General features: G+C 43.5%; 6 protein-coding genes across 8 annotated transcripts; 4 read left to right on the top strand and 2 right to left on the bottom strand.

Annotated features, from left to right (window-relative positions):
- Positions 1 to 11,624: 11,624 nt before the first annotated feature.
- On the top strand, positions 11,625 to 13,877 carry six3b (SIX homeobox 3b). Its single transcript, XM_070990645.1, has 2 exons — positions 11,625 to 12,342; positions 13,013 to 13,877. Exons 1-2 carry the CDS (start codon positions 11,648 to 11,650, stop codon positions 13,149 to 13,151), a joined length of 834 nt encoding a protein of 277 aa, XP_070846746.1. The 5' UTR covers positions 11,625 to 11,647; the 3' UTR covers positions 13,152 to 13,877.
- A 3,806-nt stretch (positions 13,878 to 17,683) lies between these two features.
- Positions 17,684 to 49,685, top strand: prkcea (protein kinase C, epsilon a). Its single transcript, XM_070990963.1, has 15 exons — positions 17,684 to 18,885; positions 34,140 to 34,203; positions 38,649 to 38,814; positions 38,933 to 38,967; positions 40,740 to 40,828; positions 41,106 to 41,235; positions 42,068 to 42,210; positions 42,849 to 42,951; positions 43,575 to 43,786; positions 44,472 to 44,645; positions 44,726 to 44,880; positions 45,075 to 45,213; positions 45,696 to 45,884; positions 47,294 to 47,440; positions 47,872 to 49,685. Exons 1-15 carry the CDS (start codon positions 18,541 to 18,543, stop codon positions 48,019 to 48,021), a joined length of 2,241 nt encoding a protein of 746 aa, XP_070847064.1. The 5' UTR covers positions 17,684 to 18,540; the 3' UTR covers positions 48,022 to 49,685.
- A 229-nt stretch (positions 49,686 to 49,914) lies between these two features.
- On the top strand, positions 49,915 to 55,580 carry epas1a (endothelial PAS domain protein 1a). The gene is made up of 9 exons (XM_070990740.1): positions 49,915 to 50,196; positions 51,394 to 51,560; positions 52,338 to 52,585; positions 52,712 to 52,796; positions 52,985 to 53,085; positions 53,221 to 53,384; positions 54,199 to 54,305; positions 54,407 to 54,575; positions 55,150 to 55,580. Exons 1-9 carry the CDS (start codon positions 50,171 to 50,173, stop codon positions 55,211 to 55,213), a joined length of 1,131 nt encoding a protein of 376 aa, XP_070846841.1. The 5' UTR covers positions 49,915 to 50,170; the 3' UTR covers positions 55,214 to 55,580.
- Positions 55,581 to 63,652: 8,072 nt separating this feature from the next.
- glud1b (glutamate dehydrogenase 1b) lies at positions 63,653 to 79,221 on the top strand. Its single transcript, XM_070990964.1, has 13 exons — positions 63,653 to 64,250; positions 68,014 to 68,094; positions 68,423 to 68,478; positions 68,795 to 68,858; positions 70,146 to 70,240; positions 71,141 to 71,320; positions 73,592 to 73,729; positions 73,878 to 74,015; positions 74,130 to 74,210; positions 75,335 to 75,458; positions 77,021 to 77,112; positions 77,255 to 77,317; positions 78,279 to 79,221. Exons 1-13 carry the CDS (start codon positions 63,854 to 63,856, stop codon positions 78,396 to 78,398), a joined length of 1,629 nt encoding a protein of 542 aa, XP_070847065.1. The 5' UTR covers positions 63,653 to 63,853; the 3' UTR covers positions 78,399 to 79,221.
- A 538-nt stretch (positions 79,222 to 79,759) lies between these two features.
- On the bottom strand, positions 79,760 to 88,753 carry sncgb (synuclein, gamma b (breast cancer-specific protein 1)). Of its 2 annotated transcripts, XM_070990967.1 has the most exons (6): positions 88,223 to 88,569; positions 84,572 to 84,613; positions 83,862 to 83,989; positions 83,130 to 83,147; positions 82,194 to 82,235; positions 80,481 to 81,748 (listed from the first exon to the last, which is right to left on the bottom strand). In XM_070990967.1, the coding sequence occupies exons 1-6, from the start codon at positions 88,341 to 88,343 to the stop codon at positions 81,740 to 81,742; spliced, it is 360 nt and encodes a 119-aa protein (XP_070847068.1). In that variant the 5' UTR covers positions 88,344 to 88,569; the 3' UTR covers positions 80,481 to 81,739. The 2 variants fall into 2 exon arrangements, with proteins under 2 accessions (XP_070847069.1, XP_070847068.1); XM_070990968.1 differs by lacking the exon at positions 83,130 to 83,147 and having other exon boundaries at positions 79,760 to 81,748; positions 88,223 to 88,753.
- An 11,606-nt stretch (positions 88,754 to 100,359) lies between these two features.
- Positions 100,360 to 114,470, bottom strand: ldb3b (LIM domain binding 3b). Of its 2 annotated transcripts, none has more exons than XM_070990674.1 (9): positions 114,359 to 114,470; positions 113,782 to 114,117; positions 109,938 to 110,089; positions 109,666 to 109,741; positions 105,791 to 105,813; positions 104,158 to 104,355; positions 101,383 to 101,549; positions 101,199 to 101,235; positions 100,360 to 100,555 (listed from the first exon to the last, which is right to left on the bottom strand). In XM_070990674.1, the coding sequence occupies exons 2-9, from the start codon at positions 113,875 to 113,877 to the stop codon at positions 100,459 to 100,461; spliced, it is 846 nt and encodes a 281-aa protein (XP_070846775.1). In that variant the 5' UTR covers positions 113,878 to 114,117; positions 114,359 to 114,470; the 3' UTR covers positions 100,360 to 100,458. The 2 variants fall into 2 exon arrangements, with proteins under 2 accessions (XP_070846775.1, XP_070846774.1); XM_070990673.1 differs by lacking the exon at positions 114,359 to 114,470 and adding an exon at positions 103,392 to 103,415 and having other exon boundaries at positions 113,782 to 113,962.
- Positions 114,471 to 115,297: the final 827 nt, after the last annotated feature.

The raw sequence follows: 115,297 nt of genomic DNA, 5'->3' as shown, positions 1-115,297 counted from the left end.
CCGCGCTGCACGGCTAACCTGCAGGCGGTGGTGGAATGTAACTAAGTATATTTACTCAAGCGCTGTACCTCAGTGCAAACTTCAGGTATCTTAACGGAGTATTTTCCTCTCATGCTGCTTTTTTATTCTGCTATACTACGATCATTTGACAGCTTCCGTTACTGGTTACATTACAAAACATATGGAGAGCTCATAAAATATCACCACAGGCTATTTTTCATGTAAAAATTAACAAATTTCTTTTGAATAATTTAGAAACTCGCATCAATGGTTGGACAAAACAAGCTCTGTGAAGGGGTCACGCTGGGTAACTGTAGCAGCATTTCTCAGAAATTAAATTTTTTCAAACCAAACAATCATTGAATTGAGAAAATAAAAAGCAGAGCAGTCCATAACAAAGATTACCATTAGTTGCAGTCCTATGTGAAATAAATATTAGCTCCACCTCAAACAAATACAACAGTAAAATCCTGCTTGGTGAAGTAATATATAATAGTATGACAGTCAGAGAGACCATTGATCTGCATTGACTTCTTTTAATACTTGAAGTAGTTGGTATTAGTACTTCTCCTTAAGTAAAGGATCTAAATACTTCCTCTGTCAGTGGTTGCAGCTCCAGAGGAACCTGCCAACAGCCCGACCAGTGGAAATATTCAGTATTCAATGAGTTTACAATGAAGTGACAAGTAAAAAAAAAAAAAAAAGAAAGAAAGATGTTTTTATAACCACTTTACAGTCTCAGGCTCTTCCTCCAGCTCACCATGCTATTGTAAATTACTGCTGCACAGGCGCAGCGTGGTTGCTTTTACACTTGTTCCATCGCTGCAGCTCAGAATAACATGAGACTTTGTGATAATGTGAATAATGTGTGAATTATAAACGCAGCATTTCAATCTGAGAGATCTTATCTTTTTCCTATCTGCACCTCAGCAGCAGAAGCAGCCTCATGTTGATTTTAACTATTTCTATTCATAGTAGTTTCATAAGACAATAGCAGAAATTACTCTGTATCGCTGAGCATGTTGAAAACGCTTTAAAAAGATATTTTAAATAATTCCCATAAGGATTTAAAGCCTCACTTGTGGTATTTGCACATTTTTCCAAATTTTTTCTGGAGCAAGAAAATAGAAATTTCCCTGCTCGTATCACCGTTTGATCTCCTACCAAGTATTTCATCACGGTGGTGTTTGTAGTTAAAAATAACTTTCACATGAACCGGACTGGAAAACCCAGAGTTAACTGTTGATAACCAACATTGTGTTAGCTGGGAAACACACACAGAGCCAGACTAGGCTTCACGCAACAGGCACCAGAACTGACTTAAAAGCAAACATCACTGGGTTATCAGTCATTTGGAAAGCCTCCACCTACATAGTTTCCACTTTCAACTGTCTCACCTTGTTTTGTTTCGGTGTTTTGACTGTTAAATTCCTTTATTGGACGAATTATGTGACAGTGAAGGCAGCGGCTGAGTCAACAGCTTAACTGTCTCAAGGCAAGATACTGAAGTGATAGCAGCTCACCGGCGCGGTAGCCGACATTGACCTTTGATCTTTATGGAGGAATGAACGCAAACCTTTTCTGTAGGTAGATGGAGCAGCATGCATAGTAGTGGTACAAGGCAGAGATCAGAAAAATCAAAAAGGAGGATGGGAAAAGTCTAGAAACTATTCCGTCTGCCAGCATGTTATGAAAAATGAGGATTATATTAGCCTGGTTCCAGACCTCTGAACTGGACCCACACCTCCTGATGACTTCGCTGATTCAAACAGAATGATTGGATGATGGTCGTTCGGTCTGATCATCAGGCTATCAAATGCGCGAAGTACAAATACTGCAGGCTGTATTTACCTCATTAAAACTTCGCTCATGGACGGATATTTGTAATGAGCTGTACTGTACGTCTGCAAACATGAACCAGTCCCTGGAGGAAGGTACCTTAAAGGCTCCGTGTTACACCCACACAGGTGATTTCGCTTGACTTGGCTGATGAGATGTTCTTTCAGGACCGCGTGGGTGTGTACAGGCTGTGGTTGACTGACACCGACCTTGCTCTCCTGTTTGCTTTGTTTAACCTGTTAAATCGGGAAAAAAACAACACCCTGATTGTTCTTGTTGCTGCAAAGAGGTGCGTGTCATCACAGAGCAAGTGAGTCCCTGAGTAGCTTAAACTTTAACCTCTGAGTCGATGCTTTTGCTTTGATCTGTCTATTGTCATGATTTGAGCTAAATGCTAACATCAGTTTGCTAACATGCTAACAGGCTGATGTTTCACAGGTAATAATATTCAACATGTTTGCTATCTTAGTTGTGTTAGCTGCTAACATTTGCTAATTAGCACTAAAAACTTACAAAAAGTACAACTGAGGCTGATAGGAGCGTCATTGGTTGCAGGTTTCTTCGACCAGATGGTGGCGCTACGTAGGAGATTAAGTCAGCAGGATTCATCCTCTGGACACAACGAATGTCTGAAGCATGTTTCATGGCAATCTGTCCAATAGTTGTTGAGACATTTCACTAAAATCTCAAATTTCGACCTCATGATGGTGCAGGAGACAAAGCCAGGCGGTCACCTGCGTCATTAGGATCCATCCTCTGGGGAACATGAATGGGGGGAGATTTTATGGAAATCCATCCAATAGTTGTTGGGATATTTCAGGCTTTGGCAAACTGACCAAGTGAAGCTGCCATTCATAGACGAATCACCAAATATATGAAGAGATTACACGAGGTTTGGTGGTCAGCTAAGGAACCGTGTATTAGATTTTGGTGTTAATCCAGTTCTGTAATTCTACTATCAGACAATCTTCTGAACAACAGAATTATCCATCTGTCCACTTCACACATGTACTTGTCTTTTCCTTTTGCTAAAAAAAAAATCTGCTTCTCCTCACTAAACAGTATAAATATCAAATAAAACCAGAATGCCTTGCAAAGACGTTTTGATAAATGATTGTATGTGCCGCGCTGACACACACAACCCCTGTCTAATCTGTCACTCTGTCATAATTTGATCATAATCCCTAATCATAATCACGTCGTATCTTAAAGGTGTTCTCAATCTGGACTGGGATTATGGGATTGCGGAGCATGTCTGTTAGAGTGTGAATGAGCGGTCCAAATATATTACAGTGGTGTTGTCTGTGTGTGTGTGTGTGTGTGTGTGTGTGTGTGTGTGTGTGTGTGTGTGTGTGTGTTGGGGGGGGGGGGGTAAAAGGGGTGAATTTAATTTGATGATGGCGGGGTACGGAGTGCACCCTCTCACCAATTCACCCACTGAATCCACTTTAAGCCTGATATTATGAAACAATAGACACTGACCCGTTCAGATGTGTTTGTGCGCCCCTCGCCTTTAATCTCTTTCACTTTAATTTGTTTTTTTTTTTTTTAGAAGAACACGACATGAAACAAAACAAGATTAGTCCAAGAAACACAGCATCTCTGGTTTTTTGTTGAGCAGTCACATTTCTCAGGGACATCTGGCAGTCAGCTGGTTGATCGATTCACCAACAACTGCTGGACAGACAGAGGATAACCTCCAATAACTGGTCATCTGTTGACTTTTTCTTGTGTGCTTCATCTACAAGTGGTGGAAAAAGTTCTCACAAAAAGTCTTGCATTTAAAATGATACTCGAGTAAGAGTACATACGCGTTATCAGCAAAATGTACTTAATGTATTAAAAGTAAAAGTACTCATTTGTGCACAAGAAATCAAGACGTAGGGTGGATTTTTACACAGAACCACCCAAGAAGCTGTATGTGGAAACCGTTTGGGAAAGGGCGGGCACTTTGATGGTGATTGGATGAAGCATCTGTCTGTCATCATCTATCATGGCTAACTTCATCCAAACTTTAGAAGTCAGTTTAGGAAAGAAAAAACGTCTTTTTCATCCTGAAAAGCATTCAGTGCCATCTTTGCTCATCTCTCAGTGAGGAAATACTCTCCAGTCCTGATATAATTGACACCATAGCAGCATCTACGGTGACCGTCGTTGTTTCCCAACAAACAGGCGTTGCTCTCGCTGTCATCACACCTAAACCAGCTGCCAGTAAAGTAGCTTAAAATAGAAATCAATCACCTGCCAAACAGCTGACACTGCCCTCAGCCTCTACTTGTATTTCGTGCTAATTGGCGAATGTTAGCATGCTAGCACACTTAGCTAACATGGTAAGCATACAGGCTAAACATAAGCGTGTAAACATTGTCATTTTAACACGTTAGCACGCTGGTGTTAGCATTGCTGTGGCTAGGCTCCACAGAGTTGCTAGCGTGGCTGTGGACTTTTGGTCTTGTTTAATTACATACATACATGTTTTCAGCCTTTCAGCTCCGTCTTATTCTTGCTCCACTGGCCTTTTGCTTATTCACATTTTCCTCTCTTATTTGAATTGACAGCAGCTTCTGTGAAAACCTCAGAGCTTCTCAATCCACAACCTCTAACCTGGAGCTGTTTGAAAAGCTGCAGCTGCTTCAGAAACTCAATTTACAGGGCACATGCATGGTGACACTGAACCTGCCCCATGCTACAATATTTATTTATTTATATTTACTGCGGCTGTATTAAGCATTGTGTTTACTCCTCACTCCCCTGAAAGGCCAGTGAAGGTGTTTAGTTCCAGTGGTTGTTGCGCTCTCTCCATCTCAAGGTCAGCTGACTTGGTTGACCTCCACGCGAACATGTGCCAATAGAAAAACCAACAGCTGAATTCCTTCGCAGAGAGGAAAATGCTCGTGGTGTCACTCGAGTTCTTCTTCCACCCACTCTTGTCTTTTCACAGCAATGGATTTTTTTTCTGCTTGTGACTGTAACCTTGGGGCGGGAAGCGGCGACCGAGTGGCTCTGCACAGGCATCACGTTTCCAGCAAGGCACCTCTCCTCTGAATGCGATTTTAAGGCTCCAAACGAGAGCTCAAAGGAGTGCGATTTCCATACAGGGTGAAATATAATATACTGATGGCCCCCTGAAATCTGTGTGGGCGTGTGTGTGTGTCTGAGCCTGAATGATGTCTCTGCGTGTTTGTGTGTCTCAGCATATGATTTTGAGTGGAGTAATTTAGCAGATGAACGTGTGGCCATTGTTAGAGGGATAATCTGGCTCTTGCTGCTCAGATAGGTTAACATGCAGCAGATTAGACCAGATTACCCCCAACCACACCAGACAGGACGGGGGTTCGAGCCTCCCCTCCTCTCCCTCCCTCTGAGCTGACCCTCCCCTCTTTGCCTTCCTCCTCTTTTCACTCATTCTGGCTCCAACTTCATCCTCTTGGTTTTTTAGTCCTACATCCATGTCCCACTTTTTCTTCTCATCAGGTTTTCCTTTATTCTCCTCCACTGTGCATTACTACCATCCATCTCATCATTTCATGTCTCTAGATTAGACACACATGCACATCTATTCTGTTACAGTCCAAAAAAATACAATCTGTCCTCCTGCTGTTTCCATTTAATCCAAAGAAAATATCAAACTTGTATGAAACAAAGACAGATCTATAATCAAATGTACAGAATATACTGCATAATACAATATGCTATTTAGAAAGTATGTCTACTTATGTTCTACCTCCCTGTATTAAAACTTGCAAACACAGGCCTAAGGGAGATGAACGTTTGCATACTTAACTTGATATTACTGAAATGTAAATGCATGTTATGTGAATGAATGAATGAATGAATGAATGAATGAATGAATGAATGAATGAATGAATGAATGAATGAATGAATGCATTACTGTCAAGCATGCACGTATGCCTGGTTTCATTCTGTCATAAAACAGTCTACACATAATGTACATAAAATACTGTGTGGACATGCAGATGCACAAAATAAAAGAAGCTATATTAATTATGTTTTGCATGAACAAAAACACTAAAAGTTAAAATAACTTGTTACCACAGTGGCCTTACAAGACACAACAAACTCACAGAAGATGCACACACACACACACACAGGCCAATTTGAATAATTAAAAAAAAAAAAATATATATATATATATATATATATATACATATATATATAAAGTACAAAACATGTACTTTATAAAACAGAAATCCAAACGAACACACGTTATGGTTGTACAAGTATGAACTCTTTCTACTTTGACCTGAATTACACATTATTTTATTTTAATTCAGCTGCGCCATTGTTTTGGATTTAGCAATTATTGATCATTAGCTAAACAGCAACATATAGTTAATGGCTAATATTTAAAGATTATTGATCCTAGTTGGGTTTGATTTTGTCTTATTTGTGTTGCAGCTCTTGGAAGTTATTTCAGTGAGGGACAAAACTGCACATGGATTGTTTTTGTACTAGTTCAGTGCTGTCCTGATGGTGTATTATAACGCTGAAAGGTGGACATCAATGTTCATGACTGATTCACTAATTGCTATAAATATTTGCATAATCGTAGGGTTACATTACTGTCTGAACCCCTAACTAAGCCTCCTTCATTCATAAAGAGGCAAATGGATTTATTTCTGTCAGATTTCTTACAAATACCTCTTGACTGACACAGTTTGAAAGATGTGTGATCAAATTTGAAGGCAGATCAGTTAAACCTGCACCAAGTTAAGGAACGACTGCACTCCAGCATCTGCAATGATATTTATGATGAAGAACTTTGATGTGACTCATTCTCTCCATTTCCTTTTCTTTGCTGCAGCGTTTTGCTCTCTTAACCCGCTGCGTGAATATATGTAAATGAAAGGTGTGAGTGTACGGTGTGTGTCCTTACACGGCACGGCAGATCCCACCGCCAGACGTTTGCTCAGGCTCCAGCTGTTTGTATTTTTGGCCGCTGGGGTTTGTTTGTGGGGCAGCTGCTGTGTTTGTGTCAAGCAGTCTATTGCTTAAAACCACGGCGAGTGGTGAGATGACACTAACAAAACACAGGATAATGATGTAATTAGTGCTGCAACATCTGGCCTGGAAAGCAGTGCAGCACATGAGAGGAATTATTAGTCAAATTATCTGATTATCTGATTATTTTGTTTGTTCATGTATCAGTCAGGTGTTTGTGCTTTAAGGTCTGCGCTCGTCACCCATCTGTCATGTGTGGATGCTTATTTGTGTGTCACAAACCTGGTGAGGTGTTTACATGTGTATTCATACATTCAGGCCTCTCTGAAAAACACTTCTCCAGCTGTTTCAGCACTCACACAGCTGGACTGATGCCTCGCCAATAAAAGTAGCAGGATTAACTTCGAGGTATTGGGTTACAGACCAATCAGAGGTCAGGATTAGTTGCTCAGGTGCAGTTACTTGAGTACCTGTCCTCCACAGCTTTCTGCGACGGAGGTCAAATGGCGACCACACACACACAGACAGGCTTCCTCCCTTTGCAATGGTAACAATTAATGATTTTTTTTCTCATTAATCAATTTGACAGAACCCCAATGTGACATCTTAAAATTGCATGATTCCAAAAACCAAAAGATATTCAATTTAAAGTGATATCAAATCAGCAAATCTTCCTTGCTTCATTAGTGACTTAAAGGGCCAGTGCGGAGGATTTAGTGACATCTAGTGGTTAAGTTGCAGACTGCAACCAACTGAAAACCCCTTGCCTCACCATTTCCAAGCATGTGGGAGACGCCATGTTGGCCGTGAAACTTGCTAAAAACACAAAAAAGCCTTCTTTTGGAGTCAGTGGTTGGTTTGTCCGCTCCAGGCTACTGTAGAAACATGGTAGTGCAATATGGCGGACTCTGTCGAGGAGGATCAGCTCCCTCTGTAGATATGAAAAGCTCATTCTAAGATAGCAAAAACACAATTATTTTCAGGCAATTATAATGAAAACATAATAAAGAATATTTTCCATTTGTGCCAATAAAATCCCTCTGACCCTGGATCTTTAAAGGAAAAGTACAACGTTTTGAGAAACATGCTTCCACTTTCTTGCTGAGGGGTTGGATGAAAAGATCGATACCACTTTCGTGACCGTGCGCTACATATAAAGCCACAGCCGTGAGACAGTTAGCTTTAGCTTAGCATAAAGACTGGAAGCATGGCGAAAGAGCTGGATTGATTGCAGATTTCTCAACTGTTGAGCAGAGCCAGGCTAGCTGTTTCCCCCTGCTTCCAGTCTTTATGCTAAGCTAAGCTAAGTGCTTCCTGGCTGCAGCTACATATTTAGCGTGATATCAGTCTTTTTATTTAACTTATGTTAAATTAATCTAAATGATCAAAATTGTTGCTGATTACTTCTCTGGCGACCATTTCATCGATTAACCGACTACCCGACGCTCGATTAATCGACACACTGAAGGTCCAGTATGTACAGTATAAAAAGCTCCGTCCTCCCACTCTCTCCACATTTCAATCTTCATCCCTCTCAGTCTGCCACAGTTTACTCCCCTCCTTCCTGTTTTTTTGGGTGCCATTGTGCACCAAGCTCTCCTGGAGCCCTGCAAGAGCACAAAAGCACAACAAAGACTCAGGAAGTGATTAGTGGCTTAACGAGGAGGAGGCTTTGCGAGGAGTTAGGGGGCCTGTACGGCCTCCTCCAATGAGATGGGGTGAGGGGGTTAAAGTTTCAGGGCTTAAGAGGTCAGTGTTAAGTTATGGAGGTCAGTGGAGAGGTTAATTAGGAGCTGGGCTTTTGTTTACAGGGGATGAGGAGACGCAGAGGCGATTCACTTCATATCTGTTCCTCCAGCCACCCTGGAAGTGTCATCCACCCGCTTTTAGCTGCTTTCCCTTCACCTCCCTGCTAATTGTCCTGTCACTGAAAGGAGATGTAGCTGAATTAACTTAATTGTCACCCTTACAACACACTCGCCCCCTCATCACCACAACACACACACCTCCACTACGTTCCCCTCGAGTGTGTTTGGTGTGTCACTCCTGCTTCAATTGGAAGAATGTCTTTTCAACTTGGAGGAGCCCTGGCCATGACTGTCACTCAGAGGCTGTTGTGTGTGTGTGTGTTTGTCCATTGTTCTGCCGTTAAAACACACACACATACACACACACACACACACACACACACACACACACACACACACACACACACACACACACACACACACACACACACACACAGACATGCTGCAATCCTCTGTGGACTCAAGCATCTCAAGTAGAGCACAGTGCGCTACTCGATGTGAGTGTGTGTGTGTGTGTGTGTGTGTGTGTGTGTGGGAAGAAGAAGAGAAACAGAAACCAGACTGACACTGAAGCAGCTTTCTTGGCTGCAAAATACGCCTGCAGAAACCTTTCAGATCACCTTTGTTCAGCTGTGTTAGCGAATATGTCTGTGGCGTTGTTTGTTTTCCTCTGATTTACCGATCCACCAATTTAGCATTGCACTCCTGTAACACTGCTGGAGTCCCAACAGACAGCCTGCATTAGCCGCTATTAGCACAACACAGTGAGCAGTCCAGTGTGTAATAAAAAGGAGGTTCTGCTGCATCGGCCATTTTTCAAAGGCTTGACAATGTTATAGCTGATGCTAAATCAGTAGCGTACTCCTAACGTCCTCACACTGGCAGCCAGGGTGTTATAGAGGTGATTTTAATATCCTTAACTTTGACAGCGCTTCATGGCCTGGCCTCAGATTGTTTCCCTCTCTTCATCAACCTGCTGGCAGCCGGAGGTCCTCAGGCAGGAACCTGTTGGCTGTCAGGAGTTTTAAGAATAAAGACGGAGCTTTTGTTGTCTGTGGACTGACCTGCCTGATGGGTTCAAGACTTACAGAACTGCTTTATTACGGTTTGTATTTCTGTGTATATTATGTGTATGCTGGCACTTTTTTAGTCTTTTATTGTTCCGTTTTAATTTTTCAGTGTTCGCCTCATTTTTCTTATTGTTTTGTGTTTGGGCCTTTTTGTAATTGTTGATTTTGATAAGTGCTATATAAATAAACCTCTATAAAGCTCATTTGATTTGATTTAATGATGGAAGGAGAGATTACCTTGATAAGCATGACCCCTGCGCATCATATGGGGTGAAAAACTGGCACACGACTCCTCACACCACCATGCAGGGACATCTGTCTGCTGGGGTAATTGGCATTAACCCTTTTAAGCTGGGTGGCCCCCTTTTTCACACCCAACACATCTGCACTGGAGCTCATATTTGGAAGAGTGTGTGTAAGAAAACAGAATGAGATGTTGTATTATGAAGGTATAAAAGTGTGTGTTTTGGTGGAAGATCTTTCATTCTTTGAGCCCCAATAGCACAAAATACATGTTTCGCGTGCACACACACACACACACACACACACACACACACACACACACACACACACACACACACACACACACACACACACACACACACACACACACAAACTCTGTCTGAGAGCTGCCACACTCCAAAGCATATGGCCCAGAGCAGCCAAAATGTGTTAATGCTGATTGAATATGCTGCTCTATTAGACTAATGTTGGCAGGCTGTATAGGCCCGATGCTAATCCAAGGTAACAGAATGGAGCTGGAGCGCAGCTTATCTCTGAACTTATGGATATTACAGAATAGAAAAGTGATTAGAAAGTGATTAGAGTGGTGGGAGACCACTTAGAGAAACATACGCTTTCAGGTCCGGCTGAGATTTCCCGTCACACCATCCATCACCAAACATCACTGCCGATAATGATGCAAGCAGCTTAGCGGCAGGACCACAGAGGTTATGAGATTCAGCTGATAGCAGACGGTGAGCTCAGTTCTGTTTAGTTTCAACTTGTTTTTTCCTTCTTTCTCTCTCTTTTTTAAAGATATGGCACATCATAATCACAGTCCTTATGCTCCTTATTTGGTTATTTTTTGTTTATTATCATTTATTCTGTTTTATGAGTCAAAAGTCATGATAACTATGTGCTCTCTGAGTTTGTCTCAACACACCTTCACTTTGCTGTTTCGTTGGTCATTGTGACGTAGAAAAAAAGACAGATGAAGTAGGATTAAATTAATTTTAATTTTAAAACTGGCTGCAGTGTAGGCCTGTAAGAATAAAAACTATAATAATTTATACAGCACTCTTTAAATACATGGTTGAACCAGGACTGCAGTGAGGCAAATAAAATCAGATTTTTATTAAAAACCAAGTAGAAAGAAACATCCAATAATCTTATAAGATAAAAAACAAGAACAACAACAATAATAAAAAATAAACAAAGAGATAAGATAAGATGAAACAGTGTGCTAGCATTACATTACAAATGAATAGAAATTTACACCTCAAAAATGTAACAAAAAGAAATTTTGGCCTCCTTATCTGAAACAGTAATAAATGTGGAACCGTATAGCGGAGATTGTGATTGATGCCGCTTTTGGTCAGCTTTGAATTCACTGCCTGGTGTGTCTTTATCTGTTCATGTTCATCTGCTCTCGAAGTCAAGCTAAAAGGCTGATGAGTTAAGTTGTTTTTTCTTTTCCTGTTTCCTGTTTTATGAAATGGGTCACAATAGAAAGGCTGTTCAGAAGGGACTTCGTGTGTCCAGCCTGCGCTCATGAAAAGGGAGATAAATCCTCTGTTTGATTGACAGCGCTGCCATGACAACCTCGCATCAGCTCCAGAGTGTCCAATCAGGAGTCAGATTCAGGGTCCCTCCCTGACTCCCAGGTGAGCTAAAGAGTCAGACTTGAGCAGATTTCACTCAGACTGATCCCGCTTCGCTCCTCACTGCCTTCACTCTGTCATCCAGATGGTGTTCAGATCGCCGCTCGACTTTTTCTCAGCCTCCCGGATCCTCCTGCCCCACTTCGCGGATGGGCCCCCTATTCTGGCCCGCTCGCGGTCCCCGGAGGACCCTCCCTCGGCCTGTCCTCCCCTGGCTCTCCCGGGACTGTGTTTCTCTGCGGCGCAGATAGCCAGCGTGTGCGAAACTCTGGAGGAGACCGGAGACATCGAACGGCTGGCCCGCTTCCTCTGGTCACTCCCGGTGACCGCAGACGGCCGCGACTCCATCTCTGAGCACGAGTCCGTTCAACGAGCGCGCGCCGTGGTGGCCTACCACTCGGGGAGTTTCCGCGAGCTTTATCACATCCTGGAGACGCATCGCTTCACGCGCGCCTCGCACGGTAAACTGCAAGCAATGTGGCTCGAAGCTCACTACCGGGAGGCCGAGAAGCTCCGGGGGCGGCCGCTCGGACCGGTTGACAAGTACCGCGTGAGGAAGAAGTTCCCGTTGCCAAGGACCATCTGGGACGGAGAGCAAAAGACGCACTGTTTTAAGGAGCGCACGCGGGGGCTGCTGAGGGAATGGTACCTGCAGGACCCGTACCCGAACCCCGGGAAGAAGCGGGAGCTGGCGCACGCAACCGGCCTCACGCCGACTCAAGTTGGAAACTGGTTCAAAAACCGGAGACAGAGAGATCGAGCGGCAGCAGCCAAAAACAGGTCAGTGACTTTGGCTTCAAATAAGTTGTCCTTTGAGTTTCATAGCTGACAACTTTGAAGAGTCACCCAAAGGAACTTTCAACTGTTTATTTATAGCCAACAAGCCTTTGGATTTTATTTTCCTTTACGAAACATCAACATGGTGTTAAAATCAAGGCAATTCTACATGTCTGAAATTTAATCAGCCTCCGTATTGATCACTCATTTGCTTTCACTGGCTTGTTGAGGCAATTTCTTCTCCACAGGCAGCCAAGGTTGTGCGTAAAAGGACCATTCATGCGTAAAAGCGCGCAGCCATTCAGCCTGTAGGTTTTTGTTTCCTCTCTGTCAATCAGACATGGTGGATTTTTCTTCCCCTCTCACCCTGTCTATAATTTGCTTCAGGGTCAGTGTGTGGGTCAGCCGCCCTGTTGGTGAAGGCAAAACGTGCATTAATGGTTGCAAATTGCTCACCACACATGCACAGGAGATAAGTCGCTATTAGTCGTTGACAATGGTTTAATTCCGATCGATTTTAAACATTCATTTTCTGTTTAAATTTGTCCCTTTTTTCGCAAGAAGAAGTTTTGTTTTTCAGTTTTATTTAGTTGCATTTTGTTTCCACAGTTGCATTTAGATTTAGGCGGACTTCACCACTTTTAACGACTCTTCTTACTCTCTTTATTTTCAGGTTGCAGCACAATCGGATGCGTCCAGACGGTGCGCGTTCACTCAGCGGAGGAGAGTGCAGCCCAGACGGCAGCGGAGGACGCGCAGATGGAGAGACTCTTCTCTCAGTAACGGACAGTGACTCTGACTTGGATGTCTGAGACTTTTGATGAATGAAATGGACCTTCAGGGGCCTGTGATGCTCCAGTCTGGATTACCGAGGAGAGGAGGATGCGGACTAAAGGCAGGTCATGGTTTGCAATACATGTTCAGGGCATAAAACAACTTCATCCTGCATATGTCCCCAGCCCAGCCCATCTAACACATGACGCGAACACATGAAGATTTATTTTTATTTTGTCTCCAGAAGCATAATAGATCCCTTTCCGTGCGCGTTCACTGATCACCAGCTGCAGATTAGATCCACTGTTTGATTTTTAACTTGAACACTGGATGGTGCACATCTGATGACCCAGCTAACAGCATCAACCTCATTAAACAGACATCAAGCCATGGACCCCTGTTAGTCTTTATAACCCGGGGACCCCCACATGGGAGGACCTTTACAGACTGAAAGCTGTCAGTGAGATAATCATTCTTATTTTCTCTAATTATGTGTCATTATTATTATTACTTTAATGAAACCAGTTGTTTCTTTAGACCCCTGGACGTCCACTGCTGTAGACAATCGATGCACACTGAAGCCTACCTCCCTGTCTGGCTGTTTGTATGTTTATGAACGTTTTTAGTTTCTTTACCTTCTCGTCTACTTTATTTAAAGTTCACAGAGTTCACTGTGCAGTCTGTGTGTGATGTCGTACTTTATGTTCAACTTCATGCTGAAAAAATGTTTTTGGTATTTTATATAAATAAAATTATTTAATATATGACTGTCATTGGGCCCATTCTTCTTTAATGACACCATCACTAATATTCTGAAGGACAGTGTGTGTGTGTGTGTGTGTGTGTGTGTGTGTGTGTGTGTGTGTGTGTGTGTGTGTGTGTGTGTGTGTGTGTGTGCACGCATGTGGTCAGTGGTGAGCTTATTGGTGACTTCATCATACCTTACGGTTCATTTTTAAGTGTTTATTAATTTATTTCTCAATGATTGTAACTCCAATTAAACATAAGTAACAGGTGCATAAAAAGTTAGGAACACGGTCTAATAAAGCTCTTATCATGTTTACTGATACACTGTGTGATTACACACATGAACAAATCCTTTCAGTGGGTATAAAACGTTTATTGACTGTTAACACACAAGTGCAGTTTGTGGGTTTAAAACAGTTTATGAAAGGGTTTATCTGAAGTGCTATTTTAAGATGTTTTTTCATCAATAATGATTTCTATTTAAACAAATACATTATGTACAAATACAAATTCACAAGCCACCCAGCAGTATATAAAAGTATTAAACTTTGCTCCACCTTTACCAGCTTCAGATGGTGTATGTATGCATCAATAATTCTGATCCAGCAGTCATATTAACATTATTCTGAAATGACTGCACAATGATTACTTTCACATTTGGTTTAAGTACATGTTGATGCAAATACTTTTCTAGTTTAATTAATTAATTTTACTTTGAACAGAATATTTCTACTCTGCAGTATTTCTACTTTTACTAATGTAAAAGATCTGAGTACTTCTTCCACCTCTGACTGTTGGGTTGGGCTGCTTCAACAGTCATAAACCAGATTTTTCACAGCAGCCTTCAGGTTTTTCATTTGTACAAAAATTAGGATTGTAAGCTGCAAATTCACACACCTCCGATACACCTACTCCACTGCTGAAAGGAATTCCTAAAGAGTTTCAAACAAACAAACAAACAAACAAACAAACAAACAAACTTATTCTCTCACTTTTATTCATCCGCTGACCTGCAGTGGGCTGCAGAATCACTCAACTCTGGAAAAACCGCAGTGTGGAAACAGAGGGGCGCCATCCAGTGGTCAAAGAAAACACAGCAACAGTTGCTCCGAGAATAAACAACAAACTCTAAATGCATGCTGGTTCAAATTACGTTTGTGCCATAAATAGAAAACAAACAAGCAGGAAACAAACAAACAAGCTGAAAAGTACACAAACCAAGCGTTGATTATAAAAACAGGCTGAACAGGGAAGATAAAAATGATTTAACTGCTTTAAAAATGACATTAAACAGAATTACTTTCCGTTTTTGCCTCTGATTCATGGCAAAATTGTTTTTACTATTTTTTTTCTAACATTTACTATTAGCAGTAGTATTTTAATTTACTTCATACTCTCAGTTCATCAGTTTATATTAACTACACAACTGTTTTAAAAGTAGTTGAATTTATCTCCATTGTGGTGCTACAAGCTCAAGCTTTCACATAAACCTAGAAAATGTGACAGATTATGTAGTAATTAAAGATTAATTGTTATAGATTAAACTTCTTTGTGGTCAAGATTAGCTTCATTCTGATCAGACCAAACGCTTCTATCACAGTAATAATAATAATAATAATAATAATAATAATAATAATAATCATCATCATCCATTATTATTTATCACACTGACAGGAATCATTCAGGAGCCCAATGAGTACTTTTACATTTTCCTGTTAATACTTCTGTAACTCCTTGCAAAGCAGTACTATTACTTGAACTGTAGTAATTTTACCCGTTTATTTTTGTTTTTGCTTAAATAAAAAAATCTGAATACTTTTTCCAACACTGCAGAAATCCACCTCATCACCATCGATGTGTGAATCTACCGAGGAGCACTTGAACACAGCGTTCCGTGACGTCACGTCCTTGAAGCGTCATCATCCCAGCGATGCGTTACGCGGGCCAGCAGGTGGCGCAGCTGGCCAGACCTGACGCACAGTCAAGGCGCTCGGTGAACACTTCCTCTCCTCCCTTTAATTGAAGTCAGTTCACGTGAAAGCAGATGTCACATGTTTGCAGGCGCATCACAGGTTTTAAAGACCACACTCATGAGTGTCATGCATGATTTACACCTCCACGACAGGTTTTCTGATTTACTTTAATTAAATCCTGCATTTCAAGAATTATTACAAGCTGACTTTTACAGAAACAGCTGGAGAAAAATAAAAATATGCTCCCAAAATCCGGATTTTGTGCACAAACTGTGCTGAGCTTCCCTGTCAGAATGCCTCAGGATTGTTTCATTGTGCCAATAATAAACGTCCATAATCCCCCCTGTTTGTGTGTCAATTAAATGTCTGAAGACACAACACAGTTCGTTGTGGAGAAGTGACAGTTGCTATGGCGATTGTCCCTCATTTGTGTCTGTGACCAATCAACCAACAAAGCAACAAAACGATCACGTGTCATGTGTCCTGCAATAATAATAATGATAATAATAATTGTAGTGTGTCATGAAGTGCTTCACATAAGGCAAACCTGAATGGAAATAACTCCAAACACAACTAATTTAAATCTAATTAACCGTAATCTTAAATTAACATTGTTTGATTGAAGGTGTAGGGCTGCAGTATAGCACTTTGTTTAACCTGTTGTATATTATGTCTTGTCTTTGAGAAAACAAATAACTGCTTTTATATATTGAATATTCTGTTTTTATTGTTTCCTTGAACAAAAACATTAAACAGGAACAGATTAAGGTTAGAGAATGTAAAAAAAAAAAAAAAAGCAAAGCACAAACTGCAAGCAGGATAAAAGGAAAATCAGGCTATTTTTAAGACGACCTGTCAAAGATGGTACTGTGTAATGTTAATACCAGAAAATATAGTGCAGCTTGGTGATGCACGCTTGTTTATCGTTTTTATTTGTTTTCTTAAAAACTAACTATTAGATGTCAAAAGTGCAACAGCTCCTGGAAATAACACCAAAACTGCAGCAGTGCACGTAAATATAAGATTAAGGCATACAGTACTAGCTGGTAACACATCAGTCAGTTGTGTATACTGATGTCATGTACTGGTGTGGTAAATTGGAACTGCATGGAAATGAAGATAAAGAAGTATGTATGGGTATATATAGGTCTGTAATAATATAAGCATGCAAGGTATTTTAATACTACATAGATTAACACACAGAGAGGGAGGACATTCTAAATATACATTTATATAAATATATAAATATAGACAAGTGACACAGACAAACAAACAGTCACTGCTGGGTGAAACAGCCATCACACCGCTGTAGTATTCTGACGAGCTGATGGTGGAACTGGAGATATTTTAAGATACTATTCCAGCAAAGTGTCGCTGTAACATTTGTTCTGTATCTTCAGACTCTCTTCTTCTGTGTGTGTGTGTGTGTGTGTGTGTGTGTGTGTGTGTGTGTGTGTGTGTGTGTGTGTGTGTGTGTGAGCTGTCTGTGACCATGCATAAGGACTGACTGATTGACTGGCTCCACTGGCTGTCTGGCCATGACACACACACACACACACACACACACACACACACACACACACACACACACACACACACACACACACACACTCCACGCCTGCGGGTGAATTCCATCCCCCTCTTCGTCTCTTGCACTCAAAAAACACCTCTTCCATTTGCACGCGCACGCACGCACTCACACACTCACACACGCACACACGCACACACGCACACACGCACACACACAGTCTCTGCCTCTCTCTCTCTCTCCCTCTCTCTCTCCTCTCATCCGGTGCGGGAGCCCGGCAGCGCGGGTGACGCGTTTTGCGCATTTCCTGCAGCTCGCGCTCACTCGCGGACTCAGGAGAGAGAGAGGGGACGGGAAACGGGGGGCGCGCGCAAGGACCGAACGGAGGAAAAAAAAAACGAACGGGAGCGGAGCGCCGTGATGTGTTAGGGGTGCTCGTGAGCCCGAAAAAGACTGCATCAGGGGGCAAAAAGGCATTGCTCTCCGAGGAGACGCGCAGATATCGCGGTACCGTGAGGTCGAAGCACGGAGATTATCCCGGAGAAGAGAGAGCGAGGGGCTGGAAACGGAGCACCAATCCCGGATGGCTAGGCGCGGCTGCTCGCGCTCTCTCCCACCCTGACCCGGGAGAGACACACAAGGACCGCGGGGAAGCTCCGGGGCTCCGCATGAAGCCAGCCGGAGCCTGTTAACCCGCGTTCCGCCTCGCTGCCGTTTTATATCTCGGCCTGTTTCCGCCGAAACAGTAATCTTGTCTGGCGCACGGGACCGACCATAAACAAACAAGGCAGCGGCTCCGGTGGGAGAGCGTTCAGCAAGCGACCTCTGAAGGCGGCGAGTCTGCGTTGTTACCGCGATTTGCAGCCCATTAGGGATCCATCAGCTGTACTGTAAGCGTGTGTGTGTGAGCGTGTGTGTGTGTGTGTGTGTGTGTGTGTGTGTGTGTGTGTGTGTGTGTGTGTGGATAACAGTGTTCTGATATGGCTGTACTAGACTGAGAGCCCAAGGAGCCAGCGGCATTATGGGATGTAGCAGGACTGTGCAGTGACCCCGCTCATTGGAAGGAAACACTCTGTGTACAGGAGCAGGAACAGGCAGACTAGCCTAAACACACACACACACACACACACACACACCCTCATCCTTGTATACACACACACATCCCAGGAGCCTGCAGCCATGCCTGTGTTCAGTGGCCTGTTGAAGGTGCGAGTGTGCGAGGCGGTGGACCTGAAGCCCACCCCGTGGGCCCTGCGTCACGCTGTGGGGAAGAGCGGCTCCTTCCTGCTGGACCCCTACCTGGCTCTGAATCTGGACCAGACCCGGCTTGGCCAAACTGCCACCAGGACCAAGACCAACAGCCCCGCCTGGCACCAGGAGTTCTGCACTGAGGTCCGAGAGGGAAGGAGTCTGGAGCTGTCCGTTTTCCACGATGCGCCCATCGGATATGATGACTTTGTGGCCAACTGCACCATCCAGCTGGAGGACCTGCTGCAGAACGGCACCAGACACTACGAAGACTGGGTAAGAGTTTGATGTGTGACTGTTCCAGTATGTCTCAGTTACCCACAGAGCACTGGGGCAGAAGTCATCGGGTCCTGAAAGCCACAGGTTGTAGATAAATCTGCAGCATGTGCTCGTGCAGGTGAAATCAAACCCAGGCTCTGAGACAAACGGGGCCGCCAGTGTTAGAAATACACAGCCTTTACAACAACCCTCCCATCGCATAGTTCGCCTGGCACATTTGATGTGGTGCATGCTGCGCTTGTGGTCGCTGCACAGCGTACAATGGAACGGGCCGATGGTATGTTTTGGCCCAGTGTCTCCCGGCCGCACTATGCATAGATGTTGTTGAGCGTTCAACCAAAACCAACTTCTTTTTTACTCATTCATCCAGGAGAGAGACCAATGGGCCGTTTGCTGCGTCACAAAATTCATACATTCGCACACGTTGCTTCCTGAGGGCCTCCCAGCACAGCTGCTTGCATGGCTGGTGAGCAGTTTGAGGGTGCTCAGGGCACCGTCTGATACCAAACACTCATCGATACCGCTATTCTCTGTTTCCCTGATTTAAAATCTGTACACGGCAGGATTATTCTGAATGAAACGGTGATTCTTTTAATCGCACCAGTGAATGCAGAAACTGTATTTAGTGTCACTTCTTGCTGATAACTAATCCACCTAATGAGATCAGCGCTGGGGCTGATCACAGTCTAGTGCGCCCCTGCTCATGTCCACCTCTGTGGTTGTGGTTTATAGCGTTTATAGCTGACATGCTCACATTAAATCAAAGGTTTTCTCTTCAGATGTCAAACCACTTAAATACTTAGAACTCCTAATTATTCATCATTTTCAAGGGATCCTTGTACCATTTTGCATCTTAACAGTACAGCACTGTATGTGCTTGCCTCCGGCCCGTGGCCCACCGTTAAGATTTAGTTTTGGCCCTCTAAGTGAAAAAGTCTGGCTCTAGCAGAAGAAGAAGCCCCATCATCATCATCATCATCATTAAGGAGTTAATGGTGAATTCAGCTGCACGTGTTGGATGGACGTCCAGTTGGTTCTAGATTGGTTTTGGGGTCCTCCACAGAGTCACTTCGTCCCCCTTTACTTCTGTAGAGCCGTGGCAGAGCTTTTTTGGGTTTTGCCGTCCTTCCATTCTGCAGCTTTCCCTCCTCTGTTTGCGACACAGGAGCTGTTTGGACTCGCATTAGATCTGATTTGGACATCTCACGTCCAGCCTGTAGCCACCCTTCCTCAATTCCTCGCATTCTTCCTGCCTCTTTGGATTTGAAGAAGTTTGAGGTGCCCTCGTCTTTCCCAGCATAGAGACACATTTATAAAGCAAGCACAGCATTTTTGTGAGACTTCACCGCTACCTGGTTCAGTGTCTTAAGACACAAATAGAGCCACTCAGCAGCGGCAAAGACTGAGGTTTCATTTGTTACAGTTCCTCATCTCGTAATCTCATTTGCGCTGGGACTGTGGTGCTGGCCGACCACATCTAGATCTGTATGTATGGGCATAAAGAGCTATTTGTTTTGGGTCTGTGAGTTTTGACTCCAGCTTTAACATGTGATCTTGTTCCACTTCTGTGCTTCGCTGTAGCTCATCTCGCTTTACGTTAGATGAAAGGCTGACGAAGGTGATCTCAGCTCGGGCGTTCTGGGAGCCGAGGACATGCAATTTAAATAACAGCATGTGTCATTTCGCTTTTAGCCCATTACCCACAAAGCACATACACTTTACAATACTGCCAGCCATTTTCCAAAACATATTGTGAGTTATTACATGTGTTTTCTACCTTTCAGGCAGCCATTGGTTTCACTTTGAGCTAGAACACAATGAGAATCAACTCTCAGACACTTGAAACCTTAAACCATGACGTTTAGTTGTGCTTATTACAGTATTTTTGCTATCTACTCAGTTAAAACAGCATTTTTCTACTATGATAATGCTGTTTTGAAGGCTCTGTAATGCCAGAGTTTTTAATAGAGACCCTGCTCTCAGCTGGATTAACATATGACCATGACGTAACGCAGAAAAGAGAGGCAACAACATGTTCATTGTGGTGAATCTCAAATTTGAAGTCTTAGGAAGCTTATTTTCATACTGCAGTGCTTCTAAGGTGTTATTGAAAGCTTTGTTAATCTATATATGATGTAAAAGTATGTGTGATTTGTGGACTAACGCATGAAAAGCCAAAGGATATGCTTCATTCGGAGGGGTTTCATTGATGTGTAGTTATGTAATCTTATACTATATCAGTTTACACCGGCATATAAATAGTTACACACACACACACACGCACACCTCGTCCCTCAGCCATCCAGAGTAAGGTCAGAGCATATGGATCACTCTGTTGATTGACCACATCCCATTGATCGGCCAGCCGGCTCGTCAATACATCTGCCTCACAGCGACACAGTCCCTCCCACTTCCCCTCTGTCCTCCTCCCTTCATTACTCCATTACCCACAAGTTCTGCCACCCGCGTCTCCCTCGTCCTGCCTTCTCCAACAGCGATTCCCCCCTGATCTTCCTCACCATCCCCCCTCCTCCCCTCGTTTACCCATCATCTTCCTCTTCCTGCCTCACTTGTGCTCCTCCTCCTGTATCTCTGCTGATACTCTGTCTGTCATTCGCTCTTATTCAGCCTCCAGTGAGGAGGCAAGAATGTCAAGTTCAGACTCAAGAAGGAAACGCTGGGAAGAGTCATATAGGAGTTAATAGGTGGTCTGAGTCTGCTTAGCAACTGGATTACTACTATAGCAGAGGCACTAATTCTCATATGAACTCTACACAGCGTCTGCAGAATCAGGTCCGGACCTTGCTCAGAGTTGCCCTTTCACACATGTAGCACATTTGTCGGTGTCAGACGAGTTCTCACCTACTGGAGGTACTCGGTTTGGTTTAGGTGATGCGTGGAGACTGGGTGGAGCGTGCAGGAGGAGGACAACTGTTTTTGCATTGATTGATGGCAATAGGAGATGCAATGTCATCAACACTTAAATACGTTAAACGTATATGCGTTTTAGCCTTGCTTGTGGCACGGCTCAAGATTCCAGGCTTCAATTGATTGGTGCAGATATTCATGGTCCCCAGTGGACGAATCCCAGTGATCCTGTGACTTTCCCTCTAGAGCCTTCATGAGATGCACATTTTTGTTTTTAAGTGACACATCTCAACAATTATAGGATGGTTTGCCATGATATTTGTCACAGGTGTGCATCACCCCCTCAGGGTGTAATAATTTCAGTTCTAATAAAAATGAATATTGGTTTAAAAGTACCATTCCTCAATCTGATGCCATAAAGTCGCACCAAATGGTACACTTCCTGCTGTTCAGATGAACGCTGAGCCTTTCTCACTTCCTCCGCCCTTCTGCTGCCTCACTCGTCTCATCTCATCATGCCTCTCGTCTCCGCTCTGTTATTCCCATCCCGCCTGCTTCCTGGTCCCTTTTGTCTTCTGCCGCCTCTCCATGATACATCTCCTGTGGACCCGAGCGCTGTGGGCCAGGTTGCTGCTCTGTGCCGCCGGTGAAATATTAACCAGGCTTTGATGCTTATTAATTGTCCCACTCAGTAATTGAGATGCTCTGTGGAGCCCATCCCCATGGCGACAATGACAGCCCGTCCCCTTGGTGACAGCCTCTCACCCACAGAAACACCAGAGAGAGGGATGGGTAGGTGAGAGTTGAGGCAGGGAGGGGGGCAAGAAGAGGAAAAAAGCTAAGTAAAACAGTGCCTTGGTGGTTCTTTGAGAAGTCAGAATAATTTAAATCCAAGGCCTTCAAAGGTAGAGAAACTTAAAAGGTTTCTTTGTCCTGCATGTTTCTCTCTTTCAGGAAAATTCCATTTTACTCACAAGCATAATTGTAGAGATTGCATGCAAGTGCACAGCTAGATACAACAGTGGTTACTGGACCGTACTCAAGCTTCAGACACGCTCAGACACGTTTGATTCAGTCATTTACGCTTATTTGGAAGTAAAAAGGAAAAGTTAAATGAGACTGGCGTCACAGCCATAATGTCCCGAGTTAAAACCTGTAACCCCAGCTGTCGGCTGTAATCATGCACCGCAGTGTCGATGTACTTTTTACACCAACATTGACACAACATACTTTTTATTTGTGCACACAGTTCAGAGCAACATTTGTCTTTTATCTAAGCTGTCATGCCTTCCCAGCTCCTCCTGTCACACACTGCAGTTAATGTACATTTTCTCCTTAGCTGCTGTTTGCATTTTAACGTAAACACAATGAGCTTACTTGTATTGAAGTGCGTTTTATAAATAAAATTGCCTTGCATCGCCTTTATATAGAGGTTAGCCACATTCCTCTAAACAAATCCGTGTCTGTGCATTCCTGTGGTAGCTATAGCATGTCAGAGACTGGATGATTACAACAGGCGACGGGATCTCAGCTTTTACTTTTCACTTTAAAATAAGCTGTTTAGATAAATGGGTTGTATTTGATAAAAACAGATGTTATTGTAAAGCTCTGTAGAATCCTGCTTGTCTACGATGCAGCCTGTGAGTAAAATGTGGTATTACGACAGCTACTGCGAGGATATAAAGTACTGTATTTATTTTCAGTGAAATTGTTTGGCCAAAATGATCTTGATTGGTTTTGAATTTGGTTTTCGTATATACTGAAGTAACAGTAAAAAATTACATAATTGGGAGAGATCTGTCCTTTGGCTGCCGCTCTAAAAACACTTGGAATATATTCTTATGGTTTTCTGTTGGCACTAGTTGTAACTGAAGCAAATACTCCATAAATACTCTTTCTGCTTTCTTCACCACCCGCCATGATCAGATTTGCTGGAGGGAACAAAACCATGTGAAAGAGCAACTTCACATGAGCAAAAATGAGCATCCCTCTTTCTATATTTGTTGCATTTCATTGTGATGCTCACTGTATATAACTATACAGACTACGTATAACTATAATATATCTAACATATAGCTTTAGTAGCATTTTATATTCAAGATTCATGGGACTTAAAAGTCTGGGAATACATCATCAGGCGGCCATGTTTTATAGCTGCTCAGTTCTGAGGCGTCATGGCTTTGGATAAGGAAATTTGATTTATTTTGTATTTGCTAGCAAGATAAAATCAAATTGTTAGCTTGTTAGCTATGGTATGCGATGGTTGCATTATTTAACAAGATTAAAACAGTATTATAGATTGTCAGCTGTGGTATCTGATTCTAAAAATATTTTATTAGCTCGTTAGCTATGGTATCTGCTTCTAAAAATGTTTTGTTAGCTTGTTAGCTATGGAATCTGATCTTGAGCAGAAGTGCCAAAAACTGCAGTTCCTCCAAAGTCCACTTGAGGCTTGCTCCAAAAGCGAGTCAGTCCCCATAGACCCCCATATTAAAATACCCAACCTTTCAGTGAAAAGTTAAATTATATTAAGGCTTAAAGTTATGTGTAATGATAGGCCTGGATGCTCTGAATGACAGCTAGCTGCTAGGTTTCAGCTCCACCCACGCTCCACCTTTTTGACCATTGTTGGGTTAGCAGGGAGTTCACTATGGTCGTGTTTTATATGCTGAATGCGTGCGTGAATGAGTGTAACAATATACAAAGCATGTTGGTTAAATTACTGCAGTTATCGTGTGCATTTATAGCTTCCATTAGCGATTTGGAATTGGAAATAGGCTTGTTTCATCCACTTTGTTGTGGGTACTAAAATTAGTCTTAAAGACAATTACCGGTATAGTTGAAAGGGTGAAAAGTCTTCAATTAAGCTTTCTGAAAGTGGCATGCCCTGGAGACAGACAGACATAGAGAGAAAGCAGAGGAGGTAGAAATTAAAAAAAGGAAGATTTTGGGGGTTGTAAGAAGAAATGAAAATACAAAGATGGAAGAAGCAGAATGCTGTGCAGAGGGGGAAGCTAGTGATGGAGAGAATGCATGACATGAGGTGTAGAAATAAGCTCTGTGTACATGTAAATGTATGAGGTTGGAGGTTGAGAGCTGTGAGGCTGCAAGAAGCTTCTAGGACTGAAGTCTGAGATGTGATGACCACACAGTGTAACGTTTCCTAACAGGGATACGGGCCACGCCAGATGTCAACCAGCCACTGTTTGACACTTGGCATCAACACGCTCACATGCTCATACTTAGAGGAGGCGGGATTAATGACTGAAGGACTACAGTTAGAGGCCAGTCAACACACTCTTTTAAAAGATTTTACACGGTTTACCCTATTTCTGGCCTCATAGTACAGAAGTTGACATGAATGTCAGACTGTCATAAATACGGCACCTATGATACGATATGAATTATCCATTTTTGCAGTTCAGTACCACAACCAGTGTTATTGTCACGAACAGGTACGTTAACGCCTGGTCACACCAGCATTTTAAACAGCTAAATTTTGTGGTTCGATTAGTTCATTTCAATGGGATTACCATGGCCAATAAAAATGGACAAATGCTTGTTTGTAGTTCAGCTGTGGTGAACTCTGACATGCAAATTTGTGTCGTAGACCGATGCCAAGCCGTCTTCTCAGTGCTAACTGTGGAGGGAACGGAAAGCCCGAGAGTCCAAAATGGAGGATGCTAGCATAACTTATTAGCTGTGTTGCACCATGCACTTTCATTGAACCCTCCTCTGTGTAGTAGAGTATAAACTGCTCCACAAAAGAGCCATGGTTTCCAGACTGTAATGAGACAGGAGACGATGGTACAAATATGTGTTTTGAATACACTGTGAACTTTCTGTTCTCTTGGCTCTGCCGCTAACAAGCTTGCTAACTGACAGCTAGCTGAGTGTTGTTCCCTCTTTATTAACACTTTATTGAATGAAATGTGGCATCCTGAGGACAAAGTAATGGCACAGCACAGAGACAGTAAATAAAGCTTGGAGACTTATATGACTGACTAGCAACTTCCCAGCTTGCTAGTGTGTTAGCGGTTAGCTCACCAGCTACAGTAGTTTACTAGCCTTGCAAGTAGTTCATACGTGACAAAGCTTTTATCAATGACTTTGCTGTGCCACTCTCTGTATTTTTTTTTCATTACTGTCATAACCGTGCCACCATCCTCAGCAAAGACGTGTCTCCGAGCGCCGCTGAGGTCACAGCCATATTGTCCCTTTCTTTTTCCTGAGCTCCAGACTCCATTCACTCACCGCGGCAAGTTACATGACATCATAGGCTCCACCCCTCGGTGACCTGCTGGTTAAGTAGGACAGACTGGATTTAAGATGCGCTGTTGCCACCATGACAGTACACACACACACACGCACGCACACACACACACACACACACACACACACACACACAAAGCACACTAGCACGGTGCTCTGCCCGCTGATGCCAAATCAGGTCAACCTTTGGTGTGTGACTGTATGCTGGAGGGTGTTTAATGCATGTTCTCAGTGAAAGAGAAGAAATGGGAGGATATTTGAGGTCTGGGACAGCAGGTGAAATCCACACTGTTCATCCCCTTTTGCTTTCTGTCACCCCACGAGTGTGTCTGTTTTTGCATAAAGAAAAGCACATTTTAAACATCTTTCATTATAGCTGCGGACAGAATAGTTCAAAAATGTGTTTTTTAATTGAATTAGTGATTTTTAAAGTGCAGTTTTAAAATCACATGAGCTACAATTGTAGTTATAACTTAGATTTATAACATTTTCTTAACCAAGCTGTAAGAAATAAGTATTGGCAACCACTGATTTTGGCAGCAATGATGTTGCCAGTAGGGTTGTGTCTTTCTGTAGATAAACAATCTGATAGCATCAAGTCATTGACAGTTAGTAGCTAACTTGGGTGTCAATGAGTAAAAATGGCCGACAGCTGGTGGTTATAGTGAACCAATGGGGAAGCACTGATACCAATCTCATAACCATCCATTGAATATAAAGCTGTAGCCAGCAGCCAGTTAGCTTAGCACACATTTGTTTAAAGTAAAAATCATACAAAATCTGAAATGTAAAAAAGCCCGTTTGCCTTTATGTGCTGGGTTATGTGCTCAACCAGGACCAGAAGCTTCCTGGACTCTCAGATGGTTGCTTGGCAACCGCTCTAAACCAAGGAAGAATCATTTTTATATGTTATTTTTTGTACTAATTAAACTAACGAGATATAACATGTTAGCTAATTAGTGAGCTTCAGAGGTGCTGGTAAGTGGATTTTGTGACCTTTGGACAGAGCCTGGCTAGCTATTTCCAGCTGTGTCCAGCTAAGCTAAGCTAACTAGCTGTTTGTGGTACCTTCAAACCACATTTCACAAAATGTTGAACTGTTGATTTAAAAGGTATGATGAGGTACATCAGGTATTTGGGACTGTGAAGCAGCTCCTCCTGAAGCTAATGTTAGCTGAAGTAGTTAGTCCTCTTAGCAGTTTTGTTTGGAGTTTGCAAGTCACATATCAAAACTGTTAGCTACACCGCTAACCAACAGTTTATCATTCTTACAGCAATACGTATAGTGTGTAGCTGTTATATATTTTAATATAGCACCAAATTATTATTCTAAAGTTGAGCAATGTCAAGTTACATTATAATAATGCAACTAATGAAATATATATTGTAAATATAAAATAAAACTTTCAGTCTTTTTATTGAAAACTAGCAAAGTTTGCTATTTTATTTTCTCTTTTTACAAAACCAGATTTGTGCTTATGTTTGACACAAGCTTATCTGAAACTAGCTTGAAATCACAGGATAAATTCTGAATTTTCCTCAAATGGTTCAGCCCCAGGACACCGAGGCTTCCTCTAATTTCTATGAAGGGTGTTTTCATTTAGTCACGTCCAACACTGTCGACTGATCTACTGAGGCTGCTCATCAGGCCGTCTGCCAGTCCATCTGGATATCACACACTCGTCTTGAATGCTTGTGCTCTGAACAGACACGATGGTTTGATCGGGAATGTCCAGTCTTCTAAGTCCAATTCTCCCTCCGTCTAGTTGATGCTACTGGACTGTTGGACACGCCACCCGTCGCAATGGGGGAGCGGGCTTTGTTGAATGTCCCCCGTCCTCCCCTCGCCACCAGCGCCGCCGCCACACGGCCCAGCTCCTCTTACATTATTAGCCGTCTGTGATGTTACATTAAAGATGCATGACTCTCATGCTGTCTCACTCAGCATGGGCCTCCTTTGTGTGTGTGTGTGTGTGTGTGTGTGTGTGTGTGTGTGCAGGAGGACACGCTTGAGTTGCTGGGCGATAGAAAGGACATACACGCACACACATGTTATTGTGTGACTGCGGTCGAGCTCTCTCAATGCCGAAATTTGTTATTTGACAGATGGATGTGGGAGGCTGTCACTGAGACTAAACGCTCCTGAGAGAGACAGAGAGAGCTGTCTGGTTGGACAGAGATAGCGAGCGAGATGGACGGAGAGTGGGAGGGGGTTAGCTCCACAGTATTGATATAATGCAAGCTTTGAGTGCCCTGTCTGCTTGGTTGAGTGCTTCTCTGTGCTGCTGCATATGGTGTGTGTGTTTTTTGATTCTGTCCGCAGCGTGTGTGTTTGGAGGCTGTTTGTGTGCGTTGTGATGGGGCGAACGCAACAGAGTTAAGCTCGTATGTGTGTTTAAGGCTAACCTCCCTCTGAAGTCCATTTTAAAATCCCCAGACACTTACCGAACTCTATCAGACACACACACACACACACACACACACACACACACACACACACACTCAGCTTCCTGTATGTGCGTGTGTGAGAGGGTTTGCGAAGTTATCCGTCTCCCTGGCTGTATCAGTGTCCTAATTGGACTAACAAGATTAATGAGGCGAACTAGATTCTCCAGCTCTCTCTCCTCCCATCTTTTGTTGTCGGGGCGGAGAACCTCAGCGCGCGCGTGTGTGTGTGTGTGTGTGTGTGTGTGTGTGCAGTTAAATCCAAGTCACATTACGATCAGTGTAACAGCAGGTGGTGATGTGGATAAAATCTTCTATCATGGCACATGTATAAAGGTAATTACCAATTGATGGTTTAAGCCACTCGCCAGGAAAACGTGGCAAACATTCCTCGTCCGGCTATTGGTTTTATTTAATTATGAGTTGAATATCATTTGGTGTTTTACTAGACAGATTATGCCAAATTGTGGCCAGCCTGTTCACCGCAGACTTAGCGATAAATGCAGTAGTCGACAGTGTAAATAATCATTAGTTGCAGCGCTAATGTATTTCAAATAAAACATAATTGTTTTGGCTTATGAGGTGAGTTACATACCTGAAAAATTCAATCATCACATTGTTGCAATGGCCCCGTACACAAACAGATATTTAACATGGCGTTAATTCTGTTTTTGGCCACTAGGAGGCGGTGGGACAAAAACACAACATTGACATGTATGCTAGCCAACAGTAGACTATTTACTCATTCAGCAGTTATGGAGCAACATTCACTTGGAGTCGTGTTTTTGGCCACCTCATGAATTGAAGTCCGACAGTCACTCTCTTTTAGCTCTGCTTTGGTATCCACCAAAAGCTAAAAGCAGCTGGCTGTGGCTGAAAACAAAAACAAAAAGAGGTAACACCTGCTGGAGCGCTCTGCAGAGCTGAATTGTTAGTATAAAAATACTGATTGATGCAGCTTTAAGGAAGAGGTAGAAATCATAGTCCAAACTCTCACAGTGTGTATTGTTACATTAGCCAACCCTGACCAGAGATGATTCAGCTTTTTAAATACAGTATGATTAAACTAATTAATGCACCAAAGGTTTGGCCCGGTGCAATCCCCGGTCGACCGGATTCCATTAAAAGGCCCAAGGGGTGTGCAATCAAAATACTACAGGTGCATTAGTTCTTATTTTATCCTGAATTACCTGTCAGTTGACTCTAGCAGAGCTTTTTCGCTGCCGACATGTTGACTCGTCAGAGCAACAGTGTTAATGATGGCTCTGTTCCATTTGGGAGTGCCATGAAACCAGAATGCAGAACAGGAGGTCCTGGAAGTAGCACAACCAAAGCAAAGCAAGTTGTGCAACCATTACTGATGTGTACATGGTTATAGTTCAATGCACCTTTCTTCACATACGATATTCTCATATAAACACAGGCTTAACTTACTAATCAGGTACAAAGCCCTGATATTTGGACCAGGTGTGCCTCTAACTGTAAGCTGCTACTCTGTCCATCAGTCACTTAAAAATGAATTTTGCATAAAAACCCAGTGCCAGTGTAGCCACAGCTTTCTTGAGAGTGATGGTGTTCTTACCTTATAACGTGCTTTCGACTGCCACATAGTAATGTAATCCATCTCATGGACCAAGACTTGCAGTATCTCAGCAGCAGAAAGGTTGAAGAGTTAAAGACAGTGCTATTCCCTTAGTGCTAATATTGATTTCTAATGCTGCAGCTGTCCACAGGGAGGTCTCCTCTTGTCGCTTTGGTTTAATTGGCGGGTTTTCGGATCGTTGCAGAGCCCATTCTTTGGCAAGTTTCAGCTGGTGTTGTTGTGAATCTTTGCTTTAAACCAACACCCCCAAGAACACCTCAACGCCTCACTTTCAAACATTTTGCTTCCAGCGCCGTCTGAGATGCGTCTACCATCAGACTACAGTATCACACCCAAATCTACAAATCTTCGACACACTTTGACAGACTGAAATTAAACTTTGAACAAACTTGCGAGTTGAAGCGCCACCACACTTGATCTTCAAAAACCTGCATGTGTGTAAAAACCCTAATTCCAGTGATAATTATAATAATTTGTATTGATTTTGAGAAGAAATACAAGCTGGCAGACGCCTCAGCGGCGCACTTTTTGGCTGGCATGCCGCCTCAGGACCTGAGCACCAAATCAATGACGATGCTGTCCGTCATTGATGCTCCGCTCAATTCCAAATCGCTCGGAGTCCATCTTTCCGCTGAAATCCCCGCTGAGATGCGCGGTTATGCAAGAGGTTGCATTTGGGGATTAGCACATCGTTTTCAAGGGTAGACATGAAGAATCCAGTGGCGTTTATAGGTCACAAATCCCATGCAGTTGTTACGTGTTGTACATGCAACAAAAGGATGATACGCTCATAAGTACTGCGTTCTCTGTGTGTTTATCCCATTATCTTCAGATCGACGCATTGACATCAGGGATGCAGTAATCGAGTACTTCTTATACCTTCACTTTACTTAAGTATGAAATCACATCACTTTGTACATTACATTTCAGAGCGTACTTTTTGCTTGTTTGACAGCTTTAGTTACTTGTTACTTAACAATTAAGCTTCCCCACAGTGTATGAACCATTTATCAGTTAGTCAGTCGGGTCCGGTTGATTGGTCAGTCACCAAATAATTAATCAGCGCCTGGTCTGATAACTGATTCATCCTTTAAATCCTCTCTCATGCACAAATTAAATTAAAATTTAAATAAAAAAATTAAAGACATGTGAAGGTGTCACTCTGAGCTCTCTTATTGTCTTTATTGATTCTTTTCAGAGTAATAATTTAAAGTACGAAAAAGTACGAAATTTCCTTCAAAACTTTCGGCGTCTTGTTTGAGAGGACCAGAGAACATTTCCTGTTTCTTCCAATTTTTTTAATCATATTATCAGAATAGTTGCAGATTTTCTATAAATTGAAAAAAATCCCATAAAGCTGATGTAACAGTCACTTCATTTGTGATCACCTTCACGCTGGTTACAGGAAATACAGTTAATTAAGTGATGATATAATAATATGTGTCTTCTCTCCTGGGTTACCAACTTCAGCCTTTAATTGGATGAAACACACAGACATGATTTTATTTAATTTTTAAGGAAGCAGGAAATATGTGTAGGCAGTGGAAATAACAAAATAATAGCATCTGCACACCTTTTTATTCACTGTTGCCATTCAGTGGACCTTCAGTATGAGTATCCAATCAAACGGCAGCAAAACATCTCTCCTGTATATTTGTGTGATTTCTAAATCCGGATGTTTTTGTCTTGACATTATTCATCTGATAGCAGCGGTAATTTTCGTGCTTGTGGCTGAGCTTCCATACGATCTGACGCACGAGTCCTGCTGCAGATCTCAGGACTGTGAATTCCCTCCCATGCGACGGCGCGTCTCATGGAGACGCGTGCAGCGTGTCCGATTGTCTGGCGCTGCCTCGCATTTGTTTCTGTGCCATCTTTGTGTCTCATGTTCAGCAATGTATCGACATGTATGTGTGTGTGTGTGTGTGTGTGTGTGTGTGTGTGTGTGTGTGTGTGTGTGTGTGTGTGTGTGTCTGTCTGTTGCATAAGAGGATCTGCTGCTGTCCCAGAGCTTAACTAAGGATTTAAACCTCTCTTTCTCACTCTCTCTTGCACTCTCTCTCTCTCTCTTCCTGTGTCGTCTGTCTCTTTAGCGCTCTCTGTTGCACTCCCTCTCTAATCTCTGCAGCTGCATGCATATTGTGGGGGGGGGCTGATGTCATTATTTGTTGAATAAGTCTGTGCGTATGCAGGCCGTCGTATCTTTGCTTGTACAGTGATGTTCGAGCAGGAACATTTCTTTCTGTTCTGTGCGCATGTGAGGTTCCCAGAATAAATTAGCCTCCATTTTGATGACACCTGCTCTCACACACACACAGAACTCATTATGACTTGTAGCGTTAAGAATAAATACAAATGTGATGTTTCGATCAGCTGCAGTCTTGTTAAAGTCACTCGTCCGTATTGTATGTGTTTTATGGCATGTTCATGCAGCATTAATGGATTATAACTCAGATCGTTTATATGCCACAGTGACATCATTCCTTGTTTCAGCAGCTTTACTTCCCCCTCAGTTGTCCTCCAACGACTACTCCGTGTTTTGGCAACTCTGAGTATAACAGATATCGATTCTTACCGTTTTCCAGTCTGTCGACACAGAGCGGACTGGAGCTCACTGGTGATCTAAAAATAAGAGTTTTGGATGAGTCTCCGAGCATCTGAGCATTTACTTTATCCAACATGCAATGCTGCAGATTTGTTGGCTGCAAACTCAGCACAAACAGAACATTTTGTCAGGGAGGCTGATTTGACTCTACTATTTCATTTATTTAGTATTTTTTACAGGTTTAACGCAGCCCTAAACCTTTTTATTGCTGCTGTTGTTAATAATAACCTGATATTCACATGACGATATACAGAAAGTTAATGTTAAACCTTATGAAAATGAACTTCTCCTGCTCAATGTTATCTTCCTCCAGAGCAAGACGGGACTCTGCTCACCTGCAGCTTCATCTGTTATATTGACTTAATCATGTTCAACTTTTAAACTTCGGCATCTGGAAGTTCCTCTTTCTTTAGCGAATCCTCGTTGAACCTCAGTGTTTCAGGTTTGACCACAGGTCCAATGTGTAGCCTGCTGGTCCATCCCTGGTCCCTCACTATGTACAAGTACCCTAAAATGGACCAGTTTCTTAGTCAGGCTGCAACTAAGGATTATTTATATTTTTGATGATTTTGCAGAAACACCAGAAAACCATAAAAATGCACATCAGTGAAAAATTCCTCGAAGTCAAGGTTATGTTTTTAAATGTTTAATTCAATCATATTTAAGTGTAAAGTTCTATATTTAGGGCGGCACGCTGGCGCAGCAGGTAGTGCGCATGCCTCACAGCAAGAAGGTCACCGGTTTGATGATGGTAAAGGGGATGATGATCATGATATAAATGAGGATGATGGTGGGAATAGCAATGCCGGACACACTGATGTGTTAATGATAATGCGCTGATGATGATGAAGGTGACGACTGGCAGTTAAGGCTACAGAGAATAATCCTTTGGTTTCCAAAATTTGAGAAAGCAGCAAAACTTGTCGTCACATTACCTCAAGACGACGACGACGACCATCAGACCAAACATGTTTAGTTTATCATCACCTGAGACAGAGAAATGCAGCAAATTCTCAAAATTGACAGTCTGAACTTGTATTTTTGGCATTTTTGCCTGAAAAATGACTCAAACAAACTTAAACAGTAAGCTTTTCCTCAGCAAAAGAAAACCAAGTTGTGTTACTTCAGCTGGATCACCCCCCTTGTCGGACGTGTTATCAGTTGTAAATACCAAGTGTTATAATGCAACGCCCTGTTATAAGAAATCTTCATCCAGATAACGTATCAGAAACAAATAGAGCGTTAATACCAGGAGTAAATGCGATAAACATGGTGATGTTAATGCTGATAATGATGCGAGTGGTGGGGAGGAGTGCAGCGCTGTTGAAGATAATGACCTCCTCCATGTGCACTGGTGTGTTTGTTTGTGCTGGAGGAAAGCCCCCCTGCTGCACTCACTGTTCAGCTGTGTTATTTCTCACTGATTTACTCTCCGTTTCTCTTTCTTTGTCTCTGCAGATTGACTTGGAGCCGGAGGGGAAGGTGTACGTGGTCATCGATCTGTCCGGATCCTCCACTGAAGGTAAAACCACCATCGGCTTCAGTCTTGAAAAGCAAAGGAATCACACGTCCGAACACGGCGGTGCTGAAAAGTACAGTTACAACATGGCCAAAGCGGACAGTAATGAGTCTGGAAAGATGGAGCTATTTAAAGATAATGAGCTGCGGGGATTGTCCCTCTACCTCCATATCAGCTGCTAATATCATGAACTCCATCACAGTTTCAATTTATTGACGAGCTGGACTCCTCTTGTAGCTCAGCTTTGGTTTCCTCCAGCTCCTGAATTAAATATCTGTTTCTTTAGCAGCTGAACTTTACACTGTGCTCACCAGAGAGTCCCCATGTTTGTCTGTGTGCAAACTTCAAGCATTTTAGCTAAAAACAGCTGCCTTCCTGCAGCCAAAAATGACGCCACTGAGAGCAGCGAAGTTGCAGGCCGTAAAACCAAAAGACATTAAAACTCTGCATAGAGCCGAGGGGAAACTACACAGTCGGCGATAATCCTGTGTGGATTTATCACTACAAGAAACCCCTTTCAGATTACTCATCATAATTTGATCCATTGTTCATGTAAATATAGTAATTAGTGCAGCTTTAATCAATTCCATCTCATTTTGCATAAAAAAAACACGTAGCTTAAGCATAAAGGTTGCAGGACTGAATAACCTGCAGACCATTTTCACATGAATCTGCACGGTTTTAACATGTGTTCAGGTCATTGTTTAGCTTACTGCTCTCATAGTGTCATAGGCTGTTGTTTCAAGCCACAGCAGGCAGCTGTTTTCAGTAAATAAAGCTCTAAAAACCCACTGTATGCTACGTGCTAAGCAGACAAACAGCAGACAAACACAGTCAGCACCCTGCCGGTGAACATAGTGGAGCCTTTAGCAGCTAAACAGCCAGATATTTCGCTCAGGAGGTGGTGGAGACCGAAAACAGAGCTAAAATAGAGCGATTATTAGACTTAGATTTGGCCAGAAACACAAGTCCAGACAGCTGATAATTTTGCACCCTGTTAGCAGCTGTTAACTGCAAACAGCTTCATCTTAAATGCTGATGATACATCAGTGATGTGCAAGTTCGCACTTCACAAGCTCAGCTCACAGTTGAGCACAATCAATGAACGCTAACGTTGCGTTCACAACTTGTTTCCACTGCCGCCAAGTGGCCAAAACATCAGTTATTCCAGGTTTAACACAACATGTTGTACATCCATCCTCCAGCACTGAAACTAGAGAGGCCGGAGAGTGAGATGAAGAGATTACTATGAAAACATGAAGCTTTAGGTCTTCCTGTTTTCCTAGAAAGTAACTGAACAGAGCTGAACTCTCTCTCCTTCTCTCTCTCTCCTCTGTTTCCTTCCTCTATTTGTTTGTATTGATTAAACATGGAAACATCCAGAATATCTCCCTCAATTACCCTTTCCGCACACATACGCTCGCTCACATCCTGCCTGATAAGAGTCATTTTCACCTGCACCTGTGCATCTTCGCACCTGGTTATAAATAGAAACTGTTCCCTGCCTTCCAGTGAAGGTGTGCACGTGCGTGTGTGTGTGTGTGTGTGTGTGTGTGTCTGTGTGTGTGTGGGTGTGGGTGTGTGTGTGTGCGGGTGCAGCCGAGAACCCCAGCAGTGTAACACAGAGGTTAGTTTCTCTGTATGAAGATGGATAAAGCGAGCAGTAGAGAGTGAAGAGAGAGGGAGTGGATTCTTAAAATAGTAGGTGAGATTGAGCCACGGATTACACACACACACACACACACACACACACACACATATGCAGACTCAGGCATCCGTGTCTTGCCCTCCTCATGGATGATTGGACACTCTGCTGTGACCTCACGACCCACTCTCCTCCCACTCCTGAACTTCCTCCCTGAGTTCAGCCGGCTTGAGAGCTCGTCACGTTAATGTATGCTGATAAAAACAAATGGTGTGTGTGTGTGTGTGTGTGTGTGTGTGTGTGTGTGTGTGTGTGTGTGTGTGTGTGTGTGTGTGTGTGTGTGTGTTCTGATAGGAGGGATGGAGAGAAGTAGAGGAAGAGGTGGTATTTTTAGCAGATTTATACTTTTTTTCCCCCGGTGCAATCTGTTCTCTGCAGCTTCGGAGGCTGGGAGGACTTGTTCTTCTTCTTGTTTTTTACTCTTTCCTCCTCTTCATCCTTTTGCATCTGTTGTTCTCAGGAAGCAAATTTAAGTAATCTGACCTAATCTGACCATCTGCAGTCTCCTCCTCTCTGTTTCTGGATCCCCGGCTCTCTCTTTCTTCATCGGTTTCTTTAAATAGCGATTTATTGTATTTAGTTTTAAATATTTTGAATGACTGAGTACTTAAAAAACTAACTGGAATAACATGAAAAGCTTCTTGTTTTTCAATACAGTATCTTTTTGCTCTATGTTTTGCTCTTACATCTAGGAATTAATTACATAGATTCAGTGCAAAATTTGGATTTTTTGACATAAAAACAGAAAATACAGAGTACAAAATTATGTAAGTAGCAAATAGAATACAATGCAATTAAGGAAGAGAAAGACATTTATGAAAATGAAAAGGAAATAAAACTATTTAAAATCCAACATTTGTGGAGCCACTTCATCGTCTTCTGCTGTAAGAAAATCTCAAAAGAATCCAAATTTTAAGCCGTTTCAAATGTTTCAGCTGCACGTTTCAGCACAGAAGTCACTTCTATCTCAGTTTCATTTTTATTCAGTATCGAAATTTAATAAGTGCTTCTACAATCCAACCTAATGTTTTAGGAACCACTTCAGCTGCCACTTCACATCACTTTAGCCACGTCGGTTTGTTCAAATGCTTCAACTTCAGCTATTGCTGCCATTTCAAAAGCTCCAAAAAATCCAAATTTGACATATTTTTAATCAAATTTTGCACAAGTCAGTATTAACAGCCAAAGAATTAAAATGTTAAGATAAGTCAAACTTTAATTTCTTTGAGAAAATGCAGCTTTTTGTGGTTTTATTGCAATTCAGTCTAGAAAGTAACTGAAAGGAAACTGAAGCTACAGCTTCATTTCCTCCAAGTGCTTCACCTTAACTGAGTGTTGCACATCTTGTTCCACATTTGAGGAACCGCTTCACCCTCTTTCAGTACAGATTCATTTGTATTTTTTCAGAAAATGTCACATCCTCTACTTTAATTCATCTTTAACCCCAAACGTTTTTCCAACTCAAATCTTCCACCAGTTCATTGTGAATTCTCCGGTTCGTTGTTGGAGAGGCGAATGGATTTCTGCCGCTGTTGTATTGTTGCTCATTTTTATGTCATATTTGTTTGTATCACCATCTGCACTTCAGTCCTTCGTCCTCTTTGTCTTCACTGTCTCCGCGTCGAATCTTCTGTCTGTCCGTATGCGTGTGTTTGTTGGACGGCCATCTTCCAGTTGGTCATTCGCAAAACCCGAGCACGCCGGTCTCCACGGCGATCGCTCCCGACTGTTGTTATGCCTCGCCGCCCCGCCTCGTCAGCATGCCTGTGTGTATGTGTGTGTCCTGGACAGATGGATGATGTATTATGTAAAACAAAGTGATCCCAATAATGGCCTGTTAAGCTCGTCTCCACGCGCACACACACATGCACAGATACACAAAAACGCACACTTCCACTCGCACACACTCCCACTCGCACATGCACACGCACACGCCAGGTCCCTAGACAGCCCGTCTGTAATCGAACTCTGGAGAGGCTCAGCGGTAACCACATCTATAACGCGCCCAGGAGAGGGATGCAGGGAGAGTGGAAGAAAGGCAAACTAGGACAGGAGCGCAGAGAGAAGGAGTGTGTGTGGGAGTGAGCGTGGAGGTGGTTCTCTTGTCTTAAGGTTACCCTCGGAAAGCATTTATGTTTCCGGGGAGATGCGGAGAGGAAGGGAACGGCTGGTTGGATGGTGCTCGCTGAGGAGGAGTATTTTAATATGCTGTCCTTCGTTTTAGTGCCCACACATGGAAGTATAAATAGCACACACACGTACGTATGCATAGGCCTCTGGTAGGTGTGGGGTGTTTGCGAGAGAGAGGGAGGGAAGGGGAGGGGGGGGAGGAAGATGAGAGGCCATTGAATGATTAAACATCTCGAGCAACATGATGCAAATGATCCTTATTTGTACAGTCTCAGGAAGTAAAATCAGTGTGCGTGAGGAAACATCCACTGTGATGCGCGCGATAACTCATCGAAAGCTGACGCAGAAACACACAGAAGTTCTCTGTGCAGGTTCCTTTTTGTCGATAAACTAAGCAAATCAATCAAGAACGAAAAGTTAAATGCCAGAAGTTGCAGTTCCTCAAATGGCCGTTTGAGGCGGCCTCCAAAAGCCGGTTGAATTCAATTTTCCGTTCATGGCAGCTGTACAGGAGGCGCTCTGAGTGACAGCTAGCTGCCAGGTTGACAGGTGACGTCACGTACGTCCATGTTTCACACAGTCTTTAATAAACTTGTGTGTATTTACTCGACAGCCTCTGGGACCAACGAGAATGAGGAGCGAGTGTTTCGAGAGAGGATCGGTCCTCGCCGGCGACAGGGCGCCGTCCGAAGACGCGTCCATCAAGTCAACGGACACAAGTTCATGGCCACCTACCTGAGACAACCAACCTACTGCTCACATTGCAGAGATTTTATCTGGTAGGCGACACACACACACACACACACACACACACACACACACAGATCTGGCTGACCTAGTATGTTTCATTAAACCAACCTGGCTGAAATGCTGACTCCTCTGTGTGTGATCTGATAGGGGCGTGCTGGGGAAGCAGGGATACCAGTGTCAGGGTGAGTACTTTGCTCCGCCCGATTCCAATTTCTCAAGTAACGCTGCACATCATGCATTATTGAAGAATGAGAACCCAAGAGGGATTACATGTTGCTGAATGCCAGCTGTGATTTGGTCGCGGGCCGCCATCACTGAGAGCCATGCGGAGACAAACTTGCAGATGACGTCACGTCACTCTTGTGTTGTGACACAAACTGCAGATGGAGGGCAGGAAGTGATTTTCTGCATAGGAAGCGCTATAAGAGACACTCAAAATGCAGATGTTTTGCGTCGTTTACCGTTACTCAAATCGATTAAAACGAGAAACCACAAGGAGCTTTTATTGAGTGCCAAGAGTTTTTGTTCATAAGGGTGAAAAAAGCAAGAAATTGACCGAAAAATGCCAGAAAAGTGGCTTGCTAACCGTCTGCCGAGTTGGATAATGGTGGAAATGGGGTAATATTAGCTATTGTTTTAAATATATGGTTATAGATTTTAAGTAACAGCTACAAGCTGCACGACTAACACTCTTTAAATAAACAGCTGAGTGTAAATAACGTCTTGCGATGATCCCCGTCTTTAGTGGCGTTTCACCGGACCTTTGCAGGTGGTTAACCTTGCTAACGAAAGTAAAAATCAACATTCATCACCGTGGCTCTGAACTTTTGGTGCTCAGCTAATCCACAGGACAGTAAAAGCTGCCCCCCCCTTGAAAAAGCAAAGAACAGTCATCCCGGAGCACCTTGGTGGACCCAAACGTTTAAAGATAAAATAGTTGTCGCGTTTGCGGAGTTGTAAAATCCTGTCTGTGAGTATTAAAAACAGGATTTTGGCATCTGAGAAGCCTCCAAATGTATTCATCTGTTACTCCAACTGGACCCAACTGGATCATATTTCTTGTCTCAGCGGTACCTTAAAAGCACAGGCACCCACCGACGCAGCCCCCCTGCACTGCTTTAACGCAGGCCTGTTTTCGCTCTGAATGCCCACCAACAAATAACGTTGGCTGTTTTAAATATTTAATCACCAGGAAGATATTTCCGTTACGTTAAGGCTTGTTTCAGCTGTTTTAATCAATGCAGCTGTCCACACAGGCTACAGTGATTGTGTGTTGGGCTCTGAGCGCTGCCAAAACACAGGTGGCCCACACTCTACACTGTGCCTGAACGCACCGCGTGTAGATCCAAACTAAGGACCGCTGCTCCTCCGCTAACATGCCGCTCCAATGTGTGGACATTGTGTTTCCTTAACCACAGACGATCTGCATTGTAGTTGTCCTGTTGTCGAAATAATGAAACTGAAAACATTGAAAGTAATCCAGGTTTTGCAGAATCGTCCAATATGAATGTCTTTTCTTGCGAGTGGGCTGAGTATCGATTCTTTCTCGTGGCTCTCTGTACCTCGCTGTGTAATCCTAATTGGGATCATTCATATGTGTGAGGCTGCAGATTCTAATTATGTTGTTTAAGAAAGTTTAGAAAGTTGCATGTGTGCATTTGACTATTGGCATCTGATGTGGGTCAGTTACGTCTGGCTGATACCTGACCCCTGTAATGAGGTCAGCGTTGGCACGAATGTTAAATCGCCGAATCAGATCGATGCTTCGCTCAGTGCCACAGTGTTGCATCAGAATCCCTGCAGAACATAAGATTACCTTTTAGGATATTATCCCTTTTATTCTCCCCGGTTGATCCAAACCGGGCATAACGCTGATATCTGCATCGCCCCTCTGCTGATCAGACCCTGAACCGACTGTTGTTAATTTTGTGAACGCTGATGTTGATGCTTCCAGTGTGCACGTGTGTCGTCCACAAACGCTGCCATGAGCTCATCATCACCAAGTGTGCCGGGATGAAGAAGCAGGAGGACACACCTGAGGAGGTGCGCACACTCGCATGCAAACACCCACGTGCACGTGGAGCACGTTGGTTTGTCGCTCAGATGAATATGTCCTCTGTGACTTTAATGCCTGTGACACACATCGAATCATGTTTTAGTCGCCTTTCAGGCCTTTCGTGAACCAATCCGTGTCACTTAAGGTAACATGTGTACACTGTGTACGAACACTTGAGCCACATGCATTATTCCTGTGATAATGCGACAGTGACCTCTTTCTAACACTGTGTGTGTGCGCGTATGTGTGTGTCTCCCTCTGTAGGTGGGTTCACAGCGGTTCAGTGTTAACATGCCCCATAAGTTCAGTATCCACAACTACAAGGTTCCCACCTTCTGTGACCACTGTGGCTCCCTGCTGTGGGGCCTCATGAGGCAGGGCCTGCAGTGCAAAGGTGAGTTCAAGTGCAGTGGGGATTCTCAGGTGCTCGTGTTTACAGGCTCCCTGGAGCTTGAGCAGTGTGCGCATATATTAAGTCAAAGGCTGCGAACAGAACAGTAAATGTTATTTTTAGAAAACCACACATGAAAAATGACATGTTTTTAAAGGATTTTTTTGCATTTTAACTTTATTTATTATGCTGTTTCTCATGCATTATCTTCCACATGAATGGCATGAATATCTGTCACTACGTGTATGAACATTTTCTATGATTAATTAATGATTTTAATGATCGGTTAATCATTTAATAGATTCCAGGAACCTGCAGCTCCTGTTATTTTAAATGTAATATTTTTGAGTTGTAATAATATTTTTTTATTCTGAACTGTTGTTCAGACCAAACAAGCAATGTGTAGATGACCTCAGAACTCATGATGGACATTTTTGTACAGTTTTAGTTGCGGTCCTATAAGAATTCATCCTAAGATGAAGTCTAACGTATTATCCAGTACTTTCACTGAGTGCCATCATGATGCAGTGTCTTTCTTTGAGGTTTCACTCACGATGAGCCTGTTTCCTTTTCCTTAAACACCATGGCTGTGTTGTAATGGCTGGAGTAGATTTATCGTTCATACATATCCAGGCTAAACTGTATCTTTCCAAAGTAAAATACCAAGCAGCACTCTGCAGTGTACTGACAGACACCTGTTTGCTATTCATCACACCTGCGACCTCCCAGCGCAGTTTGATGTCTTTAATGAATAGTTAACATTTAAAACAGCGTTTGAGTCAGACGTCCTTTCTTTGTTTTGCCTGAGCCATTTTCATGTTTTTCTCGTTGGCAGTGTGTAAGATGAATGTGCACAGGCGGTGTGAGACCAACGTAGCTCCTAACTGCGGCGTGGACGCCCGAGGAATCGCGAAGGTCCTGTCTGACCTGGGAGTCACGCCTGATAAGATCTCCAACACGGCACAACGCAGGAGGAAGGTAACGGCTCTCACTGTGGTCCCACACAAGTAAAGATATTTCCATTATTAAGATATTACATTTGAAAGCATCTCATCCCCTGAAATAATGACAAACTCCTGCCTCGACGCTTGTACCTGAGTCAATATTGACGAGTCACTTCATTAAAACTGATGGGTGGTCGCCATGTTTGGTGTCGCATGAAACGCAAATTCTTTACTACATTTTTATCTTTTTAAACTAATAGTTTGACATTGTGGGAAATCCTTTTTGTTGTTTTCTTCCCATATCTCTTCTCTCATATCTCTAGCTGAAGCTACACCCAGCAGCTGGTTAGCTTAGCTTAGCATAAAGACTGGAAACAGGAGGAACGTGACTCTCTGCAAAGGTAACAGAATTCATCTTAAAGCGCCTCTAAGGCTAAGCTAAGCTAACCAGCAGCTGGCTGTAGCTTCACATTCACTGTGCGGACATGGGAGTGGTGTCAATTGTCTTATTGAACTCTAGGATGAGCAAAGTGCTTCCTCTTTTGAGAAATCATTGAGATGCTTCAGCTCGCTGAGGGTTTTATTCTGTGTGTTTCTGTGGACGGGCGATGCAAAAATAAAAGCCAGGGGGCAGCGCGACAGAACGGTCATGTTGTCTCTCCCTCTCTCCAGTTGACTCCAGGGCAGGACCCTCCCCAGTCTCCTCCTGAGCTCTCCCAGACTGAGGAGAACAGCTTCAGCCAGCCAGCTGTCCCCACCTCCCCCTCACAGCAGGGTAACACTGAGCACAACACACACACACACAAACACCCAGCCATCAGAAAACACAGATTTGACACAAACAGGCGGACATTTCAAAGCCCTTTGAGATGCGTTCTTAGCAGCAGGTGGTGTTAATGTGTTAATTTTACCAGTGAGTGGTAGTATTTCCATTTCAGGAATAATATTATTGCTCCTTTTAAAAAATAAGTAGTTAAATCTGTTATTGTTGCTGTGGATGTAAGATTTAGCTTGAATTATCTAAGAATTCTCCCCCACCGCCCACCACCGCCATTTGGCTGTCACAGTTAGTCATCGTCCTCTCACACTTTCGAAGCTGAGAAATAAAAGTTAACTTTCTCTTCCTGGAAAGTTTCCCATTTTTGTTTTATGGAGCCGATGGTAACAACGCCGGTCACTGCTGCTATTTAATCTCAGAGATGCTGGAACTGAGTCATCCCAGGCTTTAACAGAGGATGTGATCATCGTTCTTGAAAGTTTATTAAAAAGTGATCGGGAAGAAATGATGAGCAACATTTCTAAAAACCATAGAAAGTCTTTTTTTGCATAACGAGCTGAATGCTGACGGGGAATGAAAAGACGTTCTTCACTGATCTGCCTTTCCGTTGACACCCACAGACTTGGCAGGGTTAGATCGCCTGCAGGACGCGCTGTCGCTCGACCAGCAGGGACCCCAGCACTCCTCCTCCTCCTCCTCTTCCTCCTCCTCCACCACCTCCTCTTCCTCCTCGTCCTCCTCCTCGGCAGGCAGGGAGAACGGGCAGATCCAGAGGAGGAGCCTCAAGGACTTCAACTTTATCAAGGTTCTCGGCAAAGGCAGCTTCGGGAAGGTGCGATGACACGGAGGAGGCGTTTGAGGGGGATGTCTGTTTGTTTACAGCTCATTGTTTTCATTATTGAAACATGTTATCAGCAGAATCTTCTTATTTCTAACCACTGAATTATCAGGAGATGTCAGGGAATATCAGGGCCCAGAATAGACCAGTTCACATGTGAATGACGTTGTTTGGAGGCAGCTGCACCACAAAGAGAAACACACACTTTCTCCCACTTTAATACTTTAACTTTGGAAACCAGGGTGTCTGCAGGTCCTCAGAAAGTCCTCAGGGTTTATAAGTATTGGGCCTGAAAAGTCATGAAATTGTATGAATTTGTGATGTGTTAATTGCAACAAACATCACACCTTAATTTAATTCGTCTGCGTGAAAATCCACGATCTTTCCCACATGCAGTTATAGTTAAAGCTGCACTAATCAATGTGTTTACATTAAGAGCTGATCACATGAAGGAGCTGCCTGTTTTGTAGTGAGTTAGCGACTAGCTTGTGAACGTGTAGCCGCTGAGGTGGGGACCAAAACAGAGCTAAAAGGAGTGTAAGCATTGAAGTGACATTCACAAAGTGGCGATGACGACGCCCTTTCAGTGCATGAATGCATTCTTAACCCAGACTGGAGACGTGTTCATGGTGCTAACGTCTCCTGCTTCCTTTCCTCTCGTCTGTCGTCTCTCGTCCAGGTGATGCTGGCGGAGCTGAAGGGGACGGAGGAGGTCTACGCCGTCAAAGTTTTGAAGAAGGACGTGATCCTGCAGGACGACGACGTGGACTGCACGATGACCGAGAAGCGCATCCTGGCCCTCGCCCGCCGACACCCCTACCTCACCCAGCTGTACTGCTGCTTCCAGACACGGGTGGGAGCACCAGACAGCACAGACAGATCAGACGGTTCCTCTCTGCTTCCTCTGTCTCATACCTCTCTCTCTCTCTGCAGGACCGTTTGTTTTTTGTAATGGAATATGTGAACGGAGGAGACCTGATGTTCCAGATTCAGCGATCCAGGAAGTTTGATGAGCCTCGTTCTCGTTTCTACGCCGCCGAAGTCACCTCAGCCCTCATGTTCCTGCACCGTAACGGGGTCATCTACAGGTAAACGCCCCCTTATTTTTAGGAATTTCAGCCGAGGACAAAAAGTAGATTATTCATAATATTCACAGTCTGTCCAGCGAATTTGATCAATTATTTGAAGACCTCCTGGACATATTTGCTCACTTCTCCCAAAGAGACCAACTGTTATGGAAAGCAGGTGGTGCTGATTCTCTCTGTCTGTCCTCGTCTCTCAGGGACCTGAAGCTGGATAACATCCTGTTGGATGCAGAGGGACACTGTAAGCTGGCAGACTTCGGCATGTGCAAAGAGGGCATCATGAACGGAGTGACCACCACCACCTTTTGCGGCACGCCCGACTACATCGCCCCTGAGGTGAGCCTCGCTGTGGTGTATTCTTCTGTGGTTCAGTTTTATGTGTCTGACAGGGCTGCGGTTAACTGTTCCTTTTCATATCAACTGATGGATTCAATTTCAGAAGTCTAAAGCCGAAAGATATTCAGTTTAATATCATAGAAGATGAAAAAAAACAGCAGATGTTCCCATTTTAGAAACTGGAACCAGAGGATTTTTTTTTGGCATTTTCACTTGAAAAATGACAAATGCTTAATCAATTATTTAAATATTCTTTTGCTTTGGCTTAGTGGACCTGATAGCGCCACCAGCTGTTCGCCTCCAGGCGCTTAACTTCTAACAGTCACATAATGGCGCTGCATGGAAACATTTAGCATTTTCTTTTCTGTAAATTTGGTTAAAGTTTACGCTACACGTGGGTGGAAAACTGGCTAAAGTTAGAAATGTTTCATCCAGCAGAAAGCGAATAAGGTTTGTTCCGACCGTGTCGTGTCGGTGTTCAGATCCTGCAGGAGCTGGAGTACGGGGCCTCGGTGGACTGGTGGGCCCTGGGGGTGCTGATGTATGAGATGATGGCCGGACAGCCTCCGTTCGAGGCCGACAACGAGGACGACTTGTTCGAGTCCATTCTCCATGACGACGTCCTCTACCCTGTGTGGCTCAGCAAAGAAGCTGTTTCCATCCTGAGAGCGGTACGTGCGTCTCCGCACCGCCGCCTCCAACACTCCCTTCACTGGATTATTAGAGTTTGAGGAGTCAGTTCTCTTCCAGAGTGCTTCTCTTCTTCTTTTTCCTGCTGGCGCTCGAAGGCGTCCATGGCAAAATGAAGAGCGGTTTAATTTTAGCATCATTTAATTCAGCAGATTTTGTTCCATTTTGAAAATGTACTGTGTGCTTTGCTTTTTGCTTCTTGCCGCGTACGTCTGAGACTTTTATGACCAAATCAGCAGAAACTAAATCTTCCTTTGAGGAGGTCTGAAGACAAAACCTTTCCTTTCATGTGACGGCACAGAGGATAAAATGGGTGGAATTTGAGCTGTTTAGTTTTAACTTAGATTTTATTAGTTTCAGTATTAGTTTTTTTTTATTATAATATGAGCAGTATCTGTCAGGGGAAAGGTGTCAGAAGTTCAGAATAATTATTACAATAAAAACATTTTGTGATGGCAGTGGACCCGAAGTCATGCAGAGGTCTCAGTCTGCGTAAACACATGCAGCAGTGCCTCCTCATGCTCGGTGCTTCCTACACAATGGGCTTTTTTCTAAAGTCTAGTTTTTATTTCAGTTAGCCTTGTTAGTTTTTAGTTTAGCTTTAGTTACCCAGGTGAGTTCAGCATCCAAACATCTTAAAAAATAAATACCCGTAACAACATTCAGCAACTTTCTGGAGAGTCTTCAGAAGATCTGGATGAAAAAATGATCCACCTGTTGCAGGATGAAAAGGATTTTTAAGCCTTTTCTCTGTTTTTTTTGTTTTTTTTTGAGAGTTGTCTGTCTAAAAGGTAACAAACAGAAATCAGTCATTTGCAAACAGTGTTCACCAACAGCTGTTTCACAAAGTGTTCCTTCATCCAGTAATGTGTTCACAAAGTGGTGAACCTCGCTCCATCCCCGCCTGTGAACGACTCAGCTTTTCCAGGATGGGTTCTCTGTCCTACGTTCCTGTGGTCATTAACGTGCAGGTGTTACGATTCGCTCTGCTGTGATACTGAGAAGAATGAAAAAGTCAGTCAGAGAGGTCGAAGTAATGACAACGCGATCATAAAAGCACAGTAGATCACAAAGTGCTCTTACAGTACTGAGCGGACCGCAGAACAAAAGAGAGCCAGCTTTCAGTGGCAGTAAATAACACCAGCACTCTGCTGACCTGTTTCATCACTCCGCCGCTACGCCTCTTTGTTTGTACCATCCACAGAGCCATTAATGCCTCGGCGCTATTATTAGCACTCAAATGCTTTCTGCTCGACCCTCATTCTGCTTCTGTCCTCGTCGGTTTATGGACGAAACTGTTAACCGCTAACCGCAGCGAAGTGTCTTAAAGGGGCTGCTTTTCAGACAGCGTAGTTTAAAGTCAAATGTGTGTGTTTGTGTGTGTGTGTAGTTCATGACCAAGAACCCGGCCAAGCGTCTGGGCTGCGTGGTGAGCCAAGGCTGCGAGGAGGCCATCAAGACCCATGCCTTCTTCAGAGAGATCGACTGGGTCCTGCTGGAGCAGAGAAAAGTCAAACCACCCTTTAAACCCCGAATTGTAAGAAACGCACACACTCACATACATCTAGATGTTTTTTTTTAAAGATGCACAATGTTTAGGTTTTACTCTCCACGCATGGAAAAGTTGTGTCCTGCTGCAGGAACACTTTGCTCTGCAGTTCACAGTAAAATGAGGTCATCTTGTGGCGAGAGCAGCTCAGAAATGATGGAAAGCAGAGGGAAAATTACATTTTCTATGCAGTTATGTTTTTTCCTGAGGGTGTGTTCCCATCCCAGTGTTGGGAACCACTTATGTAGAACATGACAGCATGCACAGGTGTGTGTTCTCACTGAGACGGCAGTAAGTGTCATTGGTCAGAAGGTGTCGCTCTAATATCACTTTGATAGCACTACTAAAGACGTTTCCTTCTCTGATGTCTTTCCCGTGTGTGTGTGTGTGTGTGTGTGTGCGCGCGCGTGCCTCTGCAGAAGACCAAGCGAGATGTGAATAACTTTGACCAGGACTTCACCAAGGAGGACCCCGTGTTGACGCCCACGGACGAGGCCATCATCCGACAGATCAACCAGGAGGAGTTCAAAGACTTCTCCTACTGCGCCCCCGAGGAGACGCAGACCTAACACACACACACGCACACACGCACGCACACACAGATCCAATAACACTAAACCTGGCACGCACGTACGCACACACCGCTGACCATAAATCCCTTTACAGAACACACACCCGCACACACACACACACGGTCACTCCTTTACTTTGAAGCTATTGGTTGTTGTTACTTTTGGAATATTCTTTACTTGCATTGTGTTGTTCTTGTTGCCTGGGTTTATTATGAATATAAATATGACTATGACTATGACTATGAATATGAATATACACACCTGCACACGCTCTCACACACACTCCCACGTGCACACTTTCAACACACGATCCCCACGAGCTCACTGCACGCGCTCAGACGACCGAACACACACACACACACACACACACACAGTTACACACACTTACACTGCTTCTCTCCCCAGCACACATGTGGACAGTGCAGTAGGTGCTGGGTGCAGAGGCCTGTATATAGCCTGTGTCGAGTGGCTGTATTGTGTTGGTATTGTCTGCTAGTAAAGGAGAGTCGTGGCGCATGGACAAGCACCCTACCTGTGTTATTACTGTCCTTATTGTGGACCAGTTAGGGCCAAATACCCTTTGTGCAATACCCTGACTATCTATATATTTTACAGTTTTGATTGTTCATGTGTTATTTTTGTCTTTTATTTCTCCTCAAATGTTTTTTTTTTTTTTAATCGTGGTATGATTGAAATTTTGCTCTCATCTCCCGGCACGCTCGCCCCGCGTCTTCCCGCCTTGTGTGTGCAAAGTGAATGTCGAGCTTTCAAGTTACAGGCTATTGAACTAATTACGCGGAGCACAGTGTTACAGGAGGCCTGTGTAGCAGTTAAAAAACCCGATTTCCTGCAATTTCGCCCATCTGCTCGTCTGTCCTGCCGGCGCGAACGTGTCGGCCTGTGGGCGGCACTTTTGTCGTGAATGTACATTTTCCATAGGTGTGAATGCGTTTTGTTTTTTTTTTCCTCTCCCTGTTGGTGTGTGACTTTTCGTCCTCAGCGTTTCTGTTTCCATAGTTACCATCAGTGTTTTCAGCCCCCCCTTTTCCTTCCCCTCTCCTCCAAAGCACCAATTCCCCTTTCCCGCCCCCAGCAGCCTCTCACTCAGCCAAAACCACTTGCTTCTCTGACTTTTGCTTTTTTTTTTCAAGAATGGCTTTTTCTTTTCTTATTGCTCTCTTTCTTTCTTTCTTTTTTTTAAATCATAATAATTATTATTATTATTATTGTAAAGTGTATCTGGAGGAAACCTTTGTGTATATTACTATAACTATACTATCATAGGTCTGTTACAGCCAGGTGAAAAGAAATGTGGAAAACCAGCAGCTGAATTACCTCTTATTTCAAACACACACACACGCACACACAGACAAAACAGCACATACAGACTCCTTCCTTTACCTCCTCCCTCTTTCTTCCACACACACACACACACACACACACACGCACACAGAGAAGGACTGTTGTCTCGTGTACTGTACAGTGATCTGAAGGCGAGCTGGCTGCTGTGTGCAGTAGAGTCGGTGTGTAGTGAAGCTTCGTGCACCCAGGGGTAGGGCTGTTCCTGGTCACACTATCTTACTCTGTGCCAAAATGTAGTGCAACAGCCGGGCTAGTCCTGTCTGGTCTGATTCCAATAAAACACTGAGCTGTCTACATCACCCTCAGACTCCCGTGTGTCGTTCTTCCGTCCTCGCTCTTTGTGGCGGAGCCTCTCCAGCTGCTGTTCAGAGGCGAGTTTTGTTTTTTCTGTCACGGTGGGATGCTTTAAAGTTTGTGTCAGAGGGTGGAGGGAGGGAGGAAGGGGAGGGGAGGGGAGGGGAGGGGAGGGGAGGGGAGGGGAGGGGAGGGGAGGGGAGGCTGATGCTTTTCCTGGCCTGCTGACCTATCACCACGCTCACTTCTGTGGTGGCCTGTAGGTGATGCACACACTGAGGGGAGAGAGAGGAGGCGCTCGCCGGAGGCTGTTCAGCCACTTGCCTTGTGACATTTGGCGCCACTAATTGCCCTTCTGATTAACTCGACTACCTGCGATGGTGCAAATTGTAGCGGGGACATTGCCTGCTGTGCTGTGAACTCCTGCTGCCACCATCTCTCTCATCTCAGCGTTCGCCATGACACCGGATAGAGACGCCTGTGGGACACGATGACAGCTGACAAGGAGAAGAGAAGGTAAAGCTGCGTGCTGTTTTGTGCACACTTTTTGCTTAACATTTCACAGTGCATGTTTAAATGCAAGTTATATATCTATTTTTGCTTTGATTGAGTCGTTTCTGTGCTGTGGCGAGCCCATAGATGCTGTTGTGGCCACACAGGGCAGCTTAATAACTTGAGTTTTGACCACAATGCACTTACTCTGCATCCCCATCTGTCCATCAGCGGAGGAAGAAGCACCTTTAAAAAACAGTAAGAATAACTCAGTGGAAAAGCCCTGCAATCAAAACGGTAAAACTATTTGCAGTTAGTCATATCAAAGCTGAAAGTAAGCGTGCTCAAATTGGAGATTTCCTCTCTCACCGGTGTAATCTTAGTAGAAGTGGTGCATACTTCCCTAAATGTTGAGAAATTCTCTCGGACCTGTCAGATAAAGTCAGAAAGTCACCGTGAGGTCAGGCTGAACTGCGAGTTCCTGCAAGATTTTGTCTGCTTTGGATGTTTTTATACTAGACAGCACTGATGTGCTTTCAGTTTTAGGTCGCACTGACGGCAGAATCTGAATGTGCAAAGTTACACCTGCAGTGAGCAAAATGCACTGCAAAAAATGCAGTGTTTCTTTACAGTGGAAGTACCTCAAAGAGTCGTTGAGGAAATGCACTTTCTGCAAAACTTGAATTTCTGCTTAAAAATTTTGGAATTAATCTTCACATTTGCACCAAACAAACAAACAAACAAACAAACAGTGGTGTGTAAGTACGTTTAGTACTTTCTGTTTGACTCAGTAATTATAACTACAGTTAAAATTTGAACTAATACATGTTAATATTTCTGTAATCAGCCAGTGCACACTGAAAGAGTGTTTCATGGTCATGTTCTGTGAGTTTATAGAGACTTTAATGTTCTGAATGTCATTTTTATTTCATAAAATCCATGTAACACTTATTAAGATGACAGTCTCACTGAGACTGTGACCATATTTGATTTTTGGTCAGATACTGAACTGGTGACACTAATCTTGGGCATCCACCTTGAAATTGTGCTGGTTGTAAAGATCTCTGTGCTGCAGGGTTGAGGATGTGTGTAAAGCATCCACGTTTTACATTTTAAAATCTTTCACTTCATGTATTAACTGAGTCTGGGCGTGCTGCTGGGTGGGGGAACACAGCCGCGAGGGGGTAGTTTCCAGTTTTCCCTGACCTCTGTCCTCTGCAGGGCGATCAGCCGTGAGGCAGCCAGAAGGAGACGACGGGTGGAGTCTGACGTGTTTGGAGATTTATGTCGTCTCCTGCCGCTCCAGCCCTCTGTCCAAGCTCACCTGGACAAGCCCTCAGTCATTCGCCTCACCCTCAGCTACATGCGCACGCACATGCTGCTCAAAGGTACGAACGGTCACTGCACACACACCACATCTACAGAGGCGAACATCACCAACGGTGTGACTGGCCGATAGATGTGCTGACATTGACATTCACTGATATCTTTAGTATATTTTTGCAGTTTTGTATTATGTGCAAAGAGAGAGAGGCAGTCAGTGTCTCAGTTGAATAACTTCTCTTACAGTTTGAGGGATTCAACCATGAATATTTGGTTGTGTAACAATGATTCTTGATCACGTATGACTGCTCAATCAATACCTAATCAAATAAAGATGAATTATGTCTGCAGAGGGTTTTTTTTTCCAGAGCTGTACAAAAAATACAGCTTTGTAGGAATTTGTGGCACAGTGTCCAAAATGCTCTATATTTCAAATGAACCTTTGACCCTGCACGTACAGACACTTGCTGGGTGAAGTCTAAGCATCAGAGTGGTCTGAGGTATAATTGGCTTTTTTGCAGAACAGAAAACTGTAGAAAAAAAAAACATGTTTCTAGTGTGAATGAGATCAGTCTGTTGTGGTGAACTGTTGTCACAAGACTGGTGGGTTTGAGACAGGTGTTAAACACACACACACACACACACACACACACACATGCGTCTAGTATAGTAAGCGATCATAAATACACCACATCCTTTGATCAAAGTTCCCATGAACGCTGACCTCACTGAACACGTGAAGAGAATAGAAAAAGAGTCGTTTCCCATGACAGGAACTAGATGTCACAGTCATTTTGATCACAAACAGCAATAAGTAAAATCTCTTTCTTTCACTCTCTCAGGGAAGACGGAGCCAAAAACAGAGGCCAGTCACGCAGTAAAACACGGGCAAGTGACGGAAGGTGGAGAGGGACGGCAAGAGTGCGACGGAGGATGTGAAGAGGAGGAGAGGGAGACGGAGGATGTCGAGGCCTCGGAGGAGACAAACATGTACCTGAGGATCCTGGAGGGATTCCTGATGGTTCTGTCCACTGAGGGAGACATGATCTTCCTGTCTGACAACGTCAGCAAGTTCATGGGCTTGACACAGGTCCACACACACACACACACACACACACACACACACACACACACACACACACACAAACACCCCCGATGTAATGACACATTTAGGATTTGGGATTTGAAGATGAATACTATATATATTTTCTGACAGACTGAGCTGATGGGACACAATATTTTCGAGTTCACTCACCCCTGTGACCACGATGAAATCAGAAATAATCTACGTCTAACAGCAGGTGTGTACTCTCAATGTGTGTGTGTGTGTGTGTGTGTGTATGTGTGTGTGTGTGTGTGTGTGTGTGTGTGCATCACCGACTCTCAGCAGCAATGCTCATGTCACGTGCTTGTGCATAGTTTTTTTTGAAAGATCGTACAGGTTTGAACAGGCTTATTCATGTAGTTTCTTAAATTGCTTGTTTTTTAGAGGAAGTTTGGTGCGGCGCAAAGAGGGACTTTGTCATGAGGATAAAAAGCGCTCTGACACACAGAGGAAGAAGCGCCAACCTCAAGTCAGCTACGTGGAAGGTTAGTGAGAAACAATACCACTCGAAACAAACATTTTTTTGCAGCTCATACTGAAAGTTCAAAACATCATGAAGCAGCAAAAAGGCTCCTGATAATATCTCATTCCTACGTTCTAACCCCAACCTGCGGTTTCAGGTTCTCCACTGTCAGGGTCGAGCGAAGGTGTGTGTCACCCCGTCTTCAGTTTCCTGCCTGGTGCTCACCTGTCAGCCCCTGCCCCTGTCACACACACTCCTCAGCACACACACCTTCACCAGCCAGCACAGCATGGACATGAAGTTTACATACTGTGACCCGAGGTGATTCACGCTAATGTACACACTCACGCATATACAGTATAGATGCAGAAAAGTGATGCAAAGTGGAAGTAGTGCTCGTGTTTTGCTTCAACACAGTGGTGTAAGACTGTGCTTCAGAATAAGAGCTCAATCAGCAGCATTTTAGCACGGTGCATAATGTGTGTGTTGTGATTTCATTTTGCAATGTTGCACGTTATGAAATTATCAAGAAAAAGGAAGGAGGATTGATGCCCGTCCCCTGTTCTTCTGCAACTGTGCTGCACTGATACGTGCCCTGCAGGTTCAGTGAATGAGTAAAATGACAGAACAGCAAAGGCAAACCATTAGCAGCTGTTTGAAGTAAGTTTCATTTTTATTGCTGAAACCTCACTGACCCGTTACAGATTCATGCTGCGCGGCCAAACATCATTCAAAGCCACAGACAATTTTTAAATTCAAGTGAAGATCTCAAAGTTTCCAGAGATATCAACTAATATTTCCCTATGATAGAAACTTAATGGCTACTTAATGGGAAACCAAAAGAGAAATTGCATTTTAAAGGGGTTAATTTTTGCTGACAATGCAAAAAAATCATGTAGAACTTCTTTTTTACATTCCTCCCTTCCCCTTTTTTTAATTGTAAACCTTACGGCTGCATAATATTAAATGTTTTGCTGCTAAGTTAAAATTGAAAAAGTGAATTTGATGACTTGATGATCTTTTAGGACAAACAGTCATTAATGTGTGTGGTTGAGCTTGAAGTCTACTTCATCAGGCTGTTTTTTTCTTTAAGAAATTCATGTTTTTTCTGCTTTGTGTGTTTGTGTTTCTGCAGAGTGACTCCGCTCTTAGGTTACAGTCCTGAGGAGCTGCTGGGACGCTCCATCTATTCTCTCTGTCACACACTCGACACAAACTGCTTGACCAAAAATCACCTCAACTGTAAGTAGCGACACACACACACTTTACACACATGTGAATATCTCATTTCACCTCTCTCTCTCTCTCTCTCTCTCTCTCTCTCTCTCTCTCTCTCTCTGCAGTGTGTTTTAAGAGTCAGTCGGTCAGCGGTCAGTACAGGATGCTGGTGAGAGGTGGAGGGTACGTCTGGGTGGAGAGCCACAGCGCCGTCATACCCAGCGTCCGACCCTCCAAGTCCAGGCCGGGCGCCCACCAGCCGCTCTGCATCCTCTGTGTCACCTACGTCCTCAGGTGTGTGTGAGTGTGTGTCAGTGAAACTTCTCATTAACAATCGGATGGATCGCCATTAGATTCACTCATTCATTCAGACATTAATGTCCCCCTTAAGATGAATTGTAATCAGATTGATCATTATTTATAATTCATCCGTCCAATACTTTATTATCAACATCTGCAAAAATACTCGTTTCCATCAGCCTCAGATGGACTTTGTGATAAGTGCTAATTCTCACATGTTAGCATGCTAACATGCTAAGCTAAGGTCAACATTGTAAACACTATACCTGCTAAACATTAATCTGCTGGTTATTTTTTCCATCAATCACTATAAGAAGTCATGAAAATGCAAAAAGCGGGAAATTGTCACATTTGAAAAAACTGGAGCCTGAGCAGCAGTTTTGCTCAATGCATTGGCTTAAAAGATGAAATTATTGTCAAAATAGTTTGCAATTGTGCAGTTGAGTGGCTCAATGTTTTGTTAAAGAGACGCTGTTTGAAGGCTTCATAGTAAATCCCGTAGCTGCAGGTGTGTTTAGCCTGAGCCAGGGTGTCATTGTGTCTGATGGCTTGTGCGTGTGTCTCACAGCGGAGTGGAGCAGCCGTCCCAGCAGCTCTCTTTAGACCAGACCATCCACAGACACTTGAGGTGAATCTGGAGTCTGAAGAGCAAAGAAAAACCCACCAATCTCCTCTACCTCCGTCTGTGAATTCCCATCAGCCATTGTCACTGATCTCACTTTTATTAAATATAAAACTTTCTCGCTGAAAACGCCTCGCTGTGATCTTTCTGAGGATATTTGATGCGTAGCGCTCGGACATCGCTTCACATATCTGACCGCTCAGAGCTGCTGCTCACCACCAGACAAATACACCAAACCTTTGGGAAAATATTGTGTGTTTAAGAGCTTTGAAGTATCAGGTAAGTTTTGATAGGTCAGGCAGATCATTTGTCACAAACGCTGTTTTTTTTGCTCTTTACTTCGCAGTTTTCTCACACTGCTTTGCATAATCGTTGCACCGGCACCACTTCTGCCTGACTTGTGTCTCCTTAAAGAAAGTGGAAGTTTTAGTGTAGTCTGTGGTTGACAGACAGTTGACGGGGCGTAGTGAGAGCTGAAATGTGTCAACGAAAGCAGGCAGTTTGACTTTTTCCTGACCTCTGGGGGCCTGACCGTACTTCCTGTGGGGTTTTCCTTCTGAGCCACCTGACACATGGGGTGACATCTGACTGTCAAGCATAGACATAATGTACAGTACACACACACACACACACACACACACACACACACACACACACACACGCACACACAGTATATATAGAGAGATATGCATTGTGCTGATGAGGAGATGTGAGCAGACGCAAGTCAAAGCCACAGCTTCCTGAACAGAGACACTCTAGAGGAAAGTTCTCGTGGGAACTTTTTCAACTTTTTACCTCTCGACCTCTAAATTCACACACACGCACACACACACACACATGCATGCATGAGACTATTTAAAGTGTCAGTTTGCTTTACTGCTATGAAACAGCTTCGAAATGAAAGCAATCCGAATAAAATGCACGGAGACAATAATCACAATAAAAAGAAGGGAACTGCTAACAACGACTACAAGTGCTTCAATCACTGCATTTCAGCGTGTGCTTGCTGCTTTGTACTTTTACTCCACCGTGTTGTACTTTTCACAGCCCTGCATTTATTTGACAGCTGCGGGTGAAGATTTTGCACGTAGAAAACATTTTAAATCAGAGCCACGTCTAAATTCTACTCCCACATCGTTCAAACAACCCAGTAATATCATCTACAACAATATAAAACTGGAACTGTATTTTGGAGCCATTAGTGCTTTTACTTTTGATGTTGCTCAAGTGACATTTTCAATGCAGGACCTTTGCTTGTAGTGAAGTATTTTTCTATTGCAATAATTTTCACTCAAGTAAAAGATTTCCTCGACCGTGAACCTACTGCGTAGTGATCTACATGCTGTTGAATCGACTCAGCCTAGTTTTAAATCTTTTTGACCTGCAAATCACCAAATCAGAGGTTACTGAGGTCTTTACAACAAGAGCAACTGCTTTCCTCTTCTGATGTGCAACATTTTGGCATATTGATTCACAGTTACTTTATGTGTCGTGATATATTTGAGTGTTGTTGATAAATCCCCAGAAAAGCTGCACACTCAGCATGTTTAGAGGTATAAATCACAAATATGCCTCTAAGAGCTTTTAAATCTGTGCAGCATACAAAACATTTTATCTTCAGGGAGAACTTTGATTAAACACAGCCTCCAAAAACCTGATTATGTATCTGATAATGGTAGCGCCACATGTCATACCCTGTCTGTCATACTGTCCTTATTAATATGAACTCATGTCTATTTTTTCTTTTATTGCTGTGGATGTTAGTGTCCTTTTCCAACAGCAGCTTTATTTTGATTTTTCTGTTAATATTTAATGGTGACTGTGTCCAGGGTCTTTGGAAAAATGAGCCCTGTGGCTAATTACACTTTTATAGTAATTTTCATTGAAAGGTCGCTTCACCCAGATTACCATAAACATCCTTTCTCACTTACATCTGCTGGTGTCTATCCACAGAGAGGTGGAAAGAGCTGACTGACTGACTGTCTGACTTAATGCAGCAGAGGTGAATGTAATTTTATCTGCTTCCTCTGATGTCTTAAGAGCTCCTGTGTTTATCTGGCAGAAAGCAGGTCTAATGAAACCAATAAATCTAAATCTATCTGCATGGCACTAAGGTAAGTAAGTTGATAAGTTAGAGATAAGTAACAAACCCCGAATTTTTGTAATCTGGGTGAACTGACTCTTTAATTTGCACCTCTTTGTTGACACATGCATGGCTTCTTAAAGTCCCCATTCAGTATAATTCTCACTTAAACACATGCGTGTGTTTCAGTGACAGTTTATATGTATGGGTTTTTATTTTTTTTGCTTCACCCGGGAGGCTCAGTTTGCTCTGAAAACAAGCTGTGGATTTGTATTCTCACCCTCACACTGATGCAGTCACACCACAGCATGAAGAGAAACACTCTTGCGCCATCTAGTGTTTAACTGCAGTCACTGAAGCTGAACTGCTGCAAGGCGGCCATATTCCTCAGGGTTTGCACAGGACAGTGTCATGTCCTGTATGTCCCACAGGTGGTCTCCACGTAGGCGGAGACATTCTTCCAGAGACTTTTTTGTACAGTTTTAAGGAGAGAGCAAATTTAATTTAACAACAAACATTGTGGGCCCATTAGAAAACATAGTACAGTCAAATCACTCTTATGGTGGATTTTGCTTTGCCTTAGCCATTATTGATTTTTTTTAATTATTATTTATTTGCTTATTGATTAGCAAACAAAGAACAGTACCAATTTGTCATCCATCCATTTTCTCGCGGGGGGCCAGAGCCTATCTCAGCTATCAACGGGCGAGAGGTGGGGTACACCCTGGACCGGTCGCCATCTGATCGCAGGGCACATACACACACCATTCACACTCACACTCACACCTAGGGGCAATTTAGAGTCACCAATCGACCTAATGAGCATGTTTTTGGTCTGTGGGAGGAAGCCGGAGTGCCTGGAGAGAATCCACGCATGCACGGGAAGAACATGCAAACTTCACACAGAAAGGCCCGACCTGGGAATCGAACCTGCGACCTTCTTGCTGTGAGGCACGCGCACTACCTGCTGCGCCACCGTGCAGCCAATTTGTCATCCAATAACCTGAAATGAAACCTTTGCGAGATGTTTTAAATCATAAAGGAATGTGAAGTTTGGCACAAAACAGCCCATCAGTCAGCTTTTCTTGGCAGAATAATGTAAATTAATAAAGCCAAATAGAAATTCTCATCCATAAAACTGTATCTTTCCAATGTTTGTCCAGATGTAAGACATTATCCTAATTCTGATTATTCAATTTGGAACGTTAAATAAGTCATACTGTCTGACAGAGCACTAAATAATCATGCATATAATATACAGTAACGTGCATAAGGTGCACATTTGTGTATGAAAACAGGAGATCAAAAATGACATCTTCTATATACAAGTTGCACAGATTCACAGCATGAATTGGTTTAATGAGGTCTTATCTGAACGGTTATCCCCCCCGTTCTCTCTCTTTGCTTAAAGGGAATAAAAACTGTTTGTTTGTGATCTTTTCATTCAAACATGTGATCTTCTAAACTTTGATCTGTTCATCAAGTTGATTTTGAGGCTGAGGAAAGTGACACAAGGTTTTAAGAAACAGCTTTTTGCCCTCTGTGTTCACTGTGCTTCTCCGTTAACTCGGCTCTGGGAACTCTTTCTCAACATCAGGTTGCTGAAGCGACACGCTGTGCTCGGTTGTGACCGTGCCGGGTTTCAAGGTGACCCTGGCAGTTGTCGGGTGATTCTGCGTCCCTGCCTGCTGTTGCAGAAGCCTGATCGCTCCAGTATGAGCGAGTCAGAGGCACAGAGGGCGGAGATAAGAGGTCAGAGTGTTGGGCTGAGGGTTTAATTTCATACTAGCATGAGTTACCATTTTAAAGGAGCAAACTCAGACAGTAAGATGGTCCCAGTTCCTCCAGACTCTCCTGCATTTCCAGTGACAGCAGCATGTGGCCTGGCTGAGCTAGCCCTTGTTTAACCCTGCTCTCCTCCCCCAGTCACACCCCTATGGTTGGGGGGGGAGTTGTCAGGGCTTCAGCCAATGACATGACAGTGTTCACCCGTTGAAACACAACCATGATAAATCAGTGTGTGACAGTGTGGAGAGGAAAACACTGAGAGATGCAGAGACAGGGGGAGGGTGATACGATCAAAGATAAACCGGAGGCGCACAAGCCGGGAGAGACCGTTCGAATCAAAAAACGATGAAATACCAGTTTTCATGCAGCTGTTTTTACTTAATTATCAATTGTCTTTTATTGGCCATTGCTTTATTGCAGAATCAATATCAATGTGCATGTAGATAAAGGAAAGTGGAGAAGAGAACTGACCTCTGGTGTAGAGGTCGGAGTTCAAAGTTCACCTGTTTTACATGTTTTTTGGGGGGATTTTTTTCATGACTGTAGGAAGTTTGTAAAGTACCTTTCAGACACTGAGGCAATTCAACATGCTTTACATGAAGGACTAAAACAGTACAGTTCTGGTTGCTGTAATCGCTCCTTTCGACCAAGTATCACACCAAACTGAGTAATGCACCCACCAGTCCACATGCCTGTGTCACGGTTTGTGTCGCCTGGGCGCCAAAACAACACCATCTTTAGTATGAAATTTACTCTTTCTATTTCCCCAGACTCTGTGGATGAGCGATTTTAAGACTGACTTACGAACCAGTCCTTTAAGGTAATGAGTTTTGAGTTCATTTGGAAAATATGTCATTAATACAAGACATTTTCTGTCAATTTTGGACCAGTTTCCTTTCAAATTGATGGTTGATTCTCAGATGAAAATCTTGTGCCTGCATGAAAAACTGTATAATGATTCTGATTCTGAATAATGTAGACTTTTGTTTATGTGCATAGTAAATTATTTGAGGATAATGGGCGTTATTTTCCATCATGCAATCTCCTAATTGTAGGTAAAGTGGCCATTTTTGTCTGTATATATTGTTTATCCTGCTTTTTATCCACATGGATGTCTGCCTGATAACATCTTGTAGGTCATCATGTTGCAGCAATTCATTTTTCGGCAACTTGCAAATGCTTTTACTTTGCACGCGTGTTTTTGTCACACACCTGTACCCGACTGGGGTTGGATGTACACGCTACCCACCTTATGTGCTTTGAAAGGCTGTCTGGGATTGACCTCTGAGCAGTGAAAGGCCTCAGTTTAACACACAGCTGCTGAAAATCTTAGCTGCTGTTTGCTTATCTCCCAAAAAGATCAGAGAGAACAAACAGGCACATGAATATTCAGACATCATATTGCTTCTTTCGTCTGTTCAAACTGAGGAAAATTGTTTCATCACAGCTTGCAGTCCGGATGTAAACTTTTAAGAGACAATAAAGCTTTATGGGCCTGTAGTACACAGATAGAAGAATGAGGAGATAAGCACTACCGTTATTGCATTAGTAGAAGTGAAACAGTGCCTTCACTCTGTGTCACTTGGAACTGGCAACCTGGTTACTATTGATTGCTTTGTGACATCAGAGTGACGATAGAGGTTGTTCAGAACATTTACTCTTTACCAAATCTCCACCAAACCTGTGTGCACTTACTTATGTGTTACACACTTTAAAGAGTGTGCTTTTCGTATTGTGTAATCACGTGTTTGTACCACTGTTTAAGCATAAGAGTGTATTTGTACCTGCACCCGGGGTCAGGATCTAATCTTATCATCTGTGCAGAGTCCACAGGTGTATGGCCTTCATTCAGACGAGCTCAGCACTAAGATCCTCTCGCTGTGCTGTGAAGAGCGGTAAACAATGTGAACGCACATGCATATTCATGCATATGTGTGAAATACCGAGAACATGCAGTGAGTGCGGTGTTACATAAGAGCCCTGCTATCTCAGCTGTTCTCCGACAATGGGAGCAGAAGCACGGCTATAAAATAACATATAACAAGCAAAAAAAATGTTCGCTGTTTCATGAGAGTGGTGTTCAAGTTGTTCTGAGAAAACACACAAAGAGTATGCTAACATGCTCCAGAAAACTTTGCACCAATCCAAACAGCAGATGTTTCCTTGATACTGATATTCCACTGCATAAGAGTTTCATGCCAACACATACGATAGCTGTTGGGATATTTCAGTCCTGAACAAAGAGGCGGAATAACTGACTGATATGTGATGGTGGCTAAAAGCCTCTGCTGATTGGCTGATCCGTAGGTTGCACCCATGAGACCTCGTTCCTATGCTGAGTCAAGAGGTGCGTGATTAAAGTTATCTTGAGCAATCTGGTGTTGCCATCATAGCTCAGTGGAAGACGCTCCCTCTCTGACCCCCCCTCTGCACACACACACACCCCTCCACCTTGCTCCAGCTGTCTCTGAAATGTTTCCCAGCAAATCCCCATTCATTCATTCATTCACACACACACACACACACACACACACACACACACACACACACACACACACACACACACACACACACACACACACACACATCACTAATGACCTGCTGACCTAAATTAGGCCTTCTCACTTGGAAATAATTGCACACACATAAAATGCTTGTATGCACGCACATAATGCACCACAGCAGGAGGACAATCAGCTCTGTCTACTGATGGCTTCTTCAAGTTTTCATTGGTGTTTTGACTGATGTTTAAAAAAAGAAAATAAAGAAAAAAAGCCACTTACTCTGAACAAATATCTGCAAAGCTAATGACATTCCCATCAGCCATACTTTGTGTTTACAGCTAATGCTAACACACCAAACTAACATGGTGATTATGGTTAGCGTTAGCCCTGCTAAACATCAGCATGTTAGCATTATCAGTGCAGATGTGTTAGCATGCTGCTGTTAGCATTCCGCTAGTTCAGCCTCAGACAGCTGCAAGCACGGCTGTGGATTATTTTTCCTATCAAGGCCATTATAAATATTTTTTATACCACAAACTGTAAATCACCAGATCAACTCCCTGTAACTGCCCACGAGGTTAATGACTGATGCAAACTGATACAATGGGCCTTTTCATGTCTCATGTCTGCGTCATCTCACTCTACAGATCAGGGAATTGCTGATGACAGCAAACATGGCACAGATCCTTTGAACAAACCACAAAGTACAAAACTGTAACACTATGGATGCTGTGGATGCTGTACAAAGGCTAATGAAAGACAAAGCTGACACGCAGTAGTAAAACATTGTAGGAAATTTATACCAAACTACTTGATCAAACAACTAACTCAGACACTAGTTCTATCACATTTAGAGTATGGTGCTGTCATCTGGTCAAATACAACACAAAGTAATCTGCACAAACTACAAGTGGCCCAAAATAAAGCTGCTCGTATAGCTCTGAATTGTCCATATAGAACTAGTAGCACAACAATGCATAATCAACTAATTTGGTTAAATGTTAAAAGTAAATTACATTATTTGCTTGTATCTTTTATAAAGAATGTTATTGTGTATAAAATTCCTGAGGTACTCTATAATAAATTGACATTCTTTTCTGATAGACATCAGTACTGTACTAGGCAGGTATTAGAGGGGAGATTTAGGCTGCCTCAGTGCAGAACAAACTTGATAAAAGGAACGGTGCACTATAGGGCAATGATGGCATGGAACTTATTACCAAGCTTCTTAATTTCAAGTAGTAATAGGAGCTGCTTTAATAAAAGGTTAAAAATGTACTTATTTACATATGGGATACCTTGAACGAAATGTTGTTCCTCTCACTGCTGATGTGAGCTTTCTGATTATCTGAGTTATCTAGTGAGCGGAGAGTTCGTTTTGTTGTCTATACCTTTCTTTTCCTCTTTTTTCTGTTGCTGTGTTTATTTCTATGAAATCAAGAATTAAATAACAGGGCGACTTGTATGAAAGGATTGTTGGTATGAATGTATGGAGTGTATTGTCTGTAATTCTATGTTTAAGATGAAAATATTGTTTGAGAATGTAACGTGAGGACCCCAGGAAGAATAGCTACTGCATATTTGTGGTATCTAATGGAGGATCCAAATAAATAAACAAATAAACAAATAAACACTTCACCTCAACCAGCGTATGTTCCTGTAAACTTAATGAAATTCTGATATATTCAATAAAGCATTCACTTGTTTTTAAGTGCTTTGCATTCACCTCAACATATTTTTATGCAGTCAGCTTAAATATTCTAATTTTCATGTTACCTTCAGTGGTTGTTTGGTCTCTAATGTTACCTTCAAGTCCTCCTAGAAAATGACAAGCTGTAACTAAAATGTCTTGTTTATTCGAAGAGTGTTGGTCAGAAAGAAAATAAGTGATGAAGGGAAATGATCCTTGATGATGAAAATAATTTAATTTCTATCATTTAACTTTCCCCTTTTCTTCTCCCCCCCCCCCCCCCCCCCTTTCAAATTCAACGGCGCAAACTCGGGAGCGCGTGCTGTCAGTTGCTACGCACGGGCACGCGCCTCCGTTGGTCCTCCTCTTCCGCGTGCGTCCGGAGAAGCCTGCCGCACTCCTTGGGTCGTGCTGCCTTTTTAAGCAAACTGACACGGCATGTCATTCCCCACTCGGCCAGAGGACGGGACACGGTGAGGAGTTGCTGTGTCGCTCATTTTACCCCCCTTCTCCTGTCGTCACCCCCATTGTCCTTGTTTAGTTGCCCTTTTATTAGTTAATTTACACCTTTAGCTAGTGTCAGTCATGTATCGGTATTTCGGGGAGTTGCTGAGCCGCTCTGCGGGTAGCGCCCTGGCCTCGGGATGCGTGGACTCCGCTCTCCCGGTGTCCTCGTCCCTGATGCGGGTCCGTCACTATGCCGATGCAGCGGACAAGCCTGACGACCCTAACTTTTTCAAGATGGTCGAGGGTTTCTTCGACCGCGGCGCCTCCATCGTGGAGGACAAGCTGGTGGAGGATCTGAAGACCAGGGAAAGCCCCGAGCAGAAGAGGAACCGTGTGCGGGGCATCCTGCGCATCATCAAGCCTTGTAACCACGTCCTGAGCGTGTCCTTCCCGATCAAGAGGGATAACGGAGAGTGGGAGGTGGTGGAGGGGTACCGCGCCCAGCACAGCCAGCACAGAACACCCTGCAAAGGGGGTAAGAATTGAGCCAAACCTCTCCGTCTGGCCCCTATGACAGCTAGCTTTAGCCAGCTACTTAGCATCAGTTAGCAGTGACAGTAGCTAGTTTTCTAAAAGCACAACACGGAAGGTATCTGTTGTCAACAGCTGCTAACGTCACTGCACCGTTACACACAGCATCTCTGTTTTATCCTCGCCGTGCAGTTAACTACACCCTTGTTTTTACAGTTGCAGCATATTTATTCTGTTTTGTTTCCTGTTTGTTTTCCTGTTTGTTCAGTTTACTGTAACCTTCCTGCTCACCTGTAACTAATGTTACTGTAGTTTTGTTAGCTCGCAGGCTAGCAGCAAGGTAACCGTCAAACTGCAGCAGTCTACGTTCTGGGGGGAGTTGAGCTCATACTACATTTTCTTACTGTCCCATGGTTTGAGCTGGTTCAAAACTGGAAGGATGCACTGGTTGATTTCTTGCTATCACTGATATGGTCTAATCTTATTCTAATTCGTGTGTCAGTTTGATTTAATGGAGGGGGCAGTCCTAAAAGCATCAGGTGTTACTGTGTCATTGAACAATTCAGGCCTTGACAGGTGATTCATGCAAACCTCAAACCCAGGCATGTGTCAAAAGAAGAGCAAATACTCAAAATGTTGTCCTCTCTCATTCTGCAGACAAATGGAAAAAAGATTTTTTTAAACAAGCTCAGCATTGGGCAGAGTATGATATATGACATACTGACATATGCTCTTTGGTTTGAGGTTCAAGGTTCAAAGCAGAGGCATTATGGCTACTGCTGCATTGCATTCTGGGTAATTTGTGAGTAGAGGGATATGATGTATAGGAAAACAGGAGGTGGGAGAGCTGGGGAGGGGGAGGTTGAGTTTCCAGGCACTCCTATTTGTCAGCAGTGTGACAGGTGGGGGAGGGTGCTGTGGAGAGGACGCATTCTCAGTAGAAAGAGACAAGCCATTCAGTCAAAGGGCATGTTTGAATGGTGTTGAGTGGACGTTGGCCTGCTATTAACACCACGAAACCCCTCCACTGCGTCTACACGATGTAGCAAATGTAGACCTATTCTGGGGAGACGTATTTCTGCTGAAGACATGCACGTGAGGGGTGGGAGCTGTGCTGCTGGGGGTGCAACGAATCACAAAACTCACGGTTCTGATCTTATCACGGTCTTGAGTCGTAGATCAGACTATTAAGGCAAGGAACTTTTCCTCATGGTATTTATTTAAAAAAAAATTTAAAACACCATTCAAGGTGTGTAATGTTTAAACAAAATCTTGAAATATATAGAACACTCAACATGAAATTGCTAAATTAAAGTGTAATCTATCAACCATAAATGACAGCAAAACACAGTCAGGACTCTCAGAGCTGAAATGAAACTCCAGTGCATCACTTTATGCTGTATACACTTGACTGAAAAGAGAGATTAGTAAACTGTCTCACAAGTTGAGTCAGAGTGCATCATTTATGGCTCCCAGATAAACTATTGATCTCAGATTTATCCACCAGGTAACTTAACAGCAATGGATCAGTGCCTCCATTATGAATCTCCAGGCTGTTCAGGCTGTTATCAGTGAGAGGTCACTCAGAGAACCATATTGGTAAAAATAATAGCATTAAAAGAGCATCATTGCTTCTGTCCATCTCATAAAAGCCTGAGGAGAGCAGAGCCTAGAGTAAATACGAGTAAGAGCAGTTCTTTTTCAGTGGGTTTAATCATTAATACAGCGCATAGACCCTTGGCTGTGTGCAGGTCAAACTGCAAAGTGCAAGAGCTGTTTTTGCGTATGCATGTGGTGCTCAGACACCGTCGTCTCAGAGCCATGTGGAGCGACGGCTGCTGGGCTGGACCACACTGCTCTCTGCTGACCACGGAGTGACCATCTTAACTCAGTTTGGGGTGTTTGTGGAAAGTTGCCCCGTCGTTAAATAGTGCCAACGACTCAAGTTTTGCTTAGTCTGCAAAATTGTCATCATCCTTCTCCTTTCTAAGCAGAAGTGGAATAAATCTGGGGATGTTTCATTTCACTGTTCTCACGTGGAAACCATAAGTGCAGCAGTATGTCATTGTTGCATAGGTATGGAGGGACCAAGTTAAATAGAGTCATAGCTTCTTAATAAAGATCTAAAAAATCAAATGTCACATTAGCAATGATTCATGCTTATTACACCCAGACAACATCCTGCTCATAACCATGTCAGGTACATCAAGTTTAACGGATATATTCATATTCATTATATTGTTTGAGAGAACTTACCACGAACAGAACTGAATCAGTCTTTCTTTGTACACTTCTGGAGGAAGAAAAGACAAAAAAATTAAACACCATTAGCATTAGTACAGCTTCTAATAGCATGAAAAATTGTGTGCTGAATTAAAATACCACAGTTTAAAAAGACTTGCAAACTATTATGTGTGCACCAAAGGAAAAAAATAGCAGCTAATAAGAAGAAACCCTTGCTAATGAAGAGAAAAATATCACGTTAGGGCAAATGCACTGACTAACTGAACCAGTAATTCAAACCATACACACAGTTACTCAGACCAAATCCAAAAAACTTGTTTTTGTGGGAGTCTAGAAATTTGGCACGGTGTTTAAGAACTGGGAGGCTCTGGAGCAGAAAACTTTGGGCCAGGCTGTAGAAAGTAAACTGGCCTAACTGTTGCAGAAACTCTGAATTTCAGCATGGGCTCAGTTCATTTCCCAAAAGTCTGCCCTCCCTTTCAGAGGAATGTGTGTACAGATCGGTTCTGGATCTTGTTGCTGTGGTGATCTGTTGGTTGGGTGGATAAATGGATGGTTGGATGGGGGATGGGTAGGCAGCCAGGCTTTTTTTTTTTCCTTTTAATTTGATCAGTGAGCTCAAGATTGTCGGAGTTAACTCAGCTGATCTTTGGATGAATGGAAATAAAGATGGGGGTTGGAGAACCACAGCAGAACTCTGACAGGAGGAGCTTTGTTTTGAGACGTTTGATCTTCTGAATGCAGTAACAGGGATGCAAGTAGGTGGGCACAAATTTGAGTCATTTCAGGGCACTGAAAGATGACATCATGTTGGGTGGGCTTTTGCTTCTGCTTCCTGTTTATTAGCTTGCAGCTGAATGCATGAAAAAAGACACATACAGCGCTTTTGTCCTCCTAAAGCAGCCTGCCGCCTCCTCTCTGTGCTGTTTGCCCTTGGGTTTCTCTGTGTAAGCTAACTCTGGATGAGCTATATTTGGTGGTGCCGTACCGTCACACACCCACCCACACTGTGCCAGTGAGATGGAGCGCTGTGACTTGGGCAGGCCTGGCTGTATGAGGTCATGTAACGCTGCACAGAGGCTGGCCTACGCATGTTACCACGGCGACGGTAGTAAACCCCAGACAACAGGAAAGAATGACTGCAGCTGGGGTTAGAGTGGAGGGCTGTGATTGGATCACGCGGTCTCCACCTGCTCATCACTGCTTTCGTGAATGCCAGACGCAATCAGCGACCTGTTCATGTGATCTTAGAGAACAAAGTGGTCCAGTCTTTAGCAGGTCTGCTGTACATGTAGTGGAGGCAGTTTCTGTAGAGACAAATAAGCTACTTGTGTTTCAGTCTGAACACTTCATACTGCTGCCAGTATACAAGCTGCCAGTGCACATTGGTTCATGTAAAAAATCTATTTGAACACATTGAAAGCATTTTCAGTTTTTTCTTGGTATGGTCGCCCTGTTGTAAACTTCTTCCTCTGTGTGTGTGTGTGTGTGTGTGTGTGTGTTTTCTTCCTTCCTTCCTTCAGGTATCCGTTACAGTACAGATGTATCTGTGGATGAGGTCAAAGCCCTGGCATCTCTGATGACCTACAAGTGTGCCGTTGTTGGTAAGTATTAAAGTCTTAGCCTTCCGCAAATCCTCCTGCTTGATCTCCACATATTGTGCATATTAATACTGTTTGACTTACCAAGTTGCTGTCATTTATGCACCTTATATTCAGTGTTCAGAAGCTACTTTTGACTTCATTTGCCAGGATTTTGCATTATTGGTCACGCAACAGTGCTTGAGAGTAGTTATGTGTCTTCTGTTCTGCTCCTTTTTTCTTCTGATTATGCATAAAGAAGTGCGCATCTCCATGTGTATCTTAATGCTGTGTGCTTGGTGCACACATGTGAATGTTGCTGTGGTTTTTAAGCTGTATTATTGTACTCCAGATGTGCCATTTGGGGGAGCCAAAGCTGGAGTCAAGATCAACCCCAAGAATTACTCTGTAAGCCTTCTAATGTCAATCCTCCCACCCCCACTCACTCACTCACACACACACGTAAAGATGCACAGACATGCTTATCTGTGTGCTATAATACGCACAGGATATCAGCAAAGCCTAAGATGAGCGCTGGACACTGACAAGGCTGACAGTCATACGAGGGACATAAGTATTCCTGTGTTTCTCTGTCTCTCTTTGTCACATCCATTGTATTTCCTGATTAATGAGATGACAGAACGATTAAAGAGAGATAGAGGTGATTTCTTCTTTATATTCAGCATGTTTTTCCTGAACTCCATACTGTGTCTGTGTGTCGCAGGATAATGAGCTGGAGAAGATTACCAGGAGGTTCACTATTGAGCTGGCCAAGAAGGGTTTTATTGGTGAGTTTCTGTGTGTGTGTGTGTACGACTTCAAATGGTTGATTAATTGCTGTTACTTCAAAAGTAATTGTATAACTTGTGGGAGTATTCACTGGTCACGGCCTGGTATTTGGTGCGTGACAGTGTTCTTGACGTTGCTTGACTCCATTAGAGTGGCTGTGGCGGTGAGAGGTGAATGTTTCCACCCAGAGAAGTCAACATTTCCTGTCGTCTAGTGCTATTTATTCAGGCTGGGGTAGCTCTGGGTGTGCCTGTGTCAACTAAGGCTGTTAATTATGGCGAAAAAGAAGCAGGGGATCGGGATACAAATTCAGCTTGAGCCGATATTAACTGGTGGAAAAAGCAGATACAATAACCTAATGTATATACATGTATTTATTTATTGATCGTAATATATTTCAGCTATAGATGTGTGATGTATGTTACCGCTGTGTGAGATCACTGAGGGGTTAGAGCATCAACAGGTGACATGGTTGGGCTGAACTGGAAATTTGATTAAGTATTAGTTGCTGAAAAAACTTGCAATAGTAAATATGCAGTGCAAGGCCACACATAAACATGCCCACTGGTTCAGCAAGTTCACAGCCCCTACACCCCTGCCTGGACGCATGTGACGTGTATATAATGTGTTCAGTTCAAACACGGCAAAGAGGGATATGACACCATCTGTCCTACGCTTGCAGACAGCAAAAGTTGTGTTGTTGGTTTTTACACCCCCTGGAGACGATGCTGCACACATCACTGCCCTGTTCTGTCAGTGTGAGTGTAACATGGTCAGACTGCTCCGGTTGAGAAAGACGTCCTTTTCTCCCTCTTACAACCCCGATTCCAGAAACAGTTGGGACTCTTTGTAAACTGTAAATCGCATATGAACTGTCACCGATGAACCCGTTTACCTGTGGAAGGTTCCAAACAGCAATAACCACATTGTCACATCCTGTTTTATTTATGCGTACCACAGCGTCCTGACTTTTTTGGAATCCAGGCTGTAGTAGTCCCTTCCCCCCACCCCCACCTCTCGGCATGCCTGCTTCTGTTTTTGGACCTGATACAAGGTCCTTGAGGGGACGTATACATGACACAAGGACGCAAAGCCTGGCACTCACGTGTCCCTCTGTCGTCCACATTCATGTTGCTTTTGACATGGTGTTCGAACTTTAAGATACCTGGTTGTTATACTGTAAGAGAATAATTCATTGCACTAACCGTCCCATGTGTGAAATATGCATTGATTTATTAACTGTCATTTCTACCTCCCTCCCTCTCCTACCCCTCTTTCCTGACCAGGACCTGGCATCGATGTCCCGGCCCCGGACATGAGCACAGGAGAGAGGGAAATGTCCTGGATCGCTGACACATACGCCAACACCATCGCACACACTGTGAGTTCCCAAACACACACGACCAATCTGTACAACTTGCCGGGTACAAATTTTGAAATAGGTCAAATTAAAAGCAAGGAATGAGTCACATGTAAAGCATGAACAGTGGTTTCCTGCCGCTCCCTTCTCAGCCGACCACTGAGTCATTCCTCCTCTCTTCAAAGCAGCTTTACACACTGAGGCCTGCGTGTGTGAGCAGCTGTATGTACAATCAATAGACACCAAGTCTTCAACAGTATATACCTGCATCATTATAATGTTAATGACTGTAAACATCTATTGTTGTGGATGAATCTACTAAAATCAGCATTTAGTGATTCAGTAGTTTTCAATTTCATATTTTATTACAGATCTCATCCCCTCTTCTCTCCAGGTCTCTCAGTTCTTCTCTCCTCTCTGTCCTCCTCTCACCTACAGTAGTCCTCTGTCCTCTGTTCCATATATCCCTGAGAGGGCTTTGGAGTGGGTGACACATTCCTGCTCTGGGTATCTGAGGGCAGAGGATTATGGGTAGTGAGTACTGAGGTGCAGTCAGCTGTCTTACTGTTTACTACTGTGGTGCTGCATGACCTCTTACTGTGTGTATGTCAAGCAGCCCCCCCCCCCCCATAGCTGAATGCAGGGTGGGAAGGTGCAGTACCACAAAAGGCCACTAGATGCTGGTTCCCCAAAATGTCACACTGTATTGAATTCCACTGAAAAAGTTGCAGATTTTCTGGGCATCTCAGTGGAAATTTTGATGTTCATTGGACAAAATGAGGCTTTAAGAATAGTGTGTTTTAGGCTTAATTGATACTTGTCTCAGCCAATCACATTCATGCCTGTGGGAGTTGTTACCAAAGCTGTGTGCAGAAACTTGCCTTTAATCTGTGCAGTCTGATCTTCTGTGTGTGTGGGCAGGACATCAACGCCCATGCGTGTGTGACAGGAAAGCCCATCAGCCAGGGAGGAATCCACGGACGTATCTCAGCCACAGGTCGTGGAGTTTTCCATGGCATCGAGAACTTCATTAACGAGGCCTCCTACATGAGCATGCTGGGTCTGACACCGGGCTTCCAGGACAAGACCTTCGTCATCCAGGTACACACACACTCACTATCACAAAGGCATGGTTTTGTTATTTATTATATTATATAGAGACATTTTACTCAAGAGGAAAGATGGAGACCCTAAATGTGCTGCAGATATTTGCTCGCAGATACTCTCAGGATTTTCATGATGAAGGGTTTTAGAGCTACGCCTCAATCAGAGCTGTGCCATCTGTTTCATCCCGGCTCTGATCTGAAGGAGCGTCTCCTCTTTGTTCAGAGGAAGTGATGATTCAGTAAGAGAGTGGAAGCAGCGAAGTCTGTTGGTAGAAACTCCTCGGCTGCTCGGTGGAATATCTTATTGGGAAAGATGATGAAAATGAACTTCACGGCAGTCTTTCTAGAGGGATACCTCTGATTTAAACTGTGAATCTGTGAGAACAGAAGTCTAAAAGCAGTTTATTCTCCTTCGCAGTTTCACTTCTGTGTGTCACATGGCAGCTCATCATGTGTCAAGGACACACACATACACACACAGCAACACTGACACGGCCTCAGCTGCTTTCCTAGAATGCTTTCTATAATTATCACTTGTTCATATCAACAGTGTAATCTGGTCTTCTTCAAAGGAAGGTTTCGATGCATTGAACTCAGTGAAAGCGCCTGTCAGGTAACATACAGACATGGGAAAGCGGATCTGCTCTCACTCGTTTACTTACGCACCCGCTCACATCCCTTCCTTCCTTTATAGCAGTTTGCAAAGAAGCAGATTTTTTTCCCAGCAGCACTACAGAAACACTCAGAGAGAGGGGATGACGTTCGTGGAGGGGGTATTTGAGTGAGGGCATGGTTGAAGAGGTGAAGAAGCAGTGACAGCAGATGAATCATGATGTGGGTGTTGAAAGAGCTAATCCCTCTGTGTGTGTGTGTGTGTGTGTTTGAGGATTATGTTGTGCTGAGATTAGATTTTCTTAGAGATTTATTAGTGAGTGAGGAGGCAGCCGATCTCTGGTACGGTATCAAGATCAACACAGGGCCATGTTTTTGCTCCCCAGTCACACTTAATTTAAGATAAACGAACAAACATCAGTGAAGTCTGATCTGCTAATCACTCTTGTCCTGCAGTTCTCTTAAACCTATGTGAGGGATGTGTGATATGGTGGTATTGTATATGCCAGTATATATCAGGAGATCTGTCTTTGTGATTTTTTGCTTTCATGCAATGTGAAAGCACTGCGATACGGTTTCAACTTCATGGAAATATTTGAGGTTACTGTATGGTAAGAGCGTGAGACAAGCAAAATGTGAGCAGCTAATGGTCCCTCCTCCACATTTTTACAATTTCACTTTTCTTTTTACGGCTGCCACTTAGATACATTCAGCCAGAAATAAAATACATGTATTTATGTAACCATATGCATTGTCTGAGTGGTGTAGGGTCAGGCATATGTGTGGAGCAGGTTCCTGAGTGCTGTAATTTTATTGGCTCACAGTCACGTGCAGTGTATTGTGGTTGATGTGAAATCAATACACACCAAGCACTCGATATTCCCGCTTCATTAAAATTTTAATGACTATGAACATCTCACGTACAGTAGTCCCTCTGTCCTCTGTTCCAGATGCCCGTGGCAGGGCTTTGGAGTGGATGACGCATTCCTGCTCTGGGTATCTGAGGGCAGAGGATTATGGGTAGTGAGTACTGAGGTGCAGTCAGCTGTCTCACTGTCTGGTACTGTGGTACTGCACGACCTCTTACTGTGTGTTTGTCAAGCAGTCGCCACCATAGCTGAATGCAGGAAGCGAAGGTGCAGTACCACAAAGGGCCACTAGATGCTGCTTCTCCTAAAATCTGCAGTATTTACACAAAGGTTGCTGTCCTTTAGTCTCTGATGAAGTTAGATCAATGTGGGTGAGGTACCAAATTAGTGACTGGACTGCTTCATGGTAATGTTGTAATTACAGGAGCTTGGCATTAACAGTTAAGTGTTTTGGTTTATAGACTATAAGTTGTAAGCAGACAACAGATTTGCTGCCTACAACATCCCGCCTGTCTTTATGTGCCTGTTCTATTTGTCCTCTTTCCGTTTCTCAGCCAGCATTTATACAGAATATTTTAATCACATGGAAACTCGGAGACAGCAGGATGGTGATGATGTTATAACCTAAACCAGCCACATGGGGGCACTAGTGTATGTAGTTGCATTGAGCTGAGACACGGTTTATCCTGGAGTAGAACAACTGCAAATGTTTACTATTGATAGTATGTAATGACTTAAATGTGAAAAGACTGTGGTGATAATTCCCTCGCTGTCACTTTTCTCAGGGCTTTGGTAACGTGGGTCTCCACTCCATGAGGTATCTGCACAGGTTTGGGGCCAAGTGTGTGGGAATCGGTGAGATTGATGGAGCCATCTACAACCCAGAGGGCATCGACCCCAAACAGCTGGAAGATTACAAACTGGTACCAGCACGCCTGCCTTCACTGCCCTCTCCTTTCTCTTATCACTTTGTCCTTTCTTTTGTCTTTTTTATAGGCATCAGTATTGTTGTCACATGATTTTTCTGCTTCTGGAGACGCTGATATTTTTCTCCTGTGTGCGTCTCTGCAGCAACACGGCACCATTGTGGGCTTCCCAGGAGCCAAACCCTACGAAGGGAACATTTTGGAAGCCGACTGCCACATCCTGATCCCTGCTGCCGGAGAAAAGCAGCTCAAGCGCGACAATGCCCGCAGGATCAAGGCCAAGGTAAACACTCGCTCTGATTCACTCACAGTGCTGCGCTTTCAACTCGCATTTGAATTCACATGATTAAAGACGGTCGCAGTCATGAAGTGTGTGTTTGTCTTTTGTCTCTTCCAGATCATTGCGGAGGGTGCCAACGGTCCCACCACCCCAGATGCTGACAAGATCTTCCTGGAGAACAACGTCATGGTCATTCCTGTAAGCACACGTCCCACACACACACCCAGCTGTGAAGTTCAGCAGGTTTTGAGTGGAAACATGTTTTACATTCAGACGTGACGCTGACTGAAGCGTTTGAACTCCACTGATTGTTTCCTTCAGCTCACTTCAAGTAAATAATTTGGTCTCTTGGATGTCAAAACAAGCCACAGGTGTGATGCAACCAAGAGCGTGTTTACCAGACTGCACTGTGGCGGCGAGTTAAGTTCACTGAAGGCGAAGTCAACGTCTTTGGTTTGCTTTGGTTTTTTCACGAGAGATTTCTGTATTTGGGTTTTTAAGGTGGACGAAAACACATACGTCTGAGCACCAATCAGGATGTAGCGATTTAGCAGCATTTTAATCAAAATCTGATGACACTTTGGGGCTGCCAGCTCCTCCCTTAACTCCTCATAAATGATACCTGAGGATGTTTTTTTCCTAACTTTAAATTTGGGGCTGCACGGTGGCGCAGCAGGTAGTGCGCGTGCCTCACAGCAAGAAGGTCGCCGGTTCGATCCCCTGGTCGGGCGGGGCCTTTCTGTGCGAAGTTTGCATGTTCTTCTCGTGCATGCGTGGGTTCTCTCCGGGCACTCCGGCTTCCTCCCACAGACCAAAAACATGCTCATTAGGTTGATTGGTGACTCTTAATTGTCCTTAGGTGTGAGTGTGAGTGTTTGTTTGTCTGTATGTGTTGCCCTGCGATCGACTGGCGACCGGTCCAGGGTGTACCCCGCCTCTCGCCCGTTGACAGCTGGGATAGGCTCCAGCACCCCGCAACCCTGAAAGGGATAGTCGGTATAGAAAGTGGATGGATGGACTTTAAATGATTCTCACTTATTTGGTCATGAATATTTAAAGAGTGAGAGCACACATTTGTGAATCTAATGTTTAAACCATGAAGGTGAAAGAAACCTGTGCTGATGTGGCCTCATAAAAATAATGATTTCACAAAGCCTCCCGTTTATAGTGCCTTTATTTCACCGAAAAAAAAAAAAAAGGTTTCCCAAATCAAATCTTACAGACATTTTGACAATACAGAGGAAAGTCCATCAACATAATTCTGCGCACAGTCGAGCGAAGACTTCCAACCAGGCAGATGCTCATGATGTTTCATCCTGCAGGACATGTACCTCAATGCCGGCGGTGTGACTGTGTCTTATTTCGAGTGGCTGAAGAATCTCAACCACGTCAGCTATGGAAGACTGACCTTCAAATATGAGAGAGACTCAAACTACCACCTGCTCAGTGAGTACAAAGCTGCTCTGTCCTTCCTCCATAACCTGCAGACAGATCCATCAGTGCATTTCCAACGTTACATTTGTAACTCTCGTGACACATTTCTGAAACGATGCATAAACACCAGAACTGGAAATTGTACAGATGTAGAGAACATGCAAAATCAGGAAAAAAAGGAAAGAAATGTAACTGATTTTACAACCTAGTGACAGATTTTTTGGAGGCATGCATATTTAATTGCTTAGTCATCAGACAGTATATTTGATATCAGCTGGGGGCCAGGGTGGAGTTTGGTGGGGTGGGGAGAGGGCCCCCACCCAGCAGGCTCATCAGGATGTCACTCGTCCTTATTTAAGGCCACTCTTTCCATTTGTGCTGTCAAGTTGTTATCCTGGGCTGTTTGTTTCATTTGTGGAAAATCTGTCTCAAACCCTCTCATCATCTGGCCATGTACCAGAACTCTCACAAAAGGAATTAAGGTTATGGTACCGGTACCATCCATGGACCGTAGTCTGATTCGAGTGTCGTCTTGAATTTCCCTAAAATTGGGATATTTGCTCTTCAGGACATCCTGCCATTCTCTAACAAGTGTGCTGCCAAACTGGAGGTCATATCTTCGACCACCTCTTTCATCATAATAGAGCCTGTCTCGATTGGTTCTCACTGTTTTCTCTCTAAAGTCTCTCTTTTTGTCGTCATTCCATCCTTCCTCGTAAACGAACCTCAGAGCCATCTATATAAAAACAAAAAAGAACGGTTATTTTTTGTGAAGGGACATGCTGCTGATAAGTGGTACCACACATTCAGTATTCAGGCTTGTTGTGTTATACCTCGTATTTCTCTTGATGTTGTGGCGCTCTGGATTTCTCGGCTTGATGGCAGATACTCTGCTGCTGCTTCCTGAAGCCACAAGACAAACCTCAGATCAGGATTCACTTCAGTCTAACCTGCCCATCATATAACAAGCCTGCCTCTCCAGCTTTACTCTGCCCTGTGTGAAACCTTCATGTTGAACTCTTCTTGCTGCGTTTGCTCAAATAAGCCTTTAGAAAATGGCGTTCTTCAGCTCCTGAGTTCTGAAATCTACGACAATCATTGACTCATATCTTTCAGTTCTTGCCTCGCTGTTCTGGTTAGCTGGCTGTACAGTATAAACCACTGACAAGGCTGCTAATGTACTTTAAATACAAGATTAACTGTTATTTAGCTGTAAGAAATAAATCAGCAGTTCAGTCAACAAGAATTTGAAGGACAGATAAATAAGTGTGCTCTTACTGAATCCGTGGCAGGTGAGGCAGCGTCAATGATGTTGCTTTCCAAATTCAGTGTCAACTGGTGTCGATCGATGTGTCTGAGTCTGTGCAAGAACAAAGATCTTTGTCAGACCATCTGTTTTTATTTTTCCTTGCTGTTTTGTTCATTTAAAGCCAGTCAGGAAAGAGCAGAACCTCTTTTCTCCATATATGGTCATATAAACAACAGAGGAATGTCAAAAGAAGCTATAAAACAAATGAATCAGCAGAGTGTGGTGTTACCAACGCAGGGGTTTCCTTTCTTCTTCTCTCCTCCAGTGTCTGTGCAGGAGAGTTTAGAGAGGAAGTTTGGAAAGCAGGGAGGACCCATCCCTGTCGTACCAACCGCTGACTTCCAGGCCAGAGTTGCTGTGAGTAACGTGTGCTGACACCCATCTATCCATGAACAGACGAGGTCTGATCAAACATGGACAAGCAGATTCTGCTAACGTGTGACAGAGGCCGAGATTGGCTGTGTAACTGTGAATATGTAACGTCCATCTTCCTTTGCAGGGTGCCTCTGAGAAGGATATCGTCCACTCTGGGTTGGCCTACACCATGGAGAGGTCTGCTCGGGTAAGTGATCGTACAGGACATCACACAGTCCAGCTTGTTTTAGGAACCACAGACCACAGGCAAACACACAACTTGCACTTCAGAAATTTGGAAATATTAGTGTAATGCAGTGGTTTGGAGATATTTTCTGTCCTCGTCTCATGATAAACCATTTAACCGTTCTGTGACAAAACATTCATCGCCCGCTAGTTTCTAATAAACTGGATGGTCAGTTGATGCTTCCAGCAGGTTATCTGCAGGTCTTGGAAAGTTTTAAAAAGACCTGAATTCAGTTCCCTCAAAATGGCCTGGAAATGTAAAGGAAATGTCGCTTCTTTCCTGCTGCAGGTGCTAACATTTGTTCATATGTTATGTATGTGGTGTCTGGCTGGTGGGAGGCTAAGGTTGTCAAATGTATTGAAACTGTCTTCAAAACAGGTGTCCTTTTTATACTCTTATGGTATCAAAGTTTAAAATTCTGCTATCAGATGATGCTATGGGAGACAAGACATCAGTCACTGGATTAGGCCTTTCTATCCTTTGGGTGGCGTTCGAGTCCGCTGCAGTAGCTCGGACGCTCATCGTCTCTCATAATAGGTGTCAGCTTTGACAAATTTTATTATTTTTAATTGGTTAATTTGTCAGTTTTGTGCCACTGTCATTTTAGCTTGGAAGGCACAAATGGGATATAAATCTGAAAAAATGAATGCACTTAATAAATCATTGTAGGCCTTATTGCCTCTACTGGTTTTCTGTCATTCTTTGACCTTTATGGCCATAAAAAAAAGGTATTTCATCGCCTCCTATATATCAAAAAGGTCTTTAAAAAGTCTGATTTGATGAACACTGCGGCACAGAACCTAAAGGAGTGATCATCCATGCTGGTGCTGTGTCAGTCAGCACACGTCGGCGCCTCCTGCTGCAGTCTGGTGGGCGTGAGTCCTACGACAGCGGTGTGACGTGTTCTCTTCTGCCTTTCCAGCAAATCATGCGCACGGCGAGCAAGTACAACCTGGGTCTGGACCTCCGGACGGCCGCCTACGTCAACGCCATCGAGAAGGTCTTCAAGGTCTACAACGAGGCTGGGCTTACCTTCACATAAAGGGCCAATCTGGAGCCACACTTCCTCTCCCTCCCCTCACCCTCCTGCTATTGATCACCCTCTCCTGCCTTCTCCCGCCCTCTACACAGCCTTCAGAACATATCACTGTGTATCGCTGCTCTTCGGCTCTTTCACCCTCACACAGCGAGACATTGGCTAGCCTGGTGTTTGTCCTGTGATCTCTGTGCTGCCATTAGACCGTATCTGTGTCCCCGTTTAAATACTGCCCGGTTGTATTGAGAAAAGGCAGACCTCGTCACAGCCTCCATGATATTGTTGTAAGGCAGCCATGTTTAACGCGCCCTGTTTTGGGTTATTTCATTTGACGACACTACAGATGCCTTATTTCAGAGAGCGGTGTGCTCTGAAAGCGAGATGGCCACTTCAGTTTAACTTTAATTAAAAGGGATTTAGACTTACCTTTATGTAAATGAAAGAGAATAGTCATTTTATTACTCCTGAGTTCGTCTCCTCACTCATCAGCCGTAAAGGTTAGTAGTGAAGTTGGAAGGTTTAGGATTCCCAACAATGTTTCACAGCTGTTGTTTTTGCTGTTCAAGGTTAGACGCTCCTCCTCGTGCCCTCATTTTCCCTGTTGCTTCATCTCGTATTTTAAAAGCAGCTTCTCCCCGACTCCTCCGCTGGCCAAGAAAGGGGAGCATGGAGGGGGCTCGAGTCACGGTGACCGCCCGCCCGCCCGCCCGTCCCCTGGTTGAATCTTCCTCAGTTTTAATCGTCCAGTTCCTCAACATTGAAATTGTTTTAGAGGACATTTCTATTTTTTATTTTATTCATTTTTTTGGGAAACCAATAAAATATTCAGAAAAAAAATACAACAGTGTCGCATCAGTTTATTTTTATGCTTTTCTGTCACAGATTGTACGGATTGTAAAAGGTATTTAGTGTGACAGGAAGCTGAAACGACTGAAGTACTCTGATGTTTTACTTAAGTAAAAGTCCTACATTCAAGATTTCACATCAGTAAAAGTACGAAAGTATCAACTACAAAATGGACTTTAATTATTAAAGTAAAAGTACTTGTTAGCCAGGATGGGCCCTTTCCCTTTCTATTATACCATATATCTATTATACATGTCATATTATTAGTGATGCTTTCACACATAACACACATTAACTATGTTAATGTTACAGCTGCTGCAGGTGGTTTAATCTGTAGCACAGTATCATATTTTATGCAGTGTGTGTAGCTCCAGATGTTTGACAGATGTAGTAAGAAGTCCAGTATTTACCTCTGAAATGCAGTGGAGCAGAAGTATTAAGTAGCATCAAATTGAAATAACCTGCGGTGCTCAGCCGTCACCCATCATCCACCTCTTCAAAGAAATTCTTGACACAGTTGCTGGATTTCAACAAAACCTTTTTAATTTCACCGGTACTGTTTATAAAATCAGCGAGTCTGCTTTGATGCCAACTTAAACATGGTGTGCGATTTATGTGTTTTAAGTGGGATTTGTGATTGTGTGTCGTTTCGAGTGTGCTGCATGTGTGTGTGTGTGTGTCAGTACAAGTATGGTGTGGTGTGGTGTGTAGTCAGTGTGTGTGTGTGTGTGTGTGTGTGTGTGTGTGTGTGAGTGTGAATGTCAGATTGCTTGATAAGGCAACATGCAGTCATCAGTTTCCATTGGCCTCAAAGTAAAAACACACAAACCTGCTCCAAACACAAACAAACACACACACACCCACACACACACACTTTGCTGGCTGAACCGGTTCTATGTTAACACACACATATATACACACACAAATAGAGTGCATACAGACACACACACCGTTGCCGGGCGGACGAGCAGTGAGCGGTGGCATCACGCTGACAGAGAGGCGAAGGGGATCCTGTGATTGGCTGAGACACTTGATGGGCAGGAGAACTAGCAAACTAACAAACAGCATATCCCACAATTCAAGCTGTGCGGCCTCACTCCCTCAGCACAGAAATCTGAATAACTTACTCTGATGGCATGCAAACCAGTTTCACAAAGACCACAAAGCAAGTACACAACAAGAAGATGATCGTCATCAGCTGCTCATAACTCATCCTCGAATTAAGCTTTTTTAACCCCTAAGACCCAGTTTTCCCTTTTAATTCCCCCGTAAGCAGCTTTAAATAACAAAAAAATATCTTATTCCCTTGTGTTTGACATATATTCCGCTTGAACTCTTCACTGAAGCTATGAGATGTTGTCGCCTGTCGAATGGATTTATTCAGACTGTGCAGCATTTTAGGCACATCTCCCCAGAAATTCGGCTCGCACTCACCGGTGGCATTGAAGACTAGACGCAACACGCGTGAACACATTTTCTGCCAAAGTTAGAGCAAGAGTGCCGGTTAAACATGAGAAACACTGCGTTTTGTCTGCGCTCTTGGTGCCGGGTTGTGTTTGTGGAGATTTCCGTGAACCGATTAGAATTTGAGACCCAAAGCAGATCTGATTAACAGTTATTGGCTGTTTGGATTCTGTCGTCACGGAGAATGACACTGTGATAACCCTGTTTCTACATTATGGAGGCGGAACGCACGCTAAGCCATACGAAGCTACACAGACCAGCTACTCTACAGTTGCAACACGAGACGAGTCATTCTACACATCTGATCATGCAGTCTATCGTAGCTAACTAACTACTGCACACACAACAGAGTGATATCTGTCCTCCATGTACGATTCCCTGCACAAGCCCCTGGAGGTTTAATCTACACGCCAGCAGCTACACATGCACACACACACACACACACACACATATATGTATATATCGAGATATATACATATATATATAAGCTGTCACAGGCACACAAACAGCCGATCACACACCCTGCCTCAGTCAGGCAGTGAGTTATTGTTGTGGACTGCAGAGACTTGAACCGAAATGTTTGCCCAGTGTGTGCGTCTGTGCTGGCATTGACTGTATGTACTGCATGTGTGTGTGTTTCATGCATGTGTGGAATGAAGGTGCATTTCTTTGTGTGTGTGTGCGTGTGTGTGTGTGCGCATGTGTGTGTTTGTGTGTGAGGTTTCCCTATAGGTTGGTAGGCGTGGGGAGGTAAGTACACCAGGGGTCATATCAGGACGACACTAACACACGGGTGAGGCGAGGGTAAAGTCGGGCGGGTGGAGGAGAAGCTACAGGCTGCAGAAAGTCGGAGGGGAGGAGGAGAAGGGGTGAGGGCAGGTGGCTGCTGAGGTGCGGCATCCGGAAGAGTCTGTTTTAGTTGGTTTTGGCTCTGTAAAGTCACAAAAAAATATGTGGAACATCTGGAGTCTGGTACAGGCGAGGCGAGGGGAGCGAGGGGCCGCCGGAGAGCACGGGAGGGGGGATCCTGAAGGCGGCTAATACCCCTGGAAGCAAGGAAATAAAAAAGATAGAGACACATGACATTGGTTGAAGAAATAGCTCTAGATCCTTGACTTAAAAGAAGATTGATCTTGTGACCCTTTGGAGGGGCCCGACCCCTAGGTTGGCAACCACTGGACTAAAGCACCTGTAGATAAAAGTCGCTTCACCTCCAGCAAAATGCTACCACACACTGATGCATCACAGTTAACACTGTGGTGAGTACTTTTACTTTTGGTAATTGAAGTATCTTTTCATGATAGGATTTCTGAAGGCTTATACTTGTAATGGAGTATTTTTACTTCAGTGTATCTGAACACTTCCGCCACTGGTCATGAGGACTGGTCATGAGCTCTGGAGGAACTCTGGCAAGTCGAGAGGCAGCAAAATGTACTTCAATATCAAAAGTGAAAGCACTGTTTAAACTAATGGAATGCACTCAGACCTTACCTCTCCTCCTTCCCCACCCTGCTCCATTCCTCCATATTCTCCCTGCAGGTGCAGACAAGAAGCGTGAGAATAAATTAGACACAAAAAAAAGAGGTGGAGTTTGTCTGAGAGGATGAAAGGATGAGGTGATAGCAGGGCGGGGGGGCATCAAGCACCGTTGGCCATCTAGCTTTCGTTTTCCTCCAGCTCTGATGTGAAAAAGCAGTTAAGACTACAAAGACCATGCTGCAGGATCAACTCGACTCTGATTATCATGCTTAAGCTACTTCTGGGGGGGTCAGTTAGTTCGATTAGAGCTTTACAGCATGTAAGAGGCTCCAGGTGCACAGGCCTCGTTCAGCCTGAGCAGTGCAGGAAGCTATTTTGGTGCATGCCATGAAGATATTCACTGGCGTGCTGGAGAGCTTGTATGTCACTTAATGCTACAGGAGGAGCTACGTGGTTAGAAATGGAGAATTTTAGTATCACTGCTGCCTAAACCACACAAATGAGTGAGTGTCTGAGAGGTCAGAGGAAGAAAGTTTGCAAAAGAGAAGGAAACTGTGAATTACTCATGAGGGCTTCATGTGTTTTCATGCTGGTCTACAGTCAGTTTGATTCAAGTCTCAAATGCTGCATGAATTTGTCCATTTTAGTTTGTTTCTTTCCCCTCTTGACACTCACTCTGTGGGCTTTTAGCTAATATACACTCAGTCACCAGTTCATTAGGTACTACCATTTAATGTAATCCAATGCTACAGTCCTGCAGTAAGTCCTACCTTATGATTCTGCAGGCCTATTGCAGGTTTACTGGATTAGACTGTGCAGGCAATGCTAATAAACTGCTAACTCTAGTGCATGTAGCATGCAGAGTATCCCCGTCTCGGCCTCTCCTTCACCCCCAGCCCACCCCAGCGTGACCTATGACCCCCACACTGCTCTGTCCAATATAGGCACCTCGTATACGGGCTCCTCCTATCAGGGAAACAACAAACAACATAAACAACAAAAGGTGAGAACAACAGCAACACGGAGCAACACACAAGACAGAAGCTTTGCCACAGTGCTACAACAAAAGAGGCAACACACGAGACAGAAAAAACTACCAGAAAGACATGCGAGAAAGGCTGAAGAGTTAGATGTAAGGCCATCTAACGTGACAAACAGGTTTGACAACAGAGCTCAAAACATACAAGCAGCGGGAGGGTCACAAATTAAAGGAATATTCAGGAAAAATGTTCCAGTAACAGTACGTTTGAGCTTTAATGCATATAGAATATTTTGAGACCTGGTTAAAAACAGTAAGTTGATAAAGAAAATCAGCATCCTGATCAGTCAGAGCAGAGTCATCAGTGGATTAATGTTAATTTCAACATTACTTTGATGTATCGTTTTGTTAAAGGAGGACACTGGGAGTTGGATTTCTTTCAGATTGTGCAGCTCTCTGATGATGATTTAATGCGGAGAAAGAGCTCAACCTAGTGGCAGAGCTCAACCGAGCAGCCTGTGGCTCTGTCTACACCTGCTGTCAACACTGATTACTGCACAAAAACACAGCTTCAGAAGTGTTTTCACTAGTTCTGCTGAAATTTTACATATTCAGTTTTTTCTTCTTATGATCACCAAAGATGCATGTTAACACCAGGTGGAAACGCGACCGGTGTAAGCCATGTTACCATGGTAACTGACCTGGTTGACCAGCCCGGTCGACGCAGCGACGTTTTCGACGCCCTCCACGGTTGCCTGTGACACTTCGTTGGCCCCGGCAACCACTGCGTCTCCGACGATGTTGGTCTGATCCACGGTCCTGTTGGCCACTGAGACGTGGGGTAGAGGACGGTTAGTGAAAGACATTCAAAGTGTGTGCGCTTAAAAAAACACACACAACACACGTGTGTTGCCCTTTTGGTGACCTCAACGCTCCGTGCATTGATCTGCAGCTGTTCTTCAGATATATTTTGATGGTGACATGGGAAAGCTCAGCGAAGTGTTCGCGTACTGCCCTTTAACCTGCGGTGCCCCCAGACATTTTTCATAGTGGTGGCCAGTTGGGAAATTTTGGACTGATATAATGGTCTCATTACTGCCCCCCTGAGGCCAGAGGGCGGAAAACACTCACTGATACTTTGCAGATGGCAAGAAGTGCAGTTGTAGTGGGTGTTTTTCCCATAATGGCCACAAGGGGCAACAATGAGCCCATTTCATACTTGAAAACAAATTTCAACGAGCGACACAAAGGAGCCATTTTTAACAGAGGAAACTGTATAGATCAGGAAAACACGTGAAGATGCAAATCACACAATAATGTTTATATTTTCTGCTGACGGCTTATAAAGAAGTTGATGCGACTGGAGCGCTGAGGTCACCGATGCGGCGAGCGCATACGCAGCTTTTCTTACCTGTGTTTACTGATGACACAACTCCCTCCTTTGTCTTATTGCCTGAGGATCAAACAGAGATTCTAATCAAATTCATGTTTATTTCTGCTTTAATAGAAAAGACACAGTTTACAGTTCCTGTGTTCTTTAATAGCTTTTGTTAAATGGAGCTTGCTGCATATTTCCATTATTTTGGTTTACTCATTCTTTTCTTGATTTGTTTCATATTTTGTGTTAATTTTTTGTCTTTTACTCGGTGAGGGATGTTTAAGATGTGATCTTAAAATTTTGTTTATTCTTATTCATCAATAAATCAAACCATGGCCCTGACACCCAACTGATGACTAAATAAATGAAAACATATTCATGATGCAGCAATAAGAAAACAAACATGATAAAGATAATGCTCCAAATCATAATTACATCATTATATAAAGGGGTTTCGCCTCACAGTTGTCGCATCGATGTAATAATGTGATGTTTCTTATGACATTAACACATTTAGCTGCTTTAATTTTACTTTGATAAACACATTTTTAAACTTGTTTTAATTGCCACACATTTAGATCCTGGAAGTTTTAGTGATGACGCACATTTCTTAGCTGTTGTTGCCCCCTAAACCTCTGACGTCCTTCCTGAGAGAATCGGATCAGCATCGCTCCCTCTAAAAATACATTTAAAGCACTAGTTCTACCCATCATCCTCTCTGTGTGACTGATGTGTCTCCCTGCTTTGTTTAAAGTGAACTCCATCCTTTTATTCTATGTCATCTCTCTATTCCAAGCTCCATGGGGCTCGGCTGTGTTTTGTGGAAATATTTTTTATTGGAAAACATCCCGTGAATAGCGGCTCCTCTCTGTTCTCCCCTCTGCACTCGCCATCACTGTGCTCATTATAGTATGATCCCAAGCAGATTAAATAGCGCTTATATAATCTGCCGATTGGGGGGATAGAAGGAGAGAAATATCTGCTCAAAGAGATGAAGGGAAATAATGGGAGGAAGGTAGAAACTAAGGAAGGAAAGGAAGGATACGCCTGCAGAATAAGACGAGTTCGTGCACGCCGACTGTTCTCTCCTCGTTCTTTCACCCAGATGCTGCCATCCACCCGTCCTCCCTCTGTCTCCTGCATCCCTCCATCTCTCTGCACGCTCCCTGTGCTACATGAGCCACGTGCCTGAGTACTGAGCAGTACTGCAGTACAGCCCGACACTCACATAGACACACACTGCAGTGACACAGCTTCTTTCTCCCAGTCAACAGAGGGAGCCCCCAGACTGTCACTGTGAATGTCTGTGTGTGAGCCTGTGGTGATCTGTCTGTCACATCCCACAGAACAAACTGTACCAATGAGAGTCTTCCTCCTCTTCTTCTGACAGAGCTTCTGACTTCTTTCTCGTTGTTAATTATTAAACAAGCCTTGGGCAGAATTCCAGGTGATGCACATGTGAGACCAAGAGCAAGAAAGCAATTTTTTAAAATAATCCAGACAGCCAATGATAATCCAGATCCAAGCTTTCCTCAATAAATGAAGATTGCATGGATTAGACTGCATGGATGCTTTCTCCTCTTATGAAATGAGGTGTTAATCGTGCAAAAAAATATGGCTGCAGTCAGTTTTTGCAGAGGAGGATTTGTGCTTTAGCAGTCCTGATGAGATGAAAGCTCGGATATGGCAGGTATTTAATGAAAAATCCGACCAGTGGGGACATTTTTGCAATAATATATGCAGGGAGACATTCACAAGGGTATACATTTACTACATATACACATATACTGTATATGTAAAGAAGAAAGCTGTGCAGGACAGGTAATGTTGAGTCTTGTGCAAAGACCTCTCCTATAAACTCAAAAAACTACATAAATTATATTAGATTATTATTAGAAATTGTAAAAAAGGAAGTTTTTTGGAGTTGTTTTGCAGCAGCTGGTGTTCAGTGGCTGGTGGGATGTTTTATTTGATTTTATTTTTATTTTTTCTGTCCAGGTTTGGCCTGTATGTGAAAGTGGGCGTGCAGACCTCGATGCTGTGCACCCACACTCTCATGCTGACGTGTGCACTCTGCTGCAGGCAGATACAGTGTTTTATCGGAGCCATCGACCCTCCTCACTTCAGTGATCACACCCCCCCCCCCGTTCCGCCACCTGTGATCTGCATGTCCATTGTCTTTTCCCCTCTGTCTCTCAGTTGACTCTAACCCTGTCCTCTGTCCTTTACCTGAGTCTCATCCCTCCGTCATCCCCCTCCATCACTACATGTGAACGCTCTCGCTTTCCGTCCCTCCATCTGTTCACACAGGAGCCACGAGACTAGAAGCTCAAAGCTTTTTTCTGACGTAACATCCCTCCCCTCTCTCTCCCTCTTTTCTCTCTCTCCCCATGCATCCCTCCATCCTTCCATCTTTCCCTGGGGGGTGGGGGTGGGGGGTTGTTTTAAGGGCTGTGGGGGGAGGAAGGCGGTTAGTCATCAAAGCGGCGCTCACCAGCAGGCAAATCCTGCTGCTGCAACGCCACAAGACACACACTATTGCATCAACACATGGATGGGGTGAGGGTTTAAGGGGGGTGGGGATGGGGGGTGAGGATGAGGGTGGAGTGGGGGGTGTGGGTGGGGTTGATGGGAGAGCAAATTGCTGCAGTGCTCAAGTGATCCTTGCCCCCCCCCCCCCTTCAGCCAGTGACACAGACTCTTTTACGCATACCGTTGCATTTTTTTCCTCCCACTTTCATCATCATCATCATCAGTAAGATTCTGAAGCTGCTGTGTGACGGCCAGGCAGAGGAGTGAGGAGAGGACGGACTGCAGATGACGACAGAGGCTTCCACTCCGCTAACTCCTCACCCAGCCTCCTTCTTTCACAGCGCCCCCCCCCCCCCTCAGGCGGCCTAAAAGCCTGCTACTCGGGGTAACCTTGAGATGTGACGCATTAGCTGCTTCAGCTAATATAAAAACACACCAAACAGAAACACGTCTGCAGCATCTTTAAACAGTTTAGGTGTTTTTTACATTTTAATTGTGAATTTAAAATTAAATGCATTTAATTTAATGCATTTAATACCTGTGAATAGACTTAAAAAAAAAAGTATGACAGGCTATTCAATGTATGTAAGCTCTACTCTTCACATTAAGAAAAGTGCATAAACAGAGTCTCTGGGACATTATGTCCATTGCTGGACGTCCCTTTGCAAACTGCTCCACAAACCACTGAATGAAACAGGACAGGGGATAAAAGCTTGAGGCACGATCACAAGGTCCTACAGACTCCCTCTTTCCTCCCCTCTTCTCCTCTTTCTCTTCTATTCCTTTTTTCCAAGATACACCAATCCTCCACTTACTGCCCAGTTACAACTTTTTCCATCTCCTTCTCCATCCAAACCCCCTCCTCATTCTGTCTATCCTTCTCTCTTTCACACCCCCGCCCGCTGCCCTGCACCAGTCCTGCAGCAGTATCCTGCCTGTGCTCACTCCATCCCGTCCTCTCCTCTTCCTCCTTCTCCTCCTCCTCCCGTCCCTGACACTTTGCATGAGTGTCCCAGACGTGGACACCCATGGGACCCCACCTCAAACGGTGCAAAAACACACGATGCACCCCAAAAACTGAATGCATGCCCCTCAAATGTACCTGTTTTTTCCTGAAACTCAGTGCAGCTCCACAGTCAGAGTGTTACATACCTACATACATCACCCCTTCCTTGGTCTTGGCGGCCGCCTCCTCCATGCCAGCTTTGGTCTTCTCTGCAGCGGCCACCACCCCCTCCTTGGCCATGGAGAACCCCTTCATCAGTACATCCATTTTGGGTGACGAGACGGCTGGGCTCCCCTGCTCCAAACGGGCCTGGCTGGCGTGCTGGCTGGTGCTTACAGTGAGTGTGCAGCAGAGATGATGTGAGATGTCACAGTGTGTGTTTGTCTGTGTGAGTATGCGTGTGTGTGTGCGTGTGTGTATGTGGCTCCTCCTCCCTTCAGTGCTACAACAGAGGACTGAGAGGACCGCACAGCAGGGCTACAGCACGCAGACTGAGAGAAAGAGGGGGGAGGAAACAGCCGGTACGCACGAGATGGAGAGAAGAGGAGGAGGAGGAGGAGACACGACCGGATGCTGCAGCATTTTCAAGTCATGCTGCAACTCCGCGCCTCAACCACCCCTCCACCCATCATCCATCTTTCTCCCGGTGATTCTCACTCATGCTCAGCGCATCCTCCAGCTCGCACTTTGCATATTTTGATTGGCATGTTGCTGTGGACACACCTTTGTAGATGCTGAGCTCGTGAGCACTGTTACATAACCAGCAGAGCTTCAGCACTGGAGGCGAAGAGGATTTTTTCCCCCCACGTCATATGACTTGTGAGACTTTGTCATGTAATCTGTAATCTCATCACACGACTTGTCCCAAAGATATGATTCCCTCTTCCTTTTTCTGATTTGGAGTATTTCTCAGTTTAACTCACCAGCTGTTTATTCATTATATATAATTAATTTGTATATATTTACAGCATGTATCGCTCCGTTTATGCATTATGCTTTTCGACCAAGATTTAATGCCAATAAAGCCTCACTGAACCGAATTTAATTGAATTAAGAGAGAAAAGAGAGCACCTGCTCTATTTTTATTGGTGTGAGAGGAGAGAAAATGCTTTGTCATCTCCACCTGAATGAGTCACAACTGCCCATCCCTCCTCCTCCCCCTCCCCATCGTCCCATTTCTCCCAGACATGCCGACTCAGCACCACAGCAGTTCTGTTTTTTGATATGCTCCATTTTGTGTCATTTTTATTCATTTTTTTAACCAAAAAGGAGGCAAGCATGGAGAAATAATTTGCAAAACAGATATGAATGAGGTGCTATAATGCTATATTTTTTGGCATTTGGTCTATAAACCTGATAAAACAAAGGGTAGAGGAGTAAAGTGATGTACAGAATATGCAATAGTGCTATTTTGCAGTGGCATAGAGGATGCCTGTCTTGTCAGTCTGCCTGTGCAGAATCTTACTGCCCTCTGGTGGTCTTAACACATATAACATCGTGACACAGCATTATGCTGATAGGTTGTTGCCTGTAGACATGTAAAGGATTATTTAAGCAATGGACAAATTATACTTAACCTGTAAAGTCTTGACTTGCAAAGCAGGAGTACAACAATTGCAATGCAAGATGCACTTGTGTTTGGTTTCTGATGTTGACCGTTAAAATCAAATGTTGCTCTTTTAAAGCTCTGCAAATAATCATTTTGGTGCTGAAATGTTTTTGCTAAAAGTCTCAATTAAAATCTAAAGAGAGTCAAGAATCAAGGAAGTAAAACTCAAATCCTCATTCATGTGACTTAAAGCTGCACCAATCAGTATTTTTACTGATTGGTGCAGCGAAAAGACTGCGTCTAAGGTGACAGTCATGGTGATGAACTGCAGTGAATTATAACCCGACTGTGCAGTTCCCTTCTGCTCTACAGAGCTTTTTACAATATTTCAGCTCATTGTTTTGTTTTCCTGGTCCACAGCTTTACTGTTTTGATCTCACCGCTCATTAGTGTTGTTTTCCTGCCACAGAAAGCAGCTATTTTCAGCCAAAAAGCTTTAGAAATCCACTGCATGCAATCTGCCCAGCAAGAAACCACAAACAGACAAAGTCAGGGACACATAGTTAACCAAAATTCAAACATAAATATCTGGCTAAAGAGGCATATTTATTTATTTATTTATTTTTTTTCAAAAATTGACATAGACTAACCTGACAAGCCTGGGGATTTGTTACACTGAACCCTATGGGAAGTCATTCTTTTTGGAAAAGACGGTCTTTTAAAAAACTATAATATAAATCACTGTTGAGCTGTTTAATTATGTGTGATGTAAGACACATTTTCACAACCTTCCCAGTATGTCTTGGTGCTCTCCAAGAAAGGGCTAAATAAATATCTACTTTTAATCTGTATTTACATAATCTATATTCATAATTTAGCTACATATACTCATTGTTAAACTGTATGTGTAAATATTGAGGCTATTTACAATTTTTATCATGTGAAACGCTGTGTAACATCCCTGTTTGTAGTGAACTCCTTGATTTACCTGTAAATTACCCACTGAAGGAACAATTCCTAGTCCTCAGAATTTCATTGGATGTCAGAAACGCCAGTCATCTGCATAATTGGATGCGGTTGGCTCAATCTTTACGCAAAAGAACAGAACAAGGCACTCCCTAGCAACAAGGACTCTCATTGGCTCTTGTCAGCTGCATACATGCAGATTCTAATTGGTCAAGTGTGTCAAAAGAAAGGTCAAAGAGCGGCCACCATCTTGAACCAAGATGGTTGTAACGCTGCCACCGCTGTGCGTTGCCATGGATACAAAATGTAACGGTACACACATCACTCATGAGAAGCTCTTTTTTCTCGCTCTTGTCAGTGCTGTGCCATGTGGCTTCTGTTTTTACAATGTAATCACTTACCATTCAGATGAGTGACATGGCCAAGTGTGTCCACTTTATAATAAAGTTGTGTTTATTTCATGTTAGGATACATAAAATCTGGAAGCTTTAAATTGTGAACTGTGCAATTTTTCAGAGATTTGTGGCGATGCACAGTATTTTGCACATCTAAAAATACACATACACAATAAGGAAACTGAACTTAGTGTGTTTTGTGCTGATAATGGTTGTATTTCTTTCTTTCTTTCTTTCTTTCTTTCTTTCTTTCTTTCTTTCTTTCTTTCTTTCTTTCTTTCTTTCTTTTTTCTGTACAGGGTTACTTCACTTCAGTGTAGGCTGTGCTGTTTGGGGCAACTGCCCCTCAATGAGGTGGTCCTGCAAGTGTTTCTCCCTGCTGAACCAACGCACACTAATTACCCATTATATGTCCACCTTGTTTTCATTTTCTTACTTATTTCTATTGCTCTGTTTGGAGGAACGCTAATCCATGTGATGTTATAGAGAAATTGTCAAGAGAGTGGACATTTCAGTAATGTTTGAATGTTTTCATTTTCAACATTTTGAGCAAGTTTCTCAGATACGTTTTTTTGTTTGTTTTTATGAATCTTTGCAATTTACTGCAGCAACTCTGAACATTCACTCAGAAAGGACTCGGAGAGTTATTGTTTTTCCCCAAAGGATGGGTGCTCTTCTTTTTATGTATTATATTATTATTATTATTTATGTGTGGGACAGTGTAATTTCAGTCTGTGAGCAGTCCCAAGCAAAAGTGTGTTAGAGGGTGTAAGGGCTATTTTTTAATATGTCCCAAGGAAGGTCTTTTTTGATGTCTCGACATCCATTGACACTTATTTGGAAGCAAGGATGGTTGAAGTTGGACTCGTTGGTTTGAATAAAGGTCCTTATTGAATTGTCTGTTCAGCTATTTTTTCTTGGGTTAATATTTAGTTTGTCTAATTCTCATGGAGATTCTTTGTAGATATTATTTTGCTTAAAATTTTGAAATCTAGCAATTTCTGTAAACTCAAGTAACTTGGCAATAAAGCATGAGAAAAAATAATAATGTTGCCCTAACTTGATAAAATAAGTTCAACCAACATCTTTTTTAGTTCTCTTAAGTAATGTTTTCCAGTCCACATTACTTGATACAGAAAGCTGAGTCAACAAATTGCAAGTTGTATCAATTATGTATTCCATGTTGAGCCAACTTGGTTCACAGTTGTAGGAACTTGATAAAATAAATTCAACCAACATCTCTTAAGGTTATCTCAAATAATATTTTTAAGTTCAACTTACTTGATACAGGAAGTTGAGTCAACAGACTGTATGTTGCATGAACTCATGTTTTGAAGTGTAAAAAACTTGACACTATAAGTTGACTCAAATTAACAAGATGACTTGACATAGTGAAGTCGGGTCACCTAATCTTTTTTTTTTTTTTTTTTTTTTGTTACAGTGCATGCTTCCCGTGAAATTATTTTCTCCGCATTTATCCCATCCTCGGTCTGTCGATCCTCCGTGGCAGACCAGGAGCGGTGGGCTGCCAGCTGCCAGCCGCCAGCCGCCAGCCGACGCCGGCGCCCGGGGACCAGTTCTCCTTCGGTGCTTCGGTTCTCCTTCCTTTGGTGATCTTCTTGCATGTTTTTAGTGGGAGTTATTTAAGGAGGAAACCTTAGGTTCATGCAAACTCCACACAGAAAGGCCCGACCCGGGAATCGAACCTGCGACCTTCTTGCTGTGAGGCACGCGCACTACCTGCCACCACCACCCACCGTGCAGCCCTATATCTGTAAATATCACAGGAAAAAATAAGATAATTGTGTTGTCACTGAAAAGTAGTTCAAAAGTTTACTTATACTGTAAATAAGAAATGGAATAGATAATGTAACGAGGTTATAAGATTTTAATTTAGAACACAATACACAATACAACAATTTAAATCTAACACAGAACGTAATCAAACAGAAAAAAAAAATAAAAAAAAAAACCATCAGCACCTGTCAATCATTTTTTGTCAATCCCATTTTCTGCAGGATTGTTCTAAACATGAGTGAAGCCTGACAAAAGGTAAACACACAAAATATTAAACATTCCGACTCAATGTGCTGTTCCCCCGCTGCTTCTCTGACGTCACCAGCTCTCTCGCTCCTCTCAACCATTCGGCGAATTGAAAGTTTATTTCAACCAATCCAGAGTTAGTAATTGTTGCCGAAACATTAAAAAGGTGATCCAAGAAGGTTTTTGTCGAGTTTTATTTTGTTTTTGATGCATTTGAAGAAGTTTTTTTAAAAATGCTAAAATGACTGTTTTTTTGAATGGAGTCTGGTGGCTTTGGCAACAGCGCTACAACAGCTGTTTCTGCTTAAGCAAAACAGATCTTACTCATCAACAAAGAAGTATCTCTGTATGGATTCTTTCCATAATAATGTCAGACACTTATTTGTAGGGTAGCACGGTTGCACAAGTGGTCACACTTGTCGCCTCACAGCTAGAAGGCCCCCGGAATCTCGCTGTGGGCGCTGGTGGCGTGTCCTCCACCACGCCTTCGGTGCATGCTGCTCGAGGAAAAAAGGGGGCCTTTCTGTGTGGAGTTTGCATGAACCTAAGGTTTCCTCCTTAAATAACTCCCACTAAAAACATGCAAGAAGATCACCAAAGGAAAGAGAACCGAAGCACCGAAGGAGAACTGGTCCCCGGGCGCCGGCGTCGGCTGGCGGCTGGCAGCCCACCGCTCCTGGTCTGCCGCGGAGGATCGACAGACCGAGGATGGGATAAATGCGGAGAAAATAATTTCACGGGAAGCATGCACTGTAAAGAAATAAAAGATTAGGTGACCCGACTTAACTATGTCAATTCATCTTTGGAATTTCCCCTTGTGGGACTAATAAAGGTATATTGAATTGAATTGAACTGAATTGTTGCTTTGACTGAGTTAATTTGAGTCAACTTATAGTGTCAAGTTTTTTACACTTCAAAACATGAGTTCATGCAACATACAGTCTGTTGACTCAACTTCCTGTATCAAGTAAGTTGAACTTAAAAATATTATTTGAGATAACTTTAAGAGATGTTGGTTGAATTTATTTTATCAAGTTCCTACAGCTGTGAATCAAGTTGGCTCAACATGGAATACATAATTGATACAACTTGCGATTTGTTGATTCAACTTTCTGTATCAAGTAATGTGGACTGGAAAACATTACTTAAGAGAACTAAAAAAGATGTTGGTTGAACTTATTTTATCAAGTTAGGGCAACATTATTATTTTTTCTCATGCTTTATTGCCAAGTTACTTGAGTTTACAGAAATTGCTAGATTTAAAAATTTTAAGCAAAATAATATCTACAAAGAATCTCCATGAGAATTAGACAAACTAAATATTAACCCAAGAAAAAATAGCTGAACAGACAATTCAATAAGGACCTTTATTTAACCCCCAACAAGTCCAACTTCAAGCAGCCTTACTTCAAAATAAGTGTCAATGGATGTTGAGACATCAAAAAAGACCTTCCTTGGGACATATTAAAAAATAGCCCTTACACCCTCTAACACACTTTTGCTCACAGACTGAAATTACACTGTCCCACACATAAATAATAATAATAATAATAATAATAATAATAATAATAATAATATAATACATAAAAAGAAGAGCACCCATCCTTTGGGGAAAAACAATAACTCTCCGAGTTCAACAGAGTCCTTTGAGTGAATGTTCAGAGTTGCTGCAGTAAATTCAGTTCAATTCAATTCAATATACCTTTATTTGTCCCACAAGGTGAAATTCCAATGTACAGCAGCACCAGTAAAAGATAGAATTAGGTAAAAAACAGCAAGTGTATACAAAAGAGTGCAATAAAAATAAGCATTATGTAAAAATAAGCATTATTAAATTATAAATTGTATTTGTGGACTGTTCGGTACAGGATGAATTGCACAGATTATTGCACCAGTTAGTGCCCAGATTATTGCACAGGTAATTTACAGATGATTTACAGATAAATTATCAAAAAATTACTTTCAGCAGTGCTTGTTGTGTAGTCTGACAGCTGCAGGAAGGAATGACCTGCGATACCACTCCTTCACACACTTTGGATGTAGCAGCCTATCACTGATGGAGCTCCTCAGTGCAGTGAGTGTGTGTTGGAGTGGGTGGGAGTCATTGTCTGTCATGGAGGACAGCTTGGCTGTCATCCTCCTCTCCCCCCCAAAGTGCAAAGATTCATAAAAACAAACAAAAAAAAATGTATCTGAGAAACTTGCTCAAAATGTTGAAAATGAAAACATTCAAACATTACTGAAATGTCCACTCTCTTGACAATTTCTCTATAACATCACATGGATTAGTGTTCCTCCGAACAGAGCAATAGAAATAAGTCAGAAAATGAAAACAAGGTGGACCACCACAGGACCACCTCATTGAGGGGCAGTTGCCCCAAACAGCACAGCCTACACTGAAGTGAAGTAACCCTGTACAGAAAGAAAGAAAGAAAGAAAGAAAGAAAGAAAGAAAGAAAGAAAGAAAGAAAGAAAGAAAGAAAGAAAGAAAGAAAGAAAGATATACAACCATTATCAGCACAAAACACACTAAGTTCAGTTTCCTTATTGTGTATGTGTATTTTTAGATGTGCAAAATACTGTGCATCGCCACAAATCTCTGAAAAATTGCACAGTTCACAATTTAAAGCTTTCAGATTTTAATGTATCCTAACATGAAATAAACACGACTTTATTATAAAGTGGACACACTTGGCCATGTCACTCATCTGAATGGTAAGTGATTACATTGTAAGAACAGAAGCCACATGGCACAGCACTGACAAGACAGCGAGAAAAGAGCTTCTCATGAGTGATGTGTGTACCGTTACATTTTGTATCCATGGCAACGCACCGCGGTGCCAGCCATAGACATAATATACGTAGACGCCTCATTACGTGCTGGAGCGTAATCCAGCATCGCTGCCATATTGGGTGGGTCTCCGCTCGCACCAGAGCCAACCAAAGTCAACGTAAAGAGAGCAACTATGCCCCTATTTTATTTATTTATTTTATTTTATTTAGCTTCCCAGCCCCAGTTGCAAGCTTAAAAGCGTAGTGTAAGACGCTGGAATGACCTGGAATTTTAAAGCTTACTTTTCCAGACACGTTGTTTTTTGTTTTTTTCTTTAAACTCGGTCGACCCGCTTTCAAACGGCATAGGGCTCCTTTCCCACTGGCCAAAAACCCACACGCAGCCGGTGGGCCGTTCACCCCCACTGCTGCGCGTTGCCATGGATACAGAGTGTAACGGCACACCTGAAAGCAATCACCTATAACTACGTGTTTATACAGCATCTGACTCTACATAAAAATATTCACACACTACGGCGGTGGTCAGTGTTTTTCCACTCCTCTTCCTGGTGCAACATAAGTTGCTCTGTTATTTCGCTGCCTTGTCAATCCTGTGCCAGGTTGTTTGAGTGCGAGCAAAGCCTCTTGAAGTCGCAACGTCACGTATATTAGCGGGTTGATCCAGGTATAATGTTCCCACAGTTGACACATTTTTCCGTAATAATAAAGACAAGTCTCGCACTGTTTCACTCCTATAACAGTACACTGTCGGTGCCGAATACTTGTTACAGTCGAATATGAGGCTCAACCCTACATTAACTTGCTGTTTCACTCTGGCGGCACATTACCAACAGATGAGCAAACTAAGCCAAAATAATTTTAAATGTACTTACTGGACGGCTCGGCTCCGAGGTAAAAGGATGGCAGTCGGCTCGATTTAAAGTTCAACACTGCGCGTGACGTCACATTGCGGGCGCATGCGTGTTGGTTGAAATGCCCACGACGTATTTTCTGAAGTTGACTGAATGGATTATCATGGGTTTTTAATGAGTTTCCGCGCTTTTTTCAAGTTGAAGTTGTTTGAACTCTTCTTACTTTGTTGTAATGGGCAGAGTTCTCTCAGCTTGACAGCAATAGTCCTTCTGACTAAAAGCCCAAATCCCTTTTAACAGTGTAGTTCCACTGTGTCCCGCTCTGAGCTCACGCAGAAACCTGAAATTTGACCTAAAAGTGTTCCTCGATACCGGTCGGTGAATCTTCTTTCATACATGTACACGAACAGTCAATCTGGTTGTATGTGAACGTGCAGGATAGCAGACCTCCACCTGCCCAGCAAGATCACGGGACTCTGCCGTTCACCTCAGGCGCACGAGGACATCGTTTGCATGAAACTGTGGCCAGGTAAGACTCATTATGAAAAAAGTACACATTTGAATAACATGCCTAAAACTCAGTGATAGTTTATGATCTTTTTGTAAAATCTACGGAGAAATATAACTGTTTTTGACAGTGTGGCAGTCGCTTTCGTCCCGAAGTGAGGACTCTCACGGGACGCTGCGGGGCTCGCCGAACCCCAGTCAAAAATCCACAAATTTAAAGTTATCTCGCTTTTTCTCCAAAATCTGCGCCGGTCCGCGTGTTTCGATCTGGGAAAGTAATCAGTATGCTCTGCTGAGTAATTCGGCTTAAAAAAATGACCATGAAAAGGTTTTTAAGGTGTTTTTTTCAGTGCTTCATCAATTGCTTATTATATCAGGTGAATTGAACTCCGTTCGTCTGTGGCTCATCGAAGCTATACTTGTCGGCTGCTTCCTGACATTAACGGATCATTAATGTCGCGTCTTAGCTGACATATTTCTGTTCTATATTTGTTTTATTTTGTATGGGGCAGCAATCTCTCCACATAATTGGCTGTTCAAGGTCAATTATAGGTAGGGTTGCCACCCGTCCCGTAAAATACGGAATCGTCCTTTAATTGACAATTAAATGTTGGGACGCGATTTGTTCCGTATTTTCACAAATGTCCAATACACATGTTTGTCACACACACATCAACACAGGGAAACAGTTTGATTGTTCATTTGATTTCTCTCTCTCTCTCTCTCTCTCTCTCTCTCTCTCACACACACACACAAAATCATGACCCTTCAGTACACACCAATAACACAAGAATTTCTTCATTTCTGTTTTGGTGCGCTGAGTTTATTTAATGTAAAGTTAAGCACACAACACACGCACAAAAACCAGACATCTCGCATAACCTGTTGACATGCGTATTAAACAAACTGTCGAAACGAGGAAGGTTTTGTCTTTTTGGCCAACTCATCATGTGTGTCGGCCCACAGTCCACTGCTTCTTTCAAACGCACACACACGCGCGCACACACACACACACACACACACACACACACACACACACACACACACACACACACACACACACACACACACACACACACACCGTCTGGCCTGACGTGTCTAAATTTAAACTACTGTTCACAGCTTGAGGATGACAAAGATTCCATAATAGCCTGGACTGAAACTGCTGATGTTTGTGATATACACTGATTTTAACACATACATACATACAAAGCTCCCATATATACCTGCTCAGTACATTTTTTCCTTCTTTCTTTCTTTGGTCATTCCAGCGTCTTACACTACCCTGTTAAGCTTGTAACTGGGGCTGGGAAGCTAAATAAAATAAAATAAATAAATAAAATAGGGGCATTGTTGCGCTCTTTACGTTGACTTTGGTTGGCTCTGGTGCTAGCGGAGACCCACCCAATATGGCGGCGACGCTGGATTACGCTCCAGCACGTAATGAGGCGTCTATATATTATGTCTATGGTTGTAACAGACAAACAGATTAGCACCTCTGCTGTTAATTTGAAACAATTTAACAGCTTTCCATTAATTATCGTGTGTTTTTGACTAAATATTTTACTGGATTGGATCATCTGGACCTTTGCTGATGTAACCAGACCATTTTTGTCTGAGTGTTATCGATTGTTGGATTGCTAGGAGACTTCATTGGTGAGTTCCCTCAATTATAATGGGGTGTTTGTTTGTTGTTTGTTTGTTGTTGTTGATTGTACCCGCTGTTGGGAAGAATCTTAGCTTTCCAACAATGTATGGCACCAGCATAAACTTAAACATAGCAGTTGTGTACATAGACGGGCACTTTGATGGCCCACACACGGACCGTTGATTGTTGAGTGGTTGCTTAAATATGTAGAATCCCCAGTGGTTATTAACCATTTTTCATAATCTGAGCCCGGTCAAATGGTGAAAGCCTTCAGTGTCCTTCTTTGCTCCTCGTTCAGTGGAAACACTCTCCAGTCCTGACATAAGTGATGCTAACAGCAGCAGCTATGCTAACAGCAGCAGCTATGCTAACCTCTTTAAGAGCATAGCTGCTGCTGTTAGCCATTGTTGTTTCAGTTGCTTCTCGCTGTTGTGTCACGTAAACCAGGTTCTGTTGCTGCCATTGGTTGATCACAGTGCCCTGACTGTGGTTCGTCCACAAGCCTGTAACTTCAAGCCTGACAAGGTGGATTTTCGGCTGGGAGACCAAAACGGAGTTAGAAGGAGAGTGAATAGCCGTCTTACATTGCTAACGTTGCTATGTGTTTGCTGGATGTGCAGATAACTTATCTATCAGTGCTCTACCAGTGTTTAAATCTTGCTCTAGTTCACCAAAGAGGCTACGAATACCTCAAGTCTACACCTCTGACTTCCCCTCCGATCGTCCAGTTGCTGTTCTTATCGCATGAAAACTGAATTTTGATTCAAGACTCATCTCATATAAACAAAAGCAGCAGCAATATTCAGCTCTCAGGCTTTGTCAGCCCCATCTGCCATAGACGTGTCATTGTCCACGTCGCCACCAGCTCATAAACATATTATTCTGTCAAGAGCTATTAGATGCTCCTTCTGAATGGCGGCGCTAGAAGTGACAGCAAATGTTGCTCATTGATGGAGGAGTGCCCCCACCGCTGGCGACGCTACGCCTTGCCTCCAGTTTTTGATTCCCAAAATAGAGGGTGACACGTTCATTTCACTGATGTGAGTTTGCAACAGTTCGCTCAGCCGTGTGGTTTAAAGAAAACATTTATTCACATTGACATCAGTACATTTTTTGAGTGCATTTTTTTACATACTGTATTTGTGCATGTAGGTAAATCTCTATGTGTGTATTTGTCCTTGTGTGCCTTCTCACAAGCATGCTCATAGTGTTAAAATTCATACGCCCGTGATGCGGTTTATGTACTAAAAGAAACATCGTCAGTTCTGCATTTTCACTTGAATACTTATTATTTTTTGTACAATTTCCCTTTCGTTTAAGAGAGACAGGACCCAAACAAACAGGAAAGAAAGAAAGAAGAACCCAAATGCGAGGTCAGGTCTTAGCAGACAGACATGTTTGACAAGTAATATCGAGATTATGAACACATAGCATTCTCACACTAACACTTAATATCTCACATTCTAGTAATGTAGGCTACAACACTGTCTCACATTCCTGAGGGGTTTCTTCCTCCTCCTGCACCTTTCCCCCCCCTCCTTAATTTATCCCCTCTTCCTTGTTAACTTCTGTGCTTTTGTCCATGTCCTCCTTATCATGTCCTCTCTCTGGCTTCCTCTCCAGCTCCTGTTTATTCCTGGACGTTGAGGATCTGTGCAGACAGTCCGTGGTGCCAGTTCTTCAGCTTGGCAAAGCGGGGCCCCTTCACCTCCGACTCAAACTTCTCCCTGAGGGTGTGGAAGGCCGGACGAGGCTGTTACATCAGGTAATATGTGCGCTTTGAACCGCAAGTGTTCAGCATTAAATACATGTCTGCACTGGAAATGGGAAGCTACTGCCAGCACCTGGTTAGCTTAGCTTAGCTTAGCACAAAGACTGGAAACAGGGGGAAACAGCTAGCCTGGCTCTGTCCGAAGGTACCAAAATCTGCCTAACAGCACCTCTAAATCTCACTAATTAAAACATTACATCTCATGTTTTAATCTGTACAAAAAACCAAGAGTGAAAATGACAAGTTGTGGTTTTGTGAGGGGGGTTATGTGCCAGGAAATTTCTTGGACATGACCACTAACTTCCCCACACGTCTCAGCAGGCTGCCTGGCATATCATTTTTTTACACTTTTATACATTAAATAATAAGGTGTTAATCAGTGAGAGTTAGAGGTGCAGATGGGTGGATTTACTTCCAGACAGAGCTGTTTCTTCCTGTTTCCAGGCATTATACTAAGGTAAGCCTGGCTGTAGCTTCAAACTGAATGGAAAGATGTTTAAGGGACCCTTCCTTTAAATTCTTTTTTGCCAGGTTAATTTAGAAGTACCAAACTAGCGAACAAATACCATGACAGTCCTCTCACTTCTCTCCCATCTTACCTCGACCTCTGCAGGGCTTCCTCGTCTGGGTCTTGCACTGCATGAGGAGAAAAGAACAAGAAGATTCGGTAAGGACTCGCTTACAAGACGAAAACTGAATCTGAATAAGACGTAGCAGAGATGAGTATCAAGACGATCAAGAGAGCAAACATGAAGGTAAGAACGGAGGAGTCCGTGTACTGACGGTATTCGGTGCCAGTGATGTGGGCCAGGATCCTGAAGCTCTTGGACTGCAGGTTGGCAGCACGGCGGGCCCACTCAGACATGTCCTGGGTCTCTCCTGGCCTGATCACTGCCTGGTAAACTGGAGACGCACAGTCTACCACAGGGTCCTTGACGGGCAGAGTTCCACTGCAGGGCAGAGAGCGCTGTCAGAGCTCAGAGCGTCGCACGTTCTGTATCTAAAGCCCCCAAATGTAATAGATGATCATAATGTAGGAAATGCCCATGGTGTGCTACCATCTACTTCATGGGATCATGGTAGTCTTCATTGTTAAACAACCACCAGTGTAGTAGAGTTTAATTCATGTTAGTTTAGTCATGATCGCAGACTTCCTTCCTCACTCTGAAAGTGTCATCTGGTGTTTCCTGTGTTTCCCTGGAAATTAAAGCAGCTAGAGGGTGTGAAGGGGACATGTCGCCATTGACAGGTGAGCGAATGAAACGCATGGACACCTTGAATAAGAGAAAAAGAGAGATCTGAACTCCGCTGTATTGTACAATGAAGAAAGTTTGGGTTTATCGCTTTCTTACAAAGTCAGATGAAACTATCCTCTGGCCTGCCGGTGCTGTAGAAGGCAAAGCTGAGCAGGTCTTTCAGTGTTGGCAGAAATTTGATTGTAATTTTGATGGGTTTAATTTTGCTTACTTTGTCCCTTGACAGAAGGGATGTTTAATTCGTCTTTGCTACAATTTAACTAATATAATAGGGCACATTTGGACGCACTTCTAGTATTGTTTGACACTGATCACTATGTACGTGCTAAACTGATCTGGTTTATATTAATTCGCGGCGTCTTGGAAGCATTGTCGTTGGAATTTAACTAAGTACATTTACTCAATTTATGTACTTGTACTTGTCTACTTTAGACTTCTACTCCACTATATTTTAGAGGGAAATATTGTTGTTATTGCTAGTTATTTTGATAAAATACAACTAATATTTAGCAGAAGTCAGCTAATAAATGTATTTTTTTGTAGATTTAGCCACCTGACAGCAAAGTAGTTCAGATTAGCTTCATTTTTACCAGCTACATTAGTGATGAATACATGTGATATTTATTATTCTGCATAATCACTGCTTGTACTTTTGGTACTTTAACTATACTTTGATGCTAATTTTTATCCTGTAGTATTTGTGCACTGTAGTATTCCTACTTTTACTTGCGTGAAAGATCGTCATACTTTTTCCACTACTGCTTGTGGACATAGTTGTATGCATGAGACAGTATAAATCCTTCAAACATCTTCTATTTCTAGTGGGGCTTCCTTTGGCACTGTATTTTATTTTGAAATAGCACAATGCACCAGAGAGCGTTAGAAGTTAAAAAGGCTGATTTTCTGTCATTATGGGCAGTTTTTACATTCAGATCAATAATTGCATTTGTGTTGCTTTGCACACAGTCGCCGTGTTCATTGTTCATGTAGGCTGTGTGTGTGTGCTGTCCCATAGTTCCACAGTGAAGGCGTCTGTCCTGTGGTGCACCGTAGATACTGGAGTGAGTTTACACAGCAACATGACCGGATAGTGACTTCTTAGCATGTGTTAGAAAAGTGAGTCAATACCGATCAGCAGTATTGATCTGAAACCCTGTGACTGGATACTCAGAACATTCCCATGCCGTGACATCCCTTCAGCTTCCTGAAGATGTTGGCTGCTTTTTAGAGGAGGAAAAAAAATCCCGAAACACTCTCATACTTTGGACAAAGTACTTCTAAGTACTTCCACACTCATAACCGCGTCCATGGTGGCCTCGCGGTTAGTGAGTTTGTCCTTCAGACACCTCAGTTTGACATATAACACGTCAAAAAAATATATATATATATATAAAAAAAACATGAACACAACAAAATAAATGCTGTTTAACATTTTCAGTGGGATATTAGTTTAGGAGACACGTGGAGCAACGCACAAGCTGTTATGAACGAGACGAAGGAGACACAGGGATGGAGAAGGAGTGCCGCTGTACTTACGCCAAGGGGGAGCCCGCCTCTTCACTGAGGTCACAACCAGGAAGGAAGGATGGGGAAGCATGGGTGGAGCGCAGCACAGGTGTGGTTGGTTGTTTGTTTGTGGATGGAATGAGGAGAGGAAAGTGGGTGAAAGGCACGGAGGAGTACGAGGCTCGGACACAGACAACACGGGAAAGCCCGGGCATACAGTCGACATCTGAGTGGCAGCAGCGTGGGCTTAAGGAGGCTCAAATGTTCAAATGCTGTTTTTTGTGTTTGGGCTTTTCAGGCAAAGTATCTTAAAAAGGTTGGCTCTTCCAAATGACAAACAAAAACATATTTTCTCACTTTCTGCTGATGATATTCAGCCGTGACAGTAGTTTGGGGGGGTTTATGTCCAGGTTTTGAGATATTTATCGAGTACAATGGCTCCAATATCCCATTTAAACATTTTTTTAAGTCCCTCAAAATTCTTATGGAATAAAACTAGTTATATAATTCCTGAAATGCTCCTCAGGACTCATAGCTCACTTCTCTTTCTAAGGTTTTATGTAAATAGACTTTGACTTCTTAAAAAAAGGTGTATATCTCAACACTAATAAAACTATCTGCATGGTTAGAAAATGCTGGCAGTAAGTGAGAAAGCATGTTTTTTTTGTAATTTGGGCGAACTGACCCTTTAATTTGTCACCGCGTGGGCCGATTTGATCAGTGTGATGTGATGTGTGTGAGTGGAGAGAGAGCGTAAAAGACCGGAGAGGGGATTAGCTTGCTTGTGTGACCTCACCTGTCGTGTCCCTTAGCCTGCGACTGCCCCGCGATGGCGTCCATGATGGCGTCCTGTGAGTACATGCTGATTGGTGTGTTGTACTGGGCGTGAACAATGGTGGCCTTTCCCCCCGGACCCTTCACTTCGATGGGCTTGTGGGTGGACAGGGCCGAGTCTTTCAGAGCTATGGGGTTGAAGCTGGGAGTGTACTCCACACTGTGAGTGTCGGGGTCAGAGGTCAGTGGGTCGGAGAGGAGGTGGGGAGGTTTCAGGTGGCGAGGGGTGAAGGACAGGTTGACAGATGAGGGGGAGGAGAGGGGAGAAACGACAGAATACGCTAAAGTGAAGGGAGGAAACCAGGTCAACGTGCAGTAATACAACTGACAGACAGGCCGAGCTGTCCGCTCAGTTTGTACGTTCACTCAAAAAATAAATAAAAAATACTCCTCGCACTACACTGTAGCTGTGTCCCACTTCCATACTACAAGCTAAGTCTAAGTATTTTAATCGGACATACAGATTTCACACTGGAATAGACTCTCGACTCAATTTTTCAGAACGTTGTCATAATTCCCCAGACAGTGAGAATATTAATTAATTGAAAAACAACCCCCCCCCCACAATATTAGCTAAATGATCGTAGTGGCAAAGTTTATTAATATAATTCTAATTTGTCAAAATATATATATATTTTTATTACTATTATTTAGCTATCATTGTGATCTTACACTTATAATTTGAAAAACTTAGACTTTGGTGCCCCCCAGTGGTAGAATCAGTACAAGCACTGTACTGCCACTTCATGAGGCGCCAAAGTCAGTGAGATTGATGGAAGTACAAAATGGTGAAATATTGTATATTTATGTATTATATCCTAACGTCTACATCCGTATAAAGTGCATAACAGTACATGGTGCATATTTTATAGGATTAGTATTATGTGTAATATGTAATGGGGACACAGCACGTCTTCTGAAAACCTGCGGATTTGTCCATCACCACTTCATGAATACACTAATGACAAAATCTAAGCTTTTCAGCGGACTTAACAGTCCAACGAAAACCAGACATGCTAATGTTTAAAACTGTCAGGTCACACTGACACACGCTGAAACACGCACACACACAGCAGTCGAGGTTTTACTGACGCACTACTGTCAAATATGTACGTAAAGAGGACACACAAAATGCCATCGCTCATGCATTTAAACACAGTAATACGCTGTAAATCTATTCATATTCACAAAATGAATATGAAAGCTGAAGAGGACCAGCAGAGGTGGAAACAAAGGTAGATATCACAGTAGTATGACTTCAAAATAAATTGCATGAGAAAGTAAAGTATCACAAGTAAAAGTACTCAGTACAAGTATAAAGTACAATATTTCCTTCTGAAATGTTGTGAAGGAAAAGTAGAAAAGAAGTGGCACTTTAAACATGTACTGATACTTCAATAATTTCCACTTCTGGGGACCAGATGCTGTTAATAACATGTCTTGGGTTTTCAGCCTGTGAGTTTCTGTTACGGTTACTTTACACACACAAATCCATGTTGGACACACACCAGAATGACCAGTGACAGATCTGTAAACACCAGTACTCTCTGTACGGACACATACTCCATGCACATTAAATACTGAGAGATACTGACTTTGCAGCTGTGTTCGCGATAACCTGAAACACACCAGAGAGGGAGAGGGAAGGAAAGGATGAATCACCAGAGGTATACGGGCGATAACAACGGCACCGTGTGTGTTTGTAGGAAACTATCCAGCTACAGTGCTCTGCTGTAATCCCACGTACAGGTCAGAATGGCAGCTGTTTGTCATCACTGGGATATTTCCCAGCTTCCCCTGCATCATCAGGAGTGACTGACAAGAGCAGAAGTGTCTCAATCACATGATACAGGACGGGGACACTTTTAGCACAGAACAGCCACAAATATACACAACTACACAAACACAGCACCTGATCCACTTATGTCAGGACTGCAGCCGATACATATAGACGAATTCGAGCTGTAGGCGGAAGCAGACAAGCTGCCGTGACTGCAGTGGTACCTCACTTCCAAAGGTCACCTACAATACTCTGTGCACTGTGTGTATGTAATTTACGCTGTCCAGCAGATCCTGTTGAGACACTTATTGTCTCAATACTGTCATCAGATGCCGTTAAAATAAAGTTTATAATCGACAAATTACTGCTGTATCGCTGGGCATTTTAATAGGGGTCTATGGGGATTGACTTGCTTTTCTAGCCAGCCTCAAGTGGCCATTTGAGGAACTGCACTTTTGACACGTTGGCTTCATTTTTCGGCCTCAAAGGTTGCTGCTTGACTCCGCCTTCGCACTCATTGTGCTTGACTGAACTAGTTGCATAAGAATGGCAGCAAAGGTGCAGCAACAATTTTCCCAATGCTAGCATGCTATCTTGACTAGCTTTGAGTACTAACAATAGCTATGTTCATTGTTTAGGTTCATTGTGATAATGTTGGTGTGTTTTGGGAGAATTGCTTTGGATGGAGAACTGAAGGGGGCTGCACGGTGGCGCAGCAGGTAGTGCGCGTGCCTCACAGCGAGAAGTTTGCTGGTTCGATTCCCAGGTCGGGCCTTTCTGTGTGAAGTTTGCATGTTCTTCCCGTGCATGCGTGGGTTCTCTCCTCTGCGATCAGGTCCAGGGCGACCGGTCCAGGGTGTACCCCCGCTGACAGCTGGGATAGGCTCCAGCCCCCCATGACCCCGAAAGGGATAAGCGGCATAGAAAATGGATGGATGGATGGATGGATGGATGGAGAACTGAAGGGAGGGGATTTTTTTTATTGGATACCTCAAAATTTAGATTACTCTCTCCAACATTACCAACCAAAGCTTCAAGGAAGAAACAGTCTACCCACATGGGCTGGGATCTCTTGCTAGCTTTGTGTAGGAGTTCAATGATTTAAATCACCAGCGAATGCAGCAAGTAATTCCTGCCTGGTTTAATGAGCCACTCGACACATCCAGACTGTGTAGGTCAGACAGGAGCAGCACGTGCATGTTATTTCATTCCCAAAGGCTGCGTCACGTCTAGACTCGAACAAGTGCTTTAAGACTTAATAACCTCCACATTTACACAAGCCACCTTCATCCCGAACTTCTGTGCCTTTACTGTCAGTTTAAATGTGTTCAGTTCCCCTTAGAGCAAAGGTGGCGGCGGCGGCGGCGGCAACACTCGAGAGTGCATCATATAAATCAGCCGGCGGATTAGTCCATACGGCGCACGGATGATTTCAGGGTACAGTAGGTAAAGTGGAACGTGCTCAGCAGCACCTCGCACGTGAGGCATCCCTCAACGGGGACCTGATGGAGCTATCTCAGGTTTGGCGAGGGGACATCCAGGGGATTCAGGATGATGGTGTGTAACCAGAGCGGAACATTCCATCACCGTGCACAACAGCTGCTCTCTCCTGCGTGTGTGCATGCGTGTGTGCGCGCATGCCAGTGGAATTGGAGTCTCCATGAACGCGGCGAGGTGGGGCCGCTGGCATGACACTGACGTGATCGCCCTGCCTGGAGCACGTTTCCAGACACCTGACTTACTGTTGGCGTAAAGCAGCTGAGCTCCAGAGGGGAAACACATTAGTGAGGACTGATACCTGGATGTGATATGTCAGAGGCCAAGCAGATTGTGCCCTTAATTAACATCTACAAGTGTTCCATGACTGAGGCTTCACTGTAACTCACGCCGTCCCACTGAGGAGAGTTCCCTCAAGCGTGGCACAGCTTAACCCCCAACGAACTCGAGTCGTTGCAACAGTACTGTAGTGCAGTGCTGTCATGATAAAGGCATTGCTGGTTTGGCCCTACAGTCCTGGCAAAAATATCTTTTTGAGAGACCCAAATGTGCAAATGTGGATTCCAAAAATAACCCAGCCAAACTTAAGTAAAACCTGTGTCTGATTCTAATAGAAAGTGCGAATATAAAAGGAGAAAAATGCAAAACACAGGATTTAAAAAGCTTTGAATCTAGTTTATTTTTCTTATGTTCAATTCAATTAAAAAAAAAATCAACAAATGGATCTGACTAATTATTGTTTGTGTAACCAAAACCTGATAGAGGTTCTGCAACATGGCCTCACACACTGTAAATACACTAGAGCAGGAAATAATTCATCCGCGGATGAAAATATACTACTTAACCCTGTTTGAGTATCGTTCAGTAAAAACTACTGTACAGTACCCAGCAGTTTTAGGAAGTTACAGAGCCTTAGAAAAACATGGAAGATTGAGGTCTTTGGGAAATCAGTTTGGGTCTTAGGGGGAGAAATGGACTCACTCACTGGTGGTTTAAATGATGGTCTTGATTTGTTTTCGCAGCCTCAAACCCCAAAACAACAGCAGCAACATGTGTGCTGAGTCACAACATCTGCACCCACTGGTTTCTGTGTAAGCCACCGGTGGCGGTGCCTGAAGTGACGTCTGTATGATGCTGTCAATTGAATCTGAACAGGTTTTTGTTCAGTTGGTCGGACAAAACGAAACATTTGAACGTGACACGTTGAGATGATGATGAGCCTTTTTTACTATTTGCTGACATTTTATAGACCAAACTATTAATGAAAACCAAAGCAAAGGGCCCTGGTTTTAAGTGATTTAAGAGACCTCTAGTATCCACCAGTTTGCTAAATCATCCCCTTCCTGTAACCTCGCCAGCAGTTCTGCTCTGCTCTGTGCTTTGCAACAGCTTGAAGATAAAAAGCATCAGGGAGCTGAATCAGCAGAAGAGATGATCTTTTTCAACATCATCTCCCTGGTTTCATCTTTATTGCACAGTGAATGAGTCGGTACCATTCATAAGAGCAAACTAACTCCTGTCCATCTCATTTTATTTTGAATCCAGTGCTGAGGACACCCGACCTTTGATAAAGCGTCTCGGACCTGCTTGTACTAAAGATCCTCAAATGACCCTGTAGTCTGATCTCCTGCCTTTCTGTTACCTGGAGTGCAGCCAGGTGCAGGTATGTTTGTGTGTACGCTCCAGAAATAGTGCCACGTGCGAGAGGTATGAACGCAGGGCAAGTTCTGAGCATACTGTCTCATCACTGTCCTGTTCATGTGGGGTTAAACCGGGACGTTTCAGAGAGTAAAGGCCAACTGGGGAACTGTGCTGCTGCACCCGACCTGAGGCAGGTGCTGTGGAGGAGGCAGGAGCTTTGATAGAAAAGGAAGCTTAAAGTGAAATGAGACTGAAGGTATCAGCTTGTTTCGTCTTCGTTTCCCTTCATTTGGTCTGTGTTTTTGGTGTGCCGACCTCTGACCTCTGCACAGGGTCTCCCTGCGGTTGCACTGTGAATATCTGACACTAGAGGGCAGCAGGACACTAATTTATGGCACCATATGTGACTGATACTCTCTCAATGGGACGAGAATATAAAACATGTTTTGCAGACATACATACAGTTGTGTGAAAGTGTGCAGATACACATGTTGTGTTTGCATGGATAGCTGCTTTGTTGTTGTTCATGTTGTTCATGGTTGTTGTTCATACCTTCTGGTGGGGGATGACTGGCATGGGTGAGTCCATCCTTGGGGTTGCTGTGGGAACCGGTGCAGGACGTCTCGATCTGAAGATTAAACAAGAGAATATACATAAAAAACATACTATTAGATCACATTTTGTCAGTTTTTATTTGTAAAAAAAAAAACAATTTTTTTTGACCCAGCTAAAGCAACATGTGCAGCCTTTTCTAAAGCTTTGACATCCTCCTTATCTCCCAAAATGTCCACACCAGTATGTGTTTCAGTGAGCTGGTTGCTTACTTCACCATGGTGAGTGACAGTTTGTTGGTGGCAGACTTGATCTTGTTCTGGGCCTCCAAGTGTGTCATTCCATCGGTGCTGACCCCGTCAATGGCTGAGATGATGTCGCCCTGGGCCAGGCTCCCACCCACTGCCTTGCTGCCCGGGGTTATCTATGGAGGGGTCAAAAGGGCAGGTCACACCAGGACCGCTAACACAGATTCCTCAGGAAACACACAAGCAACTGCAAAACATGTTCAGTTACACAAACATACGCACACGGCACAGATTGGTATTTATGAACGCTGGATTAACTCCCCAGGGTGGGTGTGAAATGAGAAAATAAAATGTAAAAGTGCATGTTTGCTGTAACCCTCAGGTCAAAACAGCATTACAGCTCAGGTGACATTATTTATGCTGTGTGTGAGTGTGTAGCAGGTCAGTAAACAGGCCTTAAAGGTAGAGAAGGAACAAGCTGATGAAGCAAAATAAATCCAAAAGCTGTGTTTCTGCAGATGAAGGGCTGGGTAGCATTTATGTTCATCAACAGAGTGCAGCCGCATTTTATCTGAGAGTCTGATCAGTCTCCACAGCTGCATGTTAGGCGATCTGATACTGAAATAAGTAGAAACAGCAGGATTTGTCTAATAAAAGCCAACGTGAGGTGAGGTGAGGTGAGGTGAGCAGGACAGGGATGTGAGGTGAAGACTCAAGCTGTTCACACAGTTTGTGCACAGCTCAAATCCAGTAAACAGTTACTTTGCTGAACTTTTTCACTCTTAGCCTTATATTGACTTTCAGTTGTTACAAAGCTGGACCTGAACTCCACAGAGAGGAGGCCGGAGAGGACCCAGAGGACCCAGAGGACCGGGGCGTACAGTATCGGTCTAAGCTTACAGTCAACTCGTTAAAGAGTTAAAAATAAGCAATGCTGGTGATGCCTGCCCGGCTTCACTGTGATTGACCCTGCTGAGCCCCCCTCCATACCCAAACACACGCGACACACACACACACACACACACACACACACACACACACACACACACACACACACACACACACACACACACACACACACACACCTGCTACTGACATTCATACAAGACTTCCTAGATTTTGTTTTTCTATTTACATTAAGTGCCGTCCTCTCTACCGTCCACATTTTCCCTTTATTATGTCACCATTTCACGTGAACTTCTGTTCTGCCTCGTCTTAGACTGTCCCCTCGTCCTTGTTCCTCCTGTCCACCTTCTTCCTTTATTGTCTTTTTCTTTGTACAATTACAGTTATTATGCATGTGTGTGTAGACGCGTGTGTGTGCGTAGAAAGCAGGAAACTTTAGGAGAAAGGAGAAAGACTGATTTCTGCACGGCTGCCTCGGTGTCATCAAACACACATGTAAACACATAACCCTGCCCGACCCCTCCGTCATGCATGTTTTCATATGCATCAGACACTTCAGACATAACTGATGAGAAACAGGAAATGTGAATATGAAGGCGGATTCCTTGAAAATTGGATATTAATGAAAGAGCAACGTTATATTGGATTTCCTTTCTAAAAGAAAATGCCTTTCGCAAGATTTCAAAACCATCACTGACATATGTCAGCGTATCGCCGTAGCCAATCACCAGAGAGCTGTAGCCAAGACAGCATGTAAATGGCCTTAAAATGACTTAAATCCATGATTTTTTTTGTCATATTATGAAGTCACCATTTGCAGTTGGACTAGACACCTACAATTTAACTTACTACTGTTAAATTCAACAGGTAGCTAATTTCACATTTCATTATAGGTTGCATTTTATACCGAGTTTAAAGACCATCAGATGGATTACATTCGCTTTGCAGCTCCCTGACCGGCTAGCCGAACCTGCTGGCTAACATTATCGCTAACCTAGCCGAGCTAGCTTAGTATGTGCTGCGAATCTGTTAATTTGAAATCATATTTCTGCCCTTTTTCATGCTTTTAACAATGATAATCTCACTAATAGTCACATAAAATCACAGGACAGCAGGTGTGTCACATATTTCATGGCGGTGCTTCAGCTTGGCTAACAAGATGTAATAAATCCGCTCTCTTCATCCCTCTTTCCTTTCTTAGCAAGAGAAAGGACAGTAATGACGCCCCGAGTTGTCATGTCAAGCTGCAGTGTTTTATGTTAAGCTGTCGGAGCCCAACTTGACCGCAGGATGAACACAAATCCGATGACACAATGTCACCCCGGATCAAAGCCCCCCCCGGTCACCTGAGACCAGGATCAGCAGACAATAGAGTAACAGATGTCTGCAGCTGTGAGTCAATGCAACGCAGGCTGAGATCACCAGCTGAGCATCAATCAGGACTGAAAGATGAGGAGCTGGTGGCGGGAGGGAGCAGAGTTAATGCCCACGCTGCTCCGCTCAGGTAAACCTCATCTCCTCCACCTTCCTCCTCTCCTCTTCCTCATCTCAGTCTCTCAAAGGCTTCGCTCCCGCTCAACGACGAGCTGCATCCTCTCAGCTCCTCATGGTGAAACTGAAACTGAGCAGGAATAAAGCTTACTAAAGGTAACACAAGCTGCCCGTTAGCTTCCTCGCTCTGCCCGCTTCTTTCCTGCCCCATTCCCACCCCTCTCTCTCTCCATCCGTCCACCTCTCCACCCCTGCTATTTAAAGGAAAAGCTGTAAATACACCAGCAGTCCTGCCAGAGAGAGAGAGAGAGACGCCCAGTCAGTCTGCTGCAGAACACTTAATGTTCCACCTTTTTTCTTAAATTCTGCTAATTTTTGGAAAATAATGCGTATCTACACTGATGAAATAGAATATTTATGTTCTTACTCTAACTTTTTTTCATAAATCATGTAATTTTTGAAAGATGTTGCAGTTAAAATAAGTCAGGTCGTCATCCAAATTGCTCACGGTGCAAAGATAGAGAATTAATTTCGCTTTACTCATGATTAATTGAGCTGATTACGACTGGCTGAAGTTTGAGGGAAGTTCCAGGCATTTAAGTTTTCTTGAGCTAACCGTATAATAACCGCATAAGTTAACTAATGCCGCAGCGCCTCAACCCCAGTAAACCTACTCCAGTCTTTCCACTGCTGCTCTATTCTAGAAATCTCTCTGGAGATTACATCTGAGCCTCCCTGTCATCATCACGTACAGCAACATTACATAACCGCTGCTCACACACTCGCATATCAAACCTGCACGCACACATATCACATGCATATACAGTATGTGCATGCATGGACACAAGCCTGATGAAGTTTGAACATGCAACATGTCCAACCAAGGGAAAAGGTGAGTTTCAGGTGAAAAGGACAGAAAAAAGTGAGTTTTACAGACTTCTAAGTTACATTTAAGTGTTCAAAGGGCTGCATTGCACAGTGTAGCAGGTCCTTTAATAAACATGCTCCACTTAGAGTCCATTAAAACGTTGAAACAGAAATCAGATGTAAACTGCAAGTCTAAAAAAAACCTCTGCTTTTCAACCTAATTTGGTTTTTACTGGGACATCTATGCATGTTTTCACCTGCAAATCACCAATATGTTGTTCAGTCATGCATGAAAATGTGACAAAAGTGAAGCTTTCTGGAGTCTGTTTACATGATTCTGCATCACGTATTTAGTTTTTTTTATCGCCTTTCAGGGGCACAATTTGCCAACGTCAGTCAATCAGCTCACTGCAGTCTCTGTAGAGGACGCTTCAATTTGAAGTGATTTGTGCGCCGCTGGTGCTGTCTTTTGTCACAGCAGATTATCAGTGCGCTATTGTCTGTGTGCCACCTTGTCAGTGCCACATTGCCTGTTACTCGTTCTTTATTTATAAGCTGCTTTGTCACAACAGATGTCAGCCTGTGAGGGTGACTCTGCTCTTACCCTGGAGATGGTGAGCGGCATGTTGAAGTCCTTTCCTCCCTGTAGTCTGAAGCCCCATGGAGCCGGGCCATTCAGAGTCACTGTGTACGTACTCATCTTCGGTTAAACGTCAACACTCCTCCTGCTCACAACTCCTGCTGCGTGGTTTCTCCTCCTGCTTGCGGTGCCCTTGTTCTCCGTCCTCCCCTGCTATCCTTTTGTCCCTGCCGGCGCCTCGATGGTCGCTTCTCCTCCGTCAGCCCAGGCTTCACTACCGTCTCTCCCCGTCTGCTCCCAGCTCTCAGGACAAACACCCTGGGGTGGTGGTGGGCGGGTGGGTCAGGTGCTGTGGAACCTCTGTGACACACACACACACACACACACACACACACACACACACACACACACACAGGCATACACAAATACACACAGATGCACAGAAGGAGAGTGTATACCCGAGCTGAGCCGCTGCAGAAAAACACAGTTTCTAGAGCCCCCAAAAAAGCCCACGCTGAAATGAAAAAGTCAAATTTGAGAAAGTGCAAACTCTCAAAAGTCAACTTCAAACTTAATGTTAAGATGGAGCAGAGTTTCTTGCCTGCAGAGTTGCTGAGGGTGAGGGACAGACAGCCTAAGAATAGCCGAGGTGAGCAGAGACACAGGGGCCCTGGCCCTTATAAGGCCTGTAACACGAAGCCCCAGAATGCTTCACTGCCGATTCACGTCGCCAATATAGACCCCTCTTACTGCAACACATTCTCCCTCTCTCTCCTCCTCCTCCTCCTCCCTCTCTCTGTGCTATCAGTTCTTGCTGCTAGCACCTTATTATCCGTAATCAGCCTCTGCGCACTGATGCCGGTCGCCTTTCAGCCTCGCAGCCTCTCGTTCTGCTAGAGAAAGGAAACGACAAATTACCCAAAGCCGACTCCCTCGAAACACCCGCGCCGCTGAGCTGCCAGGCCTCTGTGTGTTTGTGATACGGAGCAATTCAATCTGCAGCCAGCCACAGCGGTGACGGATAAGCGGCCGCAAACAGCGGATTCAGACAGTTTAATAGGTGGATTTATTTTTTTAATCAGTTCTGGATGATTTTGTGAATATTAGTCACACTCACACACCTTGACACTGAGATGTTTGTGCACATTTAACACCTGGTTTTAGATGCTGAGAAAGACGCAGGAGATGGCCCCTAAGCAGACAGACCTTATCGGTCCTTATTGACGACGCAACCTGAGTTGGAGAGCTCAGGCTGAACACCTTTAGTCCAACTCTCCTCCAGAAGATGTGTGTTAAAAATCATAAACAAAAACATATTTGCTACTGAGCACAAAGCCTGGAGGCAAGAGGAAACAGCCAGTTCAGCCCTGTCCAAGATAAAAAAAAACTATTTTCAGCATGAGCCTTCTAGTCAACAGCCGATTAGCGAATCAGTAATAAGTTAATGAGAAATGATTGATTGATCAAGGACCTCAGTGACACCTGTCTGTTTATTAGCTCCAGTGGAGGAGGAGGAGGAGGAGAAGAAGAAGAAGAAGAA

The sequence above is a fragment of the Chaetodon trifascialis genome, chromosome 21, assembly GCF_039877785.1.
Source record: "Chaetodon trifascialis isolate fChaTrf1 chromosome 21, fChaTrf1.hap1, whole genome shotgun sequence".
In the NCBI taxonomy this organism is placed as follows: domain Eukaryota; kingdom Metazoa; phylum Chordata; class Actinopteri; order Chaetodontiformes; family Chaetodontidae; genus Chaetodon; species Chaetodon trifascialis.
This window is presented reverse-complemented; position numbering and strand designations above follow the sequence as displayed.

Bases quoted from the DNA above. Each gene is read 5' to 3' on its own strand.
- prkcea (XM_070990963.1), top strand. From the start codon at position 18,541: ATGCCTGTGTTCAGTGGCCTGTTGAAGGTGCGAGTGTGCGAGGCGGTG. The intron at 38,968-40,739 runs GTGAGTACTTTG...TGATGCTTCCAG, and splicing joins GCAGGGATACCAGTGTCAGG to TGTGCACGTGTGTCGTCCAC. The intron at 47,441-47,871 runs GTAAGAAACGCA...GTGCCTCTGCAG, and splicing joins CACCCTTTAAACCCCGAATT to AAGACCAAGCGAGATGTGAA.
- glud1b (XM_070990964.1), top strand. From the start codon at position 63,854: ATGTATCGGTATTTCGGGGAGTTGCTGAGCCGCTCTGCGGGTAGCGCC. The intron at 68,095-68,422 runs GTAAGTATTAAA...ATTGTACTCCAG, and splicing joins CTACAAGTGTGCCGTTGTTG to ATGTGCCATTTGGGGGAGCC. The intron at 77,113-77,254 runs GTGAGTAACGTG...CTTCCTTTGCAG, and splicing joins ACTTCCAGGCCAGAGTTGCT to GGTGCCTCTGAGAAGGATAT.
- sncgb (XM_070990967.1), bottom strand. From the start codon at position 88,343: ATGGATGTACTGATGAAGGGGTTCTCCATGGCCAAGGAGGGGGTGGTG. The intron at 84,614-88,222 runs GTATGTAACACT...TTTGATCCTCAG, and splicing joins GGAAGGGGTGATGTATGTAG to GCAATAAGACAAAGGAGGGA. The intron at 83,990-84,571 runs GTAAGAAAAGCT...CCCACGTCTCAG, and splicing joins TGTGTCATCAGTAAACACAG to TGGCCAACAGGACCGTGGAT.
- epas1a (XM_070990740.1), top strand. From the start codon at position 50,171: ATGACAGCTGACAAGGAGAAGAGAAG. The intron at 53,086-53,220 runs GTTAGTGAGAAA...CTGCGGTTTCAG, and splicing joins TCAAGTCAGCTACGTGGAAG to GTTCTCCACTGTCAGGGTCG. The intron at 54,576-55,149 runs GTGTGTGTGAGT...TGTGTCTCACAG, and splicing joins TGTGTCACCTACGTCCTCAG to CGGAGTGGAGCAGCCGTCCC.
- ldb3b (XM_070990673.1), bottom strand. From the start codon at position 113,877: ATGAGTACGTACACAGTGACTCTGAATGGCCCGGCTCCATGGGGCTTC. The intron at 104,356-105,790 runs GTCAGTATCTCT...CGACACTCACAG, and splicing joins ATCGCGAACACAGCTGCAAA to TGTGGAGTACACTCCCAGCT. The intron at 101,236-101,382 runs GTCAGTACACGG...CTCCTCATGCAG, and splicing joins CATCACTGGCACCGAATACC to TGCAAGACCCAGACGAGGAA.
- six3b (XM_070990645.1), top strand. From the start codon at position 11,648: ATGGTGTTCAGATCGCCGCTCGACTTTTTCTCAGCCTCCCGGATCCTC. The intron at 12,343-13,012 runs GTCAGTGACTTT...CTTTATTTTCAG, and splicing joins GCGGCAGCAGCCAAAAACAG to GTTGCAGCACAATCGGATGC.